This window comes from Neophocaena asiaeorientalis, unplaced genomic scaffold (assembly GCF_003031525.2).
Source record: "Neophocaena asiaeorientalis asiaeorientalis breed wild unplaced genomic scaffold, Neophocaena_asiaeorientalis_V1.1 scaffold342, whole genome shotgun sequence".
In the NCBI taxonomy this organism is placed as follows: domain Eukaryota; kingdom Metazoa; phylum Chordata; class Mammalia; order Artiodactyla; family Phocoenidae; genus Neophocaena; species Neophocaena asiaeorientalis.
In genome coordinates this window covers 1,403,372-1,542,650 of record NW_020174037.1, presented here as the reverse complement: position 1 = coordinate 1,542,650, position 139,279 = coordinate 1,403,372, and the positions used below count along the sequence as shown (strand labels likewise).

At 38.0% G+C, this 139,279-nt stretch overlaps 2 protein-coding genes across 5 annotated transcripts in view; both read right to left on the bottom strand.

Annotated features, from left to right (window-relative positions):
- The window catches only part of FKTN (fukutin), a 96,803-nt gene extending 67,659 nt beyond the window's left edge, over positions 1-29,144 (bottom strand). For all 3 annotated transcript variants that reach the window (XM_024753669.1, XM_024753668.1, XM_024753670.1), the window contains exons 1-4: positions 29,133-29,144; positions 15,961-16,147; positions 5,187-5,246; positions 1,184-1,387 (exon numbers count right to left, since the gene is read on the bottom strand). In XM_024753669.1, coding sequence (XP_024609437.1) covers positions 1,184-1,387; positions 5,187-5,246; positions 15,961-16,065 — 369 coding nt within the window. In that variant the 5' untranslated portion in view covers positions 16,066-16,147; positions 29,133-29,144. The remainder of the gene's footprint in view (positions 1-1,183; positions 1,388-5,186; positions 5,247-15,960; positions 16,148-29,132) is intronic.
- A 6,413-nt stretch (positions 29,145-35,557) lies between these two features.
- Positions 35,558-100,837, bottom strand: FSD1L (fibronectin type III and SPRY domain containing 1 like). 2 transcript variants are annotated; one of them, XM_024753665.1, is made up of 14 exons: positions 100,692-100,837; positions 87,395-87,490; positions 84,942-85,073; positions 82,139-82,240; positions 74,607-74,629; positions 69,215-69,336; positions 64,289-64,498; positions 62,934-63,032; positions 58,734-58,863; positions 57,800-57,832; positions 53,118-53,218; positions 52,412-52,663; positions 46,637-46,725; positions 35,558-41,679 (listed from the first exon to the last, which is right to left on the bottom strand). In XM_024753665.1, the coding sequence occupies exons 1-14, from the start codon at positions 100,704-100,706 to the stop codon at positions 41,557-41,559; spliced, it is 1,527 nt and encodes a 508-aa protein (XP_024609433.1). In that variant the 5' UTR covers positions 100,707-100,837; the 3' UTR covers positions 35,558-41,556. The 2 variants fall into 2 exon arrangements, with proteins under 2 accessions (XP_024609433.1, XP_024609434.1); XM_024753666.1 differs by lacking the exon at positions 57,800-57,832.
- Between the last annotated feature and the right edge of the window lie 38,442 nt (positions 100,838-139,279).

Genomic DNA, 139,279 nt, shown 5'->3' with positions numbered 1-139,279 from the left:
TCTATGCCAATAAAATGGACAACCTGGAAGAAATTGACAAATTCTTAGAAAGGTATAACCTTCCAAGACTGAACCAAGAAGAAGTAGAAAATATGAACAGACCAATCACAAGCAATGAAATTGAAACTGTGATTAAAAATCTTCCAAAAAACAAAAGCACAGGACTAGAAGCCTTCACAGGTGAATTCTATCAAACATTGAGAGAAGCTACGCCAATGTTCCTTGCAGCACTATTTACAATAGCCAGGACATGGAAGCAACCTAAATGCCCATCGACAGACGAATGGATAAAGAAGATGTGGTACATATATACAATGGAATATTACTCAGCCATAAAAAGGAACGAAATTGGGTCATTTGTTGAGACGTGGATGGATCTAGAGACTGTCATATAAAATGAAGTAAGTCAGAAAAAGAAAAACAAATATCGTATATTAACACATATATGTGGAACCTAGAGAAACAGTACAGATGAACCAGTTTACAGGGCAGAAATTGAGACACAGATGTAGAGAACGAACGTATGGACACCAAGTGGGGAAAGCGGCGGGGTGGTGTGGGTGGTGGTATGATGAATTGGGTGATTGGGATTGACATGTATACACTGACGTGTATAACACTGATGACTAATAAGAAATTAAAAAAAAAGAATGATTAGATATCCAAATTTTGGACAAAGTTTGGATGAGACACAGTTGGCCTATTCATGTATATAACTTGACATAAAAGATGGCTCTTCATGCAATGGCTGAAAAAAGTCAGTTTTTAAAAAGGTACAAAAAAATGGTACTCTCATCTTGTTTGTGGTGATAATAAACACCAGTATTAGTAATTTAAAAAAAAAAAGATAGATAGTGTCACTATGATACCCTGGCGCTACAACAGCTACCTTGTGAGGATGAGAGAAACGCAGAAAGAATTTCAGTGATGCACATGCTGACTTCAGTGGACAGCTCCACTAATACCAACAGCCACCAACATTTTAACCTCTTGTTATATCAGAAAAATAAGTCCCCTATTTGCTTAAGCCACTATTGTGTTTTGTTACTTATTGCTTAAAGTATTCCTGATACAATCTATAAAAGTCTTTATGAAAATTTTAAAATGTTTTACAGTTTAAATTGGTTTAATCCCATACTGTTTTGTAAAAGACACTCCATTATCTGAAAGCAAATCATCTTACCTCATTCTTCCATAGGTGATACTGTAGTGCAAATGCAGTAAAGTCTCTTGGAACACAGAAATACTTGCATTCTGAAGCAGAGCCATGAGAAGCATTCTTGACTTGTTCAAAGTTTTTATTAATCAATTCCAGAATCAAAGGATCAATAAGGAACACAGGTACATTTTGACTGGATGTTAGCATAATAAATTTTTTAACTGTGCGCTGTTTGAGAGGAAAAGAATCCCCTTAATTCTTCTAAACCAATACAATAATTTATCTTATTAAATTTTTATTCATTAATTTTATAAGGATATCTAGACTGCTTACTCAGTAGATTGCATGCTTATTATTTTGCTAAAAAAATAAAACCCACAAATAAATAATACATTGTCCCTGTTCTCAAGAAGTACACAGTCTACTGAGGAAGATGAACAAATATTTACAATACAACGTAAAATATGCTATAGTAAAAATATATGCAACATATTATAAAGTACAGAACAATAGCTACTAATTAACTGTACATCAAAAGGATAACAAAATCTTCATAGAGGAAGTAGTATCTGAAATGAGAACTTTGGGCTTACAAATTATTCCCTTGGTAGTAACTAAATCTTTTCAAGCAAAAGTGGGACAGGAAATACCAGCCTTTTCAGTTTTCAAAAATCAGTCATGTCAACCTTTCTGAAACCAAAAATCAGTTGTATGTGCCACTTTTCTTCATATTTGAAATACTGCTTAATAATCTTGCCAGTCAAAAGACAAACTAAAATACATCGCCTGCCTGACCATTCCTATCTACAGTTTGATTTTCTAATAATACTGTAATATTTAAAAATATAATTCTGTTGAGCAGTAAGCAGAACACCCTACTGGAAAAAATAAATTTCAAAATTAGAATTGAAACAACAATCACACTTAGGAGTAAATAATACCTAAGTGTAGTCAAGTTAAATAGAATAACTGAAATACATTATTGCTTAAAAGCCTACTTTAGTGAAAGCATGATTTCAATGATTTCAAAGGGACGTATGCCATCAAAAAAAGATGTTTCAGGGAATTAAGGATAAATTCTTATTTACAAAATCCAAGGAAACTTATAAAAACATATACAAGATAAATAAATAGAGTATCAAGAATTATAAAAATTTAAAAAATGAGATAAAGGCAGGAATCCGTCTCTTATCCTTTGTTTTTACTGTAGAATATTATGCAAATACCAAGAATATAATAATCTCTATTCTAGAAGAGTTTATCATCTTTTAGTGGAAAAGCCAACTAAGTAAAAAGTTAGAATAAACAATTATGCCCCCAAATTCAGTAACAGATGAAATGGACAAATTTCTTTAAAAACATGATTAAGAAAACTACCACAAGATGAAACAGGAAATCTGACTTGCCCTATAACTATTAACAGAATTGAAATTGTTATGTATTAAAAAAAAAAAAACCTGCCATCAAAACAACAGGAAAAAACTCTAGACTCAGATGGTTCACTGGTGAATTCTATCAAAGCTTTAAGAAGAAATAATACCAGTGTACAAAAACTCTTTCAGAAAACTGAGCAGGAGGAAATCCTTCCAAACTCATTTTATGAGGCCAGTGTAATCCTAATAGCAAAACCTGACAAAGACATTACAAAAAAAGAAAATTATATACCACCATCCCTCATGAACACAGATGCAATAATACTTAACAAGATACTAAAAAATCAATTCCTGTAGTTTTTAAAAAAAGGACCAAAAAAAGAAAAAAAAGGAAATATCATGACCAAGTAGGGTTTATCCCAGGAATGAAAGGCAGCATTTGAAAATAAATCAATAAAATTCACCGTATCAACAGAGTAAAGGGGAAAAACTCTATGATAATTTCAACACAAAAAAATATTTGACAAAATTCAATATCGATTTATGATTAAAACCTCTTAGCAAATCAGGAATACAACACTTGTTGAATTTGATAAAGATTATGAACAAAAAAGTCTATTACTGAATTGCAGTTCTTCATTTATCCTTGATACCAATCTTTCATCAGATACATGTTTTGCAAATATTTTGTAATCTGTGGCATTAGCTATTCATTTTTTAATGGTGGCTTTTGATGCGCAGAAGTTTTAAATTTTGAGAGCCTAATTTATCAAAAATTTTTTCTTTCATGGCTATTACTTTCTGTGCTTTACACTAGGAGAATAAAAGAGGAAGGAAGATGATGAGATGACAGATACTAGTACACATAAGGTGCTTAATAAATGTCTGTTGAATGAATCTCTTTCAGCTTGGTGTTTGTTGAATGAATCTCTTTCAACTTGATGAACACACAGCTTCATTATGATTATTGATATAAATATAGATTAGGGCAGGGTCAAGGAGAGATTCTACAACTCACCTTCTAAATATGCCTTCCAGGTTGTTATCAATGCAATCATCAAGGTTCCCTGGACATAGATGTCCAATTGACTCTAAATCCAATTAATTCTTGATCAACATGACTATTATCATCTGACCTTCAGTAATTCATTTTGTTTACAGGAAAGAAAAACGTCTTGTTGAAAAAAGGATACAATGAGACTGTAACAGTCCATTCTCCTACAAGGGCTTGGCAGGACATGTTCTTAGTGAACACCTAGTTCCTAATAATCATCATATTTTCTCTTCTAAGCCCCTCAAATTATCTGTTTAATAACTCATTCTAGGATTTTATCCGGGTTCAGTATCACATCTATTGATGACATTTCACTTTTCCATTCCTTCTAAAATATTAGAACAAAAGTATTTTAGTACTACTTCTCCCTTCCCTATGACTTTGCAAATATTATACAGAGTGATTTTCAGTACCATGCAATGTAATTAACAAAGAAAACTCACTGAATGTAGTAAGCTGCTCCGTAATTTTTTGCTCATGTATCTTGGAAGTCAACCCTTTTAAAACAATCTGTTATTTTCTCCCACCTCAAGGGTCATTCCCTGAATGAAAGAGATAGGGCTTCCCTTTCCCATCAGACTACCCTAAGTTCGCAAAGCAGAACTGTTACTTTTAATAAATTAAAAGTTTACATTGATACTTCTAGACCTGATAGCTGAGGAGCCTGATATAGGATATCCTAGACTTTACTTTTTAAACAATAGTTCAAATCCAATTGGTATCAGCAATGACCTAAAATTATCACTACTTTATAGCTGCTTGGTGATTTGAAAACTCACTTCTAATCTAAAGCCTCTCATGTCTCTGGTTAAAGAGAAGCCAAAGATTGAAGTGTATCCACAAGAAATAACTAGTCATATCCAATATGTATGCTAACAGGATAAATGTAATTTTTTAGCATTGTTTTTCATTCTAAATTTGATTAGAAAAAAGAAAATATATTTTATAAATTGTATAAATGTACAGGCTGTGAAACAGGGATTTATTGTACATATTGCTAATTTTCCTTATCTTAAAAAGAAAACATGGGATTCCCTGGTGGTCCAGTGGTTAGGACTCTGTGCTTCCACTGCCGGGGGACCTGGGTTCAATACCTGGTTGGGGAACTAAGATCCCATAAGCTCTGCGGCATAGCCAAAAAAAAAGAAAACATGTTGAATAGATTTTTACTCCTAAACTCCTATTTACTAGGTAAATTTACTAGGTAAATAGGTACTCCTATTTACCTTTATTCTTGGTTCAATTCTGATTCACATATTTATTCACTTGAGGAAGTACCACAGCTCAGTGAATGAGGATTTTGGAGGCAAGCAGTTAGAATCTGGACTCAGCCACTTATTAGCCAACCAACCTTAATCTTTCTAAGTGAACTGAGGATAAACATATGTACTGACTTCTTAAAGTTTGCACAAGGACTAAATGAGATACTGCATGTAAAGCACTTGGCACAGGGTCTGCCTCTTCCTTTCTATCACCTGCTACCTGTTTTCACAAAGCTAGCTATTAACATTGTCATCATTCAACAAATACCTATTAAGTATATAAATGAATTAACTAAATGAACATGGCAATTGAGGAAGTTCTTGATTATCATACATACCCACTGTGTGCCATCAAATCCAATTCGGCTTCCTTTGGATTTTGATAAACCAGCTCCATTCTGGGAAGATTAAAAAAAAAAAATTGTAGTAAATTCAAAGCCCAGCATGCAACATTACATTTACGGTAGGTATGATTCAATCTATATAACTGGTTCATAATCATTAAAAAGCATTATCTAAATACCTATTTTCATACAGTCATGAGCTAAGAATTCTACAAGTACATAATACAACTACCCAAGACGGAAAACACTGACAGATTGCTATAATTTAATTAAGTGCCATCACTTAAGTAAATAAATATGGTCAACATCTCTGAACCAATTAATTTCCATCAATGAGTAGTAAACTCTTTGCTATCTCTTTAGAATTAGTGTTTATCCATTTAGCTCCATATCCCTAACTTCAGCTTACCTCCACACACTGACTTAGTGTTTGCAGACCTTGGCAAAGTGATAAGAAAGTATAATAATTATTGAGCAGCTTCTAAGTGTACTTCCACATATGAATTATGTATTCTCATCTATCTCGCATAACTATCCTGCAAAGTAGGCATTATTATTTCTGTTCCACAGAGAGCTCCAATGCCCACACTTTTCATAACATATATCATACTTGCAAATGTTGAGTTATTTTTTAAAGAATATTTTTTAAAACATTCAGGTCTAGAGAATCAGAAGGAAAAAAGTATTATCAGTTCTTCATGTGTTAATCACCAAAACACTTTGAAAGTCACAGGAGAAAGAATGTCTGATGGTCTAGAGACAAGAGGAAGAATGTTTCAAGCTCAAAGAAGTTTCTTATGCCTTGAATATGCTCTTTATCTGTTAGATGGAAGGATTTTGAAAAGCAGTAAGAATATTATCACCCTGAAAATGAAGTGTGCTCCAAGTTCCTAAACAGGAGACTCATTTCCCCATTAAACTGTAAACGCAAGGGCAGGGACCAAATCCAATCCACCTTTGTATCACCAGTATCTAGCATAGTGCTTGACAACTAGTAAAATGCTTAATAACAGTTTGCTAATTGGAGGGAAGGAAGGAAGAAAGGTATACTGAGTGATTAAGGTAGAACCAGAACTGGTCTCTCCTCACAAGCTCTGCAACTTAAACAGTAACAATTTAACACCAAGGACTATTTCTCTAGGATTCAACAAGAGCACTCCTGGTTATATCTCTGAAGAAAATGAAAACACTTATTCAAAAAGATACATACATCCCAATGTTCATAGCAGCATTACTTACAATAGCCAAGATTTGGAAGCAACCTAAGTGCCCATCAACAGATGAATGGAAAAAGATGATGTGGCGCATACACACACACACACACACACACACACACACACACAAACACACATACTGGAATACTACTCAGCCATAAAAAGGAAATCCTGCCATTTGTAATATGGATGAACCTAGAGGATATTATGCTTAGTGAAATAAGTCAGACAGAGAAAGTCAAATACTATATGATATCATTTATATGTGGAATCTAAAAAATAATGAATGAATATGACAAAACATAAACAGACTCATAAAGAACAAACTAGTGGTTAGCAGTGGGGAGAGGGAAGTGGGGAGGGGCAAGATATGGGTAGAGGATTAAGAAGAACAAACTACTATGTATAAAATAAATGAGTTATGAAGATATATTGTACAGCACAGGGAAATACTGCCAATATTTTGTAACAACTTTAAATGGAGTATAATCTATAAAAATATTGAATCACTATGTTGTACACCTGAAACAAATATAATACTGTAAATCAACTATATTTGAATAATAAATTAATTTTTTACAAAGAAAATATACCAAGGATATTTACAAAACAACATCAGAGGCAGCTTTGTGATCCTCATCCTTGAAAAAAGATTGCAAATTCTATAATATAGCCACTTGTTGTTCACCATAGCCCTACATTAGTAGATAAAACTAAATTTCTGAGTTGTTTAATTTGTTTTCTCTATTGGATCACTCCCATCAGTATACAAATATGGTATTATTTCTCCTATCTTAAATAATTAAAACAAAAAACACGTCTTGACTTCTCTTTTCCCAACTAACAATTTTCTGTCCCCCTTTACAGCAAAACTCTTAATGGGTAGTCCGTTCTCACTCCCTCCAATTTCTCTCCTGTCATGTACTTACTTGAGCTTAAGTTCACTCTGCCAAGTATTCATCAAGTTCACCAGTAATCTCCATATTGCTAAATCCAATGGTCAACTATGAGTTCTTGTCTTATTTGATCTATCAAGAATTATTTATCACCTCTGCCTCACCTAAACACTTCATTCACTTGGCTCTCAGGATCCCCATACTTCTGGTTTCCTGCTATTTCTCTCCAACTACTCCTTGGTCCCATTTGCTACTTCTTCTCAGCTCCCTGACATGTTGAAGGGTCCCAAAGCTCAGACCATGAGATTTTTCTCCTCCTCTTTTTACTCTATGTTTACTTCCTTGGTAACTCATCCACTCACAGCTTTAAATACAATCTATATGCTTACAACCCCCAGTTTATATTCCAAACCACATCAGTCCTTTGTACTCCAGACTTATATATTCAAATGTCTATTCACCTTCTTCATTTGGATGTCAGACAGGCATCTCAAACCTAGTATGTACAAAAAAACTCCTGATCTTCACCATTCCTCAAACTTGCTTCCTCTAGTCTTTCCCATCTCGTTAAACAGCAACTTCTCCCTTCCAATTATCTAGATCAAAAATACTAGCGTTGGGGCTTCCCTGGTGGCACAGTGGTTAAGAATCCACCTGCCAATGCAGAGGACATGGGTTTGATCCCTGGCCCGGGAAGATCCCACATGCCGCAGAGCAACTAAGCCCGTGCGCCACAACTACTGAGCCTGCGCTCTAGAGCCCACGAGCCACAGTTACTGAGCCCACGTGCCACAACTACTGAAGCCTGCGTGCCTAGAGCCCGTGCTCTGCAACAAGAGAAGCCACAACAATGATAAGCCTGCGCACCGCAAAGAAGAGTAGCCCCCCACTCACCACAACTAGAGAAAGCCCACGCACAGCAACAAAAACCCAGCACAGCCACACACACACACAAAAACCTAGCATTATCCCTGACTCTTTTCTGTCTTTCATACCCCACATCTAGCCCATCAACAAATCCTGATAACTCTACTTTCCATTTCTCACAAACTCCACCACTAGCTCCTGTGTCCAAGCCATCATCATCTCATGTAAATTACTAGAACACCTTCTAACTGGTCTGTTTCAGCCCTTGCCCCTACAGTCTGTTCTCAACGGAGCATCCGCACTACTTCTTTTTATTAAAAAATGTCAGGTCGTGTCACATTTCAGCTCAAAACCTTCCTAGAGTCCCCAATCTCATTCAGAATAAAAGCCAAAGCCTTTATAGTGGCTTACAAGGCCATAAAAAATATAGAACTCTCTGACCTTACCTACTATTCTCCTCTCTCACTCCTCTACAGCCACAGTGATCTCTCTGCTGTTTCAAAACTGCCAGGCAAGTTCCTGCCTCAGGACCTTTGTGTTTCCTTTGGTCTCTACTTAGTGTACTCCTCTTCTAAACATACACATAGCTCATTCCCGTTACATAGGCTGTTTCCTCTATTTGTAATGGCCCTCCCATCCTTCTTTACATGGAGAACTCCTACTCATCCTATAAGACCAATCCAAACTATTACTTTATCCATGAAATATTTAACCATATCCTTCCCAAATAGGTTACTCAGCAGTTCCTCATTCCCTGAAAACTTTGCACTTATCTAAGCTCAGAGAGTCAAGGATAGGGACATAAGAGGATCCACTTTTATAGAGCTTGAAGATTATACAATTTTGGTGGTCCTTTTTCAGAAAAAAAAATGCAATAAATTATCTATTGCAAACTTTACAAAAATACACAGTTTTGTAACATATTCCTAAGGCTCCTCCAAGAGCCTTGGAAGTGAGGGGAGCTGCAGTTTAAATTTCATTATCTTAATGGTCAATCCACCTCGGTAGGAACAGTTAATGGTATGCAGTGGCTACAACTTTGCTGTACAGGAGGAATGCAGTCACTATCAACCAATGGCCCTACAAATGGAGAACCAAGAGAATAAATAACCTGGCCTCTTTCCTCCTGGTCTCCAGTCTCCAGCTGATGCTTCCCATTGGCTAAACCCAAATGGCAAACAAAGAGCAAGGGAGCTCAGCTAATGTAGTCCACAGAGGTCAGCCTCCCAAGGCACAGAGTATGGCGAGGAGAGGACCTGGAGAGGCAAACAGAGACTATCCACCGCACCATGGTAAGAAGTTGGGATCTTATTCCATAAGTATTTTATGCAGAGAATAACTTGATCAGATCTGTATTTAAGAAAAATAACTCTGACGGCTGTTATTTTTGCCTGAAGAGCATTACAAAGGGTAGAGGTAAAGAAGAGTTCTTAAGCTATAAGTAGTAAAGTAGGCAGAACAGTGTTTTATGATGTGTGATTTGAAGAAGTAACATATCATATTGATGTCATTTGTTTATATGTCTCTATATATTTCTTTTCCCCTTTCCCCTTCAACCCCAAACTCCCCCAATTTGTGGGTTCCTAGGCAGCAAGGACTGCACTTGATTCATCATTTTGTCTCATAGCCTAGTACTGTGCTTAGCACATAGTAAACTCTCAACAAATGCTTGACGAATGACTGAATGTTCTAAAAGAAAAGCCATAAGGTAAAAGTCAAGAGGTTAAAAACGTCTAAAGATATTCTGAAACACTACCTATGAGATATTTGTGTTGAAAATTTAAATGAAATGAATACATGAATGGAGAGATAGAATCAGATCCCAAACAGGACTGGTAGAAACAGTCTGGTGGCTACTGAACTCCACTGATAAATGAATCAAATTAAGATATGCCATCAAAGAAAAAGCATTCAGGAAACAGAAGTAAAGATTTAAATGATCCTGTCATTTTTTAAAGATAGTAGCCAACAATCAGTTTCTTACAGACACCAAAAAACAATTCTTAATTCAGCATGATAACTAATCATGCCTATTGGACCTAATGGTAATACTTTAAAGAAATTTTTTTAAGTCTTCAATAACTGGTGGGAAAGCTATGTTTATTAATAATCAAAGCTGCTTGGCCAAAAACTTATACAGCTTAAAGTCTGGGAATAAATGGAAAAAAATTTTAAATATCCTTTAATTCTAATGAAAGAAATTCTTTCACGTTTCTCCTGGATGATGGCAGGAGTGGCGGGGTTGGGGGAAGCATGGGAAGGGGGAACAGTAGCATTTATCAAAGTTTACCGTACTAGATGAGACTATCAAGCATGATATTCTTTCTCAGCAATGACCTAGACATTAGCCTTCAGAACAAAACGGAACTAGCCAGAAGTCAAAGAAGATCTAAGAAAAATCATGCTTCAGTAACTGACCAACTGAAAACACTTCAAAAACCTGTTACACATGATCTAAATGGTTATAAGATTCATTTCCATTTCTAACAATGGATTATGAAATTGTTCACTGTGAATGACTACTGCCAAATTTGAAATCCAAATTCCCCTTTCAACTCCCTCCCCTGCCTTCTAACCAAACACACACAGGTTACTAAATATAATGCAAAGAACGATATCCCAGCACAGAACACTGTAAGTGGCCTTCTAGGTAATAAGAATAACTGATTACTACAGGCAGCGGTGCAGCTTACGGTTGTAAGTCAAGAACATCATCAAGGTTTGGTTCACTCAGTGCTTTACACAAACATGGTTCATTGGCTTTGTCTTCTTTCCACTGAGGTATCAATATTTTATGACTTCCATTTGGGATGCAGAACTCCTTAAAGCTATCTCATTTCATATCTTCTTATCAATGTTATAGTGTTTTGTTTGAACATACTTGTAGTTACATGTTGGAATAGCACTATGAGTGAAGACACAAGCTCTAGGAACTGAACTTAGCAATCTTTTTTTAAAAATGTATTCTTTTATTTATTTTATTTTTATTTTACTTTTTTAAAATTTTTGGCCACGTTTGGTCTTTGTTGCTGTGCGCGGGCTTTCTCTAGTTGTGGCGAGCGGGGACTACTCTTTCGTTGCAGTGCGTGGGCTTCTCACTGAGGTGGCTTCTCTTGTGCAGCACGGGCTCTAGGCATGCTGGCTTCAGTAGTTGTGGCACACAGGCTCAGTAGTTGTGGCTCATGGGCTCTAGAGAGCAGGCTCAGCCAAACAACTGAATGAGGGTTCAAACTCAGGACTATCTAGGCCCAAAACTCAAGAATTACTGCTGTTACCACTTCTATCAAATTTTGAGTTCCTTGAGATTTAGGACCTGTGTTCTACTTACCTCTGTATTCCTACCAAGTGCCCTTTATGTAACATATAGTCAAGAAATACAGACTGAATGAGCAACACAGAATCATAATCACACTATCCTATTAAACGCAGCAAAAAACAATGAACAACTGACATTCCCTAGAGGGTGCTAGAGACAAGTCCTTCCCTTGGAAGAGTTTGTATTTCAAAGACTTGGATGGTTGTTATGGAATCTGAAGAGTGGACTGTATCCATCAGTGGAATTTTACCAGACCCAACAGATATAATCTGCTAGTTCCTGTCTTCAATGCTATCAGATAACTGGATTATTCAGACCTCATTTAGGAGGACACTGAAAGACTAAACTTGCATAACCAGCTAGGGTCAAAAGGAATTCCATGGTGAGGCCCAAGAAATAGATAGACAGAAGTAGCCCTCCTTAACTCCAAGAAAGAAAATAGCCCTTCTTCCCTAACCAATGATAGATATTGTATTTCTCTCTATTGAAGAGCCTGAAAAACTCTGTAGTCCTAAACATTTACTACACTAGATATGGGTTGGGGACCAAAGATAAAACCCATTTTTCATGCCTGCCCTAGTTCTAATACATAATCTCAAGGGTCTCTCTAAATCACCTCAAAGTTCAAGGATGACCTAGAATCAAGGTTTCTCTGTTGATGATGCTGACCTATTATTTAGTATTGATCAAGGCTACTATTATATACTCTTTTGCCAAATCAAACAAATTTGACTGAACTAAAAATCATTTTCATGTGAACTTTCTTTATTTATCTAAGATTATCCCCCCAAAATATTGTTCACTGAACAAATGAGGAAGACAATTCAGATACGATCAATAAACAAAGTTCACAAAATTCTGGGTTCTCCTCCTATGTCAGGAGAATCTGTATTAGATTACGGAGGATGCATCTGTACTTCCCTAAAGTTTGTATGTAAGTAAAATCTTGAAGTTTAATAAAAAGCCAAAAGTTAAAAGTTTTTCCACAACAAAACTAAAAAATTTTTTAAAGTTGGTAGCTTCAGCAGTTAGTCTAACCCTATTTTTAAATAAAGCTTTTTTTTTCCTGTTAGTATAGAGAAACTACTTGTATTTGTTACAAAGTATCTTACCTTCACATTAATAATATATAGGAAACATTTATTGTCCCATTAACATCTGTCCCCAATTAAATTATAAATATAGAGAGGAAAGAGACTACTTCCCAATCACTGTTTATCACCTTAGCAAAATGCCCAACACATGACTTTTACATAAAAGTTTCTGAATTAATAAGTTATAAAATTCCATCTTAAAGAATGCAAAATTACTTGGCTAGGAATTGTTTAATATAATTTCCATATTCTGCAATAAAATAAAAATAACCTTTGGTATTTAGAACTTAGATGTTGTAATTTCCACCTATTATTAAAATTAAACATAAAAAACAAGAACTCTAGTACAGATAATGCAAATTTCACAAATTTAATAGTATATAAAGGTTAACTGCACTTTATTTAATTTAATGCTTTATTTTGTTCAAAATATTCTATTTTGTTTAAAGAATATGGCACTTATTACTAAAGCAGTTTGTATGTCATGGACTCAATACAACAAATACTATTTTTCATTATAAAATTGAAGATAATAAAAATAATAGCTAATATGTACTGATCTCTTTCTATGTGACTTGCACTGTTCCAAACGCTTTATGAATATTAATTCATATAAGTTTCACAAGTCTCATAGGTGGTACTGTTACTGTCCCAATTCCATAGATGAGGAAGTAGAGGTCAAGTAACAGAAGTCAAGTAATTTACCCAAGATCCCACAGCTAATAAGCAGGATATATGAGGTTTAATCCTGGGCTGGAGTTCATGCTCTTAACAACTATGCCACATCGCTTACCAAGGAAGAAGGTCAGGACAGGAGTTATTTACATGAATTTAACATATAATTAAGATTGGATTTTTAAATTAATGAAGTCATTCAATAAGTGACATTGGGACAGCTGATTAACCATTTGGGTAAAACTGTAAATTAAATATCTAACTCATACCTCATACTAAAATAAATTATATTTTATATAAAAATTTAAACATAAAATAGTATCTGATGAAAATGCAGGTGAATATTTCCATAATCTTGGGCTACTTATGACATAAAAACCAGATACCCTAAGGGAGAAAGATCTTGATACCTGTCTACCTAGAAATTAAATAGAACACTAGTGTATTAAGGGGGTACATCGTGAATATAAAGGTAAAAGGCAAATTAATAAACTGGGGAAGATATTTGAAATATATATGGTAAACGCTTAATATCCTTAAAACTATAAAGAACAGCTGCAGAAAAAGACAACAACATCAGAAAAATATACAGATAGGAATAAAAAGAAATTATAATAAAGAAATAAAAAGAACCAAAAAGCATATGGAAAGATGTTTAACCTCATTAGAAAGAAATGGCCTCTAATGGAGTTTAATATCGCTCGGCTCTTGAACATCAAAAATACCAGAAATATAAAGAACAAGCGCTCTTGGGGTAGACTCCTCAGGTTTAAATTCTATCTCCCTCACTTAATAATTGTGTGACACTGGACAAATTTAGTAAGTTTCTCTAAACCTCAGTTTTTTCTGCTGGGAAAATGAGGACAACAGGATCTACTCAATTTGTTGTTTTAAGAATTAAATATATGTGAACTGCTTAGCATAGTTCCTAGCCTCTAAGCACACCAAAAAACGTGAACTGCTATGGCAGACACGATAGGTTAAGTTGACCTAACACCCACTCCCAAAACCCTTCTCCTTTGCGATCTCTAATATAAAGTCTGGAAAACCTAACTAACAACAGCATTAAAACTAATAGTAAAATCTTGCTTTCCCAGACTTTCTTACAGCTGGGAATCTGCTGGCCATGTCACAAAAGAAGAAGCCTCCTAGAATGCACTATTTCCTCCTCCAGCCTGGACTGTAGCACTAGGGAAATGTCAAGAGAATTTTGGAAGCTCTGGACTGAAAAGTATAAGACACAAATAACCCTCTACGTGTTTAAGCTACTATTAGCCAAAAGCACCTCAAAAGCATGACACGGACGCCATAATTATTGTTATTATTCCCATATTTGGAAAGGGTACAGGAAATCAGGCACACTACTCACCCTTAGGAAAGGTGACTTTGCAATATGTAACAAAATCTAGAATGTACATCCTAGACCCAGAAATTCCACTCTAGGACTTTAGCCGAAGAAAATAATCAGCAAAGGTTGAAGACGAAACACAAAGACATTCACTGGGTCAACAGCCAAGACAGCTGGTAGCCTCAGTACTTGTCAATTATTTTTAAAATAATATAGCCTGGAAAGAATGGAGTTAGGTACACCTGTCAGGCTTGCATGTTAGAAACCGGGTAATTGGGGTAGGTTATCTAACATCTCTGTCAGAGTTTTGGTTTTCATATTTGTAAAATGAGGTCTAGGAACCTCATGTAATAATGCTGCATAATAAACCTCTCTCAATCTTGAAGGCTTAAGCATTTGTTTTCTCCCTCATAGATGTATGAGTCAGCTGGGCAGCTATGTTTGGTCTGCTCCATACATCTAATTCAGGGCTCAGGCTGGAGGTCAGCATCTACCCAGGGCACACTCTTCTCCTGGCAGGTCAGGGGAGCACAAAGGGCAAGTCACATCATACAAGCCCATTTGAAATCTCTGCAAATGTCTATAACATTCCACAAGCGAAAGTAAGTCTCATGGTCAAGCTTAACTAGGGCAGGGAAGTATCATCCCCTTTGGGAGGGAAAGGGAAGTAAATGATTCTGAAGAATAGTTCTAACTATCAAATGACGATACAAACAAAAATATATTTCCCCCCCAAAATGTTTTTAGGGTTAAATTAAGCATAGACAGTATCTAGCACAATTCTCAATAATGGTAGCTATTATTATAATTAACCCCAGTGGGAGTGTTTGGCAACTTTTCACAATTCAAGAATACCTTCTCAACTTTGGAATTTCTTATCTGGACTTCTGTATGATCTTCAGAAGCTACCAGATTCCAAATTATTGTCTCTACATCTTTATACCTATAGATTTATAATAAAGGTAAGTTATAACACTACACTTCCCTGTTAGACACTATATTAAAATATACTCTGTACTAAAATAAACTAATTCTAATATTTTATCAAAATTATTTATCATTGAATTCTTTCCAATGAGTGATGATCTGTTTGGAAAAATAACAATTTTCACATAACTCTATCAGAAAATTTCAACATCACTGAAACCTGGTACCTCTGACTTTTAGCATGTTATTAATAACATTTAACTGTAATTTTGAAGTGCTTGCCACACTCACGAGGATGAGAATCTCAAAGAACTATTTCTGCACGGATTTTAAAAACTGTGATTAATTTTACGTACTGCAAAAGGGAAGTATGTTAGGAAAATATACAGCTAAAATGAAGTCTAATAATGAGAAAGGAGGGAAAAAATTACCTTTGCTGATAAATAGTGCTTGTAGTAGTACAACTGAAACAGCAGAAATGCAGAACTTGTCAAAGTTAAAAGCGCCAAAATCACGTTCTTATTGATCCTACTCATTAGTCTGCGGTGCTCACTTGGTTGTCTTTTGAAAGTAACCCACTTGGTTTCATCTTTTTGGGTAAGAAGATAATCTTGTTTCCTGTGAACAAAAAGATATTTCTAAAGAGACAAAAACCTGTATTTAATTTTCACCTTTATTAACCAAGAAAAAGTTATCTAAAGTTCAACAGAAACTTCTTTGATTTGATAATTTCCTATCCTAAAGAAATAATCAGATATGAGACCACACTTGAAAGAACAAAAAAGTTTATCATAGCATTCTTTACAGTTGCAAATAACAAAAAACATAAATGGGATATCTATAAAAATTGACCAAAAGAGACTGGGGGGCTTCTCCCCCAGGGTTTCTGATTCAATAGAACTGGGGTAAGCCCTCTGAATTTGCATTTCTAATGAGTTCCCAGGCAATGCTGATGCTGATGAACATACTAAGAACCACTTCCATAGAAAAAAATTAAGTTTTTGGTCAAGGAACACCTGTATAATAGCTCTTTGTCTTTTGTTATGTAGGATGTGGTCAGTTTTTATAAATATCCCATATACATTTTCATTTTCTGCAAGTGTAAAAAAAGCCACGATAAAAATTTTTGTTCTCTCATCTTTGGTCCCATCTGACTATTTCTTTAGAACAAGAAATTTAATATAGTTCTACTTCTTCTTACCTCCTCTCCACTGTTTGATTTTCGTCAAACATATTCAATTCAGTTCAAATGTTTATCTTTATTCCTTTAAATATACTAACACCTCTATTACTTGATGTCTAAACTTTGTATGTCTTTAGTTCTCCAGCTAAAAAATAAGAGAAAATCTACCTTCTGCATCTCTCCTCTTTCAATCCTGACTTTTATTAGTTTACTTTGCTATTGTTCTATCGCATTCTGCAATACAAATCTCACAGCTTTTTTAGCCTTATTCCTACTATATTCCCTGCCAATCCTTTTGCTGTATCATCTCTGTTCAGCTACTGGATGGCTGGTATTCATCTTCTCCTTAGGACTTGTGGGCACTATTTACCTTGAGTTCCTACATTGTTCAAAAATGGGTGTCAGGCTTCCCTGGTGGCACAGTGGTTAAGAATCCACCTGCCAGTGCGGGGGACACGGGTTCGAGCCCTGGTCCAAGCAGATTCCACATGCCGTGGAACAACTAAGCCCATGTGCCACAACTACTGAGCCCGTGTGTCTAGAGCCTGTGCTCCGCAACAAGAGAAGCCACTGCAATGAGAAGCCCGCACGCCACAAGGAAGAGTATCCCCCGCTGGTCGCAACAAGAGAAAGCCCGTGCACAGCAATGAAGACCCAATGCAGCCAAAAATAAATAAATAAATAAATTTATGAAAAAAAAGAACAAAAAACGGGTGTAAACTAATAGTTTGGCTTTGAGGTCACACTTTCTTTCCTCTGATGACTTATAGAATTTGTACCACTGTCCTGCAATACTAAATACTCCCTTGACAATATCTGATCCTTCCCCTGGCACTCCCCTATAGATAAGCTGATCTTTTTAATGGGATGAGCAAAGAACACATTCCTTATCTTTGCAATCCAATTTTTTAAAAACTAGGTTATGAAATGATGTTAATGACTATACATTAGTTTTTCTTCATTATGTGTACTTTCAATCTGTAGAATCAAGATTTCTTTCTCTGTGGCAAGTTTTCTTAAGTTATATGTTTGAATACTTTTCTGTTCTAATGTTGTTCTCTATTTCCAGAACTACAATTAAGCATTTGTTTCATCTCCTTTCACTCCCATTTCACTTTGCTCAACTTTCAAAAGCCTGTCGTCATATCCCTTACTGAGCTTTCAAGTGTTAATTCTCCTTTTTGCTTCGTATGTGGCGTTTTATTATTATTTTTTTTTATGAGGGACCACTCCTCGATGTTCTCATTGACTCTTTATTTATTTTTATGTTTGGCTGTGTTGGGTCTTTGTTGCTGAGCGCGGGCTTTCTCTAGTTGCAGCGAGCAGGGGCTACTCTTCATTGCAGTGCATGGGCTTCTCATTGTCTTGGCTTCTCTTGTTGCGGAGCACAGGCTCTAGGCATGTGGGCTTCAGTAGTTGTGGCACACGGGTCTCAGTAGTTGTGGCTTGTGGGCTCTAGAGCGCAGGCTCAGTAGTTGTGGTGCACGGTCTTATTTGCTCCACAGCATGTGGGATCTTCCCAGACCAGGGCTTAAACCTGTGTCCCCTGCATTGGCAGGCAGATTCTTAACCCACTGTGCCACAAGGGAAGTCCTGGCCTTTTATTTCTGATTTTTTTTTTCTTTTCTTTCTTGACTTCTGCCAAATTATTACTCACCATTTACTGTTGTCTTACTATTTCTTTCTAGCCAATTAACTTTCTCTATTACTTTAAAGAAGTGATTGTCTCCTTAAATTTGTTAGGCCAATACAGTTTTCTCATGGGTTCTTTGTCACTTGTTTTTCCATTTCTTTTCGCTTTTCTTCTTGTAACAGTTTTGTGTAGATGCCGTGCTAATTTCCTTTTTATTATTATTAATCTTTGAGTGACATGAACTCCACTCAGGCCAACTATTTGCAAAAGGACTGTGGAAGGAAGAAGCAAGGCTATGTTGTGGACTAGAAGGTAGTCTCTCTTTTTTTTTTTTGCGGTACGCGGGCCTCTCACTGTTGTGGCCTCTCCCGTTGCGGAGCACAGGCTCCGGACGCGCAGGCTCAGCGGCCATGGCTCACGGGCCCAGTCGCTCCGCGGCATGTGGGATCTTCCCGGACCGGGGCACGAACCCGTGTCCCCTGCATCGGCAGGCAGACTCTCAACCACTGCGCCACCAGGGAAGCCCCGGTAGTCTCTTTAGTATACAAGAAAGCTCTTTATGATACAGGGTGTTCTGTGCATGTGTGTGCGTGAGAGACACAGAGAGAATGTATGTGAGAACAAGCAAGAGAAAGTTGTTTAGCCATTACTTCTTGCCTCACCAAGAGAGTGCTTCCTGCAAAGATTGTGTATCTGTATGCTTTCTCATTTGCTCTTCCTTTCCTGCTAGTTCATGTTGCCAAACATTCCAAGGAAGCTTCTCCCACTGCTTTTCTATGCATCCTGACACCACTGTAAACAGAAGACCTATTTCTCGTTGCTCTGTCAGTTCTACCTGAGATCTCTTTCTGCCAGAATGCTCTTTTAATCTCTTTCTGCTTACATTTGACAAATATTTCTCAAATATTTCAATTTGGGATACAGGACTCTAGTCCCATCAAAGATGTAATTACAGTTGAACAATGCAGGGGTTGGGGCACCAACCCTCTGCACTTAAAAACCTGCATATAACATATAGTTGGCCCTCCATATACATATGTGGTTCCTCTGTATCTGGTTCCTTCATATATGCAGTTTTGCATCTGTGGATTCAACCACCCAGGGGTCATATAGTACTGCAGTATTTACTATTTTAAAAAATCTACATATAGCAGTTCAAACTCATGTTGTTCAAGGGTCAACTGTACATCTCTGTCTCTCATTCTCCTTGCTGTTTCAGGGTAATTTCAGATAGAAGAAGGCACAAATGTCTTTACTCTGTCGTCTTTAAATCAGAAGTCTTAGAGTTTTAAAACAATCCAAACGAGTTTCCAGTGTGGAAGCCTATATAAAGCAAACACTACATGATATTATATAAAGTCAACAAACTACTTAAGAGAAATATCACCAGTGACGTGAGTAATCTACTTGATTTACAGATAATGCATAAAGCAAAGATAACTGAATAAATCATGATCACGTTCTATCTCCTAAAACTGTAAAAACTGGCAACATAAAACAATATTGATGATGGTATTAGTTTTGCTGTCAGCTAAACCTTGCTAAAATAAAACAGTCAAATATGTACTCTGATAAGGACAGCTCACAAGATAACAAAAAGAATATCCTTCATTTTCAGTATTTCAGCTCAGTTTCTTGTAGTTGTAGTAAACAGTGCATCAACATATTGTACACGGATTCCTAGTGAAATGGAAAGTAGCATTTGGAGTGTGCTATATAGCCCAGCCTTTTCTGTGCCAGAATTAACAGGTGGAAAGAAAGGCCTACATAAACCACTACAGAAACATAAAGTCCAAATTAATATCTTGTTCTTTCTTTGGATATATCTCTAAACTACAGTTAATTCTTAAATGAAATAAACCTCCAGAATATATCAATCACAACTACATTTTTATTATCAAGATGATATCCAATTAACTTTACTTCATTACTTATTTTCTATAAATGCCAAGGCAGTTATTGCAAAGGAAGAATATTAGCCTGTCAAAACATTCCTATTTGCTAGCACCATCTCTTCATTAGGAATGGAGTTACCACTTTAAAATGAATAATGTGATACTTTAAAAAAGAGAGGCCAAGGCTTGTTGAGTTTACCTCTAAAATCCCTCTGGCACCAACTCCCTCTTCTTTCTTCACTGTCATTCTAATTTGAACTCTAATTGTACAAATGTCTTAATTGTAACTGATGTCCCAGGTTCCACTTTCTGCCTACCCATAATCTTACCTATACATTGAAAGATATACCAAGTTGCTGATAAATGAATCAAATTACACCATAATCAAAATATTTCAGTGGTTCTCTACCACCTACAAATAAAGCTCAAATTCCACATACATTTGACCCTTGAACAACACAGGTCTGAACTACGCAGGTCCACTTATATGCAGATTTTTCTCAATAATAAATAGTATTACACAATCTGTTGTTGACTGAATCTTTTAGTGTGGAACTGCAGATACGGAGGGCTGACTCTGCTACATGCAGATTTTTGACTGCAGGTAGGTGTAAAATAAAGAATGGTGCCCACCATCCAGTTCTACAAGAATCAAGTCATTAGCCACTGCAGTTGCTGACCTACAACACATCTGAAAGGAATTCAGGGTGAAGATCAGGATGAGGCACTCTGTGCTCTGGGGAAACAGGCAAAACAGGCCCTTAGATACTTAGAAATATTTCAGGAGAAACAGTTTATGAACCTGGACCCTTCCATCTTCCCATACTTAGAAAAGCACTAAAATCATTAACTGAGATATGTGTTCCTCGTGACTAGCAGCAACTTTCTACAGACATGTGTGCCTGAGTGCATGTACCCCTTTGCCAAAATCATGTATCTACTGACCTCCCCCACCACCTCTTCTTACTCAGAGCTATCTGAGAGACTGTCTCCCAGACTATAGTCCTCAGTAAGTCCCCAAATAAAACTGAAACTCACAGCTCTCATGTTGTGTGTTTTTATTTCAGTCGACAGAGGGTTGGCACCTGCACTGTTCAAGGGTCAACTGTAATGGCATTCAAGGGTATTCACAATCTGACTGAACACACGCAAATTTTCTAGGCTTTCTCCCACTTCACACACTCTTTGTTTTTTGCCCAGGTATTCCTGGAATACACACGACCTTTCTTGCCTCTTTGCTTTATACTCATTCCCTCTTGTCTGAAATGTTCGCATCCATTTCCACAGAACCAGTTCTACACCTCTTTTCATCACTCCTCTCAAGTGACCCTTCTTTTATGAAATCTTTCATGCTCTTCAAAGTCAGAAGTGAACTCTCCTAGCTCTAAATTCCTAGTCTTACCTTCTTGAAGGGAATAAATATTTACTGTCTACCTTAACAGGCAGAGATGCCAATAAAATGCTAAGCTGGAGAGAAAATGATACAGCTCCCTATCTTCTAAGATGTTAGAGATGAGTATGTAAGAGTTTTCAAAAGAAGAATGGTGATGGTAATGGTGGTAGAGGGTATGATGTGCTAAAGAACAGCATGGGAAGTTTTTTCCAAAATCACAAGCACAATCCTTACCACCCTCACATCTATTAAGAACCACTGTTCTAAATTGTGATAGACTCTATCAGAGATAAATATAGAGACAATTTCAAGTGTAATGGTCATGGAGTAAATACAGGTTACTATGGAGCACAAGGAGAGGAAACTAACCCTAAGGCTTTTACTACTTTCTATTTTGAATTATAGCTATTAGAATGCATGAATCATCTCCCCTACCAGCCTAAAAGTGGTTGAATTATTATCAAGAAATAAGTGTGCTGTATACTCAAAGACACTGCACAATGCTCAAGAGAACACAAAACTATTTAAAAGAAGTTTTTATTTTAAAAAGTTTTCTGTCCTACAGAAACTTTCATAATAAAACAGAATATGAAATACGAAAAAGTGATTTTTTTAGAGCTTAAAGCCTATACTTGGTTCCAACTCCTGAACAATAAACATTTTAAAATAACATATGGAGAAATATAGCATAGAACCAAAATAAAAACATTATTTGTGTATACATTTCTCTTTACATGTGACATTTTAGCTATCATAATAAAAATGCTAGAGAAGACAAGTAATGTATTTTCTTACATATACTTAGGTAAAGCTTCCTAAAGAAAATAGTAATAATGGCAAAGAAGAAAGAGTACCGCAGAGATGTAAATTTAAGTGAGGGGTCGGGGAGATGTAACGGGGACTCTAAGGGGAGTTACCAGGTTTAAGTACCCAAGTATCTTCAAGTTCTAATGCAAATATGAGAAGGTTAATATAAGTATGGTATATTACAGCACAGAATTAGTCTTAGATGACTTGGAAACAGGCTCTAACTAGTGCATGAACTAGAATCTGGCAATGAAGAAGACAGGAATGGGCAGATCTGCTTCCCAGCTGAACCTTTAACGGGTTGTGGGTGTCTGAGCTATCAATCCTCTCAGTCTTTTGAGCCTGGGGTAGCTAGAGTCCAAGACTGTCACCTCCAGCCAAGAACAAACACATTCTTTTACTCTTTCTTTTGCCCTTTATTATCAATTTTGCTTTGTGTCAAGGCATGAGAAAGGTTGGAAAAAACCAGTGGTAGATAAAAGCCATATACAAATTTGAAGGAAAAATATACAGGATGGGAAGTTCAAGATAGCTCTCAGGCTCTTGCTACAGCCAAGAGCAGTATTTCATATTCTTTCAGCTTCCCATTTCCCTTTCACATTATCATTTGTTCTTTGATGATAAAGGCACAAAAAACTTTGGCACCTGGCTTAACCTGACATCCCCTCTCCAACTACTTTTTTGAGAATCATCTTGGTAGGGATCTGTCTGAAAGAATGTCAAACGGCCTTACTTTCTTATCCCAATTCTCCCCACTACTGCCTTCTGGATCACCTCTCGATATCAGAGGCCCTTGGACAAGAAATAATCAGCCCTGACACCGAACTTAGGCTCATAAGATGATGTGTGCTAGCCTGGTCCCCTCAATGCTGCTAGATCCAATTTATTCAGGAACACTGGGGAGTGAGAGGAAGGTATAGGTGGTATGAATCAGACAGAACTGAGATTCAAATATGCCCTGCACTGCAAAATAAAACAGGAGGCTAAACTACAGAGAAGAAGGAGGGTAGTCTAAATAGGCAAAGGCATGTTTTGAGATAAGGCAGCAGACTGGAAAGCATAAAGAGAAAATGCTTCTGAAGAGGTATTCAGAGTTAAGATGAAAAAAAAAAATCAACATTTTCAGCTGCTCTAAGCCAAAAAAAACAGCCCAGTAGCAACAGATGCTATCCATCTTCCTTAAATACTGCTGCTCCTTTTCCTTTCCTTTCATTGCTAAATTTGCAAAAGAGCATCAGTAGCCTGGAAGCAAAGGTTAGACTGTAAGGGTTTAAAATGTCTCTTTATCTGCTTACCACTCACTCACTTCTTAACCCTTTGCAATGTAACCTCTCTCAATACGCTGACACTTGAAGATTAAAAAATTAATCTCTCCATTTGATACTCCAGAAAAATCATAAATATATAGTGACTCCTTTTGAAATGACTATGGAGTACTGAGTTTTTAGAGAGTGTCTGAAATGAAAGACCTAGATAAGAAAGAAAGTGAAGATAGGAAGGGACTGATACTACAGGGGCAAAGTGAAAGGGTGAAGGAAGTGGCATTGCCTAATATACCTACTATTCTGTGTTTGATATGAAATCTGGATGGATGTTCTCTTTATATTCTCTTGCTCCTAATCACTTTATTAGATATACCTCCCATATCTACTGGCTACTTACTACTTATAAATATTTCACCAGACTGTTGGTGATGTCCTCTTGAACATTCCACCAGCACCTAAAACAAATCACTGTCCACCTTCAAACCAGATTTCTTTCATGACTTGCCCCTCTATTCTGTTAATGGTATCCCTAAATATTTATGTTCAAAACAAAAGTTTTTGTGGTTCTAATTCCACATCTGAGTCACCAAACTTACATTCTTCTTAGTGCCTCTACAAGCTGTTATTTCTTTCCCATTTCCAGTATAGTTAGCCTAATTTAAAGGCTTATTAACTCTGCCTAAATAGAAAGCCTCCTACATGAGTACAGATAGTCTCTAACTTACGATGGTTTGACTTATGGTTTTTGACTTTACAACGGTGCAAAAGTGACAAGCATTCAGTAGAAACCGCACTTGAATTTTGATCTTTTCCTGGGCTAGCAATAAATGCCACATAACCCCTCACGATGCTGGGCAGTGGCAGTGAGGCACAGCTCCCAGCCAACCACGTGATCACAAGAGGAAACAACTGGCCCTTATAACCATTCCTCTTTTAATTTGCAGTATTCAATAAATTATATGAGATATTCAATACTTTATTATAAAGTAGGTTTTGTGTTAGATGACTTTGCCTACCTGTAGGCTAATGTAAGTGTCCTGAAGACGTTTAAGGTAAGCTAGGCTAAACTCTAATGATGTTTGGTAGGTTAGGTGTATTAACAGCATTTTCAACTTACGATGGGTTTATCAAATTGAGGAAGATCTGTACTCTACCACCAGGCTTTCCTCAAAATACCCATCTTAGGGACCAAAGTCCAGTCATTTCTATAGTACCACTTTGTGTCACTTTCCCCTGCTTTCAGCACTTCTATGACTTATTTAGTACTAATCCCCTAAATGAACCCATCAACATAGTGCTTGCTCACCTCGGTGCATTTGTCTATGCTATTCCTTCTCTCTACAGTGCTTTCTCCCCCACATCCTGCCCCCTCACTGTCTTTTGAGTAGTTCAGAGCATAGGCTCCGAAGACAGACTGCTATGTTCAAACCCTGCTCTGCCACTTGCAGCCTATATGTACGTCCTTAGGCAGGTTACTTAATCTTTCTATGCCCCATCTTTAAAGTGGATCTATAAATTGTACTTGACTCACAGGGCTGTTCTGACAGACTAATACATGTAAAGCACCGAACAGTACCTAGAACATGATAACTATACAATAAATGCCAGCAATAATTAATAACTGTCACCTTAAAAGCCTACTAGTAATTCCCTCTGCTCTCAGACAACTAAAGTCTCCCTCTTTTATATCCACACAGCATTGTGTATGTGTACTATTTTTGCAGTCAGTCTTAACTAGTTATAGTTCCTTGAGACAGGAGGCTATCATATGTTTCCATATTCCCCAGTATTCCATATTCTGTAGTCTTCCACAGTAGAATTCAAGCACAGACATAGATTTTAAAAGATTTACGATGGACCTCTGTTGCCCCAAGAGCTCTGTGTGCCCAGAAGAGTATACAAAAGTATTTGAGGTAAGTGGTGAACGCGAGCAACTGCAGGTGAAGAGTGACAGCCAGAGTTTATGTCACACAGGTCAGTTTGGTTTGTTCCCTCATTCATTCATTTTTCCATTAAGTTCACAAATATCACTGAGCCCTATGTACATCCTATAGACACCAGTCAATCTGCTAGCTGTTCCCTGTCACAAGACTCTACAGTAGAAACAACAGATTATGTTTATTTCAAAGGCAACAGAAAGTTGAGGAACCAAGGATTTCTTTTGACCTAAACATTATTTACATACATTATTTCATGGGTCATTTAAGAGCTACCTTAGTAGCATACACACCAGTGTAAAAACAGTGGCTGTCTTTGGGTTGGAAGGACTGTAGGTGCTTTTCTTTTTCCTTTTTATTTATCCAATGTGAATATCGATTGATTTTGTAATGAGAAAAAAAAAGTACTAAGTTTCAAAAAAACTTTAAAAAAATTCCCTCATTCTGTGGCTCAATTAACAAATCCTACAGCCCACACACATTATAAGCTTTAATTATCTTACTATCTTCCAATTTTTGGAGTAACAGAATAGTGTTAAACCAAGCTATTTTTAACTGAGTAAAGTCTTCCCCTCAAGAATGCAAGTACTTAACTGCTTGGTTGAGGATATCTGGGTGTTGATCTTAGTAAAACTATAAAGCTAATCAAACACACAGAATCAAACATAGGGCTCAGCAAGCATCAAGTACTTAGCACAAAATATAAAGTGTGAATATATGTACATACATTAAATCTGGATGGATGTTCACCAATATATCAATAACGGTCATCTCGGGGCTTCCCTGGTAGCGCAGTGGTTGAGAGTCCGCCTGCCGATGCAGGGGACACGCTTTCGTGCCCCAGTCCGGGAAGATCCCACATGCCGCAGAGCGGCTGGGCCCGTGAGCCATGGCCGCTGAGCCTGCGCGTCTGGAGCCTGTGCTCCGCAACGGGAGAGGCCACATAGTGAGAAGCCCGCGTACCGCAAAAAAATAAAAATAAAATAATGGTCATCTCTAGGTGTGGGGATTGGCATGATTTTCACATTGTTCTTTATGCTTTTTTTATATTGTCCCAAAATTTTTATAATGAGCATATATTATTTTCATAACGACAATAAAATTATTAATAAAAACAGCTGATAAGCAGTAGTAGTGGCTTAATACCTGCTAGACAGGATCTAGATCTTTGCTACTTAAAAGTATGGTCCTCAGACGAGCAACATCAGCATCACGTTGGAGCGTGTCAAAATGCAGAATTTTCAGGCCATACTGCAGACCTACTGATTCAGAATCTACATTTAATCTACATTTTAAGATCCTCAGGTGATTCATATTTGCATTAAAATTTGAAAAGCACTGATTTGGACACTACAGCCTTTACATGCAGGGACGATAGGAACAATATCTGCCTTCTTCATTGTACATCCCTAGCACACAGCAGTGCCTGAAACACACAAGTATTTGTTGAATAAATAAGCATGTAAATGATATTACTTCTGAATAGACGATCAGAACGTGGAGACTGTATCTGTTTGAATTATTTTCTGCTAGAGTTCCCAAAAATGATTGCTTAATATTAATATTTACTGTAAATACTGTTAAATTATTTTAATAAAAATGCTGGCCCCCAAAATGTAATCCTTTTTGAAAAGGAGTCCTAGCTCATAGCCCTGAGATCTACATGTCTCCTTCAATCATTTCTCTAGTCTCCTATCTATGCACACACCCTATAGTTACTCTTTACAATCTCTCCCTCAAAGCAAACTCATTTTCAAGATTTTAAATACCACCTCTGAGAGAAAACTTACCACTTAAGTTTCAGTCTATAAACCCCATCAGTCTATATAACCAACTCTATTTCCTACACCTCAAAGTTAACAGTTTTATTCTCCATCTACTATCTCCCTGCCCCCTTCAAAGAGAATAGTTCTCCATCCTCACAGACTCCTGTTTTACAGGTTTTAGAGAAGAGAGACCACCTAATCCAAGAACATCATTTTACAGAGGAGAATAGGATCTGGAAGAAATAAATGACAGCCCAAGAGGCTAGTTATTGGCAACGCAAAGCTACAATCTGCATCACCTTACTCCCAATACATTATCACATGCTAAAATTCTGATAGAATTCTCATTTTTATCAACAGAAGTTAAATTCACTTTTGAGAAACACAGGTTCAAAATAACAATCGCCTAGATCCAAGAAATCAAGTACTGTATATTGTTGACATTTCTCTCATTCCTTTTCTCTTCCTTTTCAGAATGTACTGCATTTTCTTTCCACTTGGGGTTCCTTCAATCTCTAGTGCCATACTTCCCAAATCCTCCATCCTCTCAAAGCCTACCTCCGCAAATATACTCTAAAATGCCTATTCCTGTCTTCTGTATCTTTATCTATGGTGCTCAGCAGAGATAGCTCCTGATGACTCAAACCCTATGCATCCTCAAAGTACAGCTCAATCCCAGCCTTTTTTACTTTTCCCAATTCCTAATGCACTGCTCCATCACTCACTTTCATATTTGTTCATAGGCTGATGTTTATTCTTTTGAAACCTGCTATCTTCAAAAGTAGAAAGAACCTGTTGTTATCCAGGTCCTCCGTTTACATCTGAGAAAACTGAGGCCCAGAGAGAAGCGACTTCTCTCGTTACTTGAGAAATTGGTGATGGTGATGAAATCTTAACTCAGTTCCCCACATTCCTATCCAAAGCTTCGGTCATCTCTCTCTCTCATATGAAACTTCATTTAGCATGGCTAGCTGTGTCCACTCCATTATTAGGCACACAAAAGGGACGCTTCAGTAAATACTCCTCCAACTGAACTGAAAGCTGAACCCAGGGGGAAAGCATAAAAGAAAGGGATGGTTAATTAAATTACCCTCACTCTAGAAAACTGCTGTAGCTCCCCCACTACCCAAGGAAGCACTCCACACTCCCTCATGGGGCATCAAGGTTCGTCCCAGTTGAGACCCAACGGTAGCTCCCGCCACATTTCTGGCCCTCTCGTCTCCGCACCCATTCCTCCAGCCATTACCCTAACACGCAGTGCTGCCCAAACCTGGTAGTCCCTTTCATGCTTCTGCACCTTTGCACACACGGGCCCCACAGCCTGCAATGCTCTCCTCCCTCCCGACGACCCCTGCCCCCGAGATCCTCTTGCAAATCCTGAGACAGCTCTCAGGACCCTACTCAAATGTCACTACCCCAGCCGGGTCCTACAAGGGTCTCGATCGGCCTCCAACACCGGACCTGTCCCAGGATGAGGATTTTACTTGCTGACAAGCCCAAGAGCGTGGGAGGGACGCCGAAGCGCACATCCACCCCGAGGTGCTCGTGGACTGCCTCACTGAGTATCCCCCGCCCGGAGCGCGCTCGACCTATGGCCTGCCTGGGCCGAGGCAAGTGCCCATTAGGCTGGAGGAATGCCCAGTAACGGTACCCGAGCCACCGGCGACACCCGCCCGAGGTGCCCACCCATCCCCGGAGGCCAAGCCGCGCCTCTCACACCTTACCTCCGCCAACACCAGCGGCAACGCCGCTTTACGGCACTCACAGCAACCGCTGCAAAAGGGGCCGTCAAGCGCGGAGCCTTTACGTACCGGTTGGTCGGTGTCGCAGCCGTTAGCCCTGGCCTTCGCCTGGTATACTACCAACGCTGCTTCCTCACCGAAGTTTACGGAGCCCGGTGATTTCCTGGCTTTGGGGATTTAGACACGTAGCCAAAGCTCTTTTTATCTGTTGCCTAGGTAACAACTACAGCAGGCGATCTGAGATTTTAGGAATTGCTCCTAGAATTGGAGAGGCACCAGCTGAGCTGTGTTTCCCAAAGTGTGTGAGTTTGCCAGATAAAATATAGGATGCCAGTTAAATATGAATTTCTGATAAACAACGAATAATTTTTGAGTGTGCTTTGCAGAGGGATTCAGAATAACTCCCTGAACTCTGGTTTGGGTACCATCGGGTGAGATGGGAGATAGATTGGGAAACAGTAGCCGAGTTAATATTGCTCTTGAGGTTGAGGTGTCTGTGGGACGTGCAAGCTCCCGCGGACTGTTTTTTTTTATTTTTTTGCGGTATGCGGGCCTCTCACTGTTGGGGCCTCTCCCGTTGCGGGGCACAGGCTCCGGACGCGCAGGCTCAGCGGCCATAGCTCGTGGGCCTAGCCGCTCCGCGGCATGTGGGATCTTCCCGGACCGGGGCACGAACCCATGTCCCCTGCATCGGCAGGCGGGCTCTCAACCACTGCGCCACCAGGGAAGCCCCCCGCGGACTGTTTTAAGGACTAGAAATATACACATTCAATTCCGGACCTGGTGGTTTAACTGTGTAATCCAAAGAATTATTGTTAAGGATCACAGATGAATCAATTTTGACATAATCTTGAAAACTATAAAGCACTAAACAAATTACTGTAATTTGAAGTTCTTTCTACAAAAATTACTATTACCAGCCCATGGTGAAAACTGATAATACTCCCCTCATATATTTGAGTTGTTTTCTAAACTTTTTTTTTTTGCATTTTTTTTTTTGCATTTTTTGCATCATTTTATCATAATAGTAGAGAATGCTGGTATACATAACATACATTTATTGTAGTAGTACATATGTTGTATATACATTTTCTTACACCCTGAATTATTTTTAGTGGGCTAACTTGGTTTCCAACTTGCATGATATATACATTTTTGTGCCCTCTAGCACAACGCCACGTACTATTATGTATGTTCAATAAAGCACATGGAATCTAAACTGTTTTTTTGAAAAGTATAAAATGAAAAGTCCTTTTCCTTCTCATTTCCCAGGGATTATGATCCTTATCAGTTTCTTGTTTTTCCTTCCAGAAGTTTTCTGTGTACATACAAGTTTATGCTGTATGTAACCAGATGAGGCCAGTACTCCAGAGACAAGTGTTAGTGGAAAAGGAAAAGTTGCTTTATTCAGGAGTCCAGCAACATGGGAAGATGATGGACTGATGTCCTAAGACCATCTCCAAACGGCTAGTTAGGAGACAGAGGTTTTAAAGGCAGTGTGAGGGAGGGGGCAGTGCACGTGATCAGCTCGTGCACAGTTCTTGGATTGGTTGGCATCAAGGTGAAGTTTCCAGCATCACCAATCTTCTGGTTTCGACCAGTATGTTGTCTACGTGCTTGTGGTCAGCAGTTTTTATCTGGTGGGGGTCTGCTTCCTGTTAAAATAACTTAGGACTGTGTGTCAGACCTTCATTTATCTCTTTCAGGGAAACGGGAGTTTGATGATTCTATGTGACTGGTTTATAGTCTAAATTGTTGCCAGTTTCCCAGCTCAACAGCTAGTCTTTGTTTCTACATCTTCCTTTTTCCTAATCATTCACTCTTGAGCCAGCCTTCTGAGAATCGGGGAGGCCTGGGAGACTAAAGCTTTTCTACAATGAAGAGGCAGGTGGAGGACATGGGGGTGGGCGGGAGTGTCTGTCCCAGGAACGCCCCATAGGGTCCTGCTTGGTTACAATCCCCCTTTTTCTTTGATACTCCTCAATCCTGAGGTGTGGAACAAGAAAGGAAGTAAGGTTTGGGATAGAGAGGTTAATCATAGACTCGACAGAGGAACTCAGTTTTAGGGAACTCAGTTTTATGTAGAGTCCTCTGATTACTTAGAACTGGTAGTTGGTAGGTTAATTTAAAAAGTAGGTAGAGAGTGGCACAGACTAATATATACTACCAAGTGTAAAATAGATAGCTAGTGGGAAGCAGCCGCATAGCACAGGGAGATCAGCTCGGTGCTTTGTGACCACCTAGAGGGGTGGGATAAGGAGAGTTGGTGGGAGATGAAAGAGGGAGGAGATATGGGAATATATGTATATGTATAGCTGATTCACTTTGTTATAAAGCAGAAACTAACACACCATTGTAAAGCAATTATACACCAATAAAGATTAAAAAAAAAAAGACATAGAAGAAGGAAAAGAAAAAAGTAGGTAGCACCCAGAGGAAGGAAGTTACCAAAGATTAACAGGATCATTGGACACAGGTGCTAACCTGAGGGACCAAAGATGGTAAATTTTGAACATCAAAATGAATAACTGCTATTGATCAGACACATCAAATATATGAAATTCTTGACTTCATGATTCCTTAAAAATGAAACTCATTAGTCATGATTGAAGATTGCCAGGGCACCACCTCACTATACTGAAACTCAATAAAAATATCAAGCATTTATCTGGCCTTTCTTATTGGAACAGGATTTCAGTGTAACCAAAATACTAATGAGAATTCCAGCTAATAAATGATGAATGATAGAACAGTCATTGCTACTCCTAATGACGTATGAAGGACAGCCCTCATCAGCAGAGGCTAAAATTAAGTTGAAACGCTGATGGGGAACTTTTCAATAGACGGATTAGGCTGGCACCACCTGAACACGCTGATCAATCTTTTTAAGTGGGACAACCTGCCATTATGCACTTGCGGATGTGATGCAACAGAAAGTACACAGCACCACCTGTGAAGGATTCTTGCCTTAAAATTGAAAGTGCGGGCTTCCCTGGTGGCGCAGTGGTTGAGAGTCCGCCTGCCGATGCAGGGGACACGGGTTCGTGCCCCGGTCCGGGAAGATCCCACATGCCGCGGAGCGGCTGGGCCCGTGAGCCATGGCCGCTGAGCCTGCGCGTCCGGAGCCTGTGCTCCGCAACGGGAGAGGCCACAACAGTGAGAGGGCCGCATACCTCACCAAAAAAAAAAAAAAAAAATTGAACCTGCATTTAACCATAACTCTAGATTTAACAAAGGCTATAGAGAATAGATCAGAATGTGGGACATTCTACAAGACAGATGCCCCAGTTTCTTTATCAATGGCATTTAAAAGGTGGTGAGGGAACTAATACAAAATCAGAGACGTAAGAGACATAACCAAATGCAAGTCATGGACCTTGTCTAGATCCTGATTTGAAAAAAGCAACCATAAAAAGACATTTTTGAGACAACTGAAATTTTAATATGGGCTGGGCCATTAGACAATATTAATTTTGCTAAGAATGTTAATGGAATGTGGCTGTGTTTAAAAGAAAAAGTCATCATTGATGCATATTACAGTACTACTTACGAGTGAAACTTTTTAAAACAAAAAAATGACACAAACATGGCAAAATGTTAACAACTGATAAATCTAGGTGATGAGCATAAAGGTGTTCATTATAAATAGCCTCTCTACTCTTCCGTATGTTTGAAAATTGTCATGATAACAAGAAAAGGGAAAAATTATCAGGTTCATAAAGGGCATAACAAATCTTATTTCATGTAAAGCTTTAAAAAATGCAGTAATAGCAGAGATTACATTAGCCAATCTTTTTTTTTTTTTTTTTTTTTTTTTGGCTGCGCTGTGTGGCATGCAAGATCTTACTTCCCTGACTAGGGATCGAACCTGTACCCCCTGCAGTGGAAGCACAGAGCCCTCACCGCTGGACAGCCAGGGAATTCCCAACATTGGCCAGTCTTTTGATTTGAACTATGGCCTTTTTAAGTGTGGATCAACTGATTAGTTTTTCTTATGTAAGCCACAGTCATAATAGATCACCTGTAGTTTCTGGTATGTTTCTTTCAAGTGGAGCAGGAACTTACAATACAAGTGAAGGAATCTCAACTCAGAGTCCCAGATGTGTATTTTTCCTTTTTGCAATCCTCTGTAATTTACAATTATCAGCCACTTGCTCTTCATCGCTAAAGTTCCCTCCACTTGAATTTCATTGGTTTATGTAATATTTAAATTATATAATTACAACAATGCCACTGGCATAACAAGTTTGGGAACAAACAACTAACTAGAGGTATACATACCATGCATCTGGTGGGAGCAGTACTTCTCCAGCATACAAAGGGGAGCCCAGCTGTGAGCCTTCAACTCACTGTGAATCCTAGTCAGTATGCTTTAACCTGGTTAGCCAGTCCAGTTGGAGAAGGGGTACAAGGATTGGTAAAAACAGCCTCTAGTATAAGCAAACATCCATCTTTTAAAAAATTATTCAGATGCTGAAGCACATACACATCCTGGCCCACCCTAACACTGTGGGGCCCGGGGCAAGAGTAGAAATGGAGGCCCAACTTGACATATATTTTAAGTGTCTAAATAGGTAAGAGTCAATCATATACACATACATACATACATACACACACTTCTATCCTGACAAACATTTCTTCTCAAGGAACAGAAATCTAGGTTCAAAACTGGATTCTCAGTAATGTGCTGGAAGGTGATAACACGAGAACCAGGTTCTCCCCACAAGTCCCTGGGTCTTTTTCCTTTTAACGTCTAGTTACAGCTTGCCACAAGGGGCCTGGTAAGCATGAAGGTGGACACCCCAGTCTGCACATCCAAGCCCCATCCACACTCCTCCCAAACTGCCTCCCCTTGAGTCTAGGGGTATACACCTGTAGTGCAGTGCAGGATGGATTTGGGGAAGAGGCCTGCATGTGCTGTTTAAGCAAGCTTTGGGCTGGTGGGACAGGGAATTATGGGGTACTAGCTATCTGGCTCATAGCCAGGAACACAGACTGCAAGTGGGCGTGATTTCTTAGCTCCTTCACTTTTTCATTCCATGGAGAGGCACAGCCAGAGAGTGAGGATCATGGCAGGGAACCCCTCTTGCCCAAGTCGAAGTATACACCCCCCCCATGGTATCATGCTATATATACTGTTGAACTTGCTTTTTCTATCTCATAGAATCATGAAAACCCTTCCATTAATAGTATATTCTGTATCAGCTGTGTAGGGTTACCTGGAAGCATCACAATCTAATCCCATGACCTTGTGCAAAATGGGCATGAACATACTACTAGTACCATGGAGTATAAACGTAAAATGAGGTGTAGTAATGGAAGCACTTGGACAGAAAAGTAGAAGGCACAAAATTTCCTGAGCTCTCACCCGAGATCCAGTGAGGCACAGCAGGACTGGTATACCAAAGAAAATGTTCTCTAATTGAGGAAGCCAATTCCCATAATGGTCTATATATTTATAACATTTTGGGAGGGAGGCATGCAGAATATATGTAGACAAGTATATAACAACTTGTGTAGCAACTTAGAAAAGGGGAGCCTTCAGAATCTTGGTAAGCCCATTGTTCAGTTAACAATTAGGTTGTTTGTATTTTGCTATCAAAATGCTGCAGTGAGTACTTATTTGTGAGTATATATGTAAGAGAAATACCTAGAAATGGAATTAAACTTTTCAAAGGTATGTATATTTAATAACTTGATATTACTTAATTGTTCTCCAGAAATGTTGCACCCATTCACACACTCCATCTTCTATATGAGGGTACTGGCTTCTCAATATCTTTTGTCACATTCCTCTCCCTGTGACTCAAGACTATCCAGTATCTCTTCATTCTTCTCTTGGTGAAAATGATCTTAGTTACAGGAGATCCAGCCTCACCTGGTCATAGATTGGTTTTCTTTTTTCTCCTAAACTGGTTTCAAGTTAGAATATAAATTTTAAAAAAGTCTTAGGTTCTGGTTCCCTCCTAGCTACCATCTACCAAAATGTAATGCAAGATGTGACAAGCTCCAAAGACAGAAACTAAGTTCCCGGTTTATGTTATAGTTACTTATAGCATGTCTCATCTTCCATCTATAGCTGCACTGTACCAAACAGCAGCTATTAGCAAGATGTGGCTCTTTACACTTAAATTACAATAAAAATTTTAGTTCCTTAGCTGAACTAGCCACATACATGGAAAGTGCTCAACAGCTGCCTATGGCTAGTGGCTACTGTGTTGGACAGCCCAGATACAGAACCTTCCATCATTGTGTACAATTGTGTTGAACAGCACTACTCTAAAATAAAAATCTTTGGGGTCAAAAGTACTATGACACTTTTATCTTCTCATGCTCAACAGCACATTGTAGATATCTAATGAGAGTGGATAAAAATGCAAGCACTGAAGCAAAAGATAGCAGGAAAAAAGGTTTAATTTTTAGATGAGATATTCCAGGTGCTTTTTAAAGAACTTAACTTGGTCATTCTATACACAACATACAATCATTTCAACATACAAGTTACTCCACTTTGAATACTCTATTTTAAAGTTTAAAAAAACATTTTAAAAGCTTTGTCTTGTTTCCAAGGAAAATGAGGCAAAATGCTTATTATAAAACACTAGTTTGCAGCACTGCGTACTGCTTAATTATAAGAAGTCCATTAATGTTCGTCATCCTTAACTTAAAGGTTAAACCTGAGGAATTAGAATTTTTATTATCAGAACTGCATAGCAAAACCATGTCCAGATGATAGAAACACCAAACAATCTGTGGATCAAGACAACCTGTAAACCATTTAATTCAATTTAAAGCAAAACAAGTAGGTTAGGAGAGATACTAAATGATATTCAGTTTGACAGTTTTGAAATGCCTCATCATGTTTTAAAAAAATGACAATGCAACAAAAGTTGTCAAATGTTTTAAGTGGGCATATTCACCTTATATCATTTATCTGATGACAGCAAACTGCTGAACCATTCCAAAACTGTTGTTTTGGAAAGAATTATTTAGGCCAAATTCAGTCTTTGCATGTGGCACTGAGCAGTCATAAATTGAAAGTGCAAATGCCGGGATGGAAATATAGCTTAAATCATTTATTTATGCTACTATTCTACTCTGACACACTTTAATGCTGTGGGAAATTTTTTACAGTTCTGTAAGTCTTAATAGAGTAACAGGCTTGATGAGAAAATACAAAAAGGCCACAAGTCATGCATAAACTAAAAATGCTAAAGGATATTTTAATTAGGCTTTCTTCTTTTAAAAAAAAATCATGTTTCATGTCCTGGTGATACCACTTTAAACACATGCTTTGTCAAAGTAAATGGCATCTAGAGGTATCCAAACACTTAAGTCCATTATTAACTGAAAGTAATACCTTACATTTACATAGCATTTTACTGTTGTTGTAGCAATTTCACACACTCCATTTCATTTTATTCCTCACAACAGCCCTGTGAGGTAGGCTGAAGAAGTTACAATATTTTATGTAAGGCAATGGAAGCCCAAAGATGATAAATGATTTAGGTAGAGATAACAGATCTAGTATATGGTAGAGCTAAGGTGATTCATTTTAAATACTTTAAAAGAAATTAAGCCAAAATATTTTTTGTTACATCCAGAAAATTTAGACTAATGGTTTTTAATATAAATTACTCCAACTTTAGCTACTATTATCTTACAGTATGAATTAGTTATAAATTTGATTTTAAAGAGTCTTCCTTAAAAGGTAAATTAGACTCAATGCTTTGGTACCTTAGAGATACTGGAAATGTTTAAAAAAAAAGCATTTTCATAACCCTTAGACTCTCCAAAAAGTTCCAATACTAATAAAAATGCCTTTTATCAATCACTTACAATTTGACTTATTTTAAAACTGGCCCAAACTTAAGAAGCTCCAAGCCAAAGCAAACACATTCACCTACCTGCTGTCCTACATACTGTGAAATCCTCTATATGTCCCTTCCCAAGGACCAACTTACATTGAACGGGTACCATTAAGAAAATATATCAAAAAAAAAAAAAAAAAGAAAGAAAATATATCAATTTAACACAGCTCAAATGATTACAAATCAAAAGTCAGGACCTTATATTGACCCAGAACTAACAAATACTGTTTAAATTTAATAAGTGAGTAGTCTGGGGAGAAAAGTACTATGACAATCTCTGATATCTATTCAATATTTATAAGCCAATACTAACCTTTATATGGCATACCCAACAATATCTTTTCAACAAAAACATATACCAAATATAATCCACTTAACCTCCAAATTACTCAAAAAACTTAAAGTATTTACATTAATCAAATATTCCAGGTAACAAAGCTATCATACGTGACATATCAAGATCACAAATATTTGCATAATATGAATACTGTAAGATATACACAAAACTAAAACCATGCTGAATATGAAATAATCTTTCTGCAATGATTAAGGAAACATTCATGATCTCTTATAAGTGCTCTAGTACTGGCATTATGAAATGTAAATTAAAAATAACAAATAACTTTATGGTTATTTGGATGTTGAGTAAATTTATGCTGACCATACACTTCCCTAAGAGAATATATCCGGTGTAAAAATAAAATCAAGGAAGAAAATTCTCCAGACACATTTTATGTGACTACATATAAGTGAACCATTTTATATGCAGTTAATTAGAATTTTTTTTACAAACGCTAACATTTACTTTTTAAAATTTCTGACTTATTAGCAAAAACATTGTTTTTAAGATGCAAACTATGTCTTACCACGCAAAAGCAGCAAAACTACTATATGCACAGAAAATCACACTTCACTAATTTGGGAAATCCAAATACGAAGTATGACTGTCATATCCCAGACACTTAAATATTTGTTGTATGAATTAGCCAATGAATGAACACTGACCTTACAAATATGGGGTTTTTTAAAAAGAATTATCATGATGATTTTTACATATAGTCTGTAGTTTAGTTAGCCTAGATTCACATATTTTATAGAAGTCTACACTGTCTCTTTAAAATTAATACTCTGAAACAATCATTTTCCATATATATCCTTTTCCAATTTTTTCCCATGTTTCCAAAAGACACTATCTAAGTAACTTAATAATTTTATGGGAAAAGTATATATAAAAAAACTAATCATTCTAGGTAAGTCATGGAATAGAGTATCTTAGCCTAATTAAAAGATTTCATTACAAATTATTTATTCTTTATACCACCAAGGATCAGTCTCAAAAATTCAAATTATACACGATACTGTACACACCTTAATTTCATAAATGAGCAAATAAAGCCAAGCCAGTATGTCTCTTTAGATGATAACATGGGGAAAAAATGATTGCAGAACAAATTCGGTCAAGTCTAGCTGTACAGCAGCAGTTCATGGTTTGTCAAAATGGTACAGGTGCCATCAGTTAAAGCCATGTACAGACAGGCACGCCTTTAATACTTTCAATTTGTTTACCTACACCTGGAACATTCAAAGAATTACTGTATATTAAATGTGTATGTATATTCAGTTAGTAAATGCTTGGTATATACATATTTATGAAAAGTTAAAGATGTATGTGACAGTCAGTCCAAAGAGTCAAAATGAATTGTAAAAGAATTCTTTTTCTAAAGTGCTTAAGGCAATTCCTTCATTTCTTTATCCAGTTTACTAAAACTGCTTTGGGATTCAACTGCTAAAAGAGAAAGGCAATACTAAATGTATGTTTTTATAAAACATAATTTTTTTTACACCTGTGGTAACATACATTACCGTCAACCTCTCATGCATTTCTTTTACAGAAATCAATCATGTTTGACCTGTCAAAACGAAGAGTAAAAAAAAAAAAAATAAAGAATATTTGAAAAGGTATACCAACTTTCCATAACGTCTTCAATTGAGCGCAAAAATCTCAATATTTTTTAATTCAAATGTCAAAGAGAATGTTATATACTGTGTGTCAAGTTAATGGTTACCTTAATTTGAGACTATGTAAATAGGCACTACAGTTAGACTATTTTCTAGTTTGAAAATAAGGGTGGCAAACTTCCTCCAGTTTAACTTAACACAAATAAACGTAAATCAACTAAGCTAAAACCTCACACACATTTTGTTCTTTTTTTTTTAGAGACTTTTAAGAAGAAGCACAGTAAAAGGAAAACCTCAGATTCTTATTCTGAGGTATAATAGTATTACTTCAAATGAATTTTCCAAATGAATATTAGAAAACTTTATATGAAGGGTTTCAAATGATGACATGCGCACAGGAAGAATAATATGCACTCCTCCAGCCCCTGATTAATATTTCCTTTTCCTCATGCCCCTGCAATAGAAGCCCCTTACCAGTATAATATAATGGCCTCTGGTTTAAATATCAGCTGACACTGCATGGGGGATGGAGCAAGAGCATGCTTAGAGGAAGCAGGCACTTAATTAAAGAGAGGATACGATTATACAGACGTAACAGTGAGAGTTTTTAATACAAGAACTTCTGGCTTTTTCTGTGTCATCTTGTTAAAATATACATAACTGTTCACAGAAAGCAGTTCACATAAAGCTCCACCACTAACTTACTGTTTTCAGGTTTAACTCTATGAAAAAGAATTATAACTTCCTGTTTCCTTAGGTCCTAGAACGACCCTGCTGTAGGGACATCCAAAAATTTCTTTCAAAATCTCTAGGAGAGACAAAAACCAAAATTATATTTATTTGGAGAATCAAAAGAATATCTACTGACAATGTCATTCTCTAAACTTCATTATAGTCTTTAAAATATGTCATCAGACAATGGTATAGATATGAATGTCCTCTGAAAAAACAATACCCAGTTCAAATGAAATTCCTTATTTAGATTTGTTTTACAATGAACAAAAAACATCCTATCAGTAAACTTTAAGAGAGAATGAGCTGTTCCTATTCCACAGGGCTTTCTGTAGAAAGCAATTCAAATGTAATAAGCAGCAATGGTCACTTCTAGGGAGGTTGTCATAACACAATATACTTAAAACGTGAACGAAAGAAAGTCAACATGAGAAAGTAAAAGTTTCAAAAATTAAGGGATATACAAATCCAGACCTCTTTAAAATGCTCAATGGATTCTTAAATACTGTAATTACAACTTTCAGTCTGGCTCAAAGGACTTGTTACAAATTTTAATCAACTTTAAAAATATAAATACTCTTCTCAATAACCGTGGGTGTTACTCATTGTTTAACACATTTTCCCTAAGTTTGGTAAAGATTACTCTATGTTGATTTTTGGAAGAATTACAACCCTTTAGAAAGCAAATGCATGTACAAAAAGACTGAGAGAAAAACCACCTCTGAATAGTTATATCTGAAAAACTCATGTGCCAAATAAGTCAGAGATTTGTAGTTTTTCAAAACAGTTGTTTAAACCATTCCATCTTATTAAAAAGCAGATTAAATGACTTCAGTAAAGAACAGTTTTAGGCACCTCCCTTTATAACCTATTCCTCGTAGATAAAACTTGAATAGGTAGCTTTCTCTACTTACTATACAGCTTTAATAAACTTTCATCTTCCTAGAAATGTTAAAAATCAGTTATTACCAAATTCAAGTGGGAATTTACCAAAGGTAACTACTAAAGGTAGTATTAAACTAGACAAAAAATCAGAAAATATAAAGCATTAAAAAATCTTACCCATCATCCAAAACGATGGAAAGAAAAGTCTGATTAAACAGGGTAACATATAAAGAATATCCCTTTGCAGCAAGTAAAAAACTGAAATCTGGGTGATTTTAAGCTATTTTGTCTAGAAACTTCCTACCCACTTTCTTTTTTGAGTTATAACCATAAGAGAAATATCACAATATTTGGAAAAGAGAAAATGATATTCAATCCAGTCAAACAAAAGAGGATAATTTAGCAAACCTCAGCTTGTTTATAAAAGGGGAAAAATAAACTATTGTAAGAAAACCTTTCTAGCGCCCCCAAACAATTATTTCCATTTTTAGAAAACCACAGAGGACTGTATAGTTTTCAAGCTTCAGTGTAAGAACTAAATAACAGGTAGTGATGACATTAAAAAAGAGAAAGTACAGAGGAAAGAAGACAAGATTTAAATGCTTTTCCCTCAGGTCCTAGGGCTACCATATGTAACTAAACGTATTAGAAGAACCAAAGTAATCCAAGAAACACAAAAATGAGTTTCTATGTAACTACTTAAACACTGCCTTTTTCTCCCATTTACTCTTCAAAACATCAGTTTCTTGCTCGATGTCTGCTTGCTTCTCTGATATTGCTCAGCAGGTTCCTGTGAATGCTTCATACTAGATGCTTGATGCTAACAGATCCCACACCTTAAAGCAGAATGTAGCAAACCTGATTTCCACCACTCAAAAATTTCTGTGATTAGTAACTGCACAGAAAAGGCCACCCGTTCAAGAAGGGGTGAGGGAAGGTAAACACATTCTGAATAGGCATTACTGAGTAATATTGTTTAGGCTGCTAGCCGAACCAGTCATTCCATTTTCACTTTTCTGAAGTGTTCTCACAGCACTTGGAACCTGCATCCCAGTATTCAAAGAAAGTCCACCGCACCAAACCTAAGAAAGGACAAAAACAAAGCTCCAGTCAGATTTCAAATCAAATGAAAACTTAAATGATCCTTATATTTCTATTTGAAAGGCAAAATGCCACATAAGTGAACATTATCAAATTCCAAACTGATAACCTTTGTATGTGAACTGAGGGGAAGTGGAAAGGCTAACTCAAGAGTCTTCTAGAACCAAAGAAGTCTTTTAGACTTTCCAAGAGACCAAAGGAAGTCTCTATGAGAGCAGAACCCACTGGAGCTGCACACAAGAAAGGGAAGTAAGGGCTGTAGAAATGTAGAGACTAAATTGGATTAATCTAGGCAAAAGACATTATTATTATTGATGCTAACGTTCACAACCAAGAGAAGTGCACAAAGAGTCAACTTCTTTACCCCAATTACTGCTTTAGATTTTGAGAACGAGGTGTGGCCTGACACTATAGGAATTTAACACCCCTCTGTTAACAGAGTAATTCCATGAGTTTCTTCCCTAGCTTGTTAACAATAAGAACTCTTTTATAATTCTTTAAGGTTGTCAGAGGAAAATGCAAATGACAATATCCAGATACACTTGCCATATTCTATTATCATAAATGTGAATGAGTTTATGAAACATAAAACTGCTTCACTTGTGAACAGAGCAGCTGTCATTCAGTAAACTATAACTTATTTGGAATACAGTCTAGAGAATTAAAATGTGAAAATATGAATCAGTTAAACTGTCATCAACTGCCATTTATGTAGCAGACATAAGCATAAATCGAGGGAGAGTCTAGAAATTTTTTAAGTATTCCCAACTTCAACTATATCCTAAAGTATTAAATATTTACTAAGTAACTATAGCATAGTTACAAAGAATTTGCTGACCTGTGAAATGTATAACTATATAATTAACATTCTAAAATATTAATGACAGAAGGTAATAACTCTTTTTTTTTTTTTTTTTTTTCCGGAACGCGGGCCTCTCACTGTTGTGGCCTCTCCCGTTGCGGAGCACAGGCTCCGGATGCGCAGGCTCAGCGGCCATGGCTCACGGGCCCAGCCGCTCCGCGGCATGTGGGATCTTCCCGGACCGGGGCACGAACCCGTGTCCCCTGCATCGGCAGGTGGACTCTCAACCACTGCGCCGCCAGGGAAGCCCATGATAACTCTTAAAATACAAAAACAAGACAAAAACATGGGACTTCCCTGGCGGTCCAGTGGTTAGGACTCTGTGCTTCCAATGCAGGGGGCACGGGTTCGATCCCTGGTCGGGGAACTAAGATCCCACATGACACGTGGCATAGCCAAAAAACAAAAAACCAATATGGCACAAATGAACCTATCTACGAAACAGGAACAGACTCACAGACATAAAGAACAGACTTGTGGTTGCTGTTCTTTATGTCTGAGGGATGGGGGGGTAGGGGAGGGATGGACTGGGAGTTTTGGGTTAGTAGATGCAAACTATTATATATAGAATGCATAAACAACAAGATCCTACTGTATAGCACAGGGAACTATATTCAGTATCCTGGGATAAGCCATAATGGAAATAATATAAAAAAGAATGTGTAGGGGAGTTCCCTGACAGTCCAATGGTTAGGATTAGGCACTTTCACTGTCAAGGCCTGGGTTCAATCCCTGGTTGGTGAACTAAGATCCCGCAAGCTGTGTGGCCAAAAGAAAAAAAGAATGTATATATGTGTATACCTGACTCATTTTGCTGTACAGCAGAAATTAATACATTGTAAATCAACTATACTTCAATAAAAAATAAATTAAAAAATATAAAAGCAACTGATTATAAAACTACTATCTTATTTTATTGAAAATTATTTGATTTAAAAAAATATTTACTCAAAATATCTAGCACAAAGGTGGAAGGGAAAATCAATGGAGAAAGTTTAGTCTTTTTCAGTAAGTGGCACTGGAACATGTGGACATTCATATGCAAAAAGGGATAGGGACGGTGGGAGGGAGACACAAGAGGGAGGAGATATGGGGATATATGTATATGTATAGCTGATTCACTTTGTTATAAAGCAGAAACACACCATTGTAAAGCAATTATACTCCAACAAAGATGTTAAAAAAAAATAGATCTCAAACCATGCTCTATACCATATATAAAAGTTAAGTCAAAATGGATCCCAGACCTAAATGTAAAACCTAAAATTATAAAACTACAAGGAGAAAACAAAAGAAAATATCTTTGTGGCCTTGAGTTGGGCAAAGCATGACCCATAAAAGAAAAATAATCGATAAACTAGACTTAATCAAAATGAAAAACTTCTCTTTGAAATGTCAAGAAAATGGAAAAAAATCAGAGACTGGGAGAAAATATTTGCAAAACATTTATTTGATAAAGGATTTATCCAGAATACATAAAGATATCTTAAAACTCAATAATAAGAAAACAAGTAACCCAATTGTAAAAAATGAGCAAAATATTTTAAGATACTTCACCAAAGAAATTATACAAATGGCAAATAAGCACATGAAAAAAGCATGACATTCACTAATGTAATTATAGTTTCATCATTTGGAATGAAAAAACAATGAATAAACTCACTACCTACTTTCCTGAGATAGACTCAAATTAAACATGAAATCTACCCTTTTAAAAAGCATATCTGAGGGCTTCCCTGGTGGCGCAGTGGTTGAGAGTCCACCTGCTGATGCAGGGGACACGGGTTCGTGCCCCGGTCCGGGAAGATCCCACATGCCGCGGAGCGGCTGGGCCCGTGAGCCATGGCCGCTGAGCCTGCGCATCCGGAGCCTGTGCTCCGCAACGGGAGAGGCCACAACAGTTGAGAGGCCCACATACCGCAAAAAAAAAAAAAAAAAAAAAAAAAAAAAAGCATATCTGAGACTTAGGGGAAAAATAACTTTGAATTCCACATGGTAAAAATACTGTCCTTGAGTGACCAATTTGGAAAAACAGCCAAAAATAAATCATATGCAGAGGTTAAAAAGAAAATAACCTTTCCAATATCCCTAAGTATGGTACTACAAACAATAACTTTATTCACTAATCATTTTTATTTTTTAAGGGAAATCTAGGAGTCTTCGTTATTAGCATTCTTTTAAACTTATTTTATGACTTTATGGTATCTAGGGTAAATAATCATTATCAATTGTGAGATTTAAAAGTACTGTATTTTAAACCCACATATAACCTGAATACTTTATCCTTACAGTTTAGGAGTTACAGTTGGGGGTGACTGTCGAAGAACACACATATAAACATTCCACCAAGTCTGCAATGGAAATACACCATCCTGATCTGGAGAAGCAGCCCCCAAATTAAGGAAAGTTCTAGCCAGAATAATGATGATCTTAACTGGATTGCAGAACTCCCCACAGTGGCCTAATCTTATAGGGAAATGCAACAGATAAAGGAATTAGGAGAAGCAGTAATATTTCCTTAATAAAAATATAAATTCAAAACCAAGTTTCATTTTGTGTGGAAAATCATGATGTTTTCTCAAATTGAGTAGTCCTGAAATTATACACGTGTATATAGACATACATATATTCAGTCTACCACACATAGATAGTCATCTAATATTTTACAAAGATTGTACTGCAGTGGAAAAAGGATGATCTCAGTAAATGAATAAGTAGATGGAATAAGCAGCTATCCATATGGAATTAAAGAACATATTTCAACCTTAACATCATACCAAACATATCATTTCTATATTGTACTTGTATTGTAAATGCAGTCTATGTCTAAATGTATAAGGAAAATTTTGCTTTTAGAAGAAAACACAGTATTTTCATGACGTTGGGAGTGAATAAAAATTTTTTAGACTGAACACAAAAAGTGCTAACCATAAATGAAAAAACGGATAAACTGAGCAACATAAAAATCAACAACTTTTGTTCCTCAAAAGACACCAATAAGAGAGGGGAAAGGAAAGCCAGAGTGGAAAAGATAACTGCAATACATATATCCGGCAAAAGACTCAGACTATAGAAATAACTCCAAAACAATCAATAAGAAAGAGGAAGAAAATCCAACAGAAATACAGGCAAAAGACTTGAGCAAGCATTTCACAAAAGAATATATCCAAACAGTCAATAAACATATTAAAAGGTGTTCAACAGCACTAATCACCAAGGAAATGCACATGAAAACCACAATGTAATATATCATACCCATTAGAAGGATACAAATTTTTAAAAAGACAATACCAAGTGCTGATAAAGATGTGGAGGAATTCAAACTCTCATATACTGCTGCTGGTAAATTAGTATAACCAACGTCTTTGGAAAACTCTACTACAGTTGGTTACACACATACCATATGATCTAGTAACCTCAATCCTAATTATATACCCATTGGAAATACATATACATATCTACCAAAAAACATTAACAAGAATATTTATAGAAGTTCTATTTGTAAATGTCTCCAATGGGAAACCACCCAAGTATCCAACTAAATTAGAATGGGTAAATAAATTATGATATAGTCATATAATGGAAAACTATACATATACATACAATAGAAAACTATGTGAACTATCACCACATAGAAGAACATGCATAAATCTCACAAACATAATATTGAGCCAAAAAGATACTGTATGATTCCATTTATACAAAGTTGAAAAGAAGGCAAATGAATTTATGGTACAAAAACTCCAGACAGTAACCACTTTGGAGGAGGGCCTTTGGGGGCTGGAAATGGGCACAATGCTCCGTTTTTTGACCTAGATGCTGGTTACAAAAATGAGTGCGGTCCTATGAATATTGATCAAACTACACGCTTATGGTTTGCAGACTTTTGTGTCTTAACACTCATTTCAATAAAATATACCAAAAATATACAGACAAACACAGATTTGGGAGAGGTGGACTGGGGAAAGGGAGAGGACTATAAAGAAAAAATAAGGTATTGTGCTTCCCCAAATATACAGCATAGATTGTTCTCCTTAAAGTTGCCAAACCAAATAAAATATAAATTACGTACTAACCATGAAACCAGGTAGTACTGGCTGAGTAAATTTTGTCTTAAAGGAATACAACAAATGTTTTGAGTTTGCATCATAGAAAGAAAGTTGACCTAAAAGGAAGGAGAAAAAAAAGTCTGATTTATTATTGAAAAAAATCATAATATCTAATTAAGTCTAACATAAAATCATGCATAAAAAGTAATAACCAAATGCACATTTTGGCATTAATTTTTTTGTCACTATGAGGACTGGCCTTAGTAATTCTCACTTGCAAATCAGTAGTAAACATGCTTAAGAAAAAGCCCAAATCCAGTTTTCTTTCCCTGGTTTTCAAGAGCTCCGTAGGGCTTGCATAATCTGGCACTATTCTACTTACTCAATTATAGACTATTTATTTTATCATTATTTAACAAATGGCTTCCTTAGCCCAGTAAAAGCCATGGTTATTTCTTCTTCATTTTTATTATATAATCAGCCTTTCCACCCAAATCCTATCACCATTTAAGGTTTACTCTATGAAACTTTGTCTTCTAACTACTTGAAGCCATGCTTATACCTGAGTTTCTGAAATCATGGTATAGTTATCACCGCTTCAACTTTGTTAATTCTTAAAATCTCCTCACAGTCCGTCTTTCAACAATGATCATGCAACTAAATCACTCTTTCTGACCACCTAACTGTCCAACCTGATGGCATCCTCACAACTGTTATCACTTCTTCAAACTCTTCTCTCATGACTATTCTCTTGGTTTGTTTCCTAATCCTGAGGATATCTTCTGTCTCTTTTTCTCCTATTCTAAATGTAGATGCTTAAAGCCAGAAACAGGGGCATCAACAGTGGTCAGACTCCCAGGGAGGAAACAGATCACCTCATTGCTCTTTCAACCCATCTTTCTAGATGCTTCTCACTTAACCTCTCTGAGCCTCAGTTTCCTCATCTGTTACATGAGATTAATAATTCTGACCTTTTAGGATAGTTATAAGGATTAAGTGAGAACAATATGCAAAAGGAGCTTAAATCCATACCCAACATGTAATATGCACAACTATTTCTATTAGTGGGAACTCTTAGTGATGCTATCAAAATAGTCATATGTTAATTAAAAAAAAATAAGTGTAGATGCTTGTCCAGGCTCTTTCTCTCTACAATGCTCCCACTGCTGCCACTAAACAGAGAAGAAGAGAAAAGAAACTAACATTTATGCCTACTATTAAATAACTGGGTGATTTATACACATTACCTCAAAATATCAAGCAACCTATATATGGTCACAAAGTTAGTACACAGCAGAGCAATAATGCTTAACTGTTCTGTGCAATATTCACTGGCCATTCGTGATGCCATTTCTAATATTTAGCTTCAGCTAAATAATGCCACATGGCTGTCCTGCTGGCATCTCATCTTTCCCCAGGACTCTATGCTCCCTATCCTGTTGATGATACTATCACCCTGTTGATCACACTGGATGAAACCTCAGTCATCTTCAGTTCTTCCAATCCATATTTAGTTATCAAGTCCTATGAATTCTACTTTCACACCATCAAATTCATTCTTCTTGATTCCTCACTGCTCAGATCCCTCTTACCACTAATCACTCAACAAATACTTATTAAGGGCTCACTATGTGAAGCACTTGTCCGGCAATAAGGACATAATACTTAACAAAACAGACATGGTCCTGTCTATATAAAGACCACCTCCTTGAAAAGTCTTCCCCTATCAATGTTTGCAGTCTCTTCTACATTTAACCATTTACTGTCTAATATTTCTAAAACTATATTACAATCATATGACTACAGTTTTCTAAAATGAACAGAAGCCCCCCCACCAACTACTAAAAAAAAGATTAGCCTATTATTATTTTTCAAGGCCCTCAGAATCTGATCCCATCCTACATTACAATTTCTTCCTATACCCTATGCTCTAGGTTAACAATTATACTTCTTACTACTATCTTTAAGGAACCACCAAGTATGGGAAAAGAGAAGATAAGCAAACGCTATCTTGGTAGTTGAAAAAGAAAAAAAAATGTGCGCCAATAAATTTACTAGTTATCCTGAGGAAAATATTTATCTGATTCAAAGGAGTAAATAAAAAAGATGCAGCAAAACTGACATGTCATCACTATCACTAAAAATAAATCAAACCAAAATCAATTTGTTTACTTTTTTGTTTGAGTAACCAGGTTGATGCCTCATGGAATCATCTGGACACAATGTTAACTAAAATGGTAAAACTTCGTTTTATTAGCTCTAAGTGTCAACTTGGAGAGAAGCATTTAGGGAATTACTTTTGTTCCCTAGTTCAACAGTACCTCATCTTCAAAAGTTTTATAAATATTTAGATGACAGTAGAGAAGATACTTATCAAATACCTAACTCAAAAAGCCTAAAGAAATTTTGCAAAAAATAACCCCACCAAGTTAATTTTTAGATGATCTTAACAGGAGGGAAAGATTGGCCAAATCTATTAAGATGAAACTTAAGGACAAATATAATATTCTTCATTTGAGTTATAAACAACAAAAAAACACCCCTACACTGACAATATCAGAGAAAAAAAGATAATCTGACAGAACTGCATGGAAAAAGATCTAGTGGATTAGGTGGCTACAAGCTCAATATTGATCTACAGTGCTGGTAAGTCATATTACTAGAAATTATGCGGCCAAATCACTAACCTATGAAGGTCAGAAGTTGTGTGTTCGACTTTGAGAACCAACCTTTAAAATATATAGACGTAGCATACAACCACAGGAGATAATAAGGGTTTGGAAAAATTAAATTATAAAAGGAACAGCTAATGGTATAGGGAATGTACAGTCTGGAAAAACAGGGCAAGAGAAGCAATGTTAGTAGTTTTTAAACAAATAAGGATTATACAGTAAGTCCCTTACATATGAATGAGTTCCATTCTGAGAGCGTGTTCGTAAGTCCAATTTGTTCCTAAGTCCAACAAAATTAGCCTAGGTACCAAACTAGCACAATTGGCTATATAATACTGTACTGTAACAGGTTTATAATACTTTTCACACAAATAATACATAAAAAACAAACACAAAAGTAAAGAAAACATTTAAAATCTTACAGTACAGTACCTTGAAAAGTACAGTTGTACAGTACAACAGCTGGCATACAGGGGCTGGCATCAAGTGAACAGGCAAGAAGTGTTACTGACTGGAAGAGGGAGAGGAGGTGGGAGATGACAGAGCTGAAGGATCGTCAGCAACAGGAGACGGAGGGCAAGCCGCAATTCCACTCAGGGCTGACGTTGATGGCAGAGGTCCTGGTTCCTTGCTTGATTTAATTCTATCCACCCTCTTGAAAAAACGATCCAGTGATGTCTGGGAAGTAGCTCTTTTTTTCTCATTATAGATGACACGGTAGCACTGGATTGCATTCTGAATTCTGCTGCAACCTTTGTATACCGTTCTACGTTCCGGTCCTGTGCCTCAAAAACTAACAGTGCCTCCTCAAATAAAGAAAATCCCCTTGCCATTTCCTGCGTCATGAATCTCTTCAGTTCTTCAGTTACCTGTTCTTCCTCTTTTCTCGTCGTCCTTTCTCTGGGCCTCCAGTTCAATCAAGTCTTCATTAGTAAGCTTCTTGTGTTGCACAGCAAGGAGTACATTGAAGTCGTCCTCTTGCAGATCTAGCACCAGCTACTCGCTGAGGGTCACTAAGTTGCTGAAGACCTCTTTGGACTCCTCATCCACCTTCTCAAATCCACGAAAATCATGAACAAACTGTGGGCAAAGGTTCTTCCAAACCTCATTCATGGTGATGGCCATAACCTCACGCCAAGCAAAGCCCATATTTTTTATGACCTTGTAGATGTTACAGTCCTTCCAAAATTGCTGCAAGGTTGTTTCTGATCCGTCACTTGCCTTTACTGCCTGATGAAAAGTGTGATGTAAATAATATTTCTTAAAAGTTGGTATAACTCCCTGGTCCCTAGGTTGGATGAGCAACATAGTATTTGGTGACAGATGCACTACTTTGAGGTTGGGATGAAAATCATCCGTGAATGGGGGGTGGCCCGGAGTAGCAAAAGAATGTTGAATGGGATGTCCTTTGCCAAGCAATATTTCTCTACCTCCGGGATAAGGTGCTAGAAAAACCAGTCCTGGAAAATGGCCTGTGTAACTCAGGCTTGGGGTTATTACTCTTCCACACAACAGGAAGAGAGCCTTTGGCTATGTGTTTAAGGATTGTTGGGTTCTCTGAATGATAAACTAAGAGAGGCTTCAGCTGCATATTGCCGGAAGCATTGCCACCAAACAACAGAGTTAGCCTATACTTTGCTGCTTTATAGCCTGACATCAGCTTTTCCTCCTTACTGATGTAACTTCAGTCTGGCATCCTCTTCCAGTACAGTTCTGTCTCATCCACATTAAACACCTGCTTGGATAAATATGTGCCTTCATCAATAATTTCTCGAAGCGTTTCAGGAAATTCCCGAGCAGCTACCATATCTGCACTTGCTGCCTCGCCACCTACTTCTAGGTTTTGAAGGTTGGCTCTAGCCTTGAACCGATGAAACCAGCCATGGCTGGCATTAAAAGGTGTGCCCTCTGATTCTTCGCCACGTTTCTTCTTCAAGTCTTCATAAAGGCTTTTAGCTTTCTCTTGAATCAGCATTAAGCTGAGCAGGACTCAGCACTGATGCTGATCCTGCATCCACACACTGAGAAGTTTCTCCATCTCCTCCATCACTTTTCCACGCTTCTTCAATACTACTGTTGACATCTTCGGCACAGCAGACTTCGTGTGTCCGATCTTGTCCTTGTTCTTTAGAACTGCGCTGATGGTTGAACAAGTCGCGTTGTAAGAATGAGCGATGTCTACCATCTTTTCACCTTGCTCCACTCTCTCAATTATTTTCACTTTTGTTTCCATCCTTATCGCTTGGCTCTTCTTAGTAGTACCAGCTACATCACTGCTGCTTTTAGGCTTGCTTCCTGACATCCTGGGCTTGAAATAAAGGTACTGTACTACTGTACCCTATACAGTACTGTAGAGTACACAAAAGCACAACCACTTATAGAGGACGTATACACGTGACAATGTACACTAGACTCTTGAACTAACTTACATGATTGGACACGCGAACGCACATTCACATCTTTGAGAGTTCACAACTTGAAGGTTCATATGTAGGGGACTTACTGTAATGTAAGTATGAATTAGGGAACATAATTCTGTGTTTCTTCAGACGTCAAAATTTAAGAGCAACAGTCTCAGAAGTTACTGAGAAGACAAAGTGAGTTGATTAAGAAAAACCTTCTAACCAAGTGTTATCCTACAGCGAAACAGGCTGCCTTCTAAGACAATTAGCTTCACACAGAAAAGTTCCAGCATAGGAGTTGGCAACTACATGCAGATACAATGTAATAAGGATTTTATACTATGTGGCAAATGGATTGGGTAATTTCTAAGGTCTATTCCAACTCAAAAAATCTGACTCTACCACTCTTAACAAGTAATAAAACAAGGTAAAGGAGGAATTAAAACGGGCATAAGAAATTTTAAGGCTCAAGACTAAAATTAGCAAAATCTCTTTTTCAAACTTACTTAGTATATTATAGATGAGTGCTTTTGCAGGCCTGCAAGCAGACATCGCGTGCCCTTTCAGTCAATTACAGAGCTGAAATTATGTTTGTGATCAAATCCTAGAAGGTCAAAATACCCTTACCACAATACTAATGGAAATTCTGTAGAGATGATTACTAACGAAAAGTACTGAAATACAAGCAACGATGATGAAATAACTTAGGAGAAAATCAGTAAACTTACCCCCATCAAAATCACAAAATACACCTATTCTTTCAGGAACTGTAACATCCAAGGCTTTGACTTTATTATTATGCTTTGCCGCAAATGTGTTTTGTAGCCAGTTGTTGACATGGATACACCAACTAGTGTTTGTCTTTCCTAATTGGTCAAATTTCCCCAAAGTCTTGTATGCTACTCCCACGCTGTAGGATTTACAATCCTTCTGGGCCTTGACCTCCCAGTAATGTTGTCCACTTTCAATAGCAGTGTCTCCTACAAAAGATCAGAAGGTAAATTTGACTCTTACCTCTTCCCTATGAGTCACAGAGTTTTACCTATATCTTGTCCCACAAAATGGCACAAAAAATCTGATTCAGGAGAAAAATCATGCTAACACACAGACACTAAATGCAGAGTATCTGCTATAATGACTTGTACATTTACTGCTAACTTTTCTGAATATAAAACGCTTCAGAACTTTTCTTCATTACTATCCTCTCAAGAGTTATAAATGTGGAGCACTATGTAAACTGAAGCAGAATTTAAAACATATCAATAAAAAGACAATTTGAAAACCCACCAAAGTAATTAAGCTTCAAGAGGGAGAAACTTTGGCAACAATTCATTCAATACACAGGCAGCCACTCCACCACTGAGTGTAAAGTCCACCAATGTGACTACGATGCCTTTAATCTGAGATAATGAAGAACTATTATGTTTATCCTACCCAGCACTGTATATGATTCCCCAGTAAAACGGTCTCTGCTGCCTCTTACTGCTGGTGGCCTGGAGCCTATGGATGTCCGTTTAGGGGATGGTGTACCACTTCTAGATAAACAGGAACAAAAAGAAAAACAAATATTCTATGTTGCACATGTTTCACAAACTAAAATTACAAATCAATAAATAAATCTTTCTAAAGATTTCTAATCACGCTGCACAAATAGCAACATTTAATTTTATTTGAATTATTTATTATTAAACAGATTTGTCAATTATAACACTTAAATGTAAGAAGTCATCAACATAAAGCATGCTAAAAACACTAATACCATGCAGACTGAGCAAGGCTTGTACAAAGAACATACAGTTGAAATATGAGACAATACAAAAAGGGAAAAAAAGAACTCAAGGGGAAAAAAAAGAACTCAAGAAAGATAATGGATTATAGCTTACATTTCTTGCAGTTAAATTTAGATGAAAAGCAAGACTTACTTTGGTAGGAGAAATGCTTTATAATACGTTATTATCCTGTGCATGGATTTGGGTAATTGCTATTTTTCTTTTTAAGACTTATTAGAATCAAAACTAAATAACCTTTTTTATAAGCAGTAGGTATTGGGTTGGCCAAAAGGTTCGTGCAGCTTTTTTCCATAAGATGGCTCTACTAGCGCTTAGTTGTCTTTAACTTCATTCGAAACAGTTTTGTTAGACTATATTGTGACAGCTATCATATCAGTGTGCATTTAAAAAAAAACATCAAAATCGGTGAATTTTTGTGTAGTCATTTTAATACTGAAGATGGAAGAAAAAAAGCAACATTTTCAGCATATTATGCCTTATTATTTCAAGAAAGATAAAAACGCAACTGAAATGCAAAAAAAGATTTGTGCGGTGTATGGAGAAGGTGCTGTGACTGATCAAACGTGTCAAAAGTCGTTTGCAAAGTTTCGTGCTAGAGATTTCTCACTGGATAACATACCACGGTTGGGTAGGCCAGTTGAAGTTGATAGCAATCAAATCGAGACATTAATTGAGAACAATCAACGACATGGGAGATAGCCGACCTACTCAAAATATCCAAATCAAGCACTGAAAATCATTTGCATGAGCTCGGTTACGTTAATCGCTTTGATGTTTGGGTTCCACATAAGTGAAAAAAACCTTCTTGACCATATTTCTGCGTGCGATTCTCTACCGAAACATAATGATAATGCTTCGTTTTTAAAACAAATTGTGACAGGCAATTAAAAGTGGATACTGTTCAATATTGTGGAAGGGAAGAGATCATGGGGCAAGTGAAATGAACCACCACCAACCACACCACAGGCCAGTCTTCATCCAAAGAGGGTGATGTTGTGTATATGGTGGGATTGGAAGGGAGTTCTCTATGATGAGCTCCTTCCAGAAAACCAAACAATTAATTCCAACAAGTACTGCTCCCAGTTAGACCAACTGAAAGCAGCACTCGATGAAAAGCGTCCAGAATTTGTCAACAGAAAACGCATAATCTTCCAAAAGTATAACGCAAGACTACATGTTTCTTTGATGACCAGGCAAAACCTGCTACAGCTTGGCTGGGAAGTTCTGATTCAACCACCGTATTCACCAGACACTGCACCTTTGGATTTCCATTTATTTCGGTCTTTACAAAGTTCTCTTAATGGAAAAAATGTCAATTCCTTGGAAGACTGCAAAAGGCACCTGGAACAGTTCTCTGCTCAAAAAGATAAAACGTTTTGGGAAGATGGAATTATGACATTTCCTGGAAAATGGCCGAAGGCAGTGGAACAAAATGATGAATACACTGTTCAATAAAGTTCTGGGCGAAAATGAAAAATAGGTATTTTATTTTTACTTAAACACTGAAAGAAATTTTTGGCCGACCCAGTGTTTTTGTTCTGTATCTTTTCTTCTTAAAAACAGCAATTACCCAAATCCAGGCACAGGATAATATCAAGTATTATAAAGCACTTCTTCTACTAAAATGGACAAGATGCAACCTGCCCTCCCTTTATCAAATTATATGATACGGTAAACTGGACAGCATTAAGGCCTCTCACTAACTCCCCAAAACTCAAAATAGATCAAATCCCAAAGATGTTTAAAAAAATAAGATTTCAATTATATCAAATCACTGCATTCATAAAACAAAAAAAATTTATAACTTACCAGTAGTAAAGAAATAAAGGGAAAGCATGGCAAAAAGAAAAACAGATATAACTGCTAAGAATGGCAGCTTAAATTTCAGAGAAAAATTAAATAAGGAGATGTCTTCCTTTGCAGCATTCTAGACTTCCAACCCTAAGTACATTTTTGCAAGAAGTACAAGAGCTGTTATTGTTTTAAAGCAGTGGTCCCCAACCTTTCTGGAATCAGGGACCGGTTTCGTGGAAGACAATTTTTCCATGGACCGGGGGAGGGATGGTTCAGGTGGCAAGGCGAGCGATGGGGAGCGATGGGGAGCGGCAGATGAAGCTTCGCTTGTTCACCTGCCGCTTACCTCCTGCTGTGCACCCCCCCCCAAGACGACCGTTATGGGTCACGGCCAGGCCCGGGGCTTGGGGACCCCCTGTCTTAAAGCAAACATGATCCCATCCTTTAAAGACACCTCAGTCACTCAACTATCTGAATTAAGCCTCTTTGTTACCTCTACTCTGGATTGTTTTACCAGCTTCCCAGATGATCTCTCTGCTACCCAATTCATTTGTTCACTGTTAAGAGATAAACCTAACTGATTCTCCTACTTTAAAATCTTCAAGCACTTTCTTACTGCCTACAAATGCCTTAGCTTGGCTTTTCAGGTTCTTCTTGATTTGGGCCCACTCTGCTTTTCCAGCCTTCTCACCTCTGCAGAGCACTATCCAGCTAAATATAGTCACTCAAGTGTCCCTTAAACTCAGGCAATCTGCTTCAGTGCCTTTTCCTTTCCTTGCACCTTCTCTCACTGCAAGTCCAAACGCTACACATTCTTCCACTTATTTGAGAACCAACCTAAATACCATTTCACTAATGAAGGCTTCCCAGATCCTACCAGGCTAAATAACTTTTCTGAAGAGTCCAGCTCCAGGCCAAAATCCTATGTATGATCTTTCAGGCCCAACAAGAAGCAATTATAAATGCTTGCCTTCTCTACCCCAGACTTGGTACAGAGCTAGTTCACTGGGGTTTCTAGAAGCAGTTGCAATACCCCCTGCAACCCCAAGCTCATATGAATGTCTGCATTCCTAGATTGGGTGCCTGTATTCAGAGGCCCCCTTACAGCAGGGGGCCCCCAGCTGAGACCCTTTCCAGCTGCCTCTTCAGAGACCTCCTTAAAAAGGGCAGGGGTCAGGGAGCAGTCTGAAGACACTTTTCTCCACTCTGTCTCAATACTTTTCTACTCCTAACCTTTCCCCCTCTCTCATTTCCTTGGCCTCAGGTCCATAAAACAATAGGAGAAGCCTTTTGTTGGGGCCTTCCTGGGCAGTGAGATGACCTCAGATACTCACCATCTGCCATCTGCTCTCATTTACCTAACCCTCACCCTGAGCCATTCTGTTGTGAAAAGTGGAACCCTGGGGGGAGCTAACACCCTTTCCTTTGTGGCCTCTAGCTTATACTATCACAGTAAGTGCACGAAGTCTTGATTGTTACTTTCAGTTTGGCTTATTGTCCTAACTGACCACTTCAACGTGCGGCAGCTCAGGAAATCTTTCTTCCTCTAAACTCCCTGATTCACACATACTATTACACATCATCTCTATCTTGTATTATTGTTATTTATATATAGAGATATATCTCATCTACATAAGTTAGGGCAAATTCCTTGAAGGCAGGGACAGTGTTTACCCCTATAAACTCCAAAATATCCAGCTGACATCCTGCAGTGAACAAATATTTATGGAAAGAATAAATGTATATAACATTCCAGAAGTAGCCTACATAATAAAATACTCTTAAAAGGAGGGAAGAGAGAAAGAGAAATAACATGATGAAATTCTACACATAAGTATCCTAAAAATCTCCAAATGACCAAATGAAATGTCACTGATTCTATTAAATCCAGCAGCACTTTACAATTTATAATACACTAACTATGAAATCACTTTCACCAATAATAAGCAAATAAACTAGAAAAAAGAAAAGATAATTTTGAAAAGAGAACACATTCTGGTTTCTGGGAAAGATAGGCAGTATCTTCAAATTAGCACATTATTACTTGTGCAATTTGAAGTGATTCATCTTTCTGGCACTGTCCTAATAACTTCAGTAATGACCTTTATTTTTTATCCTTGATGCTTCTGAAACTGCATGATTATTATAAAACATAGGACACTTCAAACCTACCTCATGTCAAATATATATAAATGCAAAGCTGTAATGTTAGATATATTGAATACAGCACAAGAAAGGTGCCAAGTATAAGTAAATGCAGAAAAAAATCAGATAAAGGAAAATAATTCAAGAAAGACTTTAAAGCAGAGCTTATTTTGTTATCGTATACAACATAATCCAAATAATATACAGCACATTATAATGCTGTAAATTCAAAACATAAGCCACCAATACAGACAGTCTACACAGACCAATATTTTAGCTTATGAATGCTGCTGCAATGGCTTCTGCTTATTGGTTAAAGAAAAATAAAAGTTATTCAGCCAAGCTAGATATACTAAGTCCTAGAACTATACAGACATAGATCATCACCTTGTATGTTTCTTCAGTGAAGTAACATGGGCACTGTCAGATAAAAATAGGCAACTGTTAAGAGACTGCTTTACAACTTAAATTTAACAGTTTATAGTAAAATTAGATCAAAAGCCTGCTGAGGAATTTCTTTTGATTCACTGTTTAACTCACAGTGATTACCTTATTTTAGTTTGAGCAAACTTTATCTCTATTTAAAGAGGCCCCCATACTTTGAGACTATCTAAATAAGTCCTACAATAATAAAAGGTCCCAAGCCTGCCTCTTTGTTCATAAGGCTGCTGATCAGGGGCCAGACACTGGGACTGTACATGGTAATAGCTGTCATTCACTGCAGACCTTCGGGTAAGACAGGTGATCTATAAGTCTAAAATTCAGGAACTATTGCTAGGGATTTCTCTCTAAGCAGTTCAAAGTGCTGTAGATATAACTTTAAAGTAATGGAATACTGAAATAAAAGGTGTAAGAAGAGGATTAGGAAAGAAACTTAAAAAAAAGTAATGAAAAATGTTAATGACAAATTCAAGTACTGATAATATTATATGCTTCACTTTGGTGTTACTAATAAGAATTTTTTTAACATCTTTATTGGAGTATAATTGCTTTAAAATGGTGTGTTAGTTTCTGCTGTATAACAAAGTGAATCAGCTATACATATACATCTATCCCCATATCTCCTCCCTATTGCGTCTCCCTCCCACCCTCCCTATCCCACCCCTCTAGGTGGTCACAAAGCACCGAGCTGATCTCCCTGTGCTATGCGGCTGCTTCCCACTAGCTATCTATTTTACATTTGGTAGTGTATATATGTCCATGCCACTCTCTCACTTCGTCCCAGCTTACCCTTCCCAAGAATTTCATTTTAAGTTATTGCCAAGTAAGAATCAATGTACAAGCATTTTATTCAGATAACAGATTTAATAAACTAGCTTACCTGCCCTTGTTCTCTTTTCCTTTAATTTTGCTTTCTTGACCTTTTCCTCCAGTAGGATCCCACTCTACACAGGTATCTTCAACTCTCAGGTTCAAATGGGAGGATGAGTTATCCAAACTGAAGTTAAGTGCTAACCAAAACAATATTTCAATTTTTAAAAATGTAGCATATCTCTAGTTTCTGAAGCATAACCATCATCACATTGTTTTCCTACTCAATGGATTTAACACTGTATATAGAGAATAAAGTTCCAATTCCTAACCCTAAAATTTAAAGTCTACAACGATAAAGCCATAATCTACAAATTCCTACTCTATTTCCCATTATTCTCCTCTATATATCTATCCTGTACTCCAACCAAATACAACGTACTTTCATGGCCACTGGTCTTTCTGCTATTCCTTCTGCTGGAATCAATAGCCTCAATTTCCTATTATTAGAGCATCAGCTGATTGTTATGACTAAATAGGAAGAAGAACTGGTAGAATTAAGGATGAGGAGAAAGTGATGTGGTGTAAAAAATTATAGAGCCTGGCACACACACATTTTCTCTTATGCCCTAACACTTAATAATTTCATATTTAAGCTCTTAGTGGTTTCAAAATAAGGCAAGCACAGAGAAACAGGCCATGATGGCAGAAGCAAGGGAACTAACCCAGCTGATAGAGCTAAAGATGACATACATGGCAAAGAACAGACTGGGGAGAGGGGCTACTTAAATGAAATCAAATTTTAAAAATCCAAAACAAAACTATGCTTTTCAAATTATTTGGTATCAGGGGAACTATCTGTACTATTCCCAAGACTTACTCAGAACTGCTAATTTAGGAAATCAGTGTATCACAGCATTACCTTCTCCCTTGGATACTGAGGGTTAATCATTGAAATGTACTGATTCACAGCTGAGTAATGCACAGTTCTTCCTATTTAATATCCTAAGACCCTAACTGGGTCTTAGACAAGGTATTATCTACTACATAGTTACCAATAAATCTGCTTATTAGTTATACTTCCCTCCAAAAATTGAAATTTCTGGTAAGTACTCAGTGAAGAAATATTCCTTTACAATACCCCATTTCACTTAAGGATAATACGTGATTTAGCTAAGGTTTCAGTGTATCTGTGAAATATACATCATCAAACAACAAAATATTCATATAGAGAACCTAGTGCTTACCTAGTGAATCAAGAATCCTTTTATACTCTACTGTTTCGTAAAGAGCACTTTAATTTTACCTATGCATCTGACCCATTGCTCAGTGTATTTTAAATATTCTAAATACAAATCTACTGACCATAACCACTTTTAGAAAATGTCATACTATATGCAAAAAAGTTAACAGCTTTCAAAATCTGCACATAAACAGATAAGAGCTTACTGAAAGACGAAATAATGCAGCTTTTCAGTAAAAATGGAAACAGAATTCCTCAACAGGTGGGTTATTAAAAAGTTAGGATTAAGCAAAACTGAGACCCTGTATTACCAAGAAATGAACTGCCTTAAGAAAACAGGGTTAACCTCTATATTAGTTATTAGTTAATATATGTGAGGACATCTGCATTTTTGAGAGAAAGAAAAATTGGATATAACTCTAAGGTGCCATCACTCCCAGTTGCCTGTTAAAATCCTAAGGGAAGAAACAAATCCTAAAGCTATTCCCTGTGTTTGATGATGGAGAGATGAGTAGAGTCAAGGGTAGCAAAAACAGGTATCACCCCCAAGCCGCTTGAGACCAAATTTATCAAATACCACAGCACCCAAACAGTAAAACATGGGTTCCAGTCCCAGGGGTGCAACCTTTTATCTCTTCTTTTTTGGACACTGTCCCTTTATGAGGCCTCAACTAAATCATAGAGGCTCTCTAAGGTTAGAGGGTTAATACCATGCAGTTTAAAAGCAAATAAAAGACTGGCCTCAAAAGTGAGGTCTCAAATTTTAGTCCTGTCTCTCATATAAGCCCTGTAATATAGCCAGATATTAGTTTCCACATCTTTAAAAGTGTGAAAACAAAGTACCAAAAAAATTAGAACACAGACACAGATACGTTTCATGTGTTTAGTTTGTGTTGGTGGCTGCTTTCTAGGCACTGTAAAATTATATCATAGACACTAACATTTGAGGCTAGAAAGTAATTGGTGATTAATACCACATCATTTACCTTTACAAGGAAGTAAGGGATAATGTACTTTAAAAATTCTGGTCATAAGAAATATTATTCATCACTTTTGACAATTCCAATAACAGAAGAAATAGAGTTACATACAACTGGAGAGACAGATATTAACAATGTTCACTATTTTCCACACCAAGCACCACAAGTGGCAGGATATGAAGTTTTGGTAGGCCTCAACTATTAAATCTCCATCTCCCTCCCTTTCCCTCCAGTTCTTTGCTCATATACTTATTTCTACTGGTTGGTCAAAAAGGGCTGCAACAAGTCAAAAAATTAGTAAACAACTATTTAACACAGCATTTAAAAAATCTGACTTTTCTCTGGAGTTCCTGTTGTCATTAGTGGCCACTCCAGTGGTATGGAATAACCCTAGAAAACCTGTGACCCATAGTTTCTTGAGAGATAATTTTACTCTGAGTCTCCCAGAAGGTCCCAGAAGATTCAGTGGGCCGCAGCGTTTAGTATCAGTCTAACTCAACCCCAGGGGGTTTACCCCGCAGAGAGAACTGCTCAAAAGGACTAGAATCAACTTAGTCTTTCCCTACAAACCCTAAGACCAAGAATTTGACTGGTAAAATCTAGACATTGCTAACAGGAGCAGACAGCCCAGCTCCAAGGAAGCTACAAGCCAGTTATTCATTTTCCTGAATCTATGGAATTTGAATGGAAATGTACAATTCACCACATTTAGGCCCAAGTTTGGTAACTAAACATAAAAAGTAAATGAGAAGGTACAAAAGAAATAAAAAACATATAATATTCTTGAGGGAGGATATTAATAATAATGCAATTTTACCTGACAAGGGCTAAAATCAGTTCAAGTTATGTAGGAAGGATTATCTGCCTGTAAATATGACTATTTGTGAAATGGTAAAAATCTCTGAAGAAACAACAGTATCATCTCAGTTTGTTAACAAGTAATTTTCTAAGTAATTGCATTTCTTGGCTAAGTTATCTGTAGTTCTCAAATAAAAACATTTGCTAATCTAAGTTACTTCGACTTAGTTTTGTTTCTTTTAATCTTTCTGATGCAAACATATTATGAGTTTGTCTTGTCAATAACTTATGAACCTCATATCTTGTTTTATTGTAATATGATATTTTTATATCAGCCTCCAAATCATATCAAACTTCTGGCATTCAAACCCTATTTAAATGCTATATGAACTAGAGGTCAGTGGAACACTCTAAGGCCCAACTATCTAACAACAATGTGTAGAATCTGATTCTGGAAGTAAACTGAGTCAATTATCACCTCATGACTAGAAAGACCTCTAGCATTGTGGCCTTCAAATTAGTAAATACCTGAAGAATCTTCTGTGTTTAAATATGCTATTCTACAATAAATCCAAACTGTTCTCAGAGACTAGAAGCACTTACATTCCAGGCCCACAATAAGGTCTGGCACAGAACTTGTAAATCAGTTCTTATTCACAACTTTCCAAGCTAGTTCTAGGAACAGACTTTAACTTCACTTTCTTCACCTGCAAAATGGATATCAATAATATCTATTCTACTGATCTCTCAAGATGGTTTCAATGATCAAATGAAGACTTGTGAGCTTTGTAAACATTAATAAACTATATAAATGTTAATTTCTACAATAAGATTTTAGAAAACAAAAAGAACCTGAACTAAACTGAATATGTACTTTCCCATTATTGAGTCACAATCCATTCTCTGGGAAAACTCTGGGCAAACTTCAATCATGCGAATATATTTATACTAGACTGAAATTTGTAAAGTAAGTATGCATGAGAGAACATAACATCATCATCAGTCTATTTTACCCATCTGAATACCATGGTAAAAGAAAAACTAATGAAAGCCACTACTGTAGTCCTAATTTTCCCATCTTAAAATTCCTCCTGCTGAAAATTCCTTTGCGGGGAGAGGGGGGTAAGCTGGGGGGAATCAAGGTGGGAAAGGAAGGCAACTATACATGAAATGTTTCCTGTCACGAAGTCTGGAATAATTACTGATGTCAAGTTCTGTTTCATGCTGTACAAGTAGCTACTGAACTTACCTTTGGTCTCTAGAGTCACTGGATCAGAATACTCTCCGGCCACAGCCCTGTTACAAGCCCGCACTCTGAAGTTCATATACTTTGAATCAAACTTTAGGCCTGAAAAAATGAAAAATGGCTTTCAGATATGAAAAGTAAAGGAATCTACTCCAAAAGTATGAGTATGAACCTTCAAACAGACATTTTTCCCTCCCTGGAACTATCTTTTTACTCAGGAAGGGTACAAATTTACGTTAAAAGGGTAATAATGCCTGAAATAAGAGAAATCATGATTTATCTATTATTTTCTTCAAAATAAATTATACAGTTTATCACTGGGCTTTTTAAACCTAGCAATAAAAAGATACTCTCAAGCCTCATAAGTAAGGTTTCATTCATGGAGACACACTACAGTTTAAAATAACATATTCAATTTCTGCAAAGTAGACACTATAGATTTTTTATATTTATGACACATTGTTTCATATGTGAAAAATGAATTTGAAGAGAAAGTGAAGCATAAGGATTAAGGGCTAAACTTTGAAGTCAGTCAGGTCTAGATTAAAAGCTCAATCCAAAAATTACTAGCTATGGGACCTTCAACAACTTGACGGAGCCACAGTTTTGTATCTGTTAAAATAGAAAAGAGAAAACCAACCTCTTCACCGTAAAGACTAAATGAGATGTATTGTACTGATTAAATGAGATGTACTGTGTAATACACTTCAGCCCAGCTCCTGACAAATGGTAAGTGCTCAGTAATGGTAACGCCACTAATGTTACTGCTCACATAAAACCAATATTGAACAACTCAGGCAACATTTGGCCATTTCAAATACCCAAAGTCCCCTATACATGCAGATATGTTTTTAAAGACTATCAAAAGGCCAACACACAAATTTCTAATACCAAGTCACAGCTTAACTTTAAGTATTATCGTGAAGGTTATCAAAAAAGGGTAAAGGCAAGTCTTTACAGTATCACTGAAATGCGGGGTAGTGTATACATCTGGGCACGAACCTGTGTCCCCTGCATCGGCAGGCGGACTCTCAACCACTGCGCCACCAGGGAAGCCCAGCTTTTTTTATTGTTAGAAAACCAAGGTAAAAATTAAATGTCACTCTGAAATACAGTTTCCAGAACATCCTTTCATGTTCGTTTTAAATACACTGTTTTACCAGATTGCAAATATCCAGAAGTAATTAAAATGAAGGTTTTCTTGATATTTGAAGAGAAATTCATTTCCATAATAAATATGTAAAAAGTCAGCTTGGCTAAAGAAACTTAATAACTTCATCTTTTAATGTAATTCAAAATATTTTTCACAATTACATCTATCTTCCGAGAATGAGATTCATGAAATGCAGTCATCTTACCTGATAGTGTATATTCAGTACCCTTAATATTATCAATTATCTCCCAGCATCGCTCATCCTTTACACGTGGAAGTCCATCAAAATTAGTTTTCCTATATTCCAGTATAAAATGATCAATCTTATTATCTTCTTCTGGCATCCTCCAAGCTACTGTTACAGAATTGTCAGCCACCAAACACTCTACTGGATCTATCTCTGGAGCTTTGGGGACTGAAGAAAAAAAAAAAGCTCGTTTCTCACTATAGTACTAATCCAGTATTTATGTTTGTCGTTCAAATTATGCTTTTCATGTCGCTTTTAAACTGTTCAATTGAATCAGGCTAAGAGAAGGGATACCTTATAAATGCAAAATAACCATTTTTCTAGCTCTGTTTTAAAATTCATGTTTCAAAGTTTTTCATAGACTTATTCAAAGTATATTAAAACCCTAGTTAGCAAAAAGCAATTCAAACATGCTAAGAATAAAGAATCAAGAATGATTTGTTACTTCTCAACACGTTTTTAATCTGCTATTTCAAACAGCTGGAGAATATAAATTAAATCACTATTGACAAAATAAAATAACTTGCTTTGAATCCAAAGATAAAAATAATTCAAGGTATTTTCAATGTATTTAAAAAACCTAGTTTATAAAATAACTGTAATTTCTCAACACTGAACAAAAATGAACTCCGCAACCCCACAAAATATTTAAGAATTTTTAAATGTTTCTCCAAAGAGTTCTATGATTCATTAAAACAAACTGAGGTAAATGAATCACAATTAACATGAATGAACATTAATCAATTTCTTTTCCATGAAAGAGGTTTTCCATAGCTCCTCAACATTAACAGATGTTCCACTTAAATAGCAGGCTAACTGGAGAATGTGGTCCTCCAGTGATACAGATGGGTCTGAAATGTGTGAAACTGTGCAAGTACTGTATCTAAACCTTTTGTTGCTAAAAAAAAGTTTTAAAAGATTTACTCCAAGTATGTAAGGTTGGTTCAACATTCTAAACTAGTTTAATGTAAACTATCACATCAGTAGAAGAAAAATCAGATGATCAGAAGAAAAATTATATGAGCATATCAATAGATGGAGAAAAAAATATTTTACAAAATCCAACATTCACTCATGACAAAAGCTCTCAGTAAACTAGGGAACTTTACTTGATAAAGAACATCTACAAAAAAAACTACAGTTAACATTAATGTTGAGAAACTAGATACTTTTCCCCTAAGGCAATGACATCCCCTCTCTCCACTCCTACTCAACACTGTACTGGAAGTTCTAGCTAAATGCTATAAGACAAGGAAAAGAAGTAAAATATATACAAATTAGGAAGGAAGAAATAAAACTGTCTTTGTTTGCTGATGACATGATTGTCTATGTAGAAAATCTCAAAGAATCAACAGAAAAATTCCTGGAGCTAACAAGCTTATAGCAAGACTGCAGGATACAAGGGATGAACAGGCAGAGTACAAGGGAATTTTAGGGCAGTGAAACTATTCTGTATGATAAGGTAGTGGTGGATACATGACATGATCCATTTATCAAAAGTCGTAGAACTGTATAACACAAGAGTGAACCCTAATGTAAACTGTGGACTTTAGCTAATAATAATTTATCAATTACTACAAAAGTACTACACTAATGCAAGACATTAATAACTGTGGAAACTGTATGTGGGGGAGGAGGGGAAGTATATGGTAACTCTGTATTACCTGTTCAATTTTCCATAAACCTAAACTTGTTCTTAAAAAAAGAGTATTAATTTTTTAAAAAACTATAACAAAGGAATTCTATACATGAAAATTCAAAGCAATGTGAGAAATAACAAAGTAAACCAAATATCTTAGATACAATAATCAAGACCAAGATGAAAGGAATTTGATATACATTTTAAATCTTCAAGCCTAACTAGTAAGAAAGGGAGGAAAGGAGAGAGGTGGGACAATTGATCTCCATTAGCTATAGTCTTCAAAGTTGAACTACTGCATGTGTGTAATTGTACAATAAATACTTGGAATCTGATATATCTTATCAGTAAGACAACAAAGAAATAGTTATCATTTCTCATTATGATTAATTTCCTTCATCTGTCTGTAGGGGTTTCATTCCTATAATACATTACAGATGTTAGTCCCTTGTTACCGGAATATAAGCAATACAGACTACTATTCATTGTTATGGGAAGAGATACAGGCATTCATAAATTTAATATGCTGTGCAGTGCCTACATGTGAGGAAATGTAACGGCCTATGGCATGTAGTAATTTTATAGTTTTGCTGAGTTAAAACCTGTACTGAATGTCCCAAGAGGCTTATATACAGACAGAATCACTTAATTTGTAAGTGGGTCCAGCTAACTCCCCACTATCTATCTCCCAAATTCAGCTACCATTCCAGTAAGAATGTACTAGCAAGAAGATTCTTCTTTCTTGTGAATAATGGCCCCAGAAGAAAGCAAACTTGGGAGGGAAAAAGAAAATTTAGATAATTTAAGTCAAATATTCTGTAATAACCTATATGGGAAAAGAATCTGAAAAAATGGATATATGCGTATGGATAACTGAATCACTTTGCTTTACACCTGAAACTAACACAACACTGTAAATCAACCATACTCCAAAATAAAATAAAAATTAAATTAAAAAAAAAAGAGTGGTAGGTCAAATTAAGAGTGACTTGGGGGCTTCCCTGGTGGCGCAGCGGTTGAGAGTCTGCCTGCCGATGCAGGGGACACGGGTTCATGCCCCGGTCTGGGAAGATTCCACATGCCGCGGAGCGGCTGGGCCCGTGAGCCATGGCCACTGAGCCTGCGCGTCCGGAGCCTGTGCTCCACAACGGGAGAGGCCACAACAGTGAGAGGCCCGTGTACCGCAAAAAAAAAAAAAAAAAAAAAAAAAAAAAGAGTGACTTGGATCTGATATGTAGGAAGTTCACCCAATATTCTAAACAGAAGAGAAGAGTTTCAACAAATGTGGGATAAAAGTTCAGGGGAAGATGAATGTTCGTAAACTTGTAATATAAAAATATTAGGAAAGACAGAACTCTCTTTAGAAATGAGAATGGAAAGCAATTCACAGCAACTTCCATAAAGCAACAGTTAAATTGTGTGGACATTGGTGTAAGAATTTTGCTAATGTTTTTCTCTGCATGTGAATGTAAAAGGACAACTGACATCAACACTGCCACAAACATGTTTCTCTTCTTGGCTGCAGAGGCTCAGAAAGGATATAAACTCTAAGTTTCAATGTATAAATAATGGCTTAGAGCAGAAGAAAATGACTGTAATTATTATCATCCATCATCATCACTTACAATGTGCAGGCTCAGGTAAGTCCAAAACTCATTACTATACATAATTCAGTATAGAGTTGATTTTTGCAGTGTTTATAGAAGGAATTATTAAGGGATGAAGGTATTCATTTTTAAGTTAATCTGATTGGATCTTATAGGAAATGTTTATGCTCTAGCAGAATACAAAAAATTAGTAATATGAATTCACCTTTCATAAATTTTAACAACCTATTATACCTTCCTTCAGGATGAAACTCCTCCACAAAAGGATTTCTTGCTTTTCATTATACCTCATTCCTTCAGACTGTCTTAACAGTCTGCAAAAGAGGAAATCCTAACTGTGCATGCAATCTACTTGACTGTACGGCAGACATGGCCTTGGTTTGTTAAGCCATCACTGAAAATCAAGGAAAATAATGGTGAGAAGACTTCTTTCTTAGTAGTTTTTTTAAAAAATCAAACTACTACTACTCATGTGTATATTCACAATCTACCACTCCTGACTCTCCTTCTGAAATGAGCAGTAGTGTGAATGAAAATATAATGGTTAGGAATTCTGAAGGGCCAATTTACAGATAGGTATCCACTGACAAGTACGTATACTTCCTTCCTCTACAACTATGATTCCTTCTCTCATCTTTTCCTTCTCTAAACTCCTCTAGAACTTCTGATCTATACCACAAAAGTTAATACTTCACTTGTACTACCATTACTAGTTCCATTATAGTTTCATGACTACTAACTTTGTCTTTCCAATCATATTCTAAAGTCCTGGACTAAATCTTCAGAGAAGAAAAGAATGGTTTCATATGATCAACATTCTCTACTCAAAAACAGCTAACCTCCAAAAACCATAAACCTGTAAGCAAAACACTTTGCTTTCAAGAGATTTCCTGATCCCCCAAATCACCAAGTCCAAATTGTTTTAGCTATCAACTTAACCACATTACTTGATGTTAGTAAAAAGAAAATAATAACCGAAAGGTCCTTAACTGGCTCTTTCACACCTGTGGACAATAACCTGGGACTCAATTTCAAATGGTTCTGACTGCTGGAATACCCTCATACTAATACTCTAATAAACCAATGTTAACACATTACTACTGGAAATAAAATTCCATCTGAACCAGCAACCACCACAATAATGGTAAAGATAACCGTTAACTTTCACTGCATGTTAAATATGTGCCAGGTACTATTTCAAGTGCTTTAGAGGTCTCAATTCATTTAATCCTTATAAAAACCCCAGAAGGATAACATCACATTTTAAAGATGAAGAAAATGAGGGAGAGTTAAGTAACTTGTTAAGGCTACACAGCAAGTAAGCGGTAGCCAGGATGCAAATCTATAAGTCTGGCCCCACGACTCACTGTGAACCACCATGGCATGTTGCTTCTCTCTGCCAAACTAGCAACAAAAGGTATCCCTTTCTTGGGTTCTTAAAATGGAATCTTTACTATCAGTAAAATAATTATCTAAAAATAAAGACTAGCAAATTCAGTTATTCCTTAGCTGAATGAAGAAAAAAAAAACACACTACACTTCCTTAATATTTACATTCTAATGTTCATTACAGAAAAATCTTGAAGGAAAAAAAGGGTTTTTTAAATAACTTTACATGTAATATATGTACTAACTTACCTGGCAAAAACTTCAAAGTTTGCAATATCTGTCTTTCCTGAGAAAAATCCACCATTAAATGAGTCATGATGTCACTGACCTTTGGTTTCAAAGAAAGGCGAAAAGCTGAAGCCATTGTCACTCTACAGAAAACACAAACATAAACATTCTTTTAAAAATAAAAGAATGGGAAGTATCGTATCATATTTAACTTATAAAACGAACAGATAGAACTTACTTCACTCTAGTGATTTCAGAAGCTATTGCTTTTAGATCTTTTGAAAATTAACTTAATAAAAAACTGTAAAATGTTTTTAAATTTAAAGACATTTAAGGTAACCCTTAAAGAACCTTCCTCCAGCCAGTTTTACAAAATTGCATAAAATTACAAATAACTCAAGAGACAAATATCCAAGATAAATCATCTTTAACAGACCCAACAATCATCTGAACCTCTGTACACTCAATCTGATTTCCTGATGCCAGCCTCACTCCTTTTCATATGCCAAATAATGAACTGTAAATATACCCTGATTCAAACATTCTGCCTAGTTGTCACAGCCATTCCATGTGTCCTTAAATAAAAGTAGAGGTACACTGAGCAAATACTGCATAGCTTGGTAGTTGCTATAGGCCATGGATGAGAAAGGAGAGAAGTAAAATTACAATTTTGAATACCATGCTAGTAGGTATCACTCTGATCTATCAACATCAACTGAATGGAAGGAGACAAGAAGAAACAGCCCTGTGAAACCACATGCCATGGAAATAATAGAAAGTCAATAAATATATTTTAGATGAATGTGGTATACAAAACAAAGAAAGGAAGAAGCCATACCAGACATAATTTTACCCAAAGCAGGGGGAAATTGTTCTGTCAATTAAAACTAGAGATTAAAAGAAATTCTCATATTCTATTTGTTTGTTATTTTATCTCAAATTTCAATTTTTCATATTACAGTAGATTTCCACATGTATCACAAAGTAACTCTCCTTATTATCTTTGGTCAAAAAATGACACAAAAATGCTATTCATGAATGTTGTCCTCCTAGTACAGAATTTGGCAGAGGAAGTAAACAGAGCTGCAGGAACAAAGGGAATACCAGGCCTAGTCATTCAGATCTACCAAACTACCCTAAAGATCAATGGTATGAAAGGTATCAAACATATTGCTGTATTCAGTTACTTGGGGATGAAAAATGTCACACTGTTGCTGTATTCAGTCATTTTCTTTCATCTTAAAACTAGGAAAGTAGTCACTTTAGTAGTAACAAAGAGTGAACAACAGCTGATCTATTTATCAAGAAGAAAGTGCTATGAAAAAATGCTCATCATCGCTAATAATTAGAGAAATGCAAATCAAAACTACAATGAGGCACCACCTCACACTGGTCAGAATAGCCATCATTAAAAGTCTACAAAGAACAAGCGCTGGAGAGGGTGTGGAAAAAAGGGAACCCTCCTACACGGCTGGTGGGAATGTAAATTGGTGCAGCCACTATGGAGAACAGTATAGAGGTTCCTCAAAAAAACAGAGTTGCCATATGAGTCAGCAATTTTGCTCCTGGGCATGTATCTGGACAAAACTATAATTCAAAAAGATACGTGCACCTCTATGTTCATGGCAGCACTATTCACAATAGCCAAGTCTTGGAAACAACCTAAACGTCCATTGACCAATGAAAGGATAAAGACGATATGGTACATATATGCAATGGAATACTACTCAGACATAAAAAAAGAACGAAACAATGTCATTTGCAGCAACATGGATGGAACTAGAGATTATCACGCTAAGCGAAGTCAGAGAGAAAAAAATACCATATGATACCACTTATATGTGGAATCTAAAATATGACACAAATGAACTTAACTACAGCACAGAGATAGACACACAGACAGAGAGAACAGAGTTGTGGTTGTCAAGGGGTAAGAAGGGGTTGTGGAGGGATGGAGTGGGAATTCGGAGTTAGCAGATACAAACTATTATATATATCAATAGAATGGATAAACAACAAGGTCCTACTGTATAGCACAGGAACTACCTTCAATATCCTGTGATAAACCATAACGGAAAAGAATATAAAAAAAGAATGTATATATATATGTATAACTGAATCACTTTGCTGTACGGCAGAAATTAACACATTGTAAATCAACAGCACTTTAATTTAAAAAAAAAAGGAAGTGCTATACTAAAAAACAATTTATGGAGAAGGGAACTCACACTTAACTGAATGGCAAGTATAATGCTGAGCATTTCACACATTATTACTTTAAGCTCTTGGTTCTCAATAATAAAATTTCAGATTACATCAATAAGAAGTTAGGAACAAAGGCTAAATCTTACATATGTTGTTCTTGACAGTCCCAAGTATCTTTCGATTTAAAGACTTCTTAAAAGAGCTATATTCAGATAGGTACTTGGTAAATGCCCACTGAATCAATGAACAGGTTTGAACTTACTTGGTTGCTTCTAAACCTGATGATTTAAAAGTTTGTTGAGAACTGTTGAGAAAAATATCTGAAAGTATTTTAAGGAATTTAAACCTGAAACTTTATCCGTAAAACTTGATTTAACCATTATGGCCTCTCCTGTGATAAACGATAATGGAAAATAATATTTAAAAATGTATACGTCTATGTATACCTGAATTACTTTGCTGCACAGCAGAAATTAACACAACATTATAAATCAACTATACTTCAATTAAAAAAAAACCCAACAAATAAAAGCATAGTATGTACACTCTTCAAGATAAATCTGGGGGAAAAATATCACTATGGCCTCAAAGAAAAATTATATCCCCTAAAGATATATCAGAAAGGCCTATCAAAGCCTAAAAAAAGAATAATGACCTTTATTTTCTAGACAATGAAAATTTCAGTCTCCATAAATCAAGTTAGATGTACAACAATGCTATAATTTTCCAAAAGACTGAACTTTTTATTTTTAAACTGAATATATTTAGACAACTGTGCCTCAAAGCCCAAACTAACAATCTAAAATCCACAGATAGTCTCTACATTACAGGTTCCATGTGGTTAGGAATGTTTTAATTCACCTTGCCCATTTTTTTTTACTGGAGTATAATTGCTTCACAATGTTAAGTTTCTGCTGTACAATGAAGTGAATCAGCTGTATGTATACATATATCCCCTCCCTCTTGGACCCCCCTCACCCGACCATCCCACCCGTCTAGGTCATCACAGAGCACCAAGCTGAGCTCCTTGTGCTTTATAGCAAGTTCCCACTTGCTATCTATTTTACAGATGGTAGTGTATTTATGTCAAATCTAATCTCCCAATTCATCCCACCCTACCCTTCACCCGTGTCCACACGTCCATTCTCTACATCTGCGTTTCTCTTCCTGCCCTGCAAATAGGTTCGTTCATATTACCATTTTTCTAGATTCCACATATATGCGTTATATACGATATTTGTTTTTCTCTTTCTGACTTACTTCACTCTGTATGAAAGACTCTAGGTCCATCCACATCTCTACAAATGACCAGATTTCGTTCCTTTTTATGGCTGAGTAATATTCCATTGTATATATGTACCATTTGGTTCATTTCTAATAGTAAAAGCTGAACACAAGGATCTCTTCCTCCTAGTTTTATTTTTGCAAAGAGAAAATAACTGCAAGGTTTCTTTCAAAGTCTTTGGATGGCCCAAAGCCTGATTAGGAAGTGACTTCTAATCCGAAAATCATGGACCAGGGCAGGATTTTGTGCAGTAGGTGGCTAAACAGAAGAATACTCTAGCCAGGGTGGAAGAAGGATTACTTACAGCAAATTCCAGCACACATAACCCAAATATACCTTATCCAGAAAACTGACCTACCTAGCATCCATTCCTCATACAGCCAATACTTTTCACTTCCAAACTCTCATAATCTCCTTTCTACATCCAGGATTTATAAGAATAATCCAAGTCTTTAAACACTCCCTGATATAAAATATACGAAAAATACTGTATAGCACAGGGAACTGTACTCAATACTCTATAATGACCTACATGGGAATAGAACCTAAAAAAGAGTGGATGTATGTGTATGTATAACTCATTCACTCTGCTGTACACCTGAAACTAACACAACATTGTAAACCAACTATACTCCAATAAAAATTAATTTTTAAAAAATATGCAAAAAATAGAAAAATTAATATTTGTGCTAAGAATGCTATGACTGCCATGTGAATCTTGCCTCTAGTCAAATAAAAGGCCACTAGAAAAACACAAGAGTTGAAGTCTTCAGCCAAGATTAACAATACAACAGTGGTTTTCACATAATACATACAGAATAATTTTGTGAATTATCTGATGAATAATTTAATCTAGGACTCAGAGTGGTGCTTTGAAGAGCTGTGCCTTTCAGAGAATTTCATTTTCCTCAAATGAAGAAACCTTAAGTGATAATTTCACTACACTCAATGCTCAGTGACTAGCCAAGCAGATCAAAACCATCCGTTCTGTGATAACCCAATCCAAAATTGCCAACAGCTCTTTTAGCCCTTTCGTACATTCATTACAGCAAATACTAAATTACCTGTGCTAATCCTGGCTCTACCAATGGTAAAGACCTTTAAGCCAAAGCCTATCATCATTTTCTTTAGCCTTCTCCTCCCACAAACTAGACAGTAGTGGCATTAGAAATAGAGATGGCACCAGGAACAAGATGGAATGAGAATACAAAGGTGTTAAACAGGAGAGCAGTGAAGTAGGAGAGCAATAGCTCTTGTTTTGTGTGTGTGGCTTTTAAGGACTTTATTGACCCAGCAGGTCCAGTAGGTTGAGTCCAAGTAGTACATCTGAGACACAGATCACAAACATAACGAGTTATCATCAGGCTGGCTTTTGTTGCTGTGGTTGTGATACCGACCAGGGTTCTTGGCCTTCCCCCGATCAACAGAAATTGACTAGAGGCCAGACAAGAAATTCAGGCAAGGCTTTATTGGGGCTGCGTCAGCTGCAGGAGGGAGCGAAAAAGGAGAGCTTTAGCTCCTGAGGAACGAAATAAGGCTGTAACTTCTCATAAAATAAGACACGCTTATATTGGTAAAATTTAAGAACAACAAAAAATACATTCAGGAATATATATGTTTTTAATTATTCAAAATGGTTCCCCATCTACTAGCATAGCTAATTAAGAACTGTACTAAAACTATATTATACCAGAAATGAAATTCTTTTGGAAGTACATAATTGTCAATAACTATGTTTTTTAAAAATCTTGCTGATATACTGTTTATTCCGGAATATATGCAGAAGACTTTTTCTCTTCTTTTTTGCACTTTGCCATTAGGTGTATTTATTTTAACCAACAAGATTCTGATAAGAAACTTCTTGAATTTCATTTCTGACTTCACTGTTGATACTTAAATAAAAACGTAGGTTTTATACCATACCTATCCTTGATCTGTCTGGCAGCCTTGGAGCAAATCAGGGAGAAGAGAAAGAAGGCAGTTAGTGCTTTTCATGCAAGTTTCAATGGCAGTGACATGCAAGAAAAGTTAGGATAAAAACCCTGAAATAGATTAGTTCATATTCACCAAAACATAAATTACAAGAAATCTGTACAGTTCACATCAGCTTGCATAATGTGATGTTAGAACTATAGTTGGAAATCCAGTCCCGATATAAATCACCTTAAAATAAGGAGGAAAATTTAACACTTCAAACTAATTCCAGATGACTATAAATGTTTTTTCTTACCTTAAGATTATCAACACACACCTCCACTTTCATTCAGTCTGACACTCTTCAACCAGAACAATCAATCTCCTTCATGGGGCACACATTTCTATGCATTCTGATGGTTTTCTTATACATTTCAAATCTGCTCTTCAATTTTTCTTCAGAGATCTCTTTCACCACTTCATAAATGGTTCTTCCAAGTTTTCTCTACTTGCCTTCACTGGGCAAGGACTTTGTATTCTGAGAGCTTGCCTGCTAACATATAAAACTAGGCTGCAGTTCTACAATCCTTTACCTCAAAAAATGAAGTTGTAATGGCAAAAATTCAGACAAGGAGAAACCAAAGAAACACTTCTAGCAATAGGGTCTTTCCCTCAGATGACCTCAGAGAAGCTGCCAACTTAAACCTACGCTACTTAAGGTATCTTTTATTTTTTTGAGAATGCTAGCACAAGTTTAGGAAGAGGGCACAGCTATTACTCAGTGCTGTATGTCACAGAAAATTGATGAAAAATACATGCAGAAACTGCTGTCCCCTTTAAATTTACATACCATATAATAGGTCCAACAAAAGGTTTTTTCCCCACACTGACCATCATAATTAACAACACATCTAATATAGAACATGGCTATTATGCTTGATATTCTAACCCCAGTGTCTAGCATAAAGCTCGGCACATAGTAATATTTAATAACTACTAAATTTAATTGAACATTAATTAGATGTATTCAGCAATGTTTCTGTTGTCTCTCTTCTTCAGTTCTAATATTGTTCTTACTTGGTATTAGTCATTTTTATACCCATCCTAAAATATTCTGGTCTGCATACCTGTCTACACAAAAAGCACAGAATTGAGATTTAGAAAATGAGCACATCCCATCACTATCATAATCAACTCCATGACCTTGTATACTAATCATTCTATTTGGTCCTTAATGTTTCTAAAGATGCATTCCAAGCTCCAGACACTACAGCAAACAACCCAATTCTGTGGCATCTATAATACGTGCCGTGAGTCATACATAAAAGTACAAAGTACCTACTTTGGTACTAGGAGTAAGAAATGTTAAAAAAAGTCAATTACACATACATCAGAAACTAATATTGTATGTCGAATTTACCTTTAAAAAGTTAATTACACTGATTTTTTAAAAATTATTGTCATTATAGCTAGAATTATAACCAAAGATTTTTATACAAGTGTGAAAGGAGGGGAAGAGGAGACTCGACTCTGCACTTGATGTTTCTTTACACATGTTGTGTCTAGTATTAATTTAGTAAGGTGCCATTTTTTTAGTGCATCTGTGTGCAAGTGTGCACATGTACACATGCATGTAAAGCTTTCATGTTATTGTTTAATATACTAGGCTGTTCATGACAAACCAGAAAATAGATGAAAAGCCAGATAATCTAGGAAAAATTGTTGCCATGTATTTATATATGTATTTATATATGTATCCCATGTATTTATATATATAAATACACCCAGTTGGTAAAACTGGAGACCCTCCATGGTTCCTCTTTCATTTAGGTTCAAATTTTATAGTATATACACTGTATAAATGCAGGAGAGGTTGAAGAAGTTATACTGTGCAATGAGAAAAGGATAGAAAGTCTCAAATTATGCAGGTATTTCAATATAAGGGCCCAACTTCAAGAAATGTCTTAAATTGGAAAATAGATTGTTTAATTTTTTCCTGGAATTTCTTCTCCCAAAGCAGAAAGCTGTCCAAAAGATATACATTAATATGTTGCTTGATTCCTCTAAGTTTCAGTTCCAAGAGTGATGCATTTTTGTCAATTAAACGTCTCTACTTAATGAGTACCACCTGATCCCAGGATTTACCACTGCTCTGTCTCCAATACATTTATTTGTATCTACATAATACCACTTCGTGAATTATGAAGAGGTCTCAGTGAATACTTAGATTTTTAGGTTATGACAGTGTACACTATTGGAAAGCCTTCAAGAAACATTAGTCATATTACTTTGCTCAACATCACTATTTTCAATTTGAATCACTATTTCGATTTCAATATTCTACTGAAATCCTGTTTGCCAACAATTCATTTCTCTCTCTTATCATCAGAGATGGCTCCTTTCTCTCTCTCTCTGAGATTCCCTTCCTCCATCTCTCAAATGTTATTTAAAATAAATCTTACAATTCTGACCCTTTATTTTACCAGTTATGTGAATCTGTCACCTGAGACCAAACTTCCTTAAATAAAACTGTAATAATAATGGAGGAGTAATCACAAATGGCTTTTTATCACTACCAATTAAATATAAAGTATTTAAACCAGATCTTTTCCCAATCTGCAATGAGTAGATATAGAAACTACTTTCCTCCATGAATTTATTTCAGCCCTTTGAAGATTAAGATCTTATTGTTTCTATATTTCTTAATATCTTCATTTTTCTCATTTATAGAAAGACATTAGAAGCAAAGTACTCTGAAATAGTTCCATATATGGAGGAGCTAATTAAACAGTGTTTCCTAAACACAATTAAAATAGGAATAATAAAGAAGTTTTAGACCTTGCTTACTGTACTCAATGAATCATTTACCCAAACAGAACAAAATATGAGATTTCCAAATTTCTTCCCAACGAGCAGAAATTTTTTAACTTTTTAAAAATAAGGAGCATTAGACCAAGTTTTAAGAGCTCTGAGTTTCAGCCCACCACATTAACCAGCAAGTCACTTAACTCTTTTAGGACTCAATTATCTCATCTATAAAATGATGAGCACAATGATATCTTTGAACCCTAAACTCCATCCTAAACCATCTTATGTGTAGATAATGACTTTTTTAAATTATCTAAAATAAATTAAACATTTTAACAATCTAATTCTCCAAAATACAGGCTGAAATAGAGAAAGGTAGCAAGGGAAAAGTTTGTTAAAATCAGAGCACTGAAACAGCAACAAAAATAAGAATATATCTGTTTCTGAATGATAACTGCTGAGAGAAAAATATACTAACATTGTCAAAACAATGAATGTAACAAAGGCTAGATGTCACATTTTCAGGAGAAGATTTATCTTGATTTTGATTTGCAGTAAAGTCCAATAGAGTTCCTAGTAAAAACGTGAATGCCACGCAACATTGAGGAAACTTTTCAAGTTATGTCTATATGTTCACATTGTTTCATACTTCAGATTATCCTATTAGATTTGGGACAGATAATTTTGCAATGTTTCTTTCAGACAATCTGAAAATGACTAGGGGGTAAATATTTAATATTTTTTACAATATATTACTAAGACTTCTACCTTCACCCCAAAAATACCATATTAAGGATTAACTTGGAAAATGAAGGGGACTCAGTCAGAGAGAGTAAATAAGAGACTGTTTCAAAGTGCAATTTTCCCTTAGGCAAAAAATACTAGATTTCAAAAAAACTACTGCATACTGGTTGATTCCAAACATTAGAAGTTTTATATTTCCTATACATATATTTATCTGTTTATAAAAAGCACTATTTTTCCAAAAACATGATCATTTAAAAGTCTTCTTCACAAAACCCTAGTAAATAACTTGAAATAAACATGGAATACAGGGCTTCCCTGGTGGTGCAGTGGTTGAGAGTCCGCCTGCCGATCCAGGGGACACGGGTTCATGCCCCGGTCTGGGAAGAGCCCACGTGCCGTAGAGCAGCTGGGCCCGTGAGCCGTGGCCGCTAAGCCTGCACTTGCAGAGCCTGTGCTCCGCAGCGGGAGAGGCCACAACAGTGAGAAGCCCGCGTACCCCCCACCCCAAAAAAAAAACAACCATGGAATACAGTACCACATACATCTGTACTCTATGACTAAGTACATTTACATAATAGGAGACTGCATTTCTGTAAGACATAAACACCTACAAATGAAGTAAAGGTGAAAAGTTATAGTTTGAGCTATTCTTAAATATTTAGACTTGTTTTTAAACTGCCGTCATAACTGAAACATTCATGTTTTTTTTTTTGGCCACACCGAGCAGCTTGCAGGATCTTAGTTCCCCGACTAGAGATCGAACCCGTGCCCCGTGAAGTGGAAGCACAGAGTCCTAACCACTGGACCGCCAGGGAATTCCCTTCATGCTTTTGTTGGTGGTCCTCTCCTCTCCCAGAATTCCTGACTGCAGCCACAGAAGGAGTTTCTGCCAGTACTACGTCTGCTCCCTTGAAAATACTGAGTGAGCTTCCACCCCTCTCCTTATTTGCTCCTTCCAGTGGTCAGAGATTGACACCTGCTGAATAATATTCTAATGGTGAGTTACTGTGAGTCAGAAGTTGGAAATACACGACATCCTTTCTCCCTTTTCATCTGTGATCTAATCTAGAAGACTGTTTCCCTTTCACCTTATTCTGTACTTTTTTCTCCAGTGTAAGCACCTGTGGGCAGGTAACCATTCCCTCCCTCCTTGTCTGACAACTGAGTTATGTGTGGCAAGATTGGGATGAAGTGGCTGGTTAGTTATATTGACTTGGAAAATGTCCCATAAATTCAGCTCTTTTCATAGGTAAAATTCAAGTTCTAAATTCGGAGGAGAGGGAGAGTTGGTAGGAATATTAATTTTGCTAAGGGATCCATGCAGTGTTCTGCAAGCCAGTTATTAGCAGAAAAACCAAGTCTGCTGGGGCTTTGGCTACTTGTTCAACCAGAAATAAAGCTAATGATCCAGAACTCATTTGCTGGTGATCTTTCTGCATATATTTACTATCAACCAAACTTCTAACAGTTAAAAAAAATTAGTGAAAATTTGTTCTAAAATCCTTTTCCATTTGTGCTATTTTTACTTGTTCACTTTCAGACTGTCTAATGCTGGTAAATAATTAACATAGCTTTGTGTTCAATTCTCATGCTGATGTACTGCAACATGATCACTTAAATATTAGTATTTAAAATACTCTTTTTGAAGATAATGAAGTCTAAAAGGACTCATGGCCTAGATTTCAGCCTACAATATTTTTTGTCCCCATGAGTTATTCATATTAATCTGCTTTAATCACTTTAATGAGATATTTGCAAATAATATACATTAAAAGAATTGTTTCCAAATATCTAACAACATACTCCTAGTCCAATAATTAATCTTCCAAGTCATCTTTCCCTAATCTGTCAGCAGTTAGGTATCTGAGGCAAGCCCGGAGTCCATGCAGCTGGTTAGGAAAGTACATTTAGTTTTTGACTTGGAATCAAACCATAATCTGGATACTATTTGGATATACTAAGAAAACAATTGCAAGTAACTCTCAGTTAAGCATTTTTCTTGAACAATAAACTCAGATTTCTGGCTAGGAAACACTGACAAATAATTCATTTCAACACATCTCCAAAGGGATCAAGCTACTAGGCAGTACTGCAAAATGCTGGAAGACAAGACCAAAATAGTAAGATAAGAAGCAAAGTGGCACATGAAGAAAATATATTTAAACCACAAGGTGATTTATTTTATCAGAACCTTTCCAATTTACAGTATACCGGAAACATGTTTTAACAAAGCTGGAAAGAACAAAGGAGAGAGAAAGAGAGAACAGAATCTTTTGAGAGGAAGAAGAAAGGACTCTGAAAATGTCAATGGAAAGAGAAACTTGGGAGAAACAAACTTTTATCAGTTTTTCCAAGCATCAGGTCCTATTTAAATTCAACTGGATTCAAGCTATTTTTGAGTACTATGTCCACATTTTATAGTTTTCCTGTCTTCTTCCGCTCTCAGGTGCTCAGCTGTTAATTCTTGCTGCTATGATTATGCCTGTCATTAACAGCTGCCCTACTCCACTAGAAGGGGAATCTGTTGACAACCAGGAAACAAAAAGGAAAAAAACCTAAAAACTTAGTAGTACCATGTACATATTAATAGTCAACAGATTCTGAGACACTATCATGAACAGAAGATATTAACTGCCACTCACGAACTGTGCGACACTGATTCTGCTGACTCAGACATATTTTGCTTTCTGCATGTTTTTTTTTTGCTATGTTCCAGATATTTGAGGTTATCACATAAATGCCCTCTGAATAGGTGACATATCTATACTTTTAGAATAATTTAAAGTATGATACTATTCCCTCATAATTCCTTTATATAATAAGTCTTACAAAGTGCAAAGATGAATTTTCTTACAACCGACATCCAAATTCAAGAATTAATTGGTTAACTCATTTACAGCAAAAGAAATTTCCATTCATTTAGTCAAAAGGAATTAATTTTTAAAGTTCATGTTCAAGATGCAGGGATTTAAGTCAGCAAATGTTATCTTCTCAAGGAAGTTTCTTCTACCCTCAAGTTCATAGAAAAATCATAAAATGAAATCACTGGTGGGCACACATGGATTATAAAGCTACCTTTCAAGCAGCTCACTACACAGTCCACAAAGACCAAGAAAATAAATATCAAATTCAAATACCTTATCTTGATAAGACTACTTCACAGTATATATTTTACTAATTATATAGCTTTATTTCACACTCTTTCATGCCATTTTCTATATAGTCTACATACTTATTCTATATCAAATATCAAATGATTTGATAAATTGGTAATCATTTAAAAATGACTCTACTTAAAATAAGAATAAGAATCTAGAATTCAGTATCTCTTAAACACCAGGATCTAGGTTAAAACATTAGCAGTCTTCTTGCTCTACTATTTGTATCTTCACACCAAATATACCCCTTAGGGACCTACATTTTCATATTTTAATAAAGCATTCAAACAATTACTTAAGCTGAACACTGGGACATTTAATAACAAATTTAGTAAGTTTCACAATGTTTTCATATGCATCAAGTCATGATGTTTTCCCAATCAGCTCATTGAAAGGTACACCAACTTAGATTTTTATGAATGTTAATAGCAATATCAATCTTCTTTCCTTAGTTATAAAATGTTTATAACAAAGGTATGACTCAGCTAAAGTATACAAGTACCTTTAAAATAAATGACCAAGGGGGAAGTAATTGAAAAAAAGAGTAACGTCATTCATCTGAATTGAGCATTAAACAAATAATTAATTTGTTCGTGACCCCAATGACACACACTTCTAAGTACATGCTTTGGAATAAATGAACAGCTAGCATTTTACTTAACAAGAACTGCCAAGCCTTTTCTATCAGAAATGACTGAATGAATCCAAAATTTCTATCAGAAATGACTGAATGAATCCAAAATCAAACGGGAAAACACCATTTTCTTTTAAACAAAACTTTCCTTTTTATGTGGATTAGTCTCATTTTTTTGGTTGGTTTTTTGGTACCTTTGAAAATTCTTCAGGTTCCTTTATATCTAATGACCTTGTTGCAAATTCTAGTAGTTCTTCCGAGTTCTCCAGGGCATTATTACATTGACTAAGCTGACTCTAAAAATAAGAATAACAAAAAATCATTAAAATAGAATTTCCTATTGTCATCAGAATTTTAAATATATACTGTTACAATGAACGTTACAATCTTAATAGCAATAATTGAACAAACATTTTAGAGAGGTACTGAAGCAAGGTAATCACTAGTCATATATATAACAAATTTTAATTATCTTAAACTGTCCATAATTTGTCCAGAACAGCTTAATTGCATACAGATAAAGATATACTCATCATTTAAAAACAAAAAAGAAAACAAAGCAATTATAAATGGTTGGGGTCAAATTTATTTAAAGATTCTTCTCAATCAGGTAGTCAGAAAATTTAAAGTAAAATATCAAAATAATCCATCTGCAGGCAACATCCTCTATAATGAAGACAAAATTTCTTGAAGATATTTAATTAAGCTAAAGTTCATGAATCGAGTTACAGGTACATTCAGTTGAGCACAATCTTAGTGCTCCACTTATCACATTACTCAAGTAATACATACTCCTATAAATGCTAATTTACAGTTTCCAAAACTGGATAACATAGGAAGTACCTAGATTTCAAAAAAATCAAACAGGAACAAAAAATGGTAACTGTTACAGTGATACGCTCTGTTATACTGATGTGTTAATTTCACCTAACACAATCTTTCCTATTCAGTTCTTTCTCTCCCCTCCCCTCCCCGCTTCTCTCACATTATCATTTGTAGATTTAAAACTAAGCTCAGTTATGTGAAAATACTGTTAGTGATACCTTTAAACAAAGAAACGGACCCATTTCTAAGCTTTTAAATGTATCCAAGATTCTTCTTCAGAATATTTATTAATATCTATTCCGTATTCAAATCTACTTAATTTTCCCTTCCGATACAAACTAAAGATAAACTACATCTGGTTTTATTGGTTTCTGATGTGCCCTGTTTTACTCTGGAAAAGTAGAATAGTTCAGTCATAGTTTGGATTAGAATAGGTTTTCATGTGTCATTCTAAGAACCTAACTACAATTTCATAAAAATACTGCTCTTCCTATGAGTAAGCGTCTTATGAGTTTCAAAGAATTAACAAACCACCAGTTGAAATAGAGCTTTATAAAAGCAAAATCACTGAGAATAAGATGGTAGGTATAAATGGTCCATACAGGATCACTAGGGCAGAGTAAGTCAATGTAGTATAAAAGTAAAAAATACCAAGAAGAGGGCTTCCCTGGTGGCGCAGTGGTTGAGAGCAAAAGTCCTGTGCTCCACAACAGGATAGGCCACAACAGTGATACGCCCGCGTACCGCAAAAGGAAAAGAAAAAAAAAAAAAAAAAAAAAAAAGAACAGAATAACTAGATACCTAACTATAGGGAATTGGTTAAACAAATTTTGATAGGTAATATTAAGAAGAATGTTTTCCAAGACTTTTCAATGGCATGTATCTGGCATAATAAGTGATTAAAAGGCCAGGTTAAAAATTATACATAAGATATTAATTCTATTAAAAATGTCCCTACATATGTGTATTTTATATATATATATTTAAATGTATATTACAAAAAAGAAAAAATAGTGACTATTTCTGAGTGACAGGACTATGGATATCTTTATTTTCTATTTTATAATTTTTCTAAATTTTCTATATGAACAATAAATATTATTCCTTTGTAAAACAATTTTTTTTAAATCCCATTTACAATAGCATCAAAAAGAATGAAATAGGGCTTCCCTGGTGGCGCAGTGGTTGAGAGTCCGCCTGCCGATGCAGGGGACGCGGGTTCGTGCCCCGGTCCAGGAGGATCCCACGTGCCACAGAGCGGCTGGGCCCGTGAGCCGTGGCCGCTGAGCCTGCACGTCCGGAGCAATGGGAGAGGCCACAACAGTGAGAGGCCCGCGTACCACCACCACAGCAACAACAAAAAGAATGAAATACTTCGCAGTAAATTTAACCAAGGAGGCAAAAGACCTATTCACTGAACACTACATAACGCTGCTGAAAGAAATTAAAGACACAGATAAATGGAAAGACATCCTATGGTCATGGATTGGAAGACTTAATATTGTTAAAACAACCATAGTACCAAAAGCAATCTACAAATTCAATGCAATCATTATCAAAATTTCAATATACACCCACGTATACTGCAGCATTACTCACAACAGCCAAGAGACAGAAGTAGCCCAAATGTCCATAAACAGATAAATGGACATACCACATAAAGAAAATGTGGTAAATACATGCAACGGAATATTATTCAGTCATAAAAAAGACGGAAATCCTGACACATGCTACAAGATGGATAAACTTTGAAGACATTATGCTGAGTGAAATAAGCCAGTCACAAAGGGACAAATAGTGTATGATTCCACTCATATGAGATATCTAGAGTAGACAATACAATGGTGGTTGCCAGGCAGTGGGGGCAAAGGGCAAATGGGGCGTTGTTCAATGAGTATAGAGTTTCAGTCCTGCAAGATGAAAAAGTCCTAGAGATCTGTTACACAACAATGTGAATACAGTTAATACTACTGTACATTTAAAAATGGTTAAGAGGGTAAATCTTAGGTTTTTTATCACAATTTTAAAAAAACGATATCTATGACCAAAACAAAGAATCATTCTTCTACAAGGTATCAGTACAGTTATATAAAAAATTCACTAATTTTTGCTTTCAATAAATCAAGCATTATACAGACTAAAATTCATATTTAAATAGTTGCACAATCTCACCTGTAACTCCTGTGATTTACGAGCTTGCTCCTGCTTGATACTGTTAATCATACTTTCTTTTACCTCATCCAATATGGAGTATAAACTATCAAATTCTTCATCTAACTCTGAAAGTATGTTAGAAGAATTTTCCTGTTTAATAAACAAAGATTTTACTTAAGAGCTGTCAAACATTAAAAAACTAAAAGATATAGTACTTATCAAAGAAGAGAATAGATTCATACTATGAATCTAATGTCAGCCTCATATCATAAAATAATTAAAATTCTAATATTTGACATACACCTTTAAAAACAGATGAATCCAAGAAGCAGGCTGCTAATGCTGATAGCTCTACTTCAGCAATGCTATGAGTTAAGTAGCCTTTTATGAACTAGCCCATACTCTCCTCACCTTTTATAAGACTGTTTCCACAGGACAATGTGCAAGTTTGTTTTAAGGTTGTCAACTTTGTCCAGACCTTTAGGCTCTAAGGCAGACCCTAAGCCAGTGGTTCTCAACTTTTGGTGTGTATCAGAATCATCAGTGAAGCAGATTTTAATAAAATATTCCAGAGAGTTTGATTCTGTAACTCTGAGAAATAGTCTGGGCATTATAGGGATGGGGCTGATTTTGTGCAAATTTTTAAATCTTTCAGGTTGCCTAAAACACTGCATTTACATAAGATAAGCAGAATTAAAACACTAAGCAATTCCTTACTGGGTCCCAAGAGATTTATCAAACACTGAATTTCGGTGCTAGGAGGAACCTCAGAAATCATCTACTGACTAGAATCTGTAGTCAAACTTCTAAATTTTATAAACTAAAATCTGTTTATAAAGTCTGTTGACCTCCAAGAGTTCCTCACTGCTTCATTAAGCAAGATGACGCTATTTCAACAAGAAATAACAAAATATCTGTGAAATCCCTTGATAAGTGATATTCACACTTGCAACAATTATGAGATAGAAGAAATCATCTTAAGGCATTTTTCAACATAGATGAATCATTCAACTAAGAGAAGTGAAATTGGCACTGGTTTACAAAACTAATACACAAAATCTACTGTAATATTACAATCCAAACTTTTACTTAAAATGTTTATAAAAACCAGACATCATCTCACTGGAGTCTTGCCAAAAGCGGTGTTAATCATTTTACTAGTTTCTTTACAGTAGTAAGAACATGACGTGGAGGAAGAAATGTGCAGTCTGGAAGGCAGAAGACCTAAGTCCTAAGTCCTAAGTCCTAAGGCAGAAGACCTAAGTCAAATTCCACATTAATGTGGAATTAATTAATTCCACATTAACTCAGTAACAGTGTGACCTTGGACAAGCCACTTAAATTCCTGGACCTCAATTTTTTCATCTGTAAAAAGGAACTGGACCGCTCTTTCCCCTCAATAACCAACTGGCACATTCTTATGGTCTCTCGTCCACTACAGCTTATGCTCCCATCTTCAGTGACGAGGGTGTAGCTTAATTCCCCCTCTATTTTTTTTATGGATGCTAAGGTAAAGTCCTAATAATCTGTCAATCAGAAAAACAGTGTGAGCTAGCTCTATCTAAAGGTACCCTTTTACAGATTTCAAATGTGATGATTCTCTTGTCCATAGACCACGAGTTTTAGAACCACTAGCTTTGCTTATTTAAAGAAACTGGATTAGTGGAGTCACCAAATTTTCCAATAAAATAGTTTGAGAAAGACAGTTAAACTGGTGAAGATTATAATTAACTAACTTCAATTACAGCAAATTCAGAAGTAAAGAAAATACAAGACCATAAGGTTTAACAGGCCAGGCAATTACCTAGGCTGAACCAAACAAAAACCACAGGAAAGGATTCACTGTCTACAAGTATCCTGGAAATCTTCTATGTTTATTTCACAAAGAAATGACCCTTAAATTAATTAAAGCACATTCATGGGAAAGCATCACCAGCTTATCTTAAGGTCTCTTCCACAATCAACATTTGATTATTTACAGTATGGATTATCCACCTATACCTGGGACCATTTCCTTAAGTATTCCCCTCTCTCCTCAATGGGCACTTTACCTTTCACTTTTATATCTTACTTTCATCTAGTTCTGCAAGTGGACCTCTTACCATCTACATTTTCCTTCTACTATTTACAGTAAAAGAAATGTTTAGCTTCCCAGTACTTTTGGAAAGGTACAATTTGCTCTTAATTGGAATTAGAAAAGACAAACATGAAACGGAACGGAAGAAAAGTGAACATTATAATATTCCTAGCAATATTCCAGAGTTTTCTTTTTCCCTTACTATTTGATCTTTCCATGGAGAACGTGGGAATAGCAAATAAAGCATTTTTATTTATCTGCCATTTAAAAACCCTGCTCTCACCTCCATTAGTTTATAATCTGTAGTTGACAGTGTATATTTATACTTCTGATTCGACCCAACAATCATTAATTGTGACATATTCACACAATTTTTTTTAAAACAGATTCATACCTGAACTCCTTTTAGTGTTTGATTTAGTGTATCAATAAAGTTCTGAATTTCATCATTTTTATTTGCCAGAGTTGAAATGATCCTTTGTAGAGCTTCCTAGGATAAAAAAAAGTTTTTTTAAACACTATGATATTTTATTAAAAGAGAAAGTTATAAACTTTATAACAACAACTCTCTAAACAAACTCTGTAAGAGTATATTACATAATAAACAGGAGCAACGTAAAACTGTTCATTGTTCAAACGCTATAATTACAAAAGATGGGATATATATTGGTACTGTTTTACAACCTCTTATTCCTAGTGTACAACTTAATTACTACCATATCTTTCACACTGAAGATGATCAATATTATTTAACATAAAGACTGTTACTTTAGGTCATAAGGCCATGGCAAACGAACAGAACCAAATCCTTAAACGTTGCAAAAATAAATGGAAACTTCTAATCAACATCAGGAAATGAGGAATAAAAGCAGAGACACTGAAATTTGACATTTATTTATAAAATTTGACATTTATTTATAAAAATTAAAAACATATTTTAGAAATATGAAAGTAGATAATAAATTTGCAGTTACAATTACAACATTCATTGCAATATTTACAGATGCTATAGCACCATAATAAATAAGGTAATTTTAGTAGCAAATACCTCAGACTTTTTGATAATGCTTCCTATTTAAATAAAACACTTGATTATTTAACTTTCTCATACTCTCTACTTCAGTGTTGTCCAATAAAATTTCCTGCTATAATGGAAATATCCTATATATGTGCTGTTCTATATGGTAGTAACTAGTCACATGAAGCTAATGAGCTCTTGAAATGTGGATAGAGCAACTGAGGAACTAAATTTATTTTAACATGAATTAATTTCACTTTTTATTACACATGTGACAAGTGCTGTCATATTGTACATCACAGGTCCAGTTGTTTAATAACTCTTCATGGGTAGTAAAAGCAAAATCCAAACAAGGTACTTGTATTCTCAGTAAAAATCAAAAGCAAGTACTTTCACTTTATAATTTTTCCCAGAAGTACAAGCCTTATTTCCGTAAGCACCTACAAACATAAATATTTTAATAATTTCCTATAAGATTTTGTGTAATAAAGGTTCTCCTCAAAATATTATCAAAAACTGATAAAAGGCTAAATATAGGGCTTCCCTGGCGGTGTAGTGGTTGAGAGTCTGCCTGCGAATGCAGGGGTCACGGGTTTGCACCCCAGTCCGGGAAGATCCCACATGCCGCGGAGCGGCTGGGCCCGTGAGCTATGGCCACTAAGCCTGCACGTCCGGAGCCTGTGCTCCACAATGGGAGAGGCCACAACAGTGAGAGGCCCGCGTACCGCAAAAAAAAAAAAAAAAAAAAGGCTAAATATAAAGAGCTCAGGAAATAATCTGATAAAGGGATAACATTTCATATAAATGCTCATAAAGCATTATAGTAAAAAAATTAAAATAATTACAGCTCTCATTTCATTCTCCCAACAATCCCTGGAGATAAGTAGGTATTATCATCCCTGGGCCAGACTAAGGCTCTCTGCTTCACTTACCAATACTATTTCTTCCCATCCTCACCACTGTTGTTTTTTTAGTATAATAACACAACAAAGTTATGCTATGAAAGAGTTAGCTGTTTATCCTCTCGGTGTTCCCTCCAGAAACAGGTACATGGAGATTTGAGTACAAAGACAACGCAGAATGCAGCCAGTACCTGGGGGAGGGGTGGGCACAGCTGGAGGGACGAGAGTGGTAGTACAGAGATGTAGAAAACGAGGGTAGAAGACTTAAGAGTCTTTCGAGTATTCATCCAAGACAGACTCTCTATATACTTTAAAAAACACAATGGAACAGTAAAAATGGTTCTGCCAGTCCTCGGCCTGTGTACAGTAAGCTTCAATTAAGATTGGGCTTTTCAGGTTAATAGACTGACTATCTGCATCCTCTTCTAACCCTCCCAATGGTAGGGTTACATCCATATTATATAGATGAGAAAACAGAGATTCAATCAGTTGCCCAAAGTGACACTGCTTGTAAAGGAATGATTATGCTCAGTCTATCTCGAAAGCCCATGCTCTTTACCACTTTAGAATACTGCCTCTAAACCTAACCAATTTGCCCGTTATATGAAACACCCATACAATAAATTACATATTGTTTTAATATTTTGGTTTGCTAAGACTCTTCAATGACATATAAAATCACTGGAATTTTCTTGGAGAATCACAGCTTGAGCTTAAGCTTTGTCCACTGAAATTAGTGAAATTCTGGTAAAGGAACTTGATTGTAACATTTTAACTTCTATCCACATACAACTATTATAATTCAAGAATCTGGGACTTCCCTGGTGGTCCCGTGCCTAAGTAAGACTCTGCACTCCCAATGCAGGGGGTCAGGATTCGATCCCTGGTCAGGGAACTAGATCCCACATGCCACAACTAAAAGATCCCACATGCCACAACTAAAAGATCCTATGTGCCACAACTAAAAGATCCCACATGCCACAACTAAAAGATCCTGTGTGCCACAACTAAGACCCAGCGCAGCCAAATAAATAAATAAATGTTTAAAAAAAAGAAAGGAGTATCATTTTAAAAAAATAATTCAAGAATCTGACATAATATAAACACATATAGAAATTCTGGTATTCCAAGAAAAAAGTTCTGAAAGCAGGACTACATAAGCTGAGTTCTGAAACTTTACCCTAGCCTGTGTATGTGACATGAGGTTAAAGTTTTCTCTAGGTGGTAAGACCCAGGGAAGAGATCTATACAGGGATAATGTGTTCCTAATATAGGAGGTGTGCAAGGGGAGGCAAGTCCGGTAGAACTTTTTTTAAAGTATTTTCTAAATATGGCAAGCAACATACCAGGGCAGGATAAGAAACTTTGAGAAAGAGGCAAAAAAGAACTAAAAGATACCATAATGCACGGAGTTTTCTACCCTACTTTACCCCTCCAGGGCCTCCAAATTTAATCACTAGCTTTTATAATGGAGACACAAGTAATTGATAAAGAAGCTGAGGAGGAAGTGCAAAGCCAGAAGTCTCAATGAAAGTGATGTAAGCTGTGTACAGCACCTATTCTCTGAGCTCCAGACCATTTTAATCCAACTGCTTACTTGAAATCTCCACTCGGATGTCTCAAAAGCACTTCAAAACTCAACATGTCACAATGTCCTCCACTAAACCTGAGCCCTCCTCTAGTGTTCTATCTCTGCCAATGGCACTACCAGCTGTAAAACCAGAAACCTAGCAACTCAAAATCAAAAACAAAACAACAACAAAAAAACAATTAAAAAATCAGCAGAGGACCTGAACAGACATTTTTCCAAAGACGACATACAGATGGCCAACAGGCACATGAAACAATGCTCAACATCACTAATCATCAGGGAAATGCAAATCAAAACCACAATGAAATATTACCTCACACCTGTCAGAATGGCTATTATCAAAAAGACAACAAATAACAAGCTCTTGAGAGGATGCAGAGAAAAAGCAACCCTTGTACACTGTTGGTAGAAAGGTAAATTGGTGCAGCCACTACGGAAAACAGTAGGGAGTTTCCTTAAAAATGAAAATAGAACTACCATACCATCCAGCAATTCTATTTCTGGGTATTTATCTGAAAACAAAAATACTAACCTGAAAATACTAATTCAAAAAGATAAATGCACTCCTATGTTCACTGCAGCATTATTCACAATAGCCAAAACAAGAAAGCAACCTAAGTGCCCATTGATAGATGAATGGATAGTGAAGATGTGAGCTATATACACTGGAATATTACTCAGCCATAAAAAAGAATGAAATCTTGCCACTTGCAACAACATGGATAGACCTAGAGGGTATTATGTTAAGTGAAATATGTCAGACAGCAAAAGATAAATACCATATAACTTCCCTTATACGTGAAATCTAAAACACAAAACAAATGAACAAACATATTAAAACAGAAGGAGTCATAGTTACAGAGAACAAACAGGTGGTTGCCAGAAGGGAGAGGGGGCGGGGGATGGGTGAGGTAGGTGAGGGAGATTAAAAGGTAAAAACTTCCAGTTACAAAATAAATGGGTCTCAGAGATAAAATGTACAGTGTGGTAAAAATAGTCAATAATAATGTAATATCATTGTATGGTGACAGATAGTAATTAGATTTATTGGGGTGATCATTTGTAATGCATAGCAATATTAAATCACTATGTTGTGTGATTAGCATAATTAATTCCTACAGGAATTAACACAGTAGGTCAATTATACTTCAAAAACAAACTCACAGAAAAAGAGATCAGATTTGTGGTTACCAGAGGCAGAGGGTGGGGGGACTCAGAAGCAGATGAAGGTAGTCAAAAGATACAAGTACTAGGGGTATAATGCACAACATAATAAATATAATTAACACTGCTATATGTTATATATAATTAACACTGTTGCCTAGTATATATGAAAGTTGTTGAGAGTAAATCCTGAGTTCTTGTCAAAGAAAAAATACTTTTCTCTTTTTCTTTTATTTTTTATCTACATGAAATGATGGATGTTCACTAATCTTACTGCGATAATCATTTCATGATGTATGTAAGTCAAATCATTATACTGTACACCTTAAACTTATATAGTGATATAAGTCAATAAAACTGGAAGGAAAAAAACCCCAGAAACCTAGGCCATCATCATTACATCCTTTCCTTTCATTTGTGCTCTACATGCAGTCACCAATTCTGTGGATTTTACCTCCTAAATAACTCTGTAATCACTATTACCACAAGTCAGTATCATATCTCAACTTATATTCTTGCAAAACTTCTTAACAGGCCTCTGATCCATTCTTTCTCCCCAGTAATCAGCTCTCTATATTGCAGCTAGAGTAATATGTTAGCATCACTCTTCCTGCTTACTTGTCTTGCCACAAGTCCTTGGATAAAACTGAAAATCTTTTAACATGAGCTGTTAACATGACCTTAAACATGACATTACATAATCTGTAAGACCCTGCATGATCTTCCTTCCCATTGCCTACCTCACCTGTTTCAACTCACACCAGACTTCTCTCTTGCTGTATTCCAGCTGCAGTAGCCTGCTGTGAGTTTCTCTAATATGCTTTGCTTCCCACCTGGGAACCCTCACATTTATCAATTCTTCCTGTTCTAAAACATATACACAATTTTTTGTTAAAACAAGTTCCAAAAACTTTTTTTTGGAATGAGCCCATTCTATATATCTAAGTATACACACACATGCGCGCGCGCACACATGCACACTTGCTTCATTTATTATCAAAGCCTGACGGTGAAGAAGGGCAAAGACAACTTTGAACTGGGACTCTATCAACCTGAAAGAATGCCTACCAGGGTCTCTCAGACTCCATCTCAGATCTCAAGTCTCCCATTACCCTCCAAATACTGATGGATAAAGTGACAGATAAACATAGATGGATAAAGGCAATATAAATTATCTGAAGTTTATCTAGATAATATAACTGATTTTGCAAGACTTCAGGTGGCCATGACTAAAAAGCTTTAGGTGATATAGGTCTGAAGATATGCTTTCACAAATATGAATTCTGCTAGATCACAGTAAAATATATAGAATGTATGTCTCCAGAGACAGTATGCATAGGCAATCTCAGCCATTATCCTTTGGTCACGCACCTCAGTCACCAGGAGCTCAAGAAAACCTACACTATCAAAATTAAGCCTCTCAATTACTTGACTATGGAATTCGTCTAAGGTAACTGCTATGTTAACAAAGGGGAGGGAGGCGGGAATGACACACCCCAGCCAAGCACAACTGCAGTCACTCCTATGGAATGGTTCAAAGTAATCTGGGATGTACAAGGCATGAGGTACCCTCTTCAAAGAAGCATAGCTTAAAGTTATGCTTATAGTCCCTATAAATCATGAGAAGTAAAAGCACAATCAATTGACTCTAAGCAAAATAATAATAACTAACACTTTTATACTCTTAAGGGCCAAGCACTATCTTAAGCTCTTTACATGCATTAATTTGTTTAATCCTCTCAAGAATCCTATGAAGTAGGATACTTGGTTATCTCCGTTTTCCAATTTGGAAGCTGAGGTATAAAGAGGTTAAGTAACTTGCCCGGGACCTCAGAGTTAGTATGTGGCAGAACCAGAATTCAAATTAAGATAGTCTGACTCCTGAGTCTATGCTCTTAACAATTAGCACCCTACGACCTGAAAACAAAGATCAGAGGCCCATGAAAAGAACGTCAGAACATCTAAGAGCATCAAAAGGACTTAAGATTTTCTTTAAGACTGGAAAAAACTAGGAATGAGCAACAGGCTGTAACATGTACCGCCCTGCCAAACACAAGGGCAACAGTAACAGCTCTTCTTACCACAGGCATATGATCATTAACTCTGAGAACATGATGACGGCCACCATCTGAAATGGCATGGTTCTACTGGCTTTAGCTTAGTATATGTGAATATGACAAATTCAAATGTGAGTCTTAATTCTGCATTCAACAAAAAACTCTGCCAACTGGGCTACTTAACTGGAAACTATCCAGTGCAATAAGTGCCTGAAGTTATGATGCAGAAACTTCCTGTTCTTAGAACCAGTGGCAAAAAACCATTATACCCGTGTTTATGTGCTACTCTGAATCCAAAGGCATCAATAACCAAGTGGCCATAATTAGACACTGTGATATATGGGTTTCCCACCAGCGTCTACTCAGACAAGGAGAAAATTTCTGATTCAAATTCTACATTAGTATTCCAGACAGTTGAGATACACGAATCTAGAACCACTGCAAATATCACTAATCAATCTACAATTTAAAGGGGCCAAACTATTACTAGAGTCATTTCAGTTAGTATTCATTAAGCACTTTCTACGTGCCAGGCACTATACTAAGCTTCTAACATGGACTATCTTTTTAATTATCACAATAGACAGCGATACGTCTTTGTATTTTATGGTTGAAGAAAGAGAGGTTAAAGAAGTTATGAAACTTCCTTTGACCACACAGCTGTCAAATGGCAGTCACAATTCAAATCCAGGAAGCTGCCCCCGGAGGCTGTACTTTTACACCACTCTAGGCTGTATACACTGCAGAGGACTGTACAAAACAGTCATAGGGTTCCTGCAACCAGAGAAAAGGGATCAGTGAAAAATCCTAATGCCACCAGGAATTACGCCACTTGTATCACTCCACACCAAAGACCTCTCCTTTGAATCAGGTAATGAGTAGAAATCCAGAATGCTCTATCCAGCTGGTAAGTTAGACAACCAGAATCTTACCAGCTGACCATAGTTATGGCAACACATAACAAGAGTATTGTGCTCAAAAGTGATGCAACGAGCTAGAAAAGGAGAATTATATATTGTTGAGGAATTCAGGAATCTGATAATCATAAATAGTTAACTGGTAGAAAGCTATGCCCTCTGTAACAGTGAAACAGCTGGGATTACTACCACTGTACACAGATGCAACTGAGGTGATCCACAGGAAAAAAATCTAATAAAAGACCTGGTAGGGAATACTGTCTTTTCACCCTGAGCCCAGTTGTAGATATCAGAGCAGAAGAAGAGGTTCTTTCCCAACTAGGATTTGGGGAAATACAGTGTATCAGAGGCTGAGGAAGGCTCATCCATTTTTGCAGCCTCTGAACTGTCTGTTCCATCCAATGAAGTCTAGGAGGCTCACATTCAGCCACAGAAACCAGAGGACTCATCATCTAATTAAGGGAGGTGGAATGGAAGTAGAGATGGGGGTACTCTCAGGTACCACTAGTAGCAGTATAAACTGACAAAACCTTTCTGAAGGGCGACTTGGCAATCAAAAGATATTTAAAAGCATATACACAATGACTCAGTAATTCCATTTCTACTAATTTATTCTAAGTAAATAATTAAAGAGTATAAGCCGAGACTTGACGACAAAGATTTCATCTTACTGTTATTTATAATATTAAAAGGTTAGGACCAACATAAAAGTATGACAAAAGGATACTAACTAAAAATCAAGTAGGGCTTCCCTGGTGGCACAGTGGTTAAGAATCCTCCTGCCAATGCAGGGGACACAGCTTCGACCCCTGGTCCAGGAAGATCCCACATGCTGTGGAGCAACTAAGCCTGTGCGCCATAACTACTGAGCTTGCGCTCTAGAGCCTGTGAGCCACAACTACTAAGGCCCACGTGCCACAACTACTGAAGCCCGTGTGCCTAGAGCCTGTGCTCTGCAACAAGAGAAGCCACCGCAGTGAGAAGCCCGCGCACTGCAACAAAGAGTAGCCCCCACTCACCACAACTAGAGAAAGCGTGCGTGAAGCAACAAAGACCCAACGCAGCCACAAAAAAAAAATTAAAAAAAAAAAATCACGTAATATATATCCATATTAAAGAATTCTGCTAAATCATTAAAGTGTTGTAGAATGATATTAACATGGAAAAAGATATCCCTACATATTAAGTGAGAGCAAATTATAAATCACTATACATAGTGTGATACCATAGTTTTTTTAAGTTTCTATATGCATTAAAAAAGACTGGAATGTAATACATACAAATGTTAAAAGAAGTTATCTCTGGGTGGCAGGATTATGGGTGATTTTTATTTTATTTTCATTTATCTATATTTCCTAATTTCCTACAATAAACTTGTGCTACTTATATTTATAATGCAACAGAAGTGCACAGGCTGGCTGTGCTAACACTATTATAAATTAGTTCAAAATATAATTAGCTATCATCAGCAAATATCAATAACTGAGACCATATTAATCAGAACCTTGTGGCCGGGAAGAAGTGCCAACTGAGGATATAAAACATAGAAAAAGAAAGCTGTAGAAAAAATCCACTAACTTCAAAGTATTGTCCACCCTACATTGGAGTGGAATATCGATCACTATGGCATTCAATATGTGTTTGCTGCATGAATAATCCTGCTTACATTCAGCCAGGCACTGCAAAGAACCATTGTCCTTAAAAACATTTTTTTAAGTTAGGTCTGTTTCACTATATTTCTAGTTTCTTTTTAAACTGTCAAGTTCAATAAAAATGAAGGTGTCTGTATTTAAACACAGTGATACAAGTATGTCAGCATGGTCCTTTGAAGAGGGTACCTTATACTTTGTACATCCCAAATTACTCTGATCCGCTCCACGGGAATGACTGCAGTTGTGCTTGGCTGGGGTGTATAAAAACCCCAGTTATACTTTCCTGGTCACACCTCTATTTTAGAAAGCAAAGACCTTCCCTCAAAAAAGAAAGAGAGCTGGAGAGAAGGGAGATACATGTACTACAGAAAAATGATTTGTAGCAGCAAGGGAGACCAAATTCCAGAGTTTTATCTAAATCATGTTCTATACTTTCTATCAACGATTTTTACTAGACTAAACTAGTTTCTCAATAACAACAACAAAAAAACTACTTTATAGGGGTTTATAGCTTAAGTTTTATCTTAAGATCTAAGATATATCTTAAGATAAAGATATATCTTTTTATATTTTAAGATATATCTTAAGTTAATATCTTAAGTTTTAGTGACATTAATCATGCCACCATTTAAAGGCAAAGGAGCAAGGCAAGAAGGGTGGTAATGAAAGAAGCTTGAGCTGGGAAGAAAGACCTGGTATGAATCCAGACTACCACTTGCTAGCTGTGTGACTCTGAACAAGTTATTTAACCTCTCTCAGTCCCATCTTCCATATCTTTACAACAGGAATAACAGCTGTTGTGAGAATTTAAAGCAGTCTAATACAATACTGGATACAGAACAATACTCAAATTTCATTCCTCTTTCCTTTCCTCAGGACTGAGAAAAAGGCATAATTTTGGAACATGAGAGACGGTTGGTTACCTGGATATGGTGGAGGCCTCCGAACTGTCAGGGTACAACAAGAAGGCAAAGGACAGCAAATACCAGGGCAGAGGAAGAAACTGGGATGAGAAAGCCAAGTCTAGACATGCTACTGGTTGCAGGTCGTGTTGTGCTTTAAAATTCTCCCTACTCAGTTCAATCTCCTCAGTCTAGGTTTGTTCAGTCTTGCACATCAAGCCTTGCCTGACTGTCACTATTCCTCTCTAAGCAGAAAGTAGAATATGCAGGGGAAAGGGAGGAAAAGCAAACAACTGACAATGTATGCTCTTGATGACATCTTCCCTCTGGGATCCCTTGCCTTTCCTCTCCACCTTTATTATTCCTACAGCACAAACCCTTCCTAGAAACAGCAACCCCTATGAATATGAATGATCTCCTGCACAAGAATTTAACTGTAACTATCAAATTCTAAGCACCAAGATTCTAGAAAGGTGCAAATGTCTTATTTGTTTCAATGGTTTCTTTGAACATACACATTTTATCAGGTAAAGAAACCTTTGGGATTTTATCTTAAAACCACTTAAGGACATAATCAAAAGGTTTGAGTATCAAATAAAGCCACCTATCCATAACACATCCTGTTCACAAGTGTCCCAGAAACTCGATATAAACAAAATCCCTCTGTTTATTTCTAGAAGATAATACTGTGGTTTTCTGTATCCAACAGTACACCTTACATACCCAAGGTAATTATGTTTTCTTCCTCTACTCAAACAGAGCATCTGTTGCTAACACAAGTCCAAGTTATTTTCACAGACAAAAAAGCAGCTGGTCAAGCTAATCCATTTGCTGACTAGCCACCATCAAGCTTCTGTAAGACTGTCCAGTTAACTTAACCTCTATTGTCAGATTGCATGAGTCAGAATTTCCAATCCTCTTTCAATTAGGATTTAACAACTCTTCTTTGGCACCATCATTTGAAACATTTATTACAGACATAAACACAGAAAACATGCTTTAAACTTAAGGACAAAGGTAAGAAATGGTTAGACTGGATTAGAAAAATAGTAATACAAATTATCAACAAAGGGATAAAGTTACTTTGAAGTTGAGATTATGAGATTACTAATAGCTAACGGATAGTACTTATGTGTGCTAGGCACCAAGTGATTTTTAAAAATTAACACGATCTTCATAACCCTTTGAGGTAAGGAGACTTTAAAGATGAGGAAATGGAGACTGCAAATTGCCCAACCTCATTCAGTTCATAAATAGAAGGACTGGAGACGACTCTGAAGCCATCCTCTTAATAATTTAAAGCCCAAATCCCAAATACCTTACAAATGGATATATATTCAAGCCACTCTCACCCTCTGCCACTTGCAGTAACTATGTTTCCTTATGCTGACTAAGGTATCATCCCTGCTATTATTTTCGTTGTAACATTCTATAATAGAAAAGAAAAATCATGCCAGGGGTGTACTACTACTGTTTTATTTCAAGAGAAATACATAACCAGCTCAGTTCATTATTAGTTGAGGTATATAATTGAATCTGCAGTAATTCATGAGAAAAGAATGCTCAAATTCAGAGCACTGAACTGGTTATAAGCATCAACACATGATGCTTATTTTAAGCTACAAAACAAAGCGTTTTTTATTAGAAATATTATTTAATACTATCAATGAAATTCAACATATTTTCTAATATTGAGAAGTTGATTCTCTAACTTATCTAAGATACATTAGTACCAGTAAGAAAGAACAGCTAATTCTTCTCTACCTCTGGTAAAACTGTACACAGTATGTGTAGGTACTCAAATACAACATTTGGAATGAAACCAAGTTCAGATCTTAGCCTTATGTATGGCTAGTGGTATGACCTTGCAGGACTCACTCCAACTCTTGAGTCCTCATTAAAATGAGAGACAATGCATGCCCTGGCAAAATAAGATGATCCACATTAAAATACTTTTTAAAATTATATTTTACAGCACACAGAGTATTTTACTACTTATTCTTTGTAAACTTTAAAGCACTGTACTTTAAAGTACATAATTCATACTTAATTATATTACCTGCTTTTTACAGTAACTATAAAATATTCTCATTTCCACTGTATAAATGAGGAAATTGATTAATCACAGTTAAGTGATTTGCTCCGTATCACAAAGCTACATATAGCAGCATGGAACCCAAGTCTCTGGACTCCAGGTCTTTGCCCTTCCGTTTGTTCTGAACTAATGTCCACTCAGATATCACATGACTTTTATTTAAAAAGTTAAATAAGCTTTGAAATGTTTTACAAATTCAAAACACACAAAATGTAATTTTTAAAAAATGTCTTACTAATAGTCATGAAAATTAAAAAATTGAATATACCTGAGTTTCAGGATGCACACATACAATGAAATCATATGACTTTTGTTAAATACTGGAATAGTTAACGCTAAACACATCACTACACTATTCTCTCATGCCCCCAGTGCTCAAGGAAGTGAATCCAGGCAAAATTATAGAAAACAATGTTCTAACGTTTTTTCCAGTACTTTCTATCTAATAATAGAAAAGAATGGCCTCTTGGACATGCCCTTGTTTTTCCCTCCTACATTATTAGTAACACTGTGTTCCTTCTTATTATACTGCAATATATTTCAATTACTATAATCTAACAAAGAGAGCACCGTGGTTGATTTTTATATAGGGATTATAACTAAATATTAATAACACTTCTAATTGTATTCAAACGTTGGCTATGTTCTCTAAATATATATATATATATATTGGTTAATAGAAACGGCTAGTTCTGTATACCCTTTCTTTAACTTGTTCAGAAAGTATAAAACATGCCAAAACAACCATTAAGGTAACTGACCAGCAACACTGAACTGGTCAGAGGGTGGGACCGCTGCTCTGACAACTGTCAGTCTTTTCTCTCAATTCAACCAACACTAAACACCAAGACGTGCTAGTGAACTAGTCCCGAGGAGGGCTGGGGCGGTGGACAAGGCTGGGGCGGGGGGCGGTACTAAGGAGATCTGGTTCCCGACCTAAAGAGGCACAGATTTTGCCAAGATAGGAGAAGACTGGGTCGAGGAGTGGGGCCAGCTTCGGCGTCAGCCGGTAGACCCCCATGTGCCTTGGCTTCCTCTTCTGCTAAGGATGGATAAACTCTCACTAGCTCACCGGGAGGCTGCGAGAATCAAAGAGGGCCCAGACCGTTGCAAAAAATGATGAAAAACTGGGGGCGGCTCCCGCTATCCCCTCAGGAGCCAGGGACCAGGACCCAGAACCAAGTACAGGGCAGAAGCTATCCAGGGTCACGGGGCGCGGTCCCCGCAGCCCGGCGGGCGCCGCTTTGCTCCTGGGAAAAAGCAAAGCGGCCTGGCGGCCTCGCCCTCCGCGGCCATAGCCCAGCCTCAGGCTGGCCTGGCCAGCCCCGCTCGCCCACCGCCCACCCGGCCGGGGAGCTCTGCCCAGCCTCGGCGGCCCAGCGCCCGCGCTTACTTTCTGGGAGTCCATGGCCAGGGGCTGTGTCCGCTAAACCCCAAACCGCGTCGAAGAACCTTGCGAGGAGACGGAGGGAGGTCGGACACAACGACACGGCTACCCGGGGCCGCTGCTCTGCTGAGCCACCGCCGCCTCTGCCTCAGCCTCAGACCTCACCGGCGCCGCCCGGCCGCACCCCGTCCGCGCCCAGCCCCGCGCGCGCCGCAGTCGCGCCGCCGTTGCCAGGGTGAAAGGGCGGCCCGCGGAAGGGAGGGGGCGAGGAGCGCCTTGCGCACGCGCCCTGCTGCGAGAAGAGATGGGGAGGGGTGGAAGGGGGGTGCTGGTTATCCGGTGCAGCGACGGAGCGGCAGAGAGAGAGGAGTGCTCGCCCCTCGGTCCCGCCGGCCGTTTGAAGAAGCCTCGCCCTCCTTCCCCCATCGTTTTTCCTCCAGCGCGCGCGATTGCTGCAGGCTTTGGAATGGACCACTGGGCATCCAGCAGCCGGGTCCGTGGGGAGGGCAGGGGAAGGAAAGCTCTGGCTCTGGAGATAGATCAGCCCCTTCTCCATCCTGCAAGCATCTGAAGCACCTCCTTACGCTAGCCCTTGGAGAAGCAGCCAGGCTAAGACAGGCCCAGCGGTCCAGTGGGAAGGAAATGGCTGGGAGGGGGATGTAGTGGAAACATGGGGAAAGCCTGTAGGAACGTGACAGAAACTTGGGTAGACTGTGGAGTCTGGTAGACCTTTACCAGAGAGCCCCCTGGGAACCTTGCTCGCTGTGACTTTGAGCAACTACTCTCCCAGAGCCTGTTTCATCTTTGGTAAAATAAATAATTCTGACTTCGCAGAGCATTATGAAGATTAAATAACGTATTGAGGGCTTCCCTGGTGGCGTAGTGGTTGAGGGTCCGCCTGCCGATGCAGAGGACACGGGTTCGCGCCCCGGTCCGGGAAGATCCCACGTGCCGCGGAGCGGCTGGGCCCGTAACCCATGACCGCTTGGGCCTGCGCGTCCGGAGCCTGTGCTCCGCAATGGGAGAGGCCGCAACAGTGAGAGGCCCCGCGTACCGCAAAAAATAAAAAATTAAAGAAAAAAAATAACGTTTTGGAAGTGCCCAGTACATAGTTAATGCTCAGTAATTATAGTTATTGGTGGGAAGCTAGAACCTGCTCAGTCTGGACTGAGGGGACAATAGAGACTAGAAAGCTTGGGAAGGTACGATTCAAAATGTTCTTCCCCAAGTGGACAGGCCTCATCTTCCATTTCGATGACTGCAGAGGTTCAGAAAAGTTCAACTGGGCAATCACTTATTGTGAATGAACAAAAGGGAAAAATATATTGAGTACGTATTAGGTACCAATTCCACAGACTGAGAATCAGCAGTGACAAGGCATTTTATATACATATATATATGTATATAAAATGCCTTATATGTATATAAAATGCCTCCTTACATTACATCTCTAATGTAAGGAGTTTAGACGTTTTACAGGGGAAAATTACATGGGATAAATGGAATCAGAGAATTGTGTGGGCTTCATGTTCGGTAGGAAAGTCAGGGAAGGCCTCTCTCGGGTCACTCCTGAGAGTGAGAGAATAACTATACAAACATCTGGAGAAGAGCATTCTAGACAGAAGAAACAGCAAATACAAAGGTCCTGAGAGGGCATGGTCTCTATGTTTAAGAAACAGCATTTATCCTACAAGGCTGTAATTATCTCTGTAGATGTATCTCCCCGACTCTACTTATGGGTCGAAATTTCTTTTACCCATAACTGTATCGCCAGCACAGGGCCTGCCATCTAGTATGCATTCAATAAATCCTTTTTAAACTGGACAGACATGTACAAGAAAGGGGTTGAAGGGAACAAAAGGAAAAACTAGTTCAGGCCGGGTGGGTTGTTTTTGAAGGCCAGGGTCCAGGGCCTATGTGCACAGTTTTCCTCCCGCATCTGAAAGTAGTGGCGTGCAGTCTTGCAGAGAGATGCTCCTTTTCTTGGTATCAAGGGAAAGGAGCCTCCTCTCCAAGCTGCCCCAGTTCCATGAGGAGAGATGAGAACAGCCAGGCACTCAGCAACTAGCCTGCCGCTGCAGCCACGCAGGCCATTCTCCGCAGTGCACGCGCACTGCAGCTGAGTCAGTTTCCCTTGAGGGAGAAATGCAGCCTCGGGATTGGAGAACATCAGAAGTCAAACCACCCTGCTGTGAGCTCCCCAGCCCTGCATCTGCCTGCCACTGCATGACCCAGTGAAGAAGAAACAGCATTTAGCACTGTCCCCAGTTCTCTTGCTGCAAGGACTTTACCTCACTACTGTCAGAGGGTAACTCCTGGGCACTCTGTGACTGATGGGCTTAACCCCCGAAGGAGGCAGAAAGAGGCTTTGGAGACAGTGAGTCAACAACTGAAATGCAATCTCCAGATTCTGTCCCAGGCCACATCCCAGGAGCTCACTCCTGGCCCCTTGCCTCCCCGCTCCCCTAGTTCTTTCCCTGCAGCCCAGCCAAGAACCTGCAGCTTTTGACAAGAGTGCTACCCCATTTGACTTCTGCTCTCGCCAGATCTCTGTCTCCTTTGGCCAGTCTGGCTCCCTGCCCAGCTTCCCGGGCCTTCTGGTTTCCCTCAGTCTCATCTGTAAACAGCTAGTGTCTTCTAGCTGTGACTTCTGTCTTCCCCGGCCCATACAGCAGGCACTCACCTAGCTGGGCACTAAGTCTGCTGCCTGACCCACTCCCGCTGCTTCTGGCCTATGGGCAAGTCCTTTGCCTCTTCACAGCCGAGTCAGTTTAGAAATTTTCAAAAATAGCTTTTCTAATAAACCAAAGCCCTTGTTCTCAAATGTAATCCCCAGACCAGCTGAATCAGCAGCACCTGGTAACTTGTTAGTAGTACAAATTCTCAGGCTTCATCCCCAGACTTACTAAATCAGAATCTCCAGGGGGTGGGAGGGGGGTACAGTAATCTATGTTTTACCAAGTCCTCCAGGTGATTCTGACGCACACTAAAGTTTGATCACCATTGAACTGAGAGAAAGCAAATTGTTTAAAAAATGAAAAAACAGGGAACTACAGAAGCACAGAAACAGATGACTTTTCAACACAGGTTTCTGATTCTGAGATAGCATATCTGGTCATAGATATTTATTTGAATGAGGTTCCTTGGCCTTCAGGACTGCCTTTCTGACTAAATCCCAATTTAGGATAGCCTCAGGCTTGGCACTGCTGATTTAAAGTGTCTGGCAAAATTGTCTCTTCCAGAACCAGGTTTCCTGTTCTCTCTTGCCAGGCATCGCCTGCAGCCCTGAGTTCCCTCGTAAGTTCTGGGATCCCCCATCTCTTGGGAGAGAAAATTTCTTCCCTTAAGTATCTTGCCAACAGTCTTTCCCTTTGGTATAGGGCCATCGGCCTGGAGTCAGCCTAATTGTTTAAAAAATGAAAAAACAGGGAACTACAGAAGCACAGAAACAGATGACTTTTCAACACAGGTTTCTGATTCTGAGATAGCATATCTGGTCATAGATATTTATTTGAATGAGGTTCCTTGGCCTTCAGGACTGCCTTTCTGACTAAATCCCAATTTAGGATAGCCTCAGGCTTGGCACTGCTGATTTAAAGTGTCTGGCAAAATTGTCTCTTCCAGAACCAGGTTTCCTGTTCTCTCTTGCCAGGCATCGCCTGCAGCCCTGAGTTCCCTCGTAAGTTCTGGGATCCCCCATCTCTTGGGAGAGAAAATTTCTTCCCTTAAATTTCTTGCCAACAGTCTTTCCCTTTGGTATAGGGCCATCGGCATGGAGTCAGCCATCTGAATTTTTTTCTTTCTTCTTTTTTTTTTTTTTTTGTGGTACGCAGGCCTCTCACTGCCGTGGCCTCTCCCGCTGCGGAGCACAGGCTCCAGACGCGCAGGCTCAGTGGCCATGGCTCACGGGCCCAGCCGCTCCACGGCACGCGGGATCCTCCCGGACCAGGTTACGAACCCGTGTCCGCTGCATCGGCAGGCGGACTCCCAACCACTGCGCCACCAGGGAAGCCCCAGCCATCTGAATTTTAATCCTGCCACTGCTATTTACCAGCTGTGTAGCCTTCAGTGAGTCATCTAACCTCAATAAGCCTCAATTTCCTTATCTGTAACATAGCGATCATAGTGGTAGTAATTCCCAGTTAGGGCTGTTGTGAGGATTAAAGGAGATTATGTATGCAAAATGCCTGACTTAGACACATGTAACAAATGGTAGCGGTTACTGTTATTACTGCCTTGTACATCATATCCTTCTGTGCCACCATGGCATGGCTTTCTGCTCCTTGATCTCTGGGGTCTTAGAAGTCCTATTCTCACCCCTAACCAGTTTTCACTGTCATACCTGGCTTTTCTGAAGCATAATCACTGGCCAGATGCAGCTCTTTGTTGAAGCCAAATCTTCACCCATTGCTCCCTGTTAATATCTGGCCTGAGTCTTGACATACACTACATAGCCTCGGAAAACCCTGAGCTTCTCTAAGCCTCAGTTTCTTCAGCTGTGAAATGGGCATCATAACAGAACCACCTGTAAGGGTTGTTGAGTGGATTAAATGAGAGAATTCATATTAAGTGTTAAGCACAGTGTCTGGCATATAATAAGCATTCAAAAAATATTATCTATTATCATCTCTTCCTAACCACAGAAATCTAACTCATTCTTTTTTTTCCTGTCCCCTTCTGACCAAAAATAAATTAACCCCAAATCCCTGGAACCCCTTGGAACTTGGAGTACTAATTTCTGATCCTATAAGTTCTCATAGGAGGGAAGGGATGGTTCTGGTCTGACGTGAGCTTGTGCTCTAACTCCATACTTGGAGAGCTCTAAGAAAAGCGGGAAGCAGTCAGTGGACACAAATCTGACAAAGGGCCTGGAAACCATGTGAGAAGAGACAAAATTAAAGCACCTGTGAGTATTTAGCCTGGAGAGGAAAAACTCAGGGAAGACACAGTCATTTAGGCTTCAAATCTCTCTAGGGCTGTTGTGTGGAGGAGGAATCTGGCTTGTCCTCTAGCCTCCCACAGATAGAGTTAGACCTGATTTGGTGGAAGCTACAGGAAGATAGATTTCCACTCAACAAAAAGTCCAATTTTCTAAGAGAACCGTACCGAGCTGGAATGGATTTTTGTTTGGTTGGAAGGTCCCCATCAGTGGAGGTATCCAAACAGAGGGCTGGGCATTTCCTTGTCAGAGCTGTTTTAGGGGGATCAGGCACTGGAAAATAACTGGCAGAGATAACCTTTAACATCTTTCCAAAACCTGAGGTTCTCTCATTCTTCAAACTAGAGGCCAGTTACTATGCATTCCCTTTCTGACTCAGCTTTGCAATTGTACTCACCTTTGGAATGCACTCTGAATCTCTTCTCCCCACCCTCACTCTCATAAGATCCATCACAAGGGGTCCCACTCTTTCCTGGGAGAGAGCATGAGAGGGGCAGTTAACTAAACTGTAGCCATTATGATGTTACTATGTCACAGTCTCTTCTCCATGAATTATGGCCTGTTTTTATGCTAGGCCCCTGGGACACTGAGATAAGTGAGGTCTGGAAGACACAGGTGTTTCCATCACATCCTACCTTGGCTCTGGAAATGCCCCTGGATTCATCATGTTCGGAGAATGACCAAGGACACAGCAAATTTATCTGCCTCTTGAGCTCCTCTGTGTGAAAGGATGCTGGCCCCCAGCCAGGTCTCTCCAACACAGAGGAACAGGCTCTCTGTTCCTAGTAAGAACATTGCTCAGCAGCCCCTCTGAGGCCCTCTGCATATACTCTGAAGATGGTATGGACCCGATTGAGACTGCGTGGTTGAGACTAGGGAGAGAAAGGGCCGTTGTGAGTTGATGGCACTTCTATTTCACTGGCTAAGCTCCAGGATCTGACACCAGACTGTCTGAATTCAAATGCCAAGTCTCCCACTTATCAGTGGTGTGGCCTTGGGTGATTTCTTAACCTTACTGCAGTGCCATTGCAGTCAAGTTCAGATGGTACCATATCAGCACCTTTTAGGGAACTGAGTCTCTTGAAATCCGTCATTCTAAAGGTCAGTCTGAACTCTCTCCTAGTAATCGGAGATTAAAGGGGGAAGGTGACAGGACTTAAGCAGACGGGAAAGGACAACAGGATCCTTCCCAAGCCAAGAAAACAGTCTGAGCAAAGGTGAAAAAGAAGGAGAAGAATAACGAGAGGCAATAGAGATAGGAGTTGAAACAAATGAAAACAGCAACCTTTAATGTCCAAATACCCGGGCAGTATTAGGAAAATTCTGGAACATATAGGAGATGAAATATTCTCAGCCATGAAAAATTATCTTTATGAAAAATACACAGCAACGTGGGAGAGAGCTTATGATAACACAATTTAAAAACAAAACAAAAACCTTAGCTGGAATAGTTTTTTTCTAAACACAATTGGAGAGTGACTTCTGTAGGAAAGTAACTGAAACATTTATAAACTTCTCTTTTGTTTGTTTATAACTTTTTGTTTTTGTTGCGCTGCTGGGCATGTGGGATCCTAGTTCCCCCACCAGGGATCGAACCTGGGTCCCCTGCAGTGGAAACACGAAGTCTTAACCACTGGACCGCCAGGGAAGTCCCTGTTTATATAACTCTTAGCTTAGGTGAAGAATCAATACATCATATATGAGAAAGCTCAGCCTGGTTTCCTATTATCGCCTACAACTATTATATGTTTACTTTTCTGCTTACATAAAAGTGAATCAAAGACAAGTACATTGGCTTTGAAATATAAACCCAAACTTGGCGTGACTTCCTTGTGATTAAAAAAAAGAATAAGACGGGTGGAGAGAGAGATTCATAGGGGTCAGATTGTTTTGGTCTCTATATTCCCAGCTGGGGTGTTGGAATTTGAGCATTTTGTAAGTGGGAAGCCACTTACAAGTTTATGAGCAGTTATTTTAGGAGACTTGATTTGGCAGGGGAAATCGGAAGGACATGAGTGGGATGCGTCTGGGGGGAGGAGCTGAGTGGGGACCCAGAGGCCCAGACTTCCCCCTTCTCCTCCCTGTCCCTTAACCTCCGCTGGTTGGATCCCTACAGCCCCACCCCCGTGCCCCACTCCACCACCACCAGTGACGGCCTTAGCAGTACGAATCTTTAAGTCGTTTTTTCAGTCAAATGAAAAAAATAATTAATTGGCCTTAATAAAAACTATTGGTTCTCTTCCTAAGTCATCTAAAACAGGTGTCAGCAAACTTTTTCTAGAAAGGCCCAGAGAGTCGATATTTTAGGCTTTGAGAGCCATATGGCCTCTGTCACAGCTATGCAACTCTGCCATTGTGGACAGGAAGCAGCCTTAGGCAGTACATAAAGGACTGGGTGTGGCTGTGCTCCCGTAAAACTTAACTTACAGAAAGAAGTTGGGGGCTGATTTGACTCATAGGCCACAGTTTATCAACTTCTGATCTAAAAGAGCATTGTGTTATTTTTCTTAGAGAATAATTCTGTGATTTTTCAGTGCCTCTAAAGCTCCCTGACCCTCCCTTTCAGACACTTCCCATCACATACACTTCCATCCCCACCCCTATTTATGAGAGGAATGCCAGTGATGATATGGTGGGCTAGTGATCTCTGGAGCAGTGATGGGCAAAGCAGCGTGTTAAAGTGGAGGGGCTTTGGATTTCATCTCAATTTGAGCCCTGACTGCCAACTGTGTGACCTTATACACAGTGCACAACCTCTCTGAGCCTCCATTTGCTCATAGGCAAAATGGAGATAATAGGTTCAACCTCACAGGGTTTTTGTGAGGATTAAATGTTTGTAAAGCACCCAGCCTAACAATTGGCATGGAACTGGCATTCAGTAAATAGTTACTAACCCACACTGGCTCTATAAATAGCTGTCAAGCAGGACAGACCCAGGCTGCACGAAGAGAATTCCATTGTGGATACAGCCTTCAGGTCAGTACTGGCATTGGAGTGAGAGGCAGTGGGATCATTAAACACACGCAAGGCTAGATAAGAAGGCAACACTAAATTTGAAGAGGCTGCTGCAAGACACATTTGTATCAAATGCTTCTGATGAATCATTTATTAGGCAGCCCCACTGTACCAAATCCTCTTGGTGGGTTGGTGGTTGGGAACATGGTCCCAGGCTTCCATTGAAGTAATAAGATCCTGCTCTTCATCCACAGACTCTCAACAGCTGGTGAGCGGGAGAACCTCGTGTAAACAGCCTCCTCTGAGTTCATTCTCCCGGGCTCATGGGACCAGTCACCTTCCCCTCAACTGAAAAATAAACACAACAAGAAAATGAATGCATCTCTCCTAGGGGAACACGACACAATGAGAAGCAATCAATAACAAGAAATAGTGTGGGATCATCTTTAGAGAAGACACTGTGAAATGTAAGAAGGCTACACACACACACACACACACACACACACACACACACACACACACACACACAGGTTAACAGACAAGAAAGAGATCTGAGAGCCTGGGTTCATCCTGATTTTGCCCCCTTATCAGTTGTTCATTTCTGGGCAAGTTATTCAACTTCTATGCCTACATTTCCCCATTATAAAATGAAGATAATCATGGTAAGTTTCTTTCAGGTTTTTGTGAGGATTAAACGCATTACTAAGTAGACAGTGCTTAGAACAGTGCCTGACACTTTGTAATGAATAGTAGGTTAGTGTTTGCCATTATTTGGTATCAGTATTACTCATTCACAAAGATGTTTTCAGAATAGCTGAACAACTGAGTCAAACACATAATGAATCAAATTCAAAACTAATCTGAAAAATCGGATACTGCGGTACAAAGACCCAAACCCAAAATTCAAATAAAACTTTGGATTTTTCACTCCCATGACTGAGCGGTGGGAGAGGTCAGACCAGGATGATGGGTGTTCCCGTAGTTCAGTTCAATTCAAGGAACAGAATATCCTAATTCTTAGGAAATAAACAATGAAGTAGTTAGCAGTAAAGGGCCATGCTGTATGCAAATTGTTCTCAAGTAGTTAAAAAATATTAGATGTGCATACATATATATGTGTATATATATAGAGAGAGAGAGACAGAGAGAGAGAGAGGGAGAAATGTTTAAGGATAGGTGTAACAAGAGTCTATGGTGTTCAGTGTATCATTCTTTCTTTTTTTTTTTTGCGGTACGCGGGCCTCTCACTGTTGTGGCCTCTCCCGTTGTGGAGCACAGGCTCCGGACGCGCAGGCTCAGCGGCCATGGCTCACGGGCCCAGCCACTCCGCGGCATGTGGGATCTTCCCGGACCGGGGCACGAACCCGTGTCCCCGGCATCGGCAGGCGAACTCTCAACCACTACACCACCAGGGAAGCCCCAGTGTACCATTCTTATTCTTGCAGCTTTTCTGTAAGTTTGAAATCATTTCCAGATAAGTTTTTAAAACCCCATTAGGATGGGTTAAAAATAAAAAGAAGCATTGATTCAAGTTTGACTATCAAACAAGCACTGGGCCGCTATAGGACAAGCAGAGGTGACAAGGTACAGTCTTGACAAGACACCAGGAGAGCCTGGACCTGGAACAAGGAAAGTGGTTCTATGACTCAAATATCTAATGGAAACAGGCAAACTAAGATCGTCTGATACAGCTGTCTCCACAGTAGGCTCTGCTTGTCCCCAGGTGCCTAAAAGAGGTTGTATGTGGCACTAAGAATAACATTGCTTGAAACCTTTGCCATAAGCTCCATTTTAGGGCTTTAGTCTTAAGATTTTTGTTTACCATTCCAGTTGTCGCCTCTTTGCTGATCCCCCTGCCTCAACTTCTCCCCAACTTCAACCCATTTTGCAAACTGCTCATAGAATAAATCCCTCAACTGTCACTCTCACTACATCACCTCCTCACTTAGGAAATTACAATGGCTTCCTATTTTCCACAGCCCAAATCTAAACTTTGCTGTCTTATCAGTTCCATATTTTCTGATTTTTATGTATCTTGATTTGCAGTTTCAACTTTTTTCCCTGTTGCTGAAAATAACAGAAACTGGGATTCAACTGATACCCGATAGTGGTTGATGCTTAGCTGCAGTCATGTGGCCTGAGCACTAGGCTTATGCCAAAATTGTGATTTGTCTGAGATTGAGATAATAGTTCTTTCCTCCTATATATTTTTTAATTTAAATAAACTTAAATTTTAGAATAGATTTAGGTTTACAGAGAAGTTGCAAAGATAAAGAGTTTCCATATTCTCCACACCCAGTTTCCCCTATTTTTAACATCTTACATCACTATGGTACATTTGTCACAATTAATGAAGCCACACTGGTACATAGTTATTAACTAAACTCCATACTTTATTCTTATGTCATTAATTTCCCCTAATGTCCTTTTCTATTCCATGATTCCATCCAGGAGACCACATTACAGTTAGCTTTCCTCCTATTTTTAAATTTTAGAATATTATTTTAAAAGCCAAATGTAAACAAAGTGTATAGTCTAACTGAATAAGATTTTATATGACACTTTGATGCAATATCTTTCCTACTACCCTTGAACATGGAAAAACTCACAGCATCTAACTCATCCTCAGGCGTGATTAGAACGTTTATCCTGAGTTTTCTCTTTGTGTCAGATCCCTTGGGAACCCAGAACAGTCTTCTCAGATTTCATGTCCAAGACTACATCAAATTAGCTAGTCCAAGAAAGCTTTGCTTCCTATACAATATAAAGGAATTCTCTACACAGTAACTCACATGGAGATTCCTGAAATCTCTTGTTTGACACAAACACATGGTGGTAAAATGGGCTTTCACTACCATCTGTGGAAAGTACCTCAGAAACATCACCACTGTATTATTCTCACATGGGCCAGGAATACTAGTGTCCCCTATGGAAAACTATAGTATCAACTGCCCTTAAACAGGCAGAGACTTTTCTCTCATTCAGTTATAGGGAGTCTACCTACCCCACTCACAGAGCTCATTAGCTCTGGAGCTAATTAACAGACAATGTTTCATCGCTCTTTCTAGCCACCGATTTGACACTGGATCTGCATTCTTTCCAACACCCTTATCTTTCTCTGCATAGCTGGAGTAGAAAGAAAAATTTCATGATAACATTTAACCAAGTGGCCATGTTTTTCCCATCAGGAGTGGGTAATTTCCCATTCTCTCTCTTAAGGAAGAGAGATAATACCACTTCCTAGAAAAATTTCTTAGATGGAACCTGAATTTAAGTACAATATCCTTTAGCATCCTGCTAAGGGCTAATAGCTATAAAGATTTCAGATAACAAAAATATTTGAAAAGTAACAACAATGCTTTCCAAATGAAATACTTGGCATAGAATTTTAAATAGGCAACATAGGATTTTTATCACTTTTATTAAAAAAGATTTTTGATGTTTCCCTTGTCTGTTAAAAAAACCAATATAAAATTAAAGGGAATTTTGAAAAAAGAAAAATTAATTTGTAATTCTGCCATCCTCACATACCTATTTTCAGGTTTATTACTTCCCTTTTGTCTTCGTCCACAGCATGTGTTCCTTTCACCTTGCATTATTTTATACACATTTCCTGTGTTTCTGGTATTCATGTAAGTTTTCAACGGTTATATAACATTTCATTAAGCAGATGTATAATTATTATCTAAACATTTCCCTAATGTGCTCTATGAGGCAAAGACTTCTGTTTCTGTCACCTCTGTACCCTCAGTGTTTAAAACAATGCTGGCAAAAAGTAGACACTCAGTACATATTTGTTGAATAAAAAGTAAATTCAGGGGCTTCCCTGGTGGCGCAGTGGTTGAGAGTCTGCCTACTGATGCAGGGGACACGGGATCGTGCCCCGGTCCGGGAAGATCCCACGTGCCGCGGAGCGGCTGGGCCCGTGAGCCATGGCCGCTGAGCCTGCGCGTCCGGAGCCTGCGCTACACAACGGGAGAGGCCACAGCAGTGAGAGGCCAGCGTACCGCAAAAAAAAAAAAAAAAAGTAAATTCAAATGGTTTCAAATTTTTACTCATATTATTATTTTTCAAATTTCATCATGCCTTCTTTTGACTTGTTAATTTTTCTCACTCTACCTCCATGAAATAAAAACAGTTTACTATGATGATTTGCTCTTTTGTATGTAGACAACATTGAGTGATCAGTTTTCTTTGATGATGATTGGTATGATTCCATGTAAATCCCTTGTGTATTTGAAATGTTTTTATTCTACCCTCACATGTATTTCACAGTTTGTATAGATTATAGAGTTCTACAGTGGAAATCATTTTCCCTCTGAATTTTGAAGTTGTCTTTTCATTTTCTTTTAGCTCTCAGTGCTCTCTTGAGAAAGCCAATGTTGCTCTGATTCTTGATCCTTTTTCTATGTATAATGTTTCTCCCCTTCCCTTCTCTCTTTCTCTCCCTCTCTCCCGCCCTCTGTTCCTCCCCCAACCTCTTTTCCCTGAATCTTCCTCTTTTAAATAACCAAACTTTTTAATGAATACAATCTTCTCTATCATGTACCTTAATTTAGTAATTTTTTAAAAAGTGTTCTTGCATCTTACAGTCCTTTTCTCCAAGTCATTTTGTTGTTTTCTCTTTGTTTTGGTCTCTGTCTTTCATGGTAGAGACTTGCCTCAGGGGTCTGGTAATTCTTATTTAAGAATGGGGCACTAACTATATTCAATATCTTGTAATAATCTATAATGGAAAAGAATCTGAAAAAGAATATACAATATATATATATGACTGAATCACCTTGCTGTACACCAGAAACTAACACAACATTGTAAATCAACTATACTTCAATTAAAAAAAAAAAAAAAAAATGGGGCACTAAAAACTAATTGGAAGCTTTTTATTTGTGGGTAGATTTTGGAATTCAAGAGCTCTACTAGAGGGTCATCTCGCTGGGCCATTTAGTTGGAGAACTCTGGGTGTCAACATCTTTAGGTATTTTCCCTTGGCCTAGTCAGATTCCCCAGAGAATAATCTTCCAATCTCATGCTTGGTGGGTGAAGGCCTGGTTACTAGATTTCTGGGAGCTCAGAGGGGGAAGGAGGCCTCAGGTCCTCTACTTTCAGTATGTAGACTTCCACTTAACCCCCTAATTTTACTATGGTTCCCTGCTTCTGATGCCACCCTACGTCCTGTTTTACCCCCTTCAGAGATTCCCCCCTAGTTGTCTGCTGGGGATGAAAAGGGGTCTGACTTCACAGAATAGAGGATGGTGTCTGGAAAAATTAATTTTTTTAGCATACCTTTAAAAATTTAATTATAACTTAAATACAAAAAGTGCACAAATCTTACATAACTAATGAATTTTTACACATGTATGTGTCCATGTAACACCATCTAGATTGACATATAGACAATTTCCAGCACCCAAGAAGACTCCCTCATGACCCCTTCCAGTCAAAGCACTCCCTAAAGTAACCACTATTCTGATATCTTTTTACCATAGATTAGCTTTGCCTGTTCTTAATCTTGATTTAAACATTAAATCACACTGTGTGTATTATTTTGTGTCTAGCTTTCTGATCAACATTATATCTGTGAGATTTATTCATATTGTTTCAAGTTAGCTGTAGTTCATTATTTTTCGTTTCTGTGTAGTTTGCCATCATATGAATATATTACAATCTATTAATCCATTCAACTGTTGTGGAAACTTGAGGTGTTTCCAGTTTGAGGCTCTTAGAAATAATCCTTCCATGAACATCATTGAACTCGTCTTTTGGTGCACATGTGCATGCATTTCTGTCGGGTACATGACCAGGAGTGGACTTGTCGGATCTTAGGACATATATTTATTTTTAGCTTTTTTTTTTTGCGGTACGTGGGCCTCTCACTGTTGTGGCCTCTCCCGTTGCAGAGCACAGGCTCCGGATGCGCAGGCTCAGCGGCCACAGCTCATGGGCCCAGCCACTCCGTGGCATGTGGGATCTTCCCGGACCGGGGCACGAACCCGCGTCCCCTGCATCGGCAGGCAGACTCTCAACCACTGTGCCACCAGGGAAGTCCTATTTTTAGCTTTAATCCTACAGCCAAACAAGTTTCCAGTGTGCTTGTACTGATTTATTTTCCCACAAGCAGTGTACGAGAGTTCCAATTGCTCCACAACCTAGTCAACACCTTGAATTTTAGCCATTCTGGTGGGTGGGTAGTCATATCTCATTGTGGTTTTAATTTGCATGTCCCCAATAACTAAAGATGTTCAGTATCATTTTATATGCTCGTTGGACATTGGACTATCCTCTTTTGTGATGTGCCTATTCAAGTCTTTTACCCATTTGGGTTACCTGTCTTTATCTTACTGATTTGCAGAAGTTCTTTATACATTTTAGGTGAGTCCATTTTTAAGTGCGTTTTGCAAATATTTTTCCAGTCTGTGGTTTACCTTTTCTCTCTTTTAATGCTGTCTTTTGACAAACAGAAGTTTTTCATTTTTATAATGTCCAATGGAAGGCTCAATTTTAAACAACTTAAAAAGGAATGATTTCATTTAAAAGTCTGGTCCGTCTTTCTGAGTTCACTTTAATGTACTGTAATAAAACTTATGCTGAGCAGAAAACCATCTTTGCTCCAGGGTTCAGGATGATGATTCTTGCTCCAGCTGTCATCAAGATTAAACATTACCAGACACAAACTCTATTACGCTACTACAGGATCTCTGGCAACAGCAAAGAGGAAGAGAGGGGTCAGTCTTTGGTTGTTCTAGCAGACCATACTGCAACAAAGCTTTGATCTCTAAAGACAGACAAAGCTTCCAGGCCCAGGGAATCATTGTCTCTGCCCTTTTCTTTATACATCACTTGTTAATAATCTGATATCATTTTGGATGTTTTATGCAATCCTGAATATTCCTGTGCCCCCATCTTCAACAAAGTGGAACCGAAAGACAAGCATTTTATTATACACAAACGATAAGATTTTATTACCTTTAACAAGGAGTGGCCTGAACAGATACTGCAGTTGGCCTACTAGCTAATTATTGACAAAGAGAAGGGCTATAATCAACTGTTCACAAACTAGAGCCACCATTCAACTGTTTTTGACCAAAAAATGATAATCTCATACAGTCAACGTACTGTTTTTGGTAACTTTGCAAATAGTTTATGTTGGAGGTAGGCCAGAAATAAAAGGCCCCAAATCAAAGCTGCTTTATCGTGCATGGTACAGAGGAGGGGATCAATAAATATTTACCAGATGAATTTGAGGATGCTGAGATGAGTGTATGGAGTTATATTTGCCTAAAATTGACAAGGCTTCAAATTCTTTTAACCACACTATATGGGCTGGAATTCGGGCCTAATTTGTCAGTTTGTCTCTAAGCAGACTACAGTTCCACTGTCTTTTCAGGTACATGTCCCTCTTATGACCCTCATTCTTAGAGGAGGTGTCATTCTCTTACCCACGCCAGGCAACAGGTAAGAAGCATGGGCCAGTGTTCAACTATATTCCAGGTACTTGTTAGAGAACAAAATGTATTCATTTCACTCCGGTATTCATCGAAAACTCAGCACAGACATAAATTCCAATGGAATAGAACTGCAAGTCCAGCAGGAAACCCATACATCCATAGTCAATTAATTTTGGCCTTGATAAGACTGCCAAGACCATTTCATGGGGAAAGAATCGTCTTTCAACAAAGAGTGACGGGACAACTGGATACCCACATACAAAAGAAGAAAGTTGAACACACACCCTACACCATGCACAAAATTAACTAAAAATAGATGAAAGATCTAAATATATAAGCTAAAACTATAAAATTCTCAGAAGAAAAAGAAAACTAAATCTTTACAACCTAGGTAATGGTTTCTTATATATGACAAGAAAAGAACAAGCAACCAAAGAAAAAATACATAATTGGACTTCATCGAAATTAAACACTTTTATGCTTTAAAGGACACTATAAGATAGAGAAGGAAACAACCCACAGAGTGGGAGAAAATATTTGCAAATCAGATATCTGATAAGGATCTGGTATCCATAGTATGGAAAGAAATTTTATGCTCAACAACAAAAAGACAAACTAACCAATTAAAAAATGGGCAAAGCACCTGAATAGACAATTCTCTTAAGAAGATATACAAACAGCCAATAAATATATGGAAAAGTGCTTAAAATCATTAGTCATTAGGAAAATGCAAAGCAAAACCAAAATGAGATACCACTTCACACCCACTAGGATGGCTACAATCTAAACGATGGAAAATAACACATATTGGCAAAGATGGAGAAATTGGAACTTTCGTACATAGCTGCCGGAAAAGTAAAATGGTGCAGCTGTTGTGTAATATGGTTTGGCCGTTCCTCAAAAAGTTAAACACAGTTACCACATGACCTAGCAATTCCATTCCAAGGTATATACTTAAGATAATTGAAAACGTATATCCACACAAAAACTCGTACACAAATGTTCATAGCAGCATTATTCATAAGAGTTAAAAGGTGAGAACAACCTAACTATCCATCAACTGACGAATGAATAAACAACACGTGGTATATTATACAATGGAATGTTATTCAGTCATAAAAAGGAGTCAAGTACTGGTATGTGCTACAACTTGGTTAAACCTCTACAACATTATGCTAAGTGAAAGTAGCCAGACAGAAGAGTCTACATATTGTATGATTCCATTTACATGAAATATCCAGAACAGGCAAATCCATAGAGAAAAAAAGTAGATTGGTGGTTGCCTGGTGCTGAGTGAGGGGAAGAGGTATTGACTGCTAAAAGGCATGGGGTTTCTTTTGTGGATGAGAGAAATGTTCTGGAGTTAGATCATAGACATGGTTGCACAACTTTGTGACTACGCTGAAACCATGAATAGTACACTAAAATGGTGAACTTTATGATATGTAAATTATATCTCAATAAAAAAAGAGAAAAGAACTATAAAAAACTTTAGTAAGAAATTATTTAGCCCCACATGATAAGAACTGTGGTTAAAGCACACAAACACAGACACATAAAGAGACACGAAAGAAGATATAAACAAAATTGAGATAAAATCAAAGTTCTGCATGGGAAGAATTATTTTAAAAATTATTTTCTCCAAATTAATTTATATACCTAATAGTCTTCTAGTTAAAATTACAGAGGCCTTTTTGGCAGATAGTAAACAGTTGGTAAGTGATTTTATGTCAAAGGATAAAAAGTATTATAAAGAAAAATGATTAAAAATTTCCAACAAACAAAAGTCCAGGACCAGATGGCTTCACAGGTGAATTCTAGCAAACGTTTAGAGAAGAGCTAACACCCATCCTTCTCAAACTCTTCCAAAAAAATTGCAGAGGAAGGAACACTCCCAAATTCATTCTATGAGGCCACCATCACCCTGATACCAAAACCAGACAAAGATACTACAAAAAAAGAAAATTACAGACCACTATCACTGATGAATATAGATGCAAAAATCCTCAACAAAATACTAGCAAACAGAATCCAACAGCACATTAAAAGGATCATACACCATGATCAAGTGGGGTTTATCCAAGGGATGCAAGGATTCTTCAATATACGCAAATCAATCAATGTGATACACCATATTAACAAACTGAAGAATAAAAACCATATGATCATCTCAATAGATGTAGAGAAAGCTTTTGACAAAATTCAACACCCATTTATGATAAAAACTCTCCAGAAAGTAGGCATAGAGGGAACCTACCTGAACATAATAAAGGCCATATATGACAAACCCACAGTAATCATTCTCAATGGTGAAAAACTGAAAGCATTCCCTCTAAGATCAGGAACAAGACAAGGATGTCCACTCTTGCCACTATTATTCAACATAGTTTTGGAAGTCCTAGCCATGGCAGAGAAGAAAAAGAAATAAAAGGAATACAAATTGGAAAGAATAAGTAAAACTATCACTGATACTTGATAAAATTTCAATTTTCTTAAATTTACCAAGTCGTGATTTGTGACCCAAGATATGATCTACCCTGGAGAATGTTCCATGAGCACTTGAGAAGGAAGTGTATTCTGCTGTTTTTGGATGGAATGTTCTATAGATATCAATTAAGTCCACCTCATTTAATGTATCATTTAAAACTTGTATTTCCTTATTTATATTCATTTTGGATGATCTGTCCATTGGTGAAAGTGGGGTGTTAAAGTCCCCTACTATGATTGTGTTACTGTTGATTTCCCCTTTTATGGCTGTTAGCATTTGCCTTATGTATTGAGGTGCTCCTATGTTGGGTGCATAAATATTTACAATTGTTATATCTTCTTCTTGGAGTGATCCCTTGATCATTATGTAGTATCCTTCCTTGTCTCTTGTAACATTCTTTATTTTAAAGTCTATTTTATCTGATATGAGTATTGCTACTCCAGCTTTCTTTTGATTTCCATTTGCACGGAATCTTTTTCCATCCCCTCACTTTCAGTCTGTACGTGACCCTAGGTCTGAAGTGGGTCTCTTGTAGACAGCATACATATGGGTCTTGTTTTTGTATCCATTCAGCGAGCCTGTGTCTTTTGGTTGGAGCATTTAATCCATTCACATTTAAGGTAATTCTTGATATGTATGCTCCTATTACCATTTTCTTAATTGTTTTGGGTTTATTTTTGTAGGTCCTTTTCTTCTCTTGTGTTTCCCATTTAGTGAAGTTCCTATAGCATTTTTTGTAGAGCTGGTTTGGTGGTGCTGAATTCTCTTAGCTTTTGCTTGTGTAAAGCTTTTGATTTCTCCATCGAATCTGAATGAGATCCTTGCTGGGCAGAGTAATCTTGGTTATAGATTCTTCCCTTTCATCCCTTTAAATATATCATGCCACTCCCTCTGGCTTACAGCGTTTCTGCTGAAAAATCAGCTGTTAACCTTATGGGAGTTCCCTTGTATATTATTTGTTGTTTTTGCCTTGTTGTGTTAATAATTTTTCTTTGTCTTTAATTTTTGTCAACTTGATTACTATGTGTCTCGGTGTGTTTCTCCTTGGGTTTATCCTGCCTGGGACTTTCTGCACTTCTTGGACTTGGGTGGCTATTTCCTTTCCCATGTTAGAGAAGTTTTCAACTATAATCTCTTCAAATATTTTCTTGGGTCCTTTCTCTCTCTCTTCTCCTCTGGGACCCCTATAATGTGAATGTTGGTGTGTTTCATGTTGTCCCAGAAGTCTCTTAGGCTGTCTTCATTTCTTTTCATTCTTTTTTCTTTATTGTGTTCTGTGGCAGTGAATTCCACCATTCTGCCTTCCAGGTCACTTATTCATTCTTCTGCCTCAGTTATTCTGCTATTGATTCCTCCTAGTGTACTTTTCATTTCAATTATTGTTTTGTTCATCTCTGTTTGTTTGTTCTTTAATTCTTCTAGGTGTTTGTTCTTTAATTCTTCTAGGTCTTTGTTAAGCATTTCTTGCATCTTCTCAGTCTTTGCCTCCATTCTTTTTCCAAGGGCTTGGATCATCTTCACTATCATTATTCTGAATTCTTTTTTGGAAGATTGCCTATCTCCACTTCATTTAGTTGTTTTTCTGGGGTTTTATCTTGTTCCTTCATGTGGTACATAATCCTCTGCATTTTCATTTTGTTTATCTTTCTCTGAATGTGGTTTTCGTTCCTCAAGTTGCAGGATTGTAGTTCTTCTTGCTTCTGCTGTCTGTCCTCTGGTGGATGAGTCTATCTAAGAGGCTTGTGCAAGCTTCCTGATGGGAGGGACTGGTGGTGGGTAGAGCTGGGTGTTGCTCTGGTAGACAGAGCTCAGTAAAACTTTATTCCACTTGTCTGCTGATGTGTGGGGCTGGGTTCCCTCCCTGTTGGTTGTTTGGCCTGAGGCAACCCAGCACTGGAGGCTCCAGGCATTTTGGTGGGGCTAATGGCAGACTCAGGGAGGTCTCATGCCAAGGAGTACTTCCCAGAACTTCTGCTGTCAGTGTCCTTGTCCCTGTGGTGAGCCACATCCACCCTCCGCCTCTGCAGCAGACCCTCTAACACCAGCAGGTAGGTCTGGTTCAGTCTCCCGTTGGGTCTCTGCTCTTCCCTCCTGGGTCCTGATGCGCACACTACTTTGTGTGTGCCCTCCAAGAGTGGAGTCTCTGTTTCCCCCAGTCCTGTCAACGTCCTGCAGTCAAAGCCTGCTAGTTTTCAAAGTCTGATTCTCTGGGAATTCCTCCACCCATTGCCGGATCTCCGGGTTGGGAAGCCTGACGTGGGGCTCAGAACCTTCACTCCAGTGGGTGGAGTGTTCTGTGTTCTGTTCTGTTAACTGTGGTATAAGTGTTCTCCAGTCTGTGAGTCACCCACCCAGCGGTTATGGGATTTGATTTTATTGTGATTGCGCCCCTCCTACCATCTCATTGAGGCTTCTCCTTTGTCTTTGGTTGTGGGGTATCTTTTTTGAGTTCCAGTGTCTTCCTGTCTATGATTGTTCAGCAGTTAGTTATGATTCCTGTACTCTCGCAAGAGGGAGTGAATGCACATCCTTCTACCCCACCACTTTGAGCCCATCCACAGTCCTCACTTCATAAAATATCCTAAAATTATTTACAGCTATTAAGATATATGAAAGATAAAGACATAAAACTATTAAAAATAGAACATAAATTTTACCTTATTTTTAAAAAGAAAAAAGTTGAAAAGATAGATAAGTATTTTACTGATGTAGGGGGTTAAGGAAAGACTTGAACAGAAAAAAATATAGGAGAAAATAACACAAAATTAATTATCAATTTGTTTACCATGAAATTTAAACCATTTACAGGTAAAAATATCACTAACAATATTAAAAGACAAGTTATAAAGAAGGAAAAATATTTTCCACAAATTTGACTGGAAAAGTCCTAATATATAAAAATCTTTTATCCAACAGCAAGAAAAGTAGTATCTCAGTAGCAAAATTGGCAAAGGACATGAATAGAGAATTTACAGAAGAGGAAATAAAAGGGTCGATAAATAAATGCAAAATATTTAATTTGCTAATAAAGAAAGGCAAATAAAAACAACCAAGGACTGTCATCTTTTGCTTTATGTTGATCAAAGGTGAATGAGAATAATGTCATGAGTATCTGCCAGGTTTGGGAAGACAGGGACATTCATACACTTTAGTACAAATGCAAAGTGGTAGAACCTTTCTAGAGAGTGATTTGGGAAAATGTATCAACCTTCATAAAGAAGTACCCTCACCTCTTGATCTAGTACTATTATTTCCAGAAGTCTATTCTAAGGAAATAATCAGCAGTGTGACAAATATATCTCTAAAATAAAAGGGTTATAAGTAATCTAAAAATTTAGGGACTTCCCTGGTGGCACAGTGGTTAAGAATCTGGCTGCCAATGCAGGGGACATGGGTTCGATCCCTGGTCCAGGAAGATTCCACATGCCTCGGAGCAACTAAGCCCATGCGCAACAACTATTGAGCCTGTGCTCCAGAGCCTGCAAGCCACAACTACTGAGCCTGAGAGGCACAACTACTGAAGCCCGCATGCTTAGAGCCACTGGGGGCAGACACCAAAAAGAACGGGAACTGCAGCCCGTGAAAAGGAGATCCCAAACATAATAAGGTAAGCAAAATGAGAAGACAGAGAAACACATGGCAGATGAATGAGCAAGGTAAGCACCCACCAACCAAACAAATGAAGAGGAAATAGGCAGTCTACCTGAAAAAGAATTCAGAGTAATGACAAAAAAGATGATCCAAAATCCTGGAAATAGAATGGAGAAAATACAAGAAACGTTTCACAAGGACCTAGAAGACCTAAAGAGCAAACAAACAATGGTGAACAACACAATAAATGAAATTAAAAATTCTCTACAAGGAATCAATAGCAGAATAACTGAGGCAGAAGAACGGATAAGTGACCTAGAAGATAAAATAGTGGAAATAACTACTGTAGAGCAGAATAAAGAAAAAAGAATGGAAAGAATTGAGGACAGTCTCAGAGACCTCTCGGAAAACATTAAACACACCAACATTCAAATTATAGGGGTCCCAGAAGAAGAAGATAAAAAGAAAGGGAATGAGAAAATATTTGAAGAGATTATAGTTGAAAACTTCCTTAATATGGGAAAGGAAAGAGTCAATCAAGTCCAGGAAGCACAGAGAGTCCCATACAGGACAAATCCAAGGAGAAAACATGCCAAGACACACATTAATCAAACTATGAAAAATTAAATACAAAGAAAAAATATTACAAGCAGCAAGGGAAAATAATATATAACATACAAGGGAATCCCCATAAGGTTAACAGCTGATCTTTCAGCAGAAACTCTGGAAGCCAGAAGGGAGTGGCAGGACACATTTGAAGTGATGAAAGGGAAGAAGCTACACTGAAGATTACTCTACCCAGCAAGCATCTCATTCAGATTCGATGGAGAAATTAAAACCTTTACAGACAAGCAAAAGCTGAGAGAATTCAGCACCACCAAAACAGCCTTACAACTTCTCTAGGCAGGAACTTCTCTAGGCAGGAAACACAGGAGAAGGAAAATACCTACAATAACAAACCCAAAACAATTTAGAAATTGGTAAGAGGAACATACATATAGATAACTACCTTAAATGTAAATGGATTAAATACTCCAACCAAAAGACATTGACAGGCTGAATGGATACAAAAACAAGACCTGTATATATGCCGTCTACAAGAGACCCGCTTCAGACCTAGGGACACATACAGACTGAAAATGAGGGGATGGAAAAAGATATTCCATGCAAATGGAAACAAAAGGAAAGCTGGAGTAGCAATTCTCATATCAGATAAAATAGACTTCAAAATAAAGACTACTACAAGAGACAAAGAGGGCACTACATAACGATCACAGGATCAATCCAAGAAGAAGATATAACAATTGTAAATATTTATGCACCCAACATAGGAGCACCTCAATATATAAGGCAAATGCTAACAGCCATAAAAGGGGAAATCAACAGTAACACAATCATAGTAGGGGACTTTAACACCCCACTTTCACCAATGGACAAATCATCCAAAATGAAAATAAATAAGGAAACACAAGTTTTAAATGATACATTAAACGAGATGGACTTAATTGATATTTATACAACATTCCATCCATAAACCAACAGAATACACTTCCTTCTCAAGTGCTCATGGAACATTCTCCAGGATAGATCATATCTTGGGTCACAAATCAAGACTTGGTAAATTTAAGAAAATTGAAATTTTATCAAGTATCTTTTCTGACCACAATGCTATAAGACTAGATATCAATTACAGGAAAAAAACTGTAAAAAATACAAACACAGGGAGGCTAAACAATACACTACTTAATAACTGAAGAACTTAAAAACTGAAGAACTTTATAACTGAAGATACCTGAAGAAATCAAAGAGGAAATCAAAAAATACCTAGAAACAAATGACAATGAAAACATGATGACCCAAAACCTATGGGATGCAGCAAAAGCAGTTCTAAGAGGGAAGTTTATAGCAATACAATCCTACATCAAGAAACAAGAAACATCTCAAATAAACAACCTAAACATACATCTAAAGCAATTAGAGAAAGAAGAACAGAAAAGCCCCAAAGTTAACAGAAGAAATCATAAATATCAGATCAGAAATAAATGAAAAAGAAATGAAGGCAACAATAGCAAAAACCATTACTAGAGAATGGACTTGAGGATACCGGGAGGGGGAAGAGTAAGCTGGGACGAAGTGAGAGAGTGGCATGGACATATATACACTACCAAATGTAAAATAGACAGCTAGTGGGAAGAAGCCACATAGCACAGGGAGATCAGCTCGGTGCTTTGTGACCACCTAGAGGGGTGGGATAGGGAGGATGGGTGGGAGACGCAAGAGGGAGGAGATATGGGGATATATGTATATGTATAACTGATTCACTTTGTTATAAAGCAGAAACTAACACACCATTGTAAAGCAATTATACTCCAATAAAGATGTTAAAAAAAAAAAGAGTTAACGGGGAAATGTATATAAAGACTCAACAGGATGAGTCACTCATAAAAAGGCTTTCAGGAAATAGCATTTGATATTATTTGATTGTTATTTTTTAAAATGGAAAAGATTTAGGAAGCAAGGTAGTAGTGAAGGCAGAGGAATTCTTTCCCGGCCAAGGGAGTTATTTAATTTCTAATTTAAAAATAAAAAACATAAAAGGTTTTAAAATCCTGGAACCTTAAAGGAATGTAAATGTCAATGTAAATCAAGATCAAACATGAGGAAAAATAATGTTAGGAAGAATGCAACGCACGACGTAACCCCAGCAAATTCTCTAAAGCTGCTTAATAACTATGACATTGCCACCTTGTGGAATTAGTGATGCATTACACATCCGAGGAAATTTGAGTCTTTTTTTTTTTTCACATAGTTGGTATAGAAAGACTAAATTAACACAACTATTCTTACAAAAGAAAATAACATGTAACGAGGTGAGATCATACATAAATTGTTCAATCACATACTTCCTTTAAAAATAAAAAAGTTAACTGTAGAAAGTGATGTTATAGAACATTTGGCGAACAAACAAAAAATCAGAATTCTGTCACTTGAAAGCAATGACATCATTTAAAAATTATTTAATCCTATTTTCTACTCATTTCTAAGTTAATATTATATAATTAGGATTTTCCATGCTGTGATATTCATCACAATGATTTTTAATGGCTGCTTAGCATTTTGTTGAACGGACGTGCCATACCCTGCTTCAACATTCCCTCAATGCTGGACATCTAGACTGCTTCCAGGTAAAACGTCAGTTTACTGCGATAGTTTCTTTACAGGTAGATATGAGGTATTTATTTATTTATAAAAATTAAAATATGTTCTTATGAAGGTACTACACAATTAGTATTTTAAAAGTTAAGCAAAATTAAGAAAATAAACTACAGTCACAATTTTCCCACCCAGATAACCACTGTTACACCTTGCAGAGTTTTTAAACACACACACACATGTAATATGTATGTAAACGTACGTTAGCATACATTAACATTTATAAAAACAAAAACGGGATTATATTACTATATGACCTTTTTGTCATTTAAAATTCTATCATGTGCCATTTTCTATGCCAGTAATACCCATAGAAAACATTATTTTTGTTGACTAAATAGTATTCCATTATATATTGATAGATTACTTAATTACACAGATGTACTATGCAGTGCTAACTTCTGATATACACATTATGAACATGGTGCTTACAATGTGATGAGAGGGAAACAGCCATTAAACAAATAAACAAGGAAAAGAAATATAGAAGCCTGATTTGTGATGAAATGCCATGAAGGAAAATAATGGATACTAGGAGGCAAAAATAGGGGTACACAAGTTGGTTACAGAAGGTCTAGCCTGAGGGAAAAAAATTGGACTTGAAGGACGAAGAATCTGTCATGTGATAACTGAGAAAGAAAGTTCTAAGCAGAGAGAGCAGTGTATTTGAAGGCCCTGAGGTGGAAAAAAATTCTTAGGAAGCACTGGAAACTGAAAGGTGCTCACTGTGGCTCGCGCTTAATGAGGCTGGGACAGATGCAGCTGGAGGGCTTCTCTGCCATGGCAGGGAGTAGGTACTGTACCTTCAGTCTGTGGCAGTAACATGGTCTGATTTCTATTTTAGAAAGCTCATTCTGCCTGTTCCGTGTTGAAGAATGGATTCGGGGGGTAACAGTGGAAGATGGGAGACTAGTTAGGGGAGTACAGCAAGAACCCCAACAGGAGATGCTGGGGGCTTGGAGTAGTGTAGAGGTAATAGTTGGATAGGAGATATAACGGCATGGGGAGTTGGAAGATGAAATTAATATCCCATCCAGTCCCAAGAGTCAGCAGTAAATATTGCATCCAGGGTGGCTGCTAACATTTTCAGGGCTGAGACAAGAGGACAAAAGAAGACCCTTCTCCCATTCTCTCCCCACTGTTTGCCCTAACACTTGCTTGTGGATACCTGAACCCACTAATCCAAGCTCCAACCACACCACCTGCCATAGCCAGGATCCACCCTTAGGAGGAACTACCTGGAGAAGAGAGCCATGCAGGCCTTGTTTGAGGAGGGAGTTCTGAGGTCCTTTGTGGTCTCAGGGGAAGGAAGTGGGCTTTGGGTTGACTTCTTGCCCTGTGGAAGGGGTCCAGAGGGAAGAGGGCAAGGGTGAGGACCCTGATGCTCAGGATCTTAAGGTGGTACTGATCCCATCCAGTCAAAATTAATTTTGAAAAACCTCTTAAATTATCCATATAGTACCGTATATATGTTTTATATGTAAAATCCTATATCACTATTTTCTAATTCTTCCTTTTCCGTGGCTCTCAAATTAATTTCATCTTCCATGATATTTGTAGAGTCATCAACTCCCACTTACCTGGCTACTTAAACAATGCCTTTCATAGCTCTTTCTTTTTCCTAGTCATCTCCCAGGGATGTGCAGAGGATACAGCTTTCTCTATCGGTGGTGAATAAACCCTTGAAAGCATTCAACCTTCCTTATATATATTGGCTTTTAGGCTTGATGGCATCTATTACCTGCTTAAGTTACTACATCTACAAGACGATGCCCTGTATATTTTAGAAAATGGCAGGACTCGGAATGACAAGTTGAAAGAGAAGGAGGGAAATTTTTAAATGATTCTAGGTTTCCAGCTTGAGCAACTGGTTTAACAGTGGTGCTATTTTCTGAGAGGAGAAAGACCAGGGAAGAACAGGTGTAGGTGTAACGTAATTCGTTGACCTGATTCTCTATATTTGGATATTTAGGTTGGTTGCGATATCTTATAACTAGGAACAGTACTCTGGTTTACGGCAAAATCTTTTCACACATCCTGAATTTCTAAACACTCAATTTTTGGGTTAAAGGATGTGCACATTCTTTAGATGTTTAATACACATTGCCAAATAAGTTCTAAAAGAACTGTTTCCTCACACTTAATATTGGGGTATATTTTGAATACTGAGGTTCTCAGTATGCTCCCTCTTTTTCTTTCCTTTTCTCCTTACCACTTTTCCTTTCCTTTTCTCCTTACCACTTTTCCTTTGTCCATTCAATAACTAAACTTTTATCAAGTACCTACTATATCCCACACAGGGCCTGAGATAAATCTAGCTTTGTTCCTTGTTGGGGGCTGCGAGGTGACTGGGAGAGGAAGAGCTATAGAAGACGCTAGAGTTTTGAATTGGATGACTTGGATATCGCACCCACAAACTTTTTTCTCTCTGGATAGCAGTCCAAATTAGTTGAAATTCCTTCTTCATTTAGGTTGGTGATGCCACTCTAAGAATTTGGAAGAAAAAATGTTTACCTTTGAGCAGACTGCGAATAAGACAATGAGACCAGGCTTTCCCCCAAAGAACTGTAACTTAGAGGGTATCATTTTCCAACGAGCTTTTAAAATACTATGCAAATCTTACACGTTAGCCAATGGCCACATCACTTCTCCAGGCTTTGAGGCAGGGTTGCCCTAGCCAGGGATCTGTCTCCTGGGAGCTGACAGAGAAGATGGAGGAGACCAGAGGTCAGGGCGGGAGTTCCCAGCATGAGGCCTCTTTGTGCACACTAGGGCCAACCCCCAATGTCTTGATCTGAGAGTATATCCCATACTACTTGAACACCTGAGTGGCTAGATTTAACTATGACCTTGAGTTAAAACAGGCACCGGTGGACTTCCTTATTGTTGTAATTCAGATAGGAGTGTCCAACCCAACAACAATATCTTTTCTCAACGGGCACTTAGTGAAAGACTTCGTTCAGCATACATAACACCATATTTATTACCAGTCATTGGAGACTTAGGCCTCTTGAAAGGCTGGAAAATAATGACAGCGTACCTATGTGTCCAAGGAATTAAAAGGAGATTCCTGGAGTATTGTGAACCTAACACAAACCTTGATCATGAGTACCACTGTTCTCTTTTTAAACATGGGCTATTAGAAAATCCCTGTAATCCAGAGCTCTAACACTTACTTATTTAAGTAACTTGCTAGAGGCTCTTTGACCTCCAGTAAGCTACCTAAGCCTCTGAGTCACTGTGTTCACATCTTTAAAATGGAAACAACATTCTAGTCTCGTGATTCTTGTAAGCATTTAAGGAGATAAGGCACCTAAAGCCCATAGTAGCTTTCACTGAGCGAAAGTGTTTAGTGTTTAGTAAGTGGTGGCTGTTTCTGGAACAGTGTACACCCTCATACCACATCTGAGTCATAAAATATTAATGCATTTTATTACTAAGACCAGCTATTTGAAAGCCAGAGGAACCATTTCCAGGTATTGTTTTGTAATGAAAAATAGAGTAAAATGATTTTTAAAAGAATTAACAACTGCCTTTTAAAAATATATGATGTGGTTAAATCTTTGGAACTCTAATTATTTATTAGTTTATTCCACATTTGCTGAACACTTTTTATTTACCAAAATTAGGCTGCATAACTGTGTCTTTCTGAATGGGCTCTTGCAATTCTCTCAGTAGGATACTGAAGCAATACAACAGCAGATCGATCTAGACCATCCTACTCAAATAAGCATTGCACTGACTATAATCAACTCCACATTCTGACACTCTGCAGACTTCCTCACTTTGGAAGAAAAGAAAGAGATGTCTAAAAAAGGAATATGTGCTCTTCAGGGGAAGGAAAGCGTCTTTCTAATTCTCTCTCTCATACGCCACCGTACACACATGTCTCCAGGACAAATTAAAGAATGTTGTGATAACTTTAATTTTTGAATCCCAATAGGAGGCCAACATTTCTTTAACAATAAAAGTTACAGACAACCATGACTATTATTTAACCAAGTGCTTTAACTTCCTCCCTCTTCCTAGGAATCTAACAAGGAGTAAAATAGGGCATTTAGTCTCTCCCCTCTCATCGTGCCAAAATGTTGGAGGTACTGCAGGCAACAGGGCATATTCCACCAGGATCAGGGGATCCTGGATGGGAAGGGCTCTGGTGAAGGCGGCATTTGTCCTAAATAATGGCAGACAAAAGAGACCTCTGATAAAATGATAGACAGGCTGTCAAATAACACAGGCACCAGCTGTTCCAGAAGACAGAGCAGGGAGCGTGTGGAGGGTTCAGACCCTGCTCTCTAACCATCAGGGCAGCCAGCACGATGCCTTCTAAGAGGATTCTGAACCAGTTAGAAGATAGGAATTACTAAATTAACTTCTAGTAATAATTAGCAGTTGACTGTACCTGCAAGTTAGGAGATCCAGAGCAATCAGGAAGCTTCCTGCAGTACAGGATGTTCAAGTCTTCTAAATCCCAGATTGGGACAGATCACCTGTCCAAAGGCTTTTTCTCCTGACTTGTGCATTTGCTGATATTCCCTTTGTAAAACTACAATGCAGATACAATTTTCTTTCCTACTCTTTGAGCTTATTAAAAGCAAAATAAAAATTACTTTGGGAAGAGCTTCAAGATGGTGGAAGAGTAAGACGTGGAGATCACCTTCCTCCCCCCAATACATCAGAAATACATCTACATGTGGAACAACTCCTACAGAACACCGAATGAACACTGGCAGAAGACCCCAGACCTCCCAAAAGGTAAGAAACTCCCCACGCACCTGAGTAGGGCAAAAGAAAAAACAGAGACAAAGAATAGGGAGGGGACCTGCATCAGTGGCAGGGAGCTGTGAAGGAGGAAAGGTTTCTACACACTAGGAAGCCGCTTCGCGGGCGGAGACTGCGGGTGGCGGAGGGGGAAAGCTTCGGAGCTGCGGAGGAGAGCACAGCAATAGGGGTGCGGATGGCAAAGCGGGGAGATTCCTGCACAGAGGATCGGGGCTGACCAGCACTCACCAGCCTGAGAGGTTTGTCTGCTCACCTGGCGGGGCGGGCGGGGGCGGGGAGCTGAGGCTCGGGCTTCGGTCGGATCCCAGGGAGAGGACTGGGGTTGGCGGCGTGAACACAGCCTGAAGGGGGCTAGTGCGCCACACCTAGCCGGGAGGGGGTCCAGGCAAAGTCTGGAGCTGCCGAAGAGACAGGAGACTTTTTCTTCCCTCTTTGGTTCCTGGTGCATGAGGAAAGGGGATTCGAAGCGCCGCTTAAAGGAGCTCCAGAGACGGGCACAAGCCGCGGCTAAAAGCACGGATCCCAATGATGGGCAGGCGACGCTAAGGCTGCTGCTGCCGCCACCAAGAAGCCTGTGTGCGAGCACAGGTCACTCTCCACACCTCCCTTCCGGGGAGCCTGTGCAGCCCGCCACTGCCAGGGTCCTGTGATCCAGGGACAACTTCCCCAGGAGAACGCACGGCGCACCTCAGGCTGGTGCAACGTCACACTGGCCTCTGCCGTCGCAGGCTCGCCCCACATTCTGTACCCCTCCCTCCCTGCAGCCTGAGTGAGCCAGAGCCCCTGAAGCAGCTGCTTCTTTAACCCCGTCCTGTCTGAGCGAAGAACAAACGCACTCAGGCAACCTATACGCAGAGGCGGGGCCAAATCCAAAGCTGAACCCCAGGAGCTGTGCAAACAAAGAAGAGAAAGGAAAATCTCTCCCAGCAGCCTCAGGAGCAGCGGATTAAAGCTCCACAATCAACTTGATGTACCCTGCATCTGTGGAATACCTGAATAGACAACGAATCATCCCAAATTGAGGAGGTGGACTTTGAGAGCAAAGATATATTATTTTTTCCCATTTTTCTCTTTTTGTGAGTGTGTATGTGTATGCTTCTATGTGTGATTTTGTCTGTATAGCTTTGCTTTTACCATTTGTCCTAGGGTTCTCTCCGTCCGTTTTTTTTGTTTGTTTTTACTTAAAATTTTTTTTCTTAATAATTATTTTTTATTTTAATAATTTTATTTTATTTTACCCTCTTTCTTTCCATTTTTTTCTCCCTTTTATTCTGAGCCATGTGGATGAAAGGCTCTTGGTGCTCCAGCCAGGAGTCAGTGCTGTGCCTCTGAGGTGGGAGAGCCAAGTTCAGGACATTGGTCCACAAGAGACCTCCCAGCTCCACGTAATATCAAATGGCGAAAATCTCCCAGAGATCTCCATCTCAACGCCAAGACCCAGCTTCACTCAACGACCAGCAAGCTACAGTGCTGGACACCCTATGCCAAACAACTAACAAGACAGGAACACAGCCCCATCCATTAGCAGAGAGGCTGCCTAAAATCATAATAAGGACACAGACACCCCAAAACACACCACCACACGTGGACCTTCCCACCAGAAAGACAAGATCCAGCCTCATCCACCAGAACAAAGGCACTAGTCCCCTCCAACAGGAAGCCTACACAACCCACTGAACCAACCTTAGCCACTGGGGACAGACACTAAAAACAACGGGAACTTCAAACCTGCAGGCTGCGAAAAGCAGACCCCAAACACAGTAAGTTAAGCAAAATGAAAAGACAGAAAAACACACAAGATGAAGGAGCAAGGTAAAAACCCATTCAGCCATAAAAAGAAATGAAATTGAGTTATTTGTAGTGAGTTGGATGGACCTAGAGTCTGACATACAGAGTGAAGTAAGTCAGAAAGAGAAATACCGTATGCTAACGTATATATATGGATTCTAAGAAAAAAAAAAAAGGTCATGAAGAACCTAGAGGCAAGACGAGAATAAAGACACAGACCTACTAGAGCAGGGACTTGAGGATATGGGGAGGGGGAAGGGTAAGCTGAGAGGAAGTGAGAGAGTGGCATGGACATATATACACTACCAAATGTAAAATAGATAGCTAGTGCAGAGCAGCCGCATAGCACAGAGAGTTCAACTCGGTGCTTTGTGACCACCTAGAGGGATGGGATAGGGAGGGTGGGAGGGAGGGAGACGCAAGAGGGAAGAGATATGGGAACATATGTATATGTATAACTGATTCACTTTGTTATAAAGCAGAAACTAACACACCACTCTAAAGCAATTATACTCCAATAAGGCTGTTAAAAAAAATTACTTTGAACATACTTTAAATCCTTCAAGTACAACCCAATTGAAAAATGGACAAAAGACTTAAACAGATATTTCTCCAAAGAAGTCATACAGATGGCCAACAGGCACATGAAAAGATGCTCAACATCACTAATAATTAGAGAAATGCAAATCAAAACTACAATGAGGTACCACTTCAAACCGATCAGAATGACTATCATTAAAAAGTCTACAAATAATAAATGGTGGAAAGGGTGTGGAGAAAAGAGAACCCTCTTACTCTGTTGGTGGGAATGTAAGTTCGTGTAGCCATTTTGGAAAACAGTGTAGAGGTTTGTCAAAAAACTAAAAATAGAGTTGCCCTATGATTCAGCAATTCCACTCCTGACCATATACCCAGACAAAACTATAATTCAAAAAGGTACACACACCCCAATATTCAGAGCAGCACTATTTACAATAGCCAAGCCATGGAAACAACCTAAATGTCCATCAACAGAGGAATGGATAAAGAAGATGTGGTACATATATACAATGGAATACTACTCAGCCATAAAAAAGAATGAAATAATGCCATTTCCAGCAACATAGCTGCACCTAGAGATCATCATACCAAACGAAGTAAGCCAGAAAGACAAAGACAAATACCATATGATATTACTTATAACTGGAATCTAAAATACAACACAAATGAACATATCTACGAAACAGAAACAGACTCGCAGACATAGAGAATAGACTTGTGGTTGCCAAGGGGAAGAGGAGATAGGGAAGGGAAGGACTGGGAGTTGGGATTAACAGATGCAAACTATTATGTATAGGATGGATAAACAACAAGGCCTTACTGTATAGCACAGGTCACTATATTCGATATCCTGTGATAAACCATAATGGAAAAGAATATGAAGGACATATATATGTATAACTGAGTTGCTTTGCTGTACAGCAGAAATGAACACATTATAAATCAACTATGCTTCAATAAAATTTTTTTAGAAATCACATTTAAAAACTCCTTCAAGTACAAATAAAGCAGGGTAATGTTTCAGCATCATCATTATCTCCCCAAGTCACTGTCTTGCAGCCACCCTTGGACATACATTTATACTAACTATGCTTCAATAAAATTTTTTTAGAAATCACATTTAAAAACTCCTTCAAGTACAAATAAAGCAGGGTAATGTTTCAGCATCATCATTATCTCCCCACATCAGTCACTGTCTTGCAGCCACCCTTGGACATACATTTATAACAGCGCTACTCAAAGTACAAAAGCTGTGCAAACTAGCATGTTTCTCACCAAAAGTTTCTATGCTAACACAAGGGTTCTTCAGCTTGTGAGTCTTTTTCTTTGGTAGCTTTTCAATCTTTTGTCATTTGGCTCTATCTTGACTGTCATGTTCACTGCCATGCTGTGTTTATTCACAATTTGCCAATTTCTCGGCATTTCCAGGACATTAAGAGTAGATGAGTACAACAGAACAGAATATGCGCGATGGGAACTGTCCCTGAAATACTGTCCCTTTAAGTCAAAGATTACCTTTGGACCAGATCTTTGAGGGTAATGTTCTTTAGGCTGTTGACTTGGCCGATGAGTAAGAAACCTTGGTCTGTTATGTAATATCTACCAATAGGAAAGTCATCCTTCAGCATGAGTGGCTAAGAGACCCTCTCCTGATTTGGGGTCGGGCCAGTCAGGCACCAGTCTGCTTATCTGTGCAGATGGGGGCAGCCCCGCCCACAGGTCAGGAGAGCCTGTCTTCGGGCATCACATCAGGTTTGTGGTCCATGTCCTGTGGTGAGCAAATATTGACAGAACTGGATTCCTCTTGGAACTGCAAGGAGGGTGGGTGGCTGGTTAATGACCGTCAGACTCCATACTTGAAAGAGCTCAAAATCTTTTTGTTTTGTTTTTGTTTTTAATTTTGGCCACCCCGTGCAGCTTGCGGGATCTCAGTTCCCTGAACCCGGGCGATGGCACTGAACGCGCCGAGTCCTAACCTCTAAACAGAGAGATTGGGACAGAAAATCTGTAAGCTAAGAAAAGGTCTCTAATTTAATTAACCTGTTTCAGAGGTAAACTCCATAGAACAGCACAGAACAGCAGGAACTAATGGTCACTTACCACTGTTGCAGTCTGAAGGCTGTGTGCTTCCTGGTCTTTTGATGACTCACTGGTATCAAGGGAAGGAAAGAAAAAAAAGGGGGAAAAGCTAACATTTACTAAGGTCCTGCTGTGTGTTGGGCACTGCTCTCAGGTATTCTATACATATTTTTTCTCACTCAATCCTCAAGAGAAGATATTATTAGCTCCCTTTGCCAGATAGAGAAAGAGGAAAAGTTAAGTGACTTGCCAACATAATGGGGTGGGAGGTGGGGCAGGGAAGGACAAGATTCAAATTCAAGTCCTTTGGATTTCAAATTCCATGCTTTTTTCCTCTAGACTATGCCAAGTGGGTAAGGCTATGCATGGCGTGGCTGAAGACCAAGCAGAAGGGAGGTGGAAGAAACAAAGAGATTGTGTTTGTCCATCTTTCTTGATTGTGTAGCAGGGCCCCAAGGTAAGCACCTCCTCCTGTTGTCAAAAGCAACATGCAAATATATCCATTATCACTTATTATATGTTCAAGGTGAAAAATTGTGCACAGAATAATGAATTGGTTTATTTCGTACCTCAGGCTCTGAATATAAACCAGAGCTCAGCTTTTGGCCCTGTTAAGGACACCTGTGGGGGTTTCCTGGGGTCTGTGTGATGGGCACTGCTGCGTATGTGGCTCTGTTAGCACAGGAAGAGGAGGCAGTGCAGAAGCTCCAAAATAAAAGGCATGGAGAGCCTGCTCTAATAGCTACAGTAAACAAACAAAGAAACAAACCAAAAACCGCCCCCCACCAAACCTCTGTTATAGCACACAAGCCAAATCTAATTACCAGAATGCTAAAAGTCTTTTCAAATGGACGGGGGCTTTTTTTTGTGTTGAATATGCATGAAATTCTCAACTACTAGATAAAATTTTTTTAAAAACAATTATTTATTTGGCTGCACTGGGTCTTAGTTGTGGCATGTGGGATCTAGTTCAATCCCTGACCAGGGATTGAACCCAGGGCCCTGCACTGGGAGTGGGGAGTCTTCACCACTGGACCACCAGGGAATTTTAATCAGGAATTTGGACTCATTTAAATTTGTCGACCATCAGATAAAAAGGAGGTGCTCTGCTTTGTGTATTGCTATTCCAATGGAATAAACAATCTGATAAAAAGCACATCTTAAATTTAAGCTCTTCTGTGGTTAGTCACAACCTACAGGGTGAAATCTAACCTTGGCAAGTGGGGGAGGTTTGGCCTGACTCCTTGGCCCCATTACCTGTCACTGACTTCCAGCCTCACACTTCATAAGGGCAAATTATTTGGAGGTTACTCCTTTCCTGTGACATTCACCCCGAATGCCATTTCACACCTCTGTGTTTCAGCACATACCAGTCTCTCTTCTGGGAGCTTGGGACCTGGTAATGTCCATGTAGGATCTGGAAGAACGAATCTTTCCCACATCTCACCTTCTTCCTTGACTCTGCCCCTTCGTCTCACTGCTTCTCCACATCATACACACTTCCACTGTAGGGACCACGCCTGCACCCTCTCCATCCCTGAGCCCCGAGTTCTCTGAGAGGGTGGCTGGCATAAGTAGGTGCTCAGTAAAAAGAAGAAACCAAGATATCATGAAACAATTTTTTTTTTTTTATCTTGCCTGGAGTCATCAATGAGAGATAAAAACTGGCTTCTCACTTTTCCTCTAAAACAACCACAAAGAATAAGTTCCCCAGACAAAGAGTTCAGTAAATCCTTTCAGAGGAAATCCAAGAGTTGGTAATGTTTCAAGTAAATGTGAAATAAGAATATTTGTTCTAAGAAACATGTAAGATAATTGAAGGCTAATATTCAAATATATATTGATTCTACTTGAAGCTAGTGAAAAGAAGATACAAATATAAACGCATATCCCCTAGATACCTGGGGCTTTGGGTATATTAAACATCGCTGTTAGAATTCAGACGCATTTGCAGCACCTTCAGTATCTGGGCCCCTTAAGAGAAAACACCTGTGTATCAATAGTTTGCGGGGTTGAGCCTTTGCTAATTGTTACTCTCAACCAGGAGGTGTCGTCAGAGACAAGCGCGTTTGCTATGGCTGCCTTCTTGAGGCTGATCACCTAAATTCTGCTCCAGGTGGAATTCCTGCTGCCTCCTAAGATCCTATCCCTCTGTGGAAGCTTCAGCTGGAACAGCCAGTATACACACCTGCAGTTCTCAAAGTGTATTATACAGGAGAATCACTTGGGGGAGGGGGGGGCGGGGGGGGGAATGCTAAAATGCAGATTCCTGAGCTGCAGCTGTGGAGATTCTGATTCAGTAGGTCTGGAGTGGGGCCCGGGGGTAATTTTCATCTTAAGCACCATCTTCTTCTCCCTCCAACCTCCCATTGTGAAGCGCTTCGAGAAACACCGATCTGCACCTACATAGACTGTACAATATCATCTCACAGCCTCAACTCAGAGACAGGCTGGAAGGGGACTCATTTGTTCACTCATTCGTCAAACACCTACTGAGTCCTTACAGCCGGCCAGTCACCACTGGGTACCTTGACAAAGTCACGCAGCTCATCTTCCTCTCTCAGGCTTGAGATCCCCATCAAGGGATCAATCATAGAATCCTGTAAAGACTTAGCCTGTCCTTTCTTATGTTCACCCCCATCAAAGAACCCGGCTTCCACCATGATACGGGAAAAAGCCCCCCTTTCGCATACAGAACACTGCCATGTTTACAGAAATTCTGCCTCTAAATTGATCCCTAATGGTTATTTTACAGGATATCAACATTCCAATGATTTAGTTAGGAAGGAATCTTATTACCAAGATTCATTCTTTCAAACACAGACAAAAATAATAAATCCATGGCTTTAAAAACACAGACCAAAATAATAAATCCACATGTATCTGAAAATCAAAATGCTCCTGAGTATGTTTCACTGCCATGTTAACTTTGTAAGTCCAAGATAAATAAAAATCCTGGTAGTAAACAGTGGGATAAATTACATTACTATAAATAAAACATAAACTAAAATTCCATTAGAAATTTTAAATCACCATGATATGGTTACCCCGGGGGAGTTGAGGGAGAGCGCTTTCTTAGAAACTGTAATGAAAGTTGCATATCCCACTATAGTTTTTCAGGCTACAGCTGAAAAACACCATCTGTTCAGTGACCAAAACTTACTATGCAACAGTTCACCTATTTTTAACTTTCTGACCATCAGAAAAGTTTTTGTTCTAGAAAGGACTTTAAAGGTCATTAAATCCGACCTTTCACTCTACACTCAATACTGCTTTATAACATCGCAGCTGCAGAAGTGCCCTACAGCCTCTGCATGCATTCTATTCCTCTGTGGGTCAAGAGGGTCACTGCCTCCCTGGAGCTCAGCCCATCTTGGTACTGTTCCAGTTTTTAGCACTTTCTACCTCACATCCTGTCTGATAAGCAGAAAAAGCCAGTTTTGCTTTTTGGTTTTTTTTCCCACAAGAAAGGCTTTCCCCTCTTAGAACAGAGCAGGGTTCCTGGATTAGGATGGCATCTCGGCTGCATTGACCAGAAACCTGATTCAGTGCCTTAAACAAGGCAGGGCTTAATTCTTCTTATGTAACAGGAAGTCCAGAAGACAGCTCAAGTGAGAGAAGCCATGGCCTTCTTGGCCACGACTCTGTCACATAGCCACCTCCAACTTCAAGGAAGTATGGGACGGTGGGTATTTTAGCTGGTGACCAGAACAATATCTGGGTTATATCCACGAGGAAGAAGGTTGGGACAGATTTTGGGTAGGGCGATTAGCAGTCACTGCCACAGCCTGAGAGTAGTATCAGGTGACTAATATGCTAACTGACTGATGAAATCTGTCTTTCTAACCATTAGGACCCTTTAGGGGCTTAGGACAGGATTATAGAAACTTTTTTTTTTCTGTAACATCCCTTCAGCTGTTTGCACACAATGATCATTTCTTTTCCTTTTCCCCATCCCAAGATGTCTCTTTTCCAAGTGATGTCTTTTCCAGGCTTGTCTCTGAAAACACTCCCATTTGTTTATATTCCAGGTGCGGCCTGACCCATAAAAAGTAATGCAGAATCATCTCCTTCCTCCTGCTGTACACCATACTATTATTAACAGAGCCTAAAATCCCCTGAACTGAAACAGCCTGCTGTCAATTCATGCAGAGCATGCCTTGAACTCAGATGCTTGTGGGGAAGGGGTAGGGCCAAGGGGGGCACACATCACTGAGTACTTACCTTGTGACAGGCACCCCACTATCTCCTTTATAAGGCATCCATTCAGAAGACCCCGCCAGGCCATATCAACCTCATTTAACCATTGCAAGGCTGCTTTTATGGACCCAAGGAAGCACTTTACATTATCACTGCTAACCTCCATCCTCCATGCTATCAGGTTTAGTCCACTGCTCCTGAGCTCTGATTATTACCCCATGGACTATATATCTAGCATTTTTAGCTCTAAGTCACCTTAAAATATGATTATCTTTGGTATTAGTTAGGATTGTGTTCAGCTGTAATGAAAAAAAACCCCCAAATAATAGCTGCTAACATAAGACAGAAATTAATTCAAAAGTCTGGAAGTTGTTAGCCAAGTTGACATGATGTGCCAAAGTATCAGGGATGCAGGCACCTTCTGTCTTGTTGTTCCATCATGCATGTCTTCCAGTGTCAAGGTCACCTTGCTGTCCAGAATGGCTGCTGAACCTCTGGCCATCACATCTGAATTCCAGCTGGCAGGGAAAAGGAAATTGAGGAAGGAGTAATGGCCGTTCCTTTTAAAGAC

Coding starts and splice junctions, on each gene's coding strand:
- FSD1L (XM_024753665.1), bottom strand. Junction 82,241..84,941: donor GTAAATCACAGGAGTTACAG/GTGAGATTGTGC, acceptor TCTTATTTTTAG/AGTCAGCTTAGTCAATGTAA. Junction 64,499..69,214: donor AACTTTGAAGTTTTTGCCAG/GTAAGTTAGTAC, acceptor TTTTTTCTTCAG/TCCCCAAAGCTCCAGAGATA.